Consider the following 144179-nt stretch of genomic DNA (forward strand, 5'->3'; position numbering starts at 1 on the left):
AGAGGTGGATACAGGGTGTTGTAAAAGTATATGAGAGAAGCAGCTTCTTAGCCCCAGGTAGGGGGCAGTCAGAAAAGGAGACCCAGAAGGGACATGAGTTGAGTCTTTGAAAAAAAGTAGGAATTTCCTGGATGGAGAAGAAAATGTTCTAGGCAGAGATGATTGAGCAAAGTAGCAAATTGGGGTAGTTGGAAATGCTTTAACATATTTAAAGATATACTTATTTATCTATAATTCATAAATGACTCGTGTTAATGCACTTTACATTAAGACATGTCTCAAAAGGTAACACAAGACTTAAATGAAAATGTAGCAAAGGGTTTAACATAGGGATTGAACCACTGTAGGTATTTTATAAATGGAGTTTTTCATCCTTTATTTATTTACCATTTATTCTACTGTCAACTACAGATTGGCTTTCCTTAAATAAAATCTGTTTGGTTATGGTACATTCAACTTTTAAAATGCTGTTATATTAAGTTTGGTGAAAAGTAAAGTGAAGTTTCTCAGTCATGTCCAACTCTTTGTGACCCCACGTACTGTAGCCTACCATGCTCCTCTGTCCATGGGATTTACCAGGCAAGAGTACTGGAGTGGGTGGCCATTTCCTTCTCCAGGGAATCTTCCCAACCCAGGGACTGAACCCGGGGCTCCCACATTTCAGGCAGACGCTTTACTGTCTGAGCCACCAGGGAAGCCCTAATTAAGTTTGCTAGTATTTTATTTAGGATTTTTACATTTATTTCATCAGTAAGACTGGACTGTAGTTTTTTCTTTTCTTCTGCTATTCCTCACTAATTTGGTTTCATAGTTACATTAGCCTCACAGAATGAGTTATCAAGTTTTCCACCTTTTTCAATTTTCTATAAATAACACTGTCTTAGAAGTTTTCATAGAATCCAGGTTTAAAAGGATTGTGATCTGATGCCTTTTTCAGAGGTAGAACTTTGGTAGTGTTTCTCATTTCTTCAGTTATTAATGAGTTCAATTTCTGCCTCTTCATGTATTTTCATGATATACTTTTCTTAGATAATATCTTATTTTGTCAAAAATTTCTCTTTATGAACAGAGTAAACTTTGAGTAGTCTCACAGTTTTAAAGCTTTTGGATATTCACATTTTTCTGTTAATTCCAGGGTTTTTTTGTTTGCATTTTCTGCTATTTTCTCTTTCATCAGTTTTTCAAGATGACTGTTTGATTTGTTAGTTTTTAATGGACTGAGACTTCCCTGATGGCTTAGTGGTAAAGAATTTGCCTGCAATGCAGGAGATGTAAGTTTGATCCCTGAGTGGGGAGGATCCCATGGAGGAGGAAATAGCACCTCACTCCAGGATTCTTGCCTGGAGAATCCCGTGGACAGAGGACTTTGGTGGGCTACAGTCCAAAGGGTCACAAAGAGTTGGACATGACTAAGCACAAGCATGCATGTAATGGACCAGCTATTGATTTTTAATCTATTTTACTTGATCTTTCAAAAGCATTAGACATACATTTTCTGTTTCATCACTTAGCTCTAAGTGACATAAAAATTCTTAAAAAAGAAACTCTGGGAGAGATGAGTGGCCAATATGGTGCACCCTGAGCTTATCTCCTCTCACTGGCATGTGAAAATTACAACTACAGTTTCCCTGGTGGCTCAGTGGTAAAGAATCTGCCTGCAATCCAGGAGATGTAGGTTCAATCCCTGGATCAGGAAGATCCCCTGGAGAAGGAAATGGCAACCCACAACCCAAGAATACTGTATTCTTGCCTGGAAAATTCCATGGACTGAGGAGCCTGGAGGGCTACAGGGGTCACAAGAGTCAGACACAACTTAATGAGTAAACCACCACCACAGAGCAATTATTGACGAGAAAGATTAGAAAGCTAGTAGAAAAGATCTACAACTAAAGATATAAAGAAGAAACCATAATGAGATGGGTAGGAGGGGTGGAGACAGAGTCAAGATCTATATCCACAAACAGGAAGATAATAACAACAGCAGAGGTTCTCCCAAAGGGACAGGGGTCCAAGACCCACATTGAATTCCCCAGGCTGCGGGTTCTATACCAGGAAGGCAAGCCCCCAGAACATCTGGTTTTGCAGGCCTGTGGGGCTTTCTTTTGGGAAAGCCAGAGGGCTGTGGAAAATAGAGTCTCCACTCTTAAAGGACACACACACAAAATCTCATAAACTCTGGGATCCAGGGCAGAGGAGTAATCTGAAAGAAGCCTGGATTAGACCCATGTGCTGACCTTGGAGAGCCACCCGAAGAAGCAGGAAGCAACTGGAGCTCGCCCTGGGGATACAGACTCTTGCAACAGCCATTTTGGGGAGCTTGTTCTACCACAAAGGCACTGGTGCTGGCAAGCACCATTTTAGAATCCTTTGTCTGGCTTCTTAGGGCTGAGACCTGGCTCAGCCTACCAGCCTGTCAGTATGTATGGGACAACTTAGGCTACGCAACTAACACAGCCCCACCTACCAGGAGGCTGGCTGGCTTGAGACTTCCTGAACTCACAGTCTCCCCAGTACCTAGTCCCATCCACCCTAGGACCCAGGACACAGCCCCACATACAGTGCACAGGCACTGCACAAGGGCCAGAGGGCCTGCAACTGGAGATCCGTAACCTAGCATTACCCAAGAGAGTGACAGCACTGGCCCCAAAACCTGGCCTCATGCAGGCCAGAACAAATGGATAAATTCCTTGAAACATACAATCTCCCAGGACTATGCCAGAACAGAAATATGAACTGACCAATTACCAGTAACGAAATTGAATCAGTAATCAAAAACTCCCAACAAACGTCTAGGACTACACAGATTAAGAGGAACTAACATAGTGTTGTAGGTCAATTATACTTCAAAAATGAACAAACAATCACATAGAAAAAGAGAACAAATTTGTGTTTACCAGTGAGCAGCAGGGGGTAGGTGGAAAGAGAAATGGATGAAGGCAATCAAAAGACACAATCTTTTGTATGTAAGATGATTAAGTTCTAGGGATATAACATACAACATGATAAACATATTAACACTGTTGTGTGTTATATATGAACGTTGTTAAGGAGTAAATCCTAAGAGTGCTCATCATAAGGAAAAACATCTTTTTCTATTACTTTAATTTTATGTTTATATGAGATGATGGATGTTCACTAAAGTTATTGCGATAATAATTTCTTGATGTATGTAAGTCAAATCATTATGATATACAACTTAAACTTTAAAAAGAGACAGAGAAAGAAAAAGGGAGAGAGGAAGAGGAAGGAAGAAAAATGACAGTAATTTACAGGAAAGCAGGGCCCTCTGGAGGCTAAAATTTCAGTTTAGTGTTTTATTGAGATTGTACTCTATAATCAAAACTAATAAAGTAGAAACCAAAGGAACAGGGGAAAATGATCTCATTTGTAATAACAATGTATAAAGCACTAATTTAGTATGTTATATGCTGTGTGCTATATACTGTTTTAAGCACTTTTAATATATTAACCCATTTCATCTTCATAATAACTCTAGGAGGCACTATTATTATTGTCTCCATATTACAGGAGAAAAAAATGAGGCACACAAAGGTGAATAGGTTACGTGATTAGTTAATGGGACAGCTACGTTTGGTACCCAGGCCATCTGACTCCTGCACCCATACTCTAGAGCACTATGCTTTACTAAAGGGTGCGTGCATACAAATACACAGAAATTGGAGAGTTGTAAAAGTACTAGAAGAAATAAGAGAAAACTTGAGTAAATGGGAAACCGTATTAGGGTCTCTGATTTTGAAGATTCCATTTTAAAATATGTGAATTCCCCAAACTAATCTATAACTTTTTATTCTATCTCAATCACAAGCCCAGGATCTTGACAAAATATTTCATATGCTCATTTTTAAGAATAAACCTTAGAGTATCCATGAATATTTCTTTTAAAGAATAGTAGTAAATGAGATTGCCAGGCAGAAATTAAAACTTTAATAATTAAGACAATAGAAATAAATAAATAAAAACAGCTCAGGAGTAAACCATCAACAGAACAAATGGCAAATGTAGAAAGTCTATATATTTATACATATATAAGAACTTGGCATATGGGAGTATATAATTTAAAATCAGAAAGGAAGATGAATAAATAATTCACTAAACTATATAAGAAAAACATTAAATTAGTGCTTAATTGCGCAGTCCTGTCCGACTCTTTGTGAACCCATGGATTATAGCCCACCAGGGGATTTACCAGGCAAGAATACTGTAGTGGGTTGCCATTTCCTTCTCCAGGGGAACTTACCAGAGATTCTAAATGTAAAGGATGACATGACTAAAACAGTAGAAGAAAACACTTGAATCTTTGGAATGGAGGTTACCTTTCTAACCATGACCCTAAAAGCAGAATCAGTAAGAAAGAAAATGATAAATTTGGCTACGTAAAAATGAAAAGCAAAAACTGAAAAATTGTTCTCCCAGTTTCTTCCTACCTGTTGATTTTAAATAACATTTAAAAATTTGTTTGTTAAAGGTGTGGCACTGGTGTTTCTAAGAGGATGACACAGACTTCAACATAATGTTACCTAAGATATTTTATCAGAATGGGAGGGTTTGTTTTCCTTCTGCATAAATGAACAATAAATACCATGTATGGGGATGATTGACATCCTAAAGTGCTCTTATTCCTGGTGGCCAATAAATCTTTCATGATTCTCAAACTGAAAGAATATGTTCTTAATAGACACTTATTCATTCATTCAACACATATTTAATAACTACTCAGACCAACATACAGTGCTAGACTATATGGCGGGAACCAAACTCAGAAGCCATTGGTAGTGTAATAAAAAGAACACTTAACTGGAGACATAACTCTTGGGCTAGCGCTTAGGACAGTTTTGTCCTTTGACAGGTCTCTTGATCTCTCTGATCCTTTGTTCCCTTATCTTTTGTAAAGTAAAATCAAAACTTGGAGAACTGCTATGCAGATTAGAGTCAAACAAACAAACATTTATTGAGCTCCTACTCTTTTCGAGGTTCTTAGCATACATAACAGAGTTTCTGTAAAATTCTACACGAAACTATATTGCTATCATAACAAGTTCCCTGCTCTAGTGGACGTAAGAGTAAAGGCAGGCAAAATAGCATATATATGATTAGTAATAGCAAAATTCAAAAGTAGGGAAAGCTCTACCAGGGAGGAAAAAGAAAGGATCAGAGAAGATTAGGGAATTCATCCTGGAAGCTTGAGCTGGACTTGAAAGGTGGGTGGGTATTTGGGCCTTTATAGTTGTATGAGAAGGATTACATAGACAGAGGATAGGATATGAGTAAGAGCAAATAGAGGAAACAAAAGCAAAGAGAATATGAAGAAGACAGCAGTACTTTAACAAGAGTATGGGACAGACGAAGGTCAGAAGTGACTGGAAAAAGTTTGGAGTCAGATCAAACAGAATCCTGAAGGCTGAACTAAGGAGTTTGGACTTGATTCCTTAGGGAAGGAAAAGTTCAGTAAAACGTATAATTTTGACAAAATACTGCCATGGATTTGAATCCTGGCCCTGTGTTCCCTAGCTATATAATTCTGACATCACTTAACTTCTCTAAGAGGCTTCCTGGGTGCCTCAGCAGTAAAGAACCTGCCTGCCAATGCAGGAGATGTGGGTTCGATCCCTGGGTCAGAAAGATCCCCTGGAGGAGGATATGGCAATCCACTCCAGTATTCTTGCCTGAAACATCACACGGACAGAGGAGCCTGATGATGGGGTATAATCCAAAGAGTCGGTCACAAAGAGTTGGACACGACTTAGTGCCTAAACAACAAACAAATCTTTCTAAGCCTCAGTTTTTCATCTATATGATGGAGACATTACTAACTTAAGTCAAGTTCCAAGCACAGCATCCTGTAAATAAAAGATGCTTGATATGGCATAGTCATAATGTATAAGCACTGGTTGACTGCTGAAGGGCTCTGATGGAAATAGTAGACATAACCTAAATTATGCGCAGCCTAGATCAGAGGCTAGGAGAACAGTTAGGAGAAAACTACTGCAGTCTAGGAGTCCTAGGGGATACAGAAAAGTTGAAAAGAAGAAGGATCAAAATCAGTTTCAGAGAATATCTTAAGATAGAATATAATTAGGCAGATTTTGGACACAGAATGAAAATACAGTATAGCTGATAGAATGAAGATGTACATGACAGGAAATAAGCTACAAACTAAATTCTGGAGGAGGTGAGTGGGGATGAGAAAAAGAATCCAAGGGGAATAGTATTCTTTGCCTGATTTCTTATCTGTCTTTATTCTGTGATACAGAATGCATTTTTGTATATAGCATAATTTGGGGAATAAGGTAGGGCATAAACATTGAATGAAAATAGTCTTAAAAGAGAAATATTTATCCATAGAAAGAAGAGACTAAGAAAACGCCAAATGAGGCTACAAAGACATTTTGAGACAAAAAGACAAAAGTGAAAGAACACAGCTTCTAATTCAAGAAGAATGTGACATCATCTGCAAGGAAAGCAGTAGGTTTTATATATATGACTATAAAAGTGTAGAAATAGTTTAGTTAGTGTAGATCAAGATTTCTCAATCTGGGCACTATTGATATTTTGGATGGGATAATTTATTCTCTTTTAGGGAAGTGTGGGACTTACCTTTCCTTTTTAGAATATTTAGCAGCATCTTGGCCCCTACCTATTAGATGGCTGTGGCACACTTTCCCCAAGTTGGGACAACAAAAAATGTCTCCAGACATGCTCAAATACCCCCTGGGAGACAAAAATACCTCTGGTCTAGGTGTTGTTGGAATATGATTAGGGGCCTAAAGATATGGACATTGTCTTGTTTGAGGCTATTTCTCACATCTAGAACATTGCTGGCACATACTGACTCTCTAGATAGGTAGGTAGGTAGGTAGGTAGATACATACATAGATAGAAAATGATGGGAAATAGTAACTGATAATTGGCATTGAAAGACTAGATGAAGTTGCATAGCATATACTTTATATTGGAACCAATGAGACTGTTTGATAGTTTTCTTATTTTTTCTTCAAATCATGGAGAGACCAAGTACAGAACAGGTGAGACAGAAGCCAAAAGAGGAAATTATTTAAAGGAGAAGCTGGTCAAATAGTGTTAGTTGTTTTTGCTGCCAGCTATTTTTCTCTTTTTGTTATTCCTATAAAAGGTAATACAAGTTTATTAAATGCCCATTAACTTTGTACATACTGAGCACAAAGTAAATGTTAAAAATTTTATTAAGTTAATTTATATCCTAAAGCACAAGATTGGGTCTAAAGTTAAAATATGAAGTGGTGTGAAAGTGAACTTGAGGAATAGGATAGAGATAGGTTAAAAAAGTAGACTTTAACTACATCTTTTGTTACTAAAAAACAAAAGAAAACCTCATTGAAATAAATGATACAAAAAATCATTATTTGCTAGTTCTGGATGGTAGGAGTATCTATGAATATTAGATATTCAAATAAATAGAAAAATAAGGAAAATAAAATATGAAGTGGTGAGAATTGCTGTTTATAAAATCTTTTGACTTATGGGAAAAGCATACCCTCAGTTTTCCATAAAATTACTTTTCCATTGCATATGGAAATGTAACTATTAATGTAATATCCTTTTTATCAAATTTAGTTAAATGCCCTATCTCCTCTATTTTTAAAGTATACAGTATAAACACAATCAAGGATACCCCAAACAATATTCAGTTCAGTTCAGTTCACTCAGTCGTGTCTGACTCTTTGCAACCCCATGGACTGCAGCACAAAAGGCTTCCCTGTCCATCACCAATTCTCAGAGCTTGCTCAAACTCATGTCCATTGAGTTGGTGATGCCATCCAACCATCTCATCCTCTGTCATCCCCTTCTCCTCCCGCCTTCAATTTTTCCCAGTATCAGGGTCGTTTCCAATGAGTCAGTTCTTTGTATTAGGTGGCCAAAGTATTGGACTTTCAGCTTTAGCATCAGTCCTTCCAATGAATATTCAGGACCGATTTCCTTTAGGATAGACTGCTTGGATCTCCTTGCAGTCCAAGGGACTCTTAAGAGTCTTCTCCAATACCACAGTTCAAAAGCATCAATTCTTTGGCACTCAGCTTTCCTTATAGTCCAACTCTCACATCCATACATGACTACTTTAAGACTTCTTTTGAAGAGAATAAGAGAAGCAATGGTTTTCCCACCTTTTATAAGGATGACACTGACTATCATAGATATCTGTGACATTTCTTATAATAATTATAGCTTGAATTTGCAAATTTAGCCCTTAGGAAGTTATTTATTTTATAAGTTGGTTCATTTTTCATTAGGTACATAGTAATACCATGATGAGTTTTGTGGCTCAAACAGCTAGATTTCCACAGTTGTGGTTAATCTGGTGAAATATCTAAATGAGTTATCTAATCAATTTTTATTTGTTAAACTAATACAGCATTATCTCCTTTTTATATTCCCATACCTCTCAGGACATTAATTTTCACAGGGAATAACAAGTTATAAATGTGAATGTTTTATTTTCCCTGCCACGTTGATAGAGTAGCATCATTTGCTCTCTCCAGCTAGCATGGTTCCTCGACATAATGTGTGCTTCAAAATAGATGATGGATAAATCAGTGACTGAACAATTACACCTCACTGGGTGGAAGTCAGAAGACTTGTGTTCTAGACCTACTTGTGTAATTTTGGGCAAATTTCAAACTCACTGGACCATAAGATACTGTAACTAAGTAAAACTTTATGAGGTTTTCCCAGGCAGATTTCTCCCCTATATCCTCTCTGAAGTACTTAGATAACAGTAGCTGATGCACATTTCCTGAGTTGTTTTATAGATGCTAAAACCACCCCCAAAATGGAAGAAATTAATTACTTGATGATCATAAGCATGTAGCCTCCAACCTACTGGTGCCTAAGGATCAATAATGTTAACCCATGTGACATCGCCCTGTTATCATCAACCAATCAGAGAACTGTGCACAAGCTGATCACATGCCTTGGGATGTCCCTCCCTCACCTTGCCTTTTTAAATACCTTGCTGAAACCCATGGGGGCGGGGTGAGGTGGGAGGAGTTCTGGCTTTTTTGAGCATTAGCTGTCCTGAACGACTTGCTTGGCCATCCTGCAATAAATGCTGCACTTTTCTTCACCACAACCTGGTGTCAGCCTTTACTGCACTAAGGCAAGTAAGTAAGGATCCTAGTTTGGCTTGCTAACAATATGAAAGGTGTTAGGGTAAAAGTTACCCAGGCTTATGTTAAAGTATAGCGTTAGCTTCTTCATTTTCCCCAAGGAAATGGACACCAGCATAACTGTTTACACCTGCCTGTGTCTCCTTTGGAGGGTAGTCAAGTATAAGCATGGATAAAGTTTTCATCTTGGCCAGAAACATTGCTTATGTGAATTTTCAGTGTGCAAAAGAGCCAGGGAGCACGTGTGGTATGAGACGGCTCATACTTAGAAAAATGTTCAGAAGTTGGATATGTGGAACAGAAAAATACTGAGAGTGTCTCCAGAGACAAATGTTGCAAACATAAACTACAATAACATTTGGCTTCTTTATGTGAAAACAGAGTAAACTACATGAATATGAAAGGTTAGATTTCTCTTCCATGCTTGTGAAAATTTCTTCACATGCTGATACTACCACAGCTCTCTTCTAGCACTATTACTAGTTTAATTAGATGACATATGTTGTGCTAAAATGTTTGATCTCAATCTATTTATGTGAAGTAGTTCCTTACTGATCAAAAGATAGTATGTGAGGCTACACCCATAAATTTGCAAATGCGAGACAATAAGCTACTTATGCAACACATTTGTGCAATGTTATTTCATTCCATATATCCAGATTTTCTCCATGATCAGTTTCAGACTAATCTGCAATTCTGTTTCAAGATGATTATCCGCCATATTCATACCATGCTCACTTTGGCTGGTATGTGTGTAGCTGTAATATTTCATACATATTAGTGCTCTTGTAAAAACATAGAAAACCTAAAAATGAATAACAAACAAAATCTTGATAGCTATTATTTCAAAATAACCTAGTGCCAGATTTTAAGTGAATTAAATATTCATTTCAGACCTTACTCCAGATGGAGCACTGTGCTAGTTACAACATATATAATTAAGACAAGGTCCATGGTCTACCATCTCAACAAGCCTGTGGTCTGTTAGGGAAGCAGACACAAAACAAATTTAATGCAAAGCATGAAAATTTCCTAAAGCGGGATGTTGACGACAACTCTAAGGGTGGAAAAGGTAACAACCAGTTCCAAGACTGTGCTTCCCTTTTGACTCAGTGGTAAAGAATCCTCCTGCCAGTTCAGGAGATGCATGTTCGATCCCTGGGTTGGGAAAATACCCTGGAGAAAAAAAATGGCAACCCACTCTAGTATTCTTGCCTGGGAGATTCCATGGACAGAGGAACCTGGCAGGCTACAGTCCATGGGGTCACAAAAGAGACAGACATGACTCAGTGACTAAACAACAACAACTCCAATATTATCAATGGGAGGTGGAAACATTTGAACTGAACCTTATAGAATAAATAGGGTTCAACATGTGATTAGAAAACAAAGTAAAACAGCAGACTTCCCCAGTGGCTCAGAAGGTAAAGCGTCTGCCTACAGTGCGGAAGACCCAGGTTCAATCCCTGGGTCAGGAAGATCCTCTGGAGAAGGAAATGGCAACCCACTCCAGTACTCTTGCCTGGAAAATCCCATGGATGGAGGAGCATGGTAGGCTACAGTCCATGGGGTCACAAAGAGTCGGATACAACTGAGAGACTTCACTTTGCTTTGCTTTGCTTCAACCTGTGATTAGAAAACAAAATAAAACAGCAGGAACAAAGACTTGGAAGCGGGAGGATGTGGGACATGTTCAGAGAATGGCCAGTGGTTCAAGGTTCCAATGTAAATGGGGTTGAGTGAATAGTTGTTCCATGTCAAGGATTTCAGATTTTATCCCGTATGTAAAAGAAAGATGAAAGAGTGTATAGCAGAATGATATTCTCAGTAAGTTGTTTTAGAAATATCATCCCGGCAATAGTGTATAGAATTATCTGAAGAGATGAAAAATAACTTCAGACAAGGAATTGTGAGCTTATTAAAGATTTTTTCCTTATTTTTTGCCTTTTCAGTGCTTCCATACTGGGCCTGGCATATAAAGTACGTTCTCAAAAACATTAAACATTATTGCTATAGCCTCAACAGCACAACATGTGACTCCAACAACGAAGCTTAACATTATCACGGGAGATTTCCACAGAAGTGTGGAATTAATCTAGATAGAAGGGGAGTTCCCCCCCCTTCCTTTATGGCTTATCAACTTAGTTTATATTCAAATGTGTCTAAGCATTTATTTCCACCTAGATTCAAAATAGTAGTGGTGCAAATAATGGTGAATTAAAACTTACAGGGAAAACTAATTGTTTTAAGATTCTCTTAAATGCATAATTTTAGAAATGATGCAGAAATATTAACAACTGAGATAAAATATAGATGATTCAGATGTGGTAAAATCCAATATAAATATAAAAGAAAACTTTTAGAAATTTCCAAAGATAACCAGGGAGAAACTCTTTGCAAAACATATAGCAGACCAAGAACAAATATTCCTTCTGAAGAATGTATGGCCTAGCTAAAAGCCTGGATTCTGAACCAGACTACCTGGGTTTGCAATTCTGTCTCATACTTTTTAGCTTAACACTGCTCATTAATAAATTAATTAGATACTTAAGTTCTCAGTGTCCCAGTTTTCTTATCTGTAAATTGGGGTTTGTAATATGGTATCTAGTTTATAAAGAGTGGCAAAGTGTTTATAATAGTATTTGTCACACACTGAGTGCTCAATAAAAGTTAACTATTTTAAAATTATTATTAATGTTGCAGAGACTACTATGTATGTCCCCCAATTTTTTCTCTCCTTATTGTAATAAAAAAAATCTCCAACTTGTGACTATGCAGATGACAGTCCAGAATAAAACCTGAATTTTCTAACCTTTATTACAGATAGGACTTACCTTGTGACTAGGGCATGGTCAATGAGGTGCAAGCAGAGCTGTCACATGGCAGCTTATGGAAATCTTCCTAAAAAGACAGCTAGATATGTACCAGATTCTCAAACAGAATGAAATTGATAAGGGTCAGTGAGAATATAGGGCAACAGGAACTCTCAAATGTTGCTGGTGGGAACATAAATTGGTACAATCATTTTGAAAAACAGTTTGGCATTATTGAATAAAAATGAAGATATATACATTTCTCAATAATCAAGAAATTCATTCCTAAATTTATATCCTACAGAAAGGTACATACATACTAAGATAAACAAAAAAGGATGTTGCTAGCAGCATTATTTGTAATTTCCCAAAACTAACAATGCAAAGGTCCATCAATAGTAGAATGGATAAACAAGTGAGGTATATTTATATGATGGTAGTAATTCAACAATGAAATTGAATTAATATATATACAACAATGAAATTGAATTAATATATATACATACCCACTGAATAGAAGAAGCAAGAACCAAGCTAACATAAACAGTAAGATTTGAAAAATAGGCAAAACTGTATCATTTAGAAGTATGTACTTGGATGAAACTCTAAAGAAAAGCAAGGCAATGATTATCATAAAGTCAGGATTATAGTAATCTCTAGATCTAGGAGGATATTTCCTGTAGGGAGAATTGTGATTAGAAAAGAAAACAGAGAGCTCCTGAAACTCTTGTAAAGCTCTGTTTCTGAGTGGAGTTTGCATGGATGTTCCTTTAAAATAATTTTTAAACTATTGATTGTCTTATGGACTTTTCTACATGAACATTATATTTCATGATCTGAATTACAGATTATATAAGGAAACATTGTGCCCTTTATCTCTCCTCTTTTTCACTCCTTCCTCAATCTTGCTGCCTGAAAAGACAGATATTGTCACCTGAGACCAGGAAAACAAGGATCACAACCTAGGAAGTTCAGTGTAATGAGCTGGAAGGTAAGTCCCTGAAGACTTTGTGGGAACAGCTCCCATATCAGTTTTGAAACTTTTGCTTCTGTATTTCATTTACATGAAAGAGAAGTAAATTTCATATTATTTTGGAATTTTCTGTTTTTTTACATAGCAAGATTTGATATTAACTAATATGCCTATATTTTAGATCTTATAAAAGACAACCTACTCAATAGAAAAATGGCTTGAACCTACTGCGTGACACAAGGAACTCTACTCAATGCTTTGTGATGATCTAAACGGGAAGGAAATCCGAAAAAGGGGGGATATATATATATATGTATAGATGTATACACCTATAGTTGTTGTTGAAGCTGAAACTCCAATACTCTGGCCACCTGATGTGAAGAACTGACTCATTTGAAAAGACTCTGATGCTGGGAAAGATTGAGGGCAGGAGGAGAAGGGGACAACAGAGGATGAGAAGGTTGGATGGCATCACTGACTCAATGGACATGGGTTTGGGTGGACTCTGGGAGTTGGTGATGCACAGGGAGGCCTGGTGTGCTGTGGTTCGTGGGGTTGCAAAGTGTCAGAGACAACTGAGCGACTGAACTGAAGAGTTGATTCACTTTGCTGTACAGCAGAAACTAACACAATAGTGTACAACAACTATACTCCAATGAAAATGAATTTTTTAAAGTTGCCAGATCACATACACACACATAATACTTAGGCAATTAGTTCTTGGAAGAAGAAATCCAAAAGGTCTCATAAACTTCTAAAAAGTACTTAATCTCAGCAGCAATCAGAAATGCAAATTAAACAAGATAGTATTTTTCATGCATCAGATCAGCAAATATATTTGAAAGGGAAAGTCACTCAGTTGTGTCCAACTCTTTGCAACCCCATGGACTATACAGCCCATGGAATTCTCCAGGCCAGAATACTGGAGTGGGTAGCCTTTCCCTTCTCCAGGGGATCTTCCCAACCCAGGGAGCAAACCCAGGTCTCCTGCATTGCCGGAGATCGTTTACCAGCTGAGCCACAAGGGAAGCCCAAGAATACTAGAGTGGGTAGCCTATCCCTTCTCCAGTAGATCTTCCCAACTCAGGAATTGAACGGGGGTCTCCTGCATTGCAGGTTAATTCTTTACCAACTGAGCTATGAGGGAAGCCCAGCATATATATTTAAAGAGCAATATATTCATTTCTGTTGCATATTTAGGAAAATGGTTTCTCTCAGGCACTGCTAACATAAAATGCCACAAATTTTTGGAAAGTAAATTGGCAACATCTATTAAGTCTGAAATGCTGCCATTATGTGAGTCAGCAAAATAATACAAATCTATCCCAGGGACAGGGGAGCCTGGTGGGCTGCCGTCTCTAGGGTCGCACAGAGTCGGACACACCTGAAGCGACTTGGCAGCAGCAGCAGCATACCATAGAAATAGCAGTAATAATATTCAAGATCATATGTCCAAGAATTCTTACTGCAGCATTATTTTCAAGGTAAAAAACAAAACAATCTGTTAAACTCCATTAGTAGTAGAATGTTTGGATAAATTATGGTACAGTCTTCCTATGAAATACGTGACTGTTTAAAAATGAGTTGAATCTGTTTATCTTGATCAGGAAGGTTGTTCAAGATGTATTGCTTAGGAAGAAAAATAAGTTACCCATTTTTATATAATTGGCCAACCTATTTTGTGTATGCATGTCTATATAAATTGGTATGAACATGCAGGAAAATGTGAAAAGATACACCCCAGATGTTGACATCATCTACTTGGGAGTTGGGGGTGGTAATAAAGACTACTTTTTCTGTATCAATCTTTGGATAGCTTTATGGCTACACTGAGTATAATTATGTGTTATTTTGTAATTTTTGAAAAATTACTCAAAATTGGTTCTAATAAAAGGTATATAGCCAAGAATGTGAATAATTAATGTATCTCAATGCCAGATGAACATCTTCACACCTGATTCTTGTCAAACATTAAAACAAATTGCACCAACCTGTACAAAATAGAATGAAGGCAACTTAACGTGGCTTAATCACTCACCTTTCATTAGTATTTCAATCATAACTTTAAAAGAATTCATGTGTTAGGAAAATAAATAAATAAATGTAAGTACTTGCAATCTTCTGGGAAGGAATCTAATGCCAAGCTGTGTCACAGGAAGGAACTCAGAAGTTAAGAAACAGAGAGAAAGGGACAAGTCTTCTTCCTCTCGGGTGGGTCTAGAAACTTCTAAAAGAGTCTGTTGGTGAAAAGGTGGCTGCTAATCAAGGTATAACTATGCATGCTCAGTCGCTTTAGTCGTGTCAGACTCTGTGCGACTGTAGCCCGCCAGGCGTCTCTGTCCATGCGGTTCTCCAGGCAAGAATGCTGTAGTGGGTTGCCATGCTCTCCTCCAGGGGATCTTGCAGACCCAGGGATCGAATCCGTGGTGTCTCCTGCAGCGGAGGAGGATTCTTTACCACTGAGCCACCCCGGAATCAAGGCATACACTTTGCCTTTCCCAATTATAACTCGTCATCTTCCTGACTTTCCCCGAATGTTCTCCGTCCATTGAGGCACGACCAACACCTAGTCAGGCATGTTTAAAGTCATGTTTGCCTCCTCCCATTTGCTTTCCTCTTTCCCTGAATGTGGTTGCTAAATCCTCTCAATCTGCCCTCTGGGACGCTTCTGCCGTCGTCCTCATCAGGCCCTGCCACCTCAGGAGTAGCCACACCAAGGAATCCCAGACTCTGGTTGTCGCAACTTTTCACACAGGCTCCATCAGGGTTCCCACCACCATCTTCCCTGTCACCGTTCAGCGTGTGCGGCCAAAGTCTGCTCACCCGCGAGGACCTCTGTGTTAACCATGTCTCCGCTTCGGCCCTCACTTTCTGAGGCCAGGACGGCAGAAGGACCCGCTGCCCGAGGAGCAGGGTGACAGGATGAGGTAGGGCGACAGGATGAGGTAGGGCGTGGCCTAGCCTGGCTAGCCAATGGAAGCACAGAGTCCAAGGTCAGAGGTCACGTGTCCAGTGGGCGGGCATTTTCTCTTGCGAAGACGGGTAGTAGGCAATGTCCTGAGAAGCTGGAGAGAGGCGTTAGGCAAGGTAATCTTGAGCTGAGGGGAAGACAAGAGCTGGATGGGGCTAGTGTATGGCAGCTGTCTGGAAAACAGATCTGTGAGGTCCGGCTCACCTGGCCCTGTGGGTACAAGACCCCAGAACAAGAGTCCACTGAACCTGACTGGGCGAGAACAGAGGATGTGAATGGAACAGAAAGGCCGGTAGGATTTCTAGCCACTAATTAGGCTGCGTAAATTAAACAACTTGAGAATATACGTCCACCTTACCTCCTCTGCCATTTGACATGGTGAAAGTGTGGTCTTTGTGCAAGGAAGTATGGGGAGAAGTCTCCTGATGCCTGAGGCTATGGGAGATAAATATATATAGTTTTTATTTGTCAATTCTGCTCAGTAAAGTTATGTGGAAAAAATCTTGCAAAACCTGACTTCTCTAACATTGTGCATAAAATCCTTACCTAATGATTTGCATGCATTTTCATTTTGGCCCAGTGACAGGAGGAAGCATTTTCATTTCGGCCTCCTGACAGGAGGAAGCACAGGAGAGAAAATTTTTAGAAACAGGTAAGGAAAACTACTTCTGGAATTACTGCAATTCAAAAGCTGAATTTTTAAAATACTTTCTCTCTAACCATGATTTGCTTGTTTTCCCCCTTGTCTTGGATTTTAGAAGCAAGCCAGTTTCTCTCTCGCTATTCACCTACCACTATGAGATGGATTACAGATATCTGTAATGCAGTAAAATACAGTTGATAGATGAAAGAAATTTTATAAATGGCAACGGTTTTTTTTATTACTATGTGTCTAGCATGGACTTAAATGGTTAGCTTTAATACAACAGTAATTATTATTTAAGGTAGTTGATGGGAGTGATGAATCTGAAGCTGATGGAATATATGCTTCATAAGAAAGGAACATTTAAGAAAAATGCCGACAATAACTTGAATGGATAAATTAGGTAGAGTTGTGATTTTTAACTTTTTCTGGTATCAGGCACAATCATATAATTTTTTCTGAAAGTGCGGTATCAGGAAGTAGAAATTCTAGAATCAATATTTGCTTCAGCTATCAGTGATACACTGTATGGAAAAGGTACAAAAGTATAATGGTTGGAAATATTTCCAGAGAAGTAATCAGCAGTTAGAAGATGCTATGTTGGCATTGTTTAGCTAAGTGTGAAAGAGGGCCATGACATTCTGTATTCCTCACATTTGTTGATATCAGGATCTAACAATATTTAAAATATTCAGATAGCTTGTGAGGTTTGTTTTCATTGGAGCATTTACTGTAATATCCAAAATGTCTTCTGATTCGTTAGTGAAATGAAACGATTTTACTCTATATTAAGAAGTCTGCTCTTAGCTTTTTAACCCGGTAGTTAAGTAGTTAAGGATGTTCACTTGATAATAACTGAAAATAGGAATAGTTCATAACCAATTAATATAGATGAGTCCTGGTGAGCACTTTTACCATTTGGAAATAGGTAAACCTCAGACAAATTGATAATGATAATTTATTATATTGATAATATTATATTATTGATATATTATATCAATATTGATATATTATATAATTGATTATATTATATGATATATTATATTATTGATATATAATATATCAATATTATATTATTGATAATATAATAAATTATAATTACATGATTTATTGTATTAAATTGATAATTTATTATATTGATAAACATATATCAAACAGAATGATAATGAAACCAAGGCAAGACCATTTGAATTAAAATATATGTTTCATTCACTGAAAGCTTATTGACAAACTACTAGTGTATGAAAACTAGTTTATATCTGAATTCCTCACAATATTTTAAATGATTGATAAAAATGCTAAGAACTTTCTGATAAACTGGACTGTGTCCTAGAGTAAACTGTCTAAGCTGTAATTCCTCTGATTCTTGAAACTATCTTGGACTTATTCAGCTTTCAAAAGTTTACTTATTGGGACTATCTAGGACTAATGGATGTACTATTACTATTACTATTATGCATCAATTCAGTTCAGTCGCTCGGTTGTGTCCAACTCTTTGTGTCCCCATGGACTGTAGCATGCCAGGTTTCCCTGTCCATTACCAACTCCCAGAGCTTGCTCAAACTCATGCCCATCAAGTTGGTGATGCCATCCAACCATCTCATCCTCTGTCATCCCCTTCTCCTCCCACCTTCAATCGTTCCCAGTATCAGGGTCTTTTCAAATGAGTCAGTTTTTCGCATCAGGTGGCCAAAGTATTGGAGCTTCAGCATCAGTTCTTCCAATGAATATTCAGGACTGATTTCCTTTTTTTAGGATTGACTGGTGTATCTATCCCAAACTATTAAATAGTTTAATAGTTTAACTATTAACTGGTTTATCTATCCTAAGCTATTAAATAGTCTATCCATCCTAAACTATTATATATATGATGGATAAACAATAAGGTCTTACTGTATAGCACAGAGAACTATATTTAGTATCTAAGGATAAACCATACTGGAAAAGAAAAGAAAAAAATTTTACTTCATTAGGTGAATTTTTTTAGTTACTAATAATGACCCAATGACCTAAAAATAATATACTATATTTGCTTTATTCCAAATGAACTAACTAAAAGGGAATTTAACCTAAGGCTTTTTATTTTCTTGGGACTTCCCTGGTGGCTCAGATGGTAAAGCATCTGCCTACAATGCAGGACACCTGGGGTTGATCCCTGGGTCGGGAAGATCCCCTGGAAAAGGAAATGGCAACCCACTCCAATATTCTTGCCTGGAAAATCCCATGGATGGAGGAGCCTGGTAGGCTACAGTCCATGGGGTCACAAAGAGTCAGATACAACTGAACGATTTCACTTTATATTTTCTTAGAGAGTGGAATTTTCCAAATTCTACTCCACTGCTTCAGCACAGTTTTATCCTTGTTCACTTAAGAAATATGGTTATCATGAGAAAACCACTCTCTTAGTCTTGTGAACCTCAGCCTCTTTTGCAACAAAATGATGATATTAAATATATTGTAATCTACCAACTAGGATTGTATGGATAAAAGAATATGAAAAATATAAGAATAATTTTATACCAATGTATATATTATTTTCATATTAGATTTAAATCATAGTAATGTTATTTTCATAGTTAAATTTTCATCATTCAGAGCCTTTTTAAAAAATGAATGAGCCAATGTTTTGTGACTAAGAATGGTTTTCTGCTCCTAGCTTTGCTATTCTACCAAATATTTATTTTTAATTTTTATATTTACAGATGTGAAATTTGTACTGCTTCCAAAGAAAGAAGATATGTTTCCAGCATTCAAATATTGTGCAATAGATTATTTGAATGAGGTAGTATTATTAGATCACGACCTGATTACTAAGAATTATGAAAGTGTTATCTACATGCGCTATATATTATGATCACTTTTTAGTAGTCCTTAGAGTAATCCTTAGTCCTACTTTGAAATGCACTAAAAACTACTTTCCAGTTTTAATATACCTTAAAAATACTATTTGGGGAGGAAATTGTTGCCAATTTAATGTGAATTTGAGTCTGTCAATGGGAAAAAAGTAGAAACTGTTAGCAAGCTTGGGCTGCTTTTATGGATTACCTTGAGTGATTTTTCTCAGCAGGAATGGGGAAAAAACAACTCCAGTTATCTCTATGATAAAATGACTGTAACAGTAGGTATTAGTCCCTTACTATTTTGATTAATTATGTCATTTGATCAATTACTCTTTTGATGGATTATGTCAATTTGATGATCATAACTACTCCATGAGGAAGATACTATTATTACACACATTTTACAGTTTTACAGGTTAGAAAAATGATGTCTAGAGAAGTTAAATACCTTGTACAAAGCTGAAATTCAAACCAGGTACATTGTTAAGAAACTAATTAGAATAATTGTCACACACCAGTTCGTAGTTCTTACCATCTTATTATTCCATCATAACAGGGAGGCAAATGTATCATTGCAAAGGAAGCATATGTACCACATATGTGGTAGGGAATCAGAGGTCACTGTTACACAGATATATTTATGAATGTATTATCCACTTGAAAAATTAGTCTATACTCAAACTTCCTCAGACTTTTATCCTTGTCCATGGTATCTTAGTTTCCCACTGGTGTACAACAACCCCATGATACAGTACAAATATACTAATCAATGGCAAATCTTGCAAAAGATACAGCGTTTTGTAAAGTTCATGAAAACAGTTTTGAAGAATCACTCAAATAACGGGTAAAGCTATTATCAGATGAAAATCTGACAAAATTAGATCAGATAACAGGTAAGACAAAGACAAAAGTTTGAATATCAAAGGAGTCAGAGATGCCTTGGGAAATTTTGATTAAATCCTCAAATATTTTCTAGAAAAATCCTCTTTATGATCACAGATGAAGTAATGACTAGTATCACACATATCATCATATAATGCAGTTTTGAGGGAAATTATGACAAAGTAGTTATAAGCTAAATACAAACAAAATTTAATTAAAATAAATTTTAATTTTTATGACTTTATTTTATTTTTTAGGTAATGTTCCATTTGACTATGAACCTTTGACTTTTGACTATGAAACTTTTGTCTTCATTTTTTATGAATTACTTAACTCATCTTTTCTTTATACTATTTATTCTTAGATAATAAGGACCTCTTATTTAATATGTTATTAAGCCTAGCAAACATAAAACTCTTGGGAAATAATGAAAGAAACTATCATTTGTCCAAATACATAGATAATGAATTCTGTGACAAGTTGGGAGTCACTGAGGAAATTTGCTCAAGATGAGCCTTGAAAGTTGAATAGAATTTTGACAGCTAGAGAAGAGTAGCAGGGCATTTTTCAAAGGCATCCTGTTGATGAGCAAGTGATCACTAAATGTTAAGAGGGTAGTGATTGCTCTATTTAAAGACTACAGTTAGTATTAAAGAGTAATGGGAAATAAAGCTGAAAAGTAAAGGCAGAACCAAGCATAGAGAATTTTTATTTACATGCTTACTTAACTGATTTAACATCCTTTTAAATTTTAATTACTAGATTTTTTAAAATTTAGTAACATGTTTGCTGGATGTCACAAGTGAAACAGTGCAAAGATGTAGAAAGCAAAAGTTAAGATAGCCATATTATACTAAAAGTGAAAAACAGCACTTTCCTAAATGGTGTATAAATGATATGATCCCATTTTTTTTTTATCAAACACACAGACATTTTAGCCTAATCTAGAAAATAAAGTATGTAGGAAAATATACCAGACTTATTGATATCACTAGGGACCATGACTTTCTCAGTTATGTAGTTATGTGTTAGATATTTTATAGTGAACATGTATTATCTTTAAATGAAAATAATATAAATTTGAAACAATAGAGAATTTTAATATTCTGGAATATGACAGATAAATATTTTAAATTCAATATATATTAAAAGATTTCATAATCTTTCTTACACAGAGTGTAGTTAGAAAGAAGTTGTGCAAAGATACTTTATTGCTTCGGATCCCTTCATGTTTATATCAAGATGACAATTATCCTGCAAGTGTTATTGATAATAAGTTTAGGAGGCCATGGACAAGAGGTATATTTTATTTTTATTTTTTAAAAATCTATTTTTAAAAGTATTTCAGAGCTTAGCATAATAAATTATTAAGAAAATGTACTGTTTTCTCATTATATGAAAATGTATTCATATCAGACTTCCAAGAAGTTTATAAATTAATATTTTTATGTGACAAAGTATTTAGGTGACAAAGTTAATATTTTTATGTGACAAAGAATTTAAGTGACAGAGTAAGGAATTGGAAAGCTTATACTAGATATGAATAAAACAAAAGATATGTAAATGATGAAGTCTTAAAATATTCTGACATTCTACTATTGTATTAGAGTAAGATCTTTCCCAACTGTATGAAGGCTACTCTAAGTTGTAATGATACACTGACTATAAAACTATTTTTTAAATGAATATGTACAAAGTATCATCTTTTGCTTTGGAAAATGTCAAGTAAGATGAGAATAGAATTGACCATTAGCTTAATTAAATATAGATCGATAACCTTGATAGGAGTGGTTTCCCTGGAATATTATGTATGAAAACCTGATCAGAGTATTTTGAGAAGAGAATGCACAGTGGGATGTGACATGGTGGACACAGTGTGCTCTTTTGAAGATTTTTGCTATGACAGAACATAGAAAAATGGAGGTGCACTAGCTGAAGGGAGAAATGAGTTAAAGAAAAAAATTTTTAAGATGTGAGATTAAAAATATATATATGCATGATAAGGAAAGAAACTATGAAATGTTTGTTTGCCAAAGGAAATAATCTTGGTAAAAAGAGAGAAAATGATGATGCAGCAAAGAAAAAAGATAACCCAGTAAAAGAGATTAGAACCAAGAGCACAATTGGAGGAGTTGGTGTTAAAAGCCAGGATGGTTCTTCTACTGTGATAGAGAGGAAGGCAAAGTTTGTAGGTACTTATGCCAGTTAGATGTTAGAATTGGTGGTAGAAGATGAGGTTTTTTCTTCTCTATTTATATTAGTTTTCTGACAGAGAGTGGGTAGGGGGATGAGTATCAAAAATTTGAAGGGAGGTGTCAAATGTCTTGAAGAATGAGAAAATCCTTTTTATTAAAAGGATATTAAGATGAATTACTATTATCATCTGTCAAAGTGGGATGCCCATTTAAAATTTATGGTCATAATTTGAAGTGAGCTCATTCAGAATGGCTGGGTGAATTTTTTTCCAAATAATTTTTAATTGTTCTAGTGTACATATACGCATATGAGTTCCTGGTGGAGCAGATGGTAAAGAATCCGCCTGCAATGCAGGAGACCCAGGTTGGATCTCTGTGTTGGGAAGATCCCTGGAGAAGGGAATGGCCACCCACTCCAGTATTCTTGCCTGGAGAATTTAATGGACAGCCTGGTGGGCTACCTCCATGGGGTCACAAAGAGCCAGACACGACAGAACGACTAACATTTTCACTTTTAGTGTACATATACCAAGTGAAGACTAGGGGTTTTCTAAGTTGGTATAAGGGAAAGAGAGGCAAGGGACTTGACTCTTTGTAAGATTGTGATATGAGGCCGTGGAAACTAAACTGTACGAGAAAGGAAATGAGGATATGAGGGAGGATGAATATTGTAAAAATGATAGGGTCAGTGGACTGAAGGTCTCGGTCAGGTTGGAAACAAGATCACCAGTAGTGTGTGCTTGGGTGCATGCTAAGTCACTTCAATTGTCTCTGACTCTTTGCAACCCTATATATTGTAGCCTGCCAGGCTCTTCTGTCCATGGGATTTTCCAGGCAAGAATACTGGAGTGGGTTGCCATGCCCTCTTCAAGGGATCTTCCTGACCCAGGGATCGAACTCACATCTCTTATGTCTCCTGCAACAGTGGGCGGGTTTTTACCACTAGCACCACCTAGGAAGCCCCATCAAGAGTAGTAGTTTTCATCAAACTGCTTCTCTTAAAGTACAGAAGGGAAAATGAATTAATTATTTCTCTTATTTCTTTTCCTTTTCTTCTTTTTAAAAATCATAATAACAGCCAAGATTTATTGGGCAGTTATACCATATCAGGCACCATTCTAAGCAATTTACATGTCTTAGCACATTTAATCTTTACAACACTATGAAAAGGTCATTATTATTCCTAGTTTACAGATAAAGAAACTGAGTTCGAAAGAGGATAAGAGATTTACACAAGATCATACAGTTAGTAGGTAGCAGTATATGTATTAAAATCTAGTTAGGGTGATTCCAGACTTGTATTCTTTTTTTTTTTTTTTCAGACCTGTATTCTTAACCACTAAACTTTTATATTTTTCAGTGAAGCACAGACTCAAATGTTCAGTAATTTGTTCAAGGTAACAAAACTAGTAAGAACCAACACTTAGAATACAAGTCCTTTGCCTCTTCAGTGAGTTGCTTTTGCTGATACAAGCATCTGACATAGTCCCTCTCCTTAAGGAACTGAGGGTCTATTTTGGGAGACAAGCTATAGATACACATAAAAATTTAAAATATGACTGTATATGATTAAGTACTGAAGTGCGTGCTACTGACAATATTATGGCCCTTCAAGGGGAGTGTATCAAAGTGAGCTGGTTTTATGAGGAGTCACATGAACTGTGGAACAGGATTGTCTGGGATGGTAGTGCTGTATAAGCAAAAGAAAGGCTATAAAAATGAGGATCCTATGTTCAGGTGATATTGTTCCATGATTGAGAGGGTTGTTTGGGGTTGCTTTTTTTTTTTTTGGTGGGGGCTGTAAAAATCAGAATGATTATTTAAGTATTTGGAATCTGGTATAACTTTGAAGAGATCTCTAGTCTTTCCCATCCTATGGTTTTCCTCTATTTCTTTGCATTGATCACTGAGGAAGGCTTTCTTATCTCTCCTTGCTATTCTTTGGAACTCTGCATTCAGATGGGTATATCTTTCCTTTTCTTTTTTGCCTTTAGCTTCTCTTCTTTTCTCAGCTCTTTGTAAGGCCTCCTCAAGACAATCATTTTGCTTTTTTGCATTTCTTTTTCTTGGGAATGGTCTTGATCACTGCCTTCTGTACAATGTCACAAACCTCCATCCATAGTTCTTCCGGCACTCTGACTGTATCGAATCTAATCCCTTGAATCTATTTGTTACTTCCACTGTATAATGGTAAGGGGTTTGATTTTGGTCATACCTGAATGGTCTAGTGGTTTTCCCTACTTTCTTCAGTTCAAGTCTGGATTTTGCAATAAGGAGTTCATGATCTGAGACATAGTCAGTTCCCTGTCTTGTTTTTACTGACTGTATAAAGCTATTAAGAAGAGATGACAAGAATACTTAGAAGAACTACACAAAACTATCTTACTGACCCAGATAATCACGATGGTGTGATCACCTACCTACAGCCAGACATCCTGGAGTGAAGTCAAGTGGGCCGTAGGAAGCATCACTACAAGCAAAGCTAGTGGAGGTGATGGAATTCCAGTTGAGCTATTTCAAACCTAAATGATGATGCTGTGAAAGTGCTGCACTCAGTATGCCAGCAAATTTGGAAAACTCAGCAGTGGCCACAAGACTGGAAAAGGTCAGTTTTTATTCCAATCCCAAAGAAAGGCAACGCCAAAAAATGTTCCAATTACCACACAATTGCACTCATCTCACACTCTAGCAAAGTAATTGTTCAAAATTCTCCAAGCCAGGCCTTTAGCAATACATGAACCATGAACTTGCAGATGTTCAAGCTGGATGTAGAAAGGGCAGAGGAACCAGGGATCAAATTGCAAACATTCATTGGATCATTGAAAAAGCAAGAGAGTTCCAAAAAAAACATCTGCTTCTGCTTTATTGACTATGCCAAAGCCTTTGACTGTGTGGATCACAACAAACTGTGGAAAATTCTTAAAGAGAAGGGAATAACGGACCACCTTACCTGCCTTCTGAGAAATCTATATGCAGGTCAAGAAACAACAATTAGAACTGGGCATGGAACAAATATTGGGAAATGAGTACATCAAGGCTGAATATTGTCATCCTGTTTATTTAACTTATATGCAAAGTACATTATGTGAAATCCTGGGCTGAATGAAGCACAAGCTGGAATCAAGATTGCTGGGAGAAATATCAATATCCTCAGATATGTAGATGACACCACCTTTATGGCAGAAAGCGAAGAAGAATTAAAGAGCTTCTTGATGAAAGTGAAAGAGGAGAGTGAAAAAGCTGGCTTAAAACTCAACATTCAAAAAAGAAAGATCATGGCATCCGGTCCCATCATTTCATGGCAAATAGATGGGGAAACAATGGAAACAGTGACAGACTTGACTTTCTTGGGCTCCAAAATCACTGCAGATGGTGACTGCAGCCATGAAATTAAAAGATGCTTGCTCCTTGGAAGAAAAGCTAAGACAAACCTAGATAGCATATTAAACAGCAGAAACATTGCTTTGCTGACAACGGTCCATCAAGTCAAAGCTATGGTTTTTCCGGTAGTCATGCATGGATGTGAGAGTTGGACCATAAAGAAAGCTGAGTGCTGAAGAACTGGTGCTTTTGGACTGTGGTGGTGAAGACTCTTGAGAGTCCCTTGGACTGCAAGGAGATCTAACCAGTCAATCCTAAAGAAAATCAGTCCTGATATTCATTGGAAGGACTGGTGCTGAAGCTGAAGCTCTAATACTTTGGCCATCTGATGCAAAGAACTGACTCATTTGAAAATACCCTGACGCTGGGAAAGATTGAAGGCAAGAGGAGAAGGGGATGACAGAGGATGAGATGGTTGGATGGCATCACCAACTCGATGGACTTGAGTTTGAGCAAGCTCTGGGAGTTGATGATGGATAGGGAGGCCTGGTGTGCTGCAGTCCGTGGGGCCACATAAAGTCAGACATGACAGAGCAACTGAACTGAACTGATAACTTAAAAAAAATTACATTTGTGAACAAATAAAGATAACACCATAATGTAAAAGGTGAATGTTTGGCTTCCCTGTGTTGTGTAAAAGAAAATTCCAGAAGCTAATGTTTACCATTCTCCTTTCTAGTTTCAGCTGTTTCAATCTGGGGAAAGACAGATATCTCAGTCTTGGATCAATGGAAAGCAAGTCTCACTGTGGACGAGTTCCTTGAGAAGTATGTGTCATTAACCCCAAATTTCCCCTTTACATCTAGAAGATGAATAGTAAGTTCTTCAGTTACCTAAGAGAAAAGATCCTTTCATTTGTATCCTCACAGGTTTTCTTCGTTTATCCAAAAAACAAGTCCTAGTCTGAACCACAAAGAAGAGTTTAATCAAAATTATTTACAACCTCTTTTTTTTAACCTTTCCCTCATTATCACATATTAACAGTTTTCTGTGCATTTGTTTTGCAAGAGACAGAAATAAAACCAAGATGCTATTATGCTTTAACAATAAGTGAAATTTTGGTAGAAAGTATCTATAGAAAATCCTTTATATTAAAATCAGTGGTTTATCCTTGTAGTATAAATGCAGACTTAAGGCTATTTTCTAACATACTTTGTCAAAATGTTATTTATTAGTAGTCTAGTCATTCATCAAATATTTATCAGATACCACGTTGTGTGCTGGATACAGGATAAAAAAATTAGATACAGTCTCCACTCTCAAAGAACATAAGAAAATAGAGAATAAGAGATTTACAAATAAATAATACGATAGAATGTGGGAAGTACAATGACAGAGATAGGCACACAGAGCATAATACGAGGAAGAATATCTAACCCATTCTATGTTGTTCAGGTAGACACAAAATAGAGATTTTAGTGCAAATGTAAATAATTTACTCTGTTGCATCACTTCATGCAAAAAGTTCTGATCAGACCCAAAGGATTTAGTTAGTTATCAGATTTTCAAGTTTTAGTAATTTTTTTTCCTTAGTTACATTTGAAAGAAACAAATGACCAACTTATATGTGTCTAGACATTAAGAGAAGCCCTATATACTATTTCTGCCATCTAGGAATTTAAAATCAGATTAGGAAGATAATATATGAACAGAAAAAAATTGACAATGTTAAGAACTAAATGATAATATAAAATGACCCTCAAAAGGTCTATCACAAGGTATAAGGTCAATGCAGAGTATCTATCACAGGGCTAAACTCTAGAGCAGGGAGGATGCAAAAAGGTGTAGTGGAAAGAGCTTTGCACTAAGAACTAAAAGATGTGGATTTTAACTCTTCATTTGAAAAGTTAAGTACTAACTAGTCAATGAGCCATTTTCTCTCTCTGATTCTCACTTTTTATTTATTTATTTTTGGCTGTACTGGGTCTTTGTTACCAGTAGGCATTCTGCTTCTTGAGAAACCTATATGCAGGTCAGGAAGCAACAGTTAGAACTGGACATGGAACAACAGACTGGTTCCAAATAGGGAAAGGAGTACGTCAAGGCTGTATATTGTCACCCTGCTTATTTAAATTCTATGCAGAGTACATCATGAGAAACGCTGGGCTGGAAGAAGCACAAGCTGGAATCAAGATTGCTGGGAGAAATATCAATAACCTCAGATATGCAGATGACACCACCCTTATGGCAGAAAGTGAAGAGGAACTAAAAAGCCTCTTGATGAAAGTAAAAGAGGAGAGTGAAAAAGTTGGTTTATAGCTCAACATTCAGAAAACTAAGATCATGGCATCTGGTCCCATCACTTCATGGCAAATAGATGGGGAAACAGTGGAAACAGTGTCAGACTTTATTTTTGGGGGCTCCAAAATCACTGCAGATGGTGACTGCAGCCATGAAATTAAAAGACGCTTACTCCTTGGAAGAAAAGTTATGACCAACCTAGTTAACATACTCAAAAGCAGAGACATTACTTTGCCAACAAAGGTCCGTCTAGTCAACGTTATGGTTTTTCCAGTGGTCATGTATGGATGTGAGAGTTGGACTGTGAAGAAGGCTGAGTGCCGAAGAATGGATGCTTTTGAACTGTGGTGTTGGAGAAGACTCTTGAGAGTCCCTTGGACTGCAAGGAGATTCAACCAGTCCATCCTAAAGGAGATCAGTGCTGGGACTTCTTTGGAAGGAATGATGCTGAAGTTGAAACTCCAGTACTTTGGCCACCTCATGCGAAGAGTTGACTCATTGGAAAAGATTCTGACGCTGGGAGGGATTAGGGGCAGGAGGAGAAGGGGACGACAGAGGATGAGATGGCTGGATGGCATCACCGACTCGATGGATGTGAATTTGAGTAAATTCAGGGAGTTGGTGATGGACAGGGAGGCCTGGCATGCTGCGATTCATGGGGTCGCAAAGAGTCAGACACAGCTGAGTGACTGAACTGAACTGAACTGAGGTGTTCTTTAGTTACTGAGAGCAGGGGCTACTATTTGTTGAGATTCATGGGCTTTTGCTTACCGTGACTTTTCTTCTTGCAAAGCACAGGTTCTAGAGCCTTGGCTCAGTAGTTGTGGCACATAGGCTTAGTTGCTCTGTGGCACGTGGAATCTTCATGGACCAGGGATGGAACCTAAGTCCCCTGCACTGGCAGGTGGATTCTTAACTGCTGGACCACCAGGGAAGTCCCTGACCCTCACTTTCTGATTCAGTATAAAAATGATGGGTCAGTGCTTCTCAAACTTTAATTTACATATGAATCACCTGAAGATCCTGTTAAAAATGAAGATTCTGATTCAGTTGGTCTGTGGTGGGGCCTGAGATTCTGTATGTCTAATATGCTCCTAAGTGTGCTGATGCTACTGGTCCAAGAACCTAGTCTGAGTCACGCAATACAAGATAATCTCTAAAATCTCTCTTCTCCCTATGAATTAGATTGGTAGAGCTGTGCATTTATAAGCAGGAGAGATCAACTTCATAAAGAAGTGGGAATTGAGCTTGTGTTAGACAAAGGAGAAACTAACTGAAAGAAAGCATTTCAAAGGAAACAGTACATCTGAAGATACGGAGGCAAGAACATGCAATAAGTAATGATCAGGCTACTTTGGCGCACACAAAAGATTCTTGTATGAGAGAAATTCGAGGCCCTGAAGGAATGGGCACCCTGTCATGTCTGACCCTCCATTCATTTTATAGTACCTTCAAGTTAGAACCCATGGCAAAGAAGATGGAATCTGTGGCACCATCTAGGATAAAATTCACATTTCTCTGCCTCCCTACAGCCAAATGTAGCCATATGACTAAGCTCTTCCCAAAGCACATAAGCAAAAGGGACGTATGCAATTTCTGGAGAATGGCTTAGAAGGAAGCAGCGTGTTTTTCTCCTTCACATTTTCTCCGTCCTGATGTTAGAATTCAGATGTCGTCTATAGCAACCATCTTGGAGTATACGTGACAAGGACTAAGTCTAGGAATGGCAGAGTCGAACAAAAGGAGTCTCAGTCCCTCGTGAATTGTGAAACCACCTTACTAGCCATGACCTTCCACCCTCCTTGTGTGTGTGTTAGCCATCATTAGTTTCAAGTTTGTCTCATGAAGTATTTTTAATGAACTTTATTTTTTAGAGCAGTTTTTGGTTCAGAGCAAAACTGAGCAGAAGGTTTAGCAGGCTTTCCCAAATTGAAATTTAATTTTAAATTCAGGAGCTTTGTTATCTAATGGAAATTAAGATCCCATAGGTTAAGAGTTTATTTAGTCCTATGAAACTTCCCCTGCACCGTACACTTCAGAGGCCATTTGCAAGGTTATCACCTGTGCTTCTGACTGACCAGCTATAGATCAGAGATTCCAACAACCGCTTCTTTGGGTTCAATCAACTTGCTGGATTCATAGACTCCAGCAACTGTGAATTCCAGACTCATAGAATTCACAGGAATATTTTACTTACTGAATTACCAGTTTACTATAAAAGGGTATAACTCAGAAACAGTCAGATGGAAGAGACAGATAGGGCAAGGCATGGTAAAAGGTCATGGAACTTCCGTGTTCTCTCCCATCACCCTACTTTCCCAGCACCTCCATGTGTTCACCAACCTGGATGTTTTCTTAACCCAGTCCTTTTGTGTTTTTACAAAGGCTTCATTACATGGGCAGGATTGATTACATGTCACTGGCAGTTGATTCAACTTCCAGCCCCTCTCCCCCTCCTAGAGGTCAGAGGACTGGAACTGAAAGTTGCAATCTTCTAATCACATGGTTAGTTCTCCTGGCAGCCAATCACCATCCTTAGGTGCTTCCCAAAAGTTACCGTATTAACATAACAAAAGTCAACTTTACCACTTAAGAAAGTCCAATGACCTTAGGAGCTTTGTGCAAGAAATGGATATGAAGACCAACCATAAATCTCTTATTATAAATCACAATATCACACATATATATGTGATCCTTTGTGACCGGCTTCTTTTACTTGGCATAATGTTTTTAAGATTCATCCCTGGGTCAGAAAGATCCCCTGGAGAAGGAAATGGCTATCCACTTCAGTATTCTTACTTGGAGAATTCCATGGACAAAGGAGCCTGGAGGGCTACAGTCCATGGGGTTGCAAAGAGACATGACTGAGTGACTAACACTTTTTTATTTTGTAGCATGTATCAGCACTTCACTTTTTGTGATCAAATAATATTCCATTGTATGAATATACCACATTTTATTTATCCATTCATCCGTCGATGGACATTTGTTTCCACTTTTTGGCTCTTATGAGTAATGCTGCTATAAACAGTTGTTGCTTTTTGGTAAGTATGTCCAACTCTGCAACCCCATGAACTGCAACATGCCAGGCTTTTCTGTCCTTCACTCTCTCCCAGAGTTTGCTCAAACGCATGTCTACTGAGTCGGTGATGCCATCCAATCATCTCATCCTCTGTTGCTTCCTTCTCCTGCTCCCACTCTTTCCCAGCATCAGGGTCTTTTCCAATGAGTCGGCTCTTTGCATTAGGTGGCTAAAGTATTGCAGCTTCAGCTTCAGCATCAGCCTTTTCAATGACTATTCAGAGTTTATTTCCTTTAGGATTGACAATCTCCTTCCTGTCCAATAAACTCTCAAGAATCTTCTCCAGCACCACAGTTCAAAAGCATCACTTCTTTGGTGCTCAGCCTTCTTTATGGTCTAACTCTCATCCATACATGACTACTGGAAAAACCATAGCTTTGCAAGCAGATTCTTTATTGTCTGAGCCACCAGGGAAGCCCCATAAACAGTTGTGGACTGTTTTTATGCAGACATAGGATTTTATCTCTCCAGTAGTGAAATTGCTAGATCTTATGGTAACTTTGTAAACACTTCTTTTCCATGTAGATGTACCATTTTATATTCCCACTCAGTTCAGTTCAGTCACTCAGTCATGTCCGCCTCTTTGCGACACCATGAATCACAGCACTCCAGGCCTCCCTGTCCATCACCAGCTTCCGGAGTTCACTCAAACTCATGTCCATTGAGTTGGTGATGCCATCCAGCCATCTCATCCTCTGTCGTCCTCTTCTCCTCCTGCCCCCAATCCCTCTCAGCATCAGAGTCTTTTCCAATGAGTCAACTCTTCATATGAGGTGGCCAAAGTATTGGAGTTTCAGCTTCAGCATCAGTCCTTCCAATGAACACCCAGGACTGATCTCCTTTAGGATGGACTGGTTGGATCTCTTTGCAAGGGACTCTCAAGAGTCCTCTCCAACACCACAGTTCAAAAGCATCAATTCTTCAGCCCTCAGCTTTCTTTATGAAGGTTACAATTTATATCTTGCCAACACTTATTATCTATCTTTTTAATTATAACCATCCTAGTGAATGGCTCATTGCATGTCACTGTAGTTTTGATTTTCATTTCCCTGATGGCTAATGATGTTGAACTTCTTTTCCTTTAATTATTGGCTGTTAGTATATCTTCCTTGGATAAATGACTATTCAAGTTCTTTGCCATTTTTAAATTATGTTATGTGCCTTTTCACTATTGAAGTTTAAGAGTTCCTTATGTATTATGTATTCCAGATCCAAGTCTCTTATTAGATATGTGATTTGCTAATATTTTCTCCTATGGATTGCCTTTTCACGCCCTTGATAGTATCCTTTCAAGCAGAAAATTTTTTGGATTTTGATGAAGTTCAATTTATCTAATTATTCTTTTGTTATTTGTACTTTTGGTATCAAATCTAAGAAGGCTTTACCTAAACTAAAGTCATAAGAATTTACTCCTTTATTTTCTTATACGAGTTTGCCTGTGATTTTTTTTTTTTTTAGACACAAAGCAGTTCATGAAATGTTTCAGTTATTGATGGGTTATGCCTTTCATCATTGGTATCCCATTTCACATAGAATAAAATCCAGTGTTCTTACCAAGTCCTCTAAGATCCAGCATAATCTTGTCCTTGCCCACCTATCTAACCTCACTCAACTCCAGTCAACCTGACCTTTCTGCTTTTCTTTGACTGTGTCTCTTGGTCCTCTACTCTGAGCCTCTGTATGGCTTGCTCTTTACCATTATTCAGGTAATTGTAGCTCCTTAGAAGGCCGTTCACTAACTACTCTCTCTAAAACATACCTTTTGTTATCCCTCTGGCTATTACTTGATGTCCTAATACCTCCTTTTATTTCACTCATAAAAGTTTTTCACCACCTGACATTACGTCATTTACCTATTTATTTATCATCCCATTATCATGGAAAACTTTACGAGGGCAAGGACACTGGTTTGTTCACCTCTCCACACTCAGTGCCTACAATGGTGCTAGCACATTGTAGACACTCAATAAATGTTTCTTTTGAGTTAAGGAATTAGTGAACAGGAGTGGATGAATTTACCCAAAAAAGAATGATATAGAAAGAAAGCAAAGACAGTGCAGACTGAAAGCCCAGGAAACATCAGGATCTACAAGTTAGGCAGAGGAGGAGGTACCAGTGAACAAAAAATAGATAATATTGGATAAGGAGGGGGAAAGAAAACCTGGAAATACTGGTCTTTACAGATCACTTATGGTGAGGGAAAGAGAATTGACAGGGTTTTCTCAAAACTATAGTACCAGGCTTCTGTGGTGGCTCAATGGTAAAGAATCTGCCTGCCAGTGCAGAAGACACAGGTTCGATCCGTAATCCAGGAAGATCCTGCATGCTGTGGAGCAACTAAGCCCATGTGCCACAACTATTGAGCCCACGTGCCACAGCTACTGAAGCTTGCACACCCTAGAGCCTGTGCTCAGCACCAAAAGAAGCCCCCACAATGAGAAGCCCATGCACCACAACTACAGAGTTGCAGCAGCTAGAGAAAAGCCTGTGCAGCAGCAAACACCCAGCACAGCCAAAAATAAATAAATAAAATTATGTTTAAAAAAATTTAAAAAACTGTAATGCCAACGATTACTATTAATTATTGTCTCTGTCAGTCATATTTATTTTAAAGTAGCTATCTAAGCACTAAATTTAGAAGTCTCTAAAGATCCACATAGAAATCATCATTCTCATGAGTAATATGAAACTGAATGAGCTAAAATATTTTTTTCTGGTACCTTGTATTTTTATAAAGAATAAAGCAGAAACTCTAGAGGTTTTTCTACACATGATTTTGAGATATGGCATATTCATTATTTTCTTCAGTTCACTGGGGAATTATATTGATTTTGGTTCTTTCAGTCTGTGTAGGGTTATTAAGGCTAAGTATTTTAGGATATCATAAAAATATATATTAGAATATGTAGCCGAATTGCCAATAGTATATTTATTTACTGGAAAATTCAGTAGAAAGTTCTGTTTTAAGTTCAAATATCCTGATGATATAAACAATGGTGGATATATCTGGGCCAGTCAGGAAACAAGTAAGGTACAGGTAGGGTCAAAGGAACCAAAACCAAGTTCCCTGGACTCACAATGCCTGGAAGTTATTACCACCCTAAGCTTGAAGGAGAAAGGGGACTGAAATAACCAACACAGTAAGAACTAAAGCTGCAAGAGAGATGCTGTGTGATTAAAGTTGTAACTGTTGGTTGAAGAATGCAGCTATCTCTCTAAACTGTGGCCCCAAAGGAAAAGATTTGGGAAGAATAATATTTCAACCTATTTATTTTCCCACCTTTGATCTCCTGCCAGTGGTTCCATTGGCTAAATCCAAGCAGAAGACTGGGCACGGGAGTTCAGTTGGTTCACTAAGATTAGTCTCCTAGGATGTAGAACAGGATATAAAAGGTTGAATAATGACATGGAAAAGCAGACATTGACTATCCAGCACAAGGACATTTTGGCAATGCACGGAAAAGTCTAAAAATCTATATATCTTTAACCTCATCATTTCCATTTTTAGGAATTGCGTTTTGAGAAAACAGATAAGTACACAAAGATATTCCTTGCATTGTTGCTCATAATAGCAAATAATTATAACAAATTTAAATTTGCAGTAACAGGGAACTAGTTGAAAAAATTATTTACCTATACAACGGGATCTTGTTCATCCACTCAAAAAATGAAGTGAATGTACATTGACTGACATGTAAATGTGCTCATGCTTCATTGCTTAGTGGAAAAGAACAGGTTACAAAATACTATGTATATGAATCCACTTTTGTTTTAAAATATTCAAAAGTAATTGAGAAAATACATACTTTTTAAATTCATCTCTTGAATGATGGATCTATGGGTAATGTTTCTCTATATCTGTTGGAATTTGGTAACTTTCTTCAGTGAACATGTATTATTCGTTAATAAAGATGTTTTAAAATAAGACATACACAAAATCAGTAATTTTCGTATATCATAGAAGAACAGTTACAGGAATGGTGACCCAGCTTAACTGTGAATTTGATGAAATTGTTCCAAGTTCAAACCCAAACTCCCAAACTGAAGTAGAGGAAGCCAGCTTACATACCCATAAGGATTACAATGAATTCTTTACTCTTGTCAGCTGCTTAGAAAAATGTCCATCACTTCAAGCACAAGGTAAAACATTTGTTATTTCCATTGTTACAAAACATTTCTTACTAATATATAAATTTTCATTTCAGTGATTTTTAAAAAAATTTTTTCATTTCAGTGATTTTTTTTTTGTTTTACTGGATTTTAAAATTTTTTTATTTTGCTAAGGATATCCACCTGCAAAATTGAAATTCAAAGCTTTGCCACATTAGCAAAATATTTTCTTTCATATTAATCTCCTTTTTGTAATTTAATTGTTTTTGGAGTTTAAGTGTGCTGGGCTTCAAAATAGCCTCAGAAGTTTCATCAACATATTCCTATAGTTATATTAGCATCTCTGTAGCAATCTGATGACATGACAATCTGGTATAACATTAAATTATTAAATTATTAAGTGATAGTTCTATTTTATTTTCCTATTTATTCTGAAGATTTTCAATCTTATCTAATTTATGTGAAACCATAATTCAATGTGGAGATAAAATAGTTGCAGTGTTAGGAAGTTCACTCAGTTTTTATGAATTTACAGTAAGTAATAATTAAAGATATATTTTATCCAAATTATATTCTAAATCTGATGTTGTAAAATGTTTATCCAATGTGACTGGCAAAAAATTATATTTTTACTTGCATTTTTAAAATTACTGGTATTCAGTGTTCATTTGCATATTTTTATTTTGTGAAATGATTTTTTGTCTCTTTTTCTATTCTTGTATTTTATCTTTATATATCAATGGTATCAATAACCCCATATATATTTAATTTGAACCTAACCATTCCCTTTATGATTTCTATCATTGTTTTTATACTTAGAAAATTCTTCTTTGGAGTAAATAAATATTTATTCATATTTTTACATAAAGTTTCCTTTAAGATTTCAGTATATGATTAAAAGTAAAAATTTTTTTTAATCCCAAATGTTTTTGCAGTGGTCCCAATATTACTTGGGGAATCCTCTTTGCTTTCCCCATTGATTAGAAATGTCACTTACATTATATGCCAAATCCTTTTCCACATTATAGTTTGTTTCTGGATATTCTAGTATGTTTTACTGACTTGCTATTATTGTGTGAGTATCATACAGTTTTGTCTTTTTTTTCAATGTAAATTTATTTATTTTAATTGGAGGTTAATTACTTTACAATATTGTATTGGTTTTGCCATACATCAACATGAATCTGCCACAGGTATACACATGTTCCCCATCCTGACCCCCTCTCCCTCCTCCCTCCCCATACCATCCCTCTGGGTCGTCCCAGTGCACCAGCCCCAAGCATCCAGTATCATGCATCGAACCTGGACTGGCTGTTCATTTCATATATGATATTATACATGTTTCAATGTCATTCTCCCAAATCATCCCACCCTCGCCTTCTCCCACAGAGTCCAAAAGACTGTTCTATACATCTGTGTCTCTTTTGCTGTCTCGCATACAGGGTTATCGTTACCATCTTTCTAAATTCCATATATATGTGTTAGTATACTGGATTGGTATTTTTCTTTCTGGCTTACTTCACTCTGTATAATTGGCTCCAGTTTCATCCACCTCATTAGAACTGATTCAGATGTATTCTTTTTAATGGCTGAGTAATACCCCATTGTGTATATGTACCACAGCTTTCTTATCCATTCATCTGCTGATGGACATCTAGGTTGCTTCCATGTCCTGGCTATTATAAACAGTGCTGCAGTGAACATTGGGGTACATGTGTCTCTTTCAATTCTGATTTCCTTGGTGTGTATGCCAGCAGTGGAATTGCTGGGTCATAAGGCAGTTCTATTTCCAGTTTTTTAAGGAATCTCCACACTATTCTCCATGGTGGCTGTACTAGTTTGCATTCCCACCAACAGTGTAAGAGGGTTCCCTTTTCTCCACACCCTCTCCAGCATTTATTGCTTGTAGACTTTTGGATCGCAGCCATTCTGACTGACATGCAATGGTACCTCATTGTGGTTTTGATTTGCATTTCTCTGATAGTGATGTTGAGCATCTTTTCATGTGTTTGTTAGCCATCTGTATGTCTTCTTTGGAGAAATGTCTATTGAGTATCATACAGTTTTAACTAATATACAAATATAACATGTATTAATTAGTCTTTTCCCTCCTACTCTCACATCTGTATTCTTCCAGATTTACTTTGTAATCAGCTTTCCAGATTCTAAGACAGACTTCTTGAGAAATTGAAACTTTTTAGTTTTTACCGTAGTTAACATTTTTTAGCCAGGAAAATGGTTTATTTTGCCTTTTCTTCAAGTTTTGTTGTTTTTGCTTTTGTTTATTGGTAATGATCCTTGGTAATTTTTATGGTATCTTCCATAGACATTCTGCACACTTCTGGTGTTTATTTCTCAATATTTGTATGTTTGTGGCCATAATGAACACGTTTTTCCATTAATTTTTGACTAGGTTCATGTATATATATTTGAAAACCATTGATTTTATAGTTTTTTATCAGTTTAGTGAACTCAGTTGTTTTCATTTCATTGTATTGGGTTTTCTGCCAAGAATAACCCCATCCTCTTTCCTGTCAGTAGATCTCTTTTTTGCTTTTTTTTTATAGCTAACCAGCCAAAATTTTGTTTCCTCATGACAACTTAACACTCCTCTACAGTAGAGGAAAACAGTCTCCTCATATCTGTATTGGTACATATACCAGTGTAATAAGATAAGAAATCCAGGGTATGTGTATAGCCTTAAGAATATAAGGAAGTAGCACCTCTGTTAAAACCTTTGTATAGGTAAAAAGAACATTGGTTGTGGTGTAATGCTGCCCTCACGTGGCTCAACAAAACAGAATGGTTAGGAAAAAAAGACCTCAAAACTGATATGAGATGTCCCCATGGTACTCCCGGAAGTACTACGGTGAGCCTTTAGGAAGGAAAGACAGCTAGAGGGTCAGTGTTTCAAAGTGGAAAGTGGAGATGGGGATATAAATGAATGATTTTTGAGTCTTTACTATTAATATGACTTCATTAATATTTACAGAAAGGATGTACGAATGAACCTTCTTTAATTATCTCAGCTAAAGCCTGCTTAGACATGGTGCTGATTGGCCAACTTTCTCTGGCATATCATGGGACGTTTTCAGCCACAGGATTGTCGGGAACTTAACAAGTTCTGATAAACAATCTCTTAGGAGGCCAATTTACATAACAGTTTCTCTTTTGGTAATTTTAAGTTAGTACCAGGCAAAGGCATGGTCCTGGCCTGCCTACTCTATACCATATATTTATTAAGTACATGTGTACCAATGATGGATCAAATAGTTGGTCATGGGAGACTTCACTTCATATTATCCTCTCATACCATTTAAAATTACTTAACTGAAAGGCCACTGCCCAGAACAAGAGACCATTGCTCCCCCTTCCATCCCTGGGCCTAGAAACTGCTAAAGCACTGATACTGTTAGCTAAGATTCTAAAGTGATCCAAACACGATAGAGTGAGGAGAGGAGAAACCTGTGTTTCAGGTTTCAAACACGAGACCTGTTTCAAACCTGTGTTTCAAACACGACACGAAGCAGTCGTGTTTTCTAACATGTAAGCTCTATCACACTTCTCTAGTAGATACTTTGCTATATAGCTTTCATTGTAGTTAATTTTATAACAAATGTGTTTAAACAACTTTAGAGTGCTAGAATCAGAGTTGGTCTCATTTGTAAGCTTTTTAGACCATCTCCATTCCCTAGTGTGAGTCTCTGGAGATGAATCGGAGACCTTACGAGATATACAGAGAAGAAAAGACTGGGATCAGCAAAAGTTAAATGCTTTTATTTTTTTACTGTCTTGCTAAGGCTAACTGGCTAGCCTGAGGCATAAAATAGCTTCCTCCATTGATTACATTCACTTTATGGGGGAAAAAAAATATGAGCCTTTACAACTCTTTCAGGATATTTGGTTACCACTCAGTGTACTGTACCATGCTTAATCGGTTGCTCAATCGTGTCCAACTCTTTGTGACCCCATGGACTGAAGCCCACCAGGCTCCTCTGTTCAGGGAATTCTCCAGACAAGAATACTGGAGTGTATAGCCATTTCCTTCTCCAAGGGATCTTTCCAACCCAGGGATGGAACCTGGGTCTCCTGCATTGCAGGCAGATTCTTCACCATTTGAGCTACAAGGAAGCCCTACTCAGTGTACTGAGTGTGAAAGTGTGAAAGTGTTAGTCGCTCAGTTGTGTCCAACTCTGCGACCCCATGGACTGTGGCTCACCAGGCTCCTCTGTCCCTGGGATTCTCCAGACAAGAATACTGGAGTGGGTTGCCATTTCCTCTTCCAATGCATGCATGCATGCTAAGTTGCTTTAGTCATGTCCGACTCTGTGTGACCCTATGGACGGACAGCTGCCCACCAGGCTCCTCTGTCCACGGGATTCTCTAAGCAAGAATACTGGAGTGAGTTGCCATTTCCTTCTCCAAACTATAGGTAGAGTATAACCTTTAAAAATTGTGAATCAGTGTATTATATACCTGTAACTTACATAATATTGTACATCAACCATTCGTTAAATAACTAAATAAATAAAATGTGTTTGTCAACCCCAACTGTATCAATGGCTGACTACAGTAATTATCTAGATCCTTTTGTATAACTTTTAGATTTGTTCTTATTCTATTTCTTATCTATTTTCAGATTTGTCTATTGATGAAGAAATAATTTTTGTAAATTATTTGATGGCCTATAAAAGTCAGCTACCAACTTTGCACACTCTGTTGAGTAGGCTAAAACTATATTTAGTAAAGGATCCCTTGCCAGATTTCAAAGCACAGATCTCCACAGAAGCTAAATTTTTCAGGTACTTAATTGTCTAGTGTTGTAAATATTTTTAAGAGGAGAAAATATTCTTTGTATGTTCACATGTCTAGATGCTATCAATCATGGTATTTTATTATTACCTCAAGTCTAATTTTAATCACTATGTATTTTGACTAACTACATTTGGTATGTACCTTACTAAAAAGTAAACACTAATGTTTTGTTTTTTGTTAAGGGAGTGTTTCTCTCTTCAAGGAGATGTAAAATGTTTTGTGAAAGAAGATTTTTACATGGATAAAGAGGACTTTTGTCAGGAGAAACTGAAAGATACAGTAGGTTTAAATGAAGCTGTAGTATTTGCTTTCAGTAATTTTTAAATTAAAGTTAGAAAATCATACTTTTAAAGTTGTAGTAATACACATTGGCCATCTACTGTTGTCAAATTTAAAAACTCAATAATGAGTTGAACATGTATCAATTAAAGAGTCAAATGTACTTCAGAGATAGCAGTCTAAACCTTGGCTATGCATTGAATTTACTTGATAAATTTTAATAAAATTCTGAAGCCTGGGTCCTACTCAGATGTATTCTTATCTAATTGGTCTGGTGTGCATCCCAGGTATAGGGAATTTTAAAACCTCTCCCAATAATCTTAATCAATATACCTGGTACAGGACAGTAAGAGGTTATATATACATTGGTCTTAAGGCATTTAAAGGTTTCTATTTTTTACAAACAAAAATTGTAACACACATGGTAAAAATATTAATTCACCTGTTAGCTCCTTTTCTCCAGTCTCCTTCTTCTTCCCCTGTTAATTCTGAGAGCTATGCATATATAGTCTCACGTGTTGAAGAATCCAGTTCTGTCAGAATGAGAGAGAGAGAAATTCAATGGAATGCAGTAAAGATCCATTCCATTCCACCTACTCTTTTTACTCCATTCACCAACTCTCATTTGCTGCAGTGATTGCTTTAACTTAGAATTTTGAATTGTTATTAACACAAAAGAAAATATTTCTGTATCTAGGAATATTGTACATCACTAATGTAAACAGTGGCCATGAAGGATTTTATTCAGACAGAAAATTGCTTGTAATATTTTTTTTTGGCTGCTACACTTACTTTTAAAATAAAATGTGTGCAGAGCATTAAAAGTTTTGAGTGTGGATTTAGTTTTTAAATTACACCAATTAAGCAAATGCATCTTTTTGTGAACTCAGAAATATTTGTTTGGAAAGCCTCACTAAAAACTTGTCTTACCTATATATTATTTTAGTCATCAACTTTGCTTGAATGTGAATTGTTAGTACCTATAAGCCACAAACAAGAAGTTGATATTCCATCACTCTCAGAACTGAAGGAGTCATTAAACTTAACGCCAGAAATAATAAATTATGCAGATGAAAATGAAAACCTTTCCAAAACAGGTGAGAATTAAATGGCTATGTTCGGATATAAAAGGGCAACATTTGGAATCGTGGTGATAGAAATGTTCTGTATCCAACTTCAGTGTTAGTATACGATTGTGATGTTGTACAAAGTTTTGCAAGATGTTACCCTTTTATATGAAATCTCTGTATATTATTTTTATAATTCCACATGAATCTATAATTATAATTTCAAAAGGCCTCCCAAAAATCTATGACTTGTTAGAACTTCTTAATAATGTTTGTTACAAAAGTTCTTGTTCATTAAACCTTTTCTGAACCTTCAGATTTTTTAAAAGTTTCCTGTAAGGTTACACAGCAAAAATCTCAAAATTATTATTAATAAAACTCTTTTCTCATTGTCCTCTCTTTGTATACTTACACTCTTAAGATGTCTCAAATTAACCTATTTCAAGGTAATTATACAAATAGAGCTAAAGCACATATGGCTATATTAACTTTTTGAGTTATTTACACAGTGACAAAATGTTAACAACTTCTATGCTGACTTTAGAGACCCACAGTAAGGTTATGATTCATGGATCAGATGACTGGGAGAGTCATAACCTGGAATTTAGATGGTTTCTTCCTAGTTAAACATAGTAAATATTGTTGAAGTCTTCTAATATAGTTAGAGCCCACATATTTAATGCTCCTCTTATAAATTCCAATTGAAATAATCAAAGATATATAATATTAGGAAAGAGTGAAGGGGGATTTGTGATATCCAGTGAAAATAGGGATGCTTGCCATCAACATACTTGAAAGCATTCTTGGAGACAAGACTAAATCAAGGGGATTACTGCTCAGCGTGTAAGTCAAGCAAGGTTACGAAAAGGCAACCTGAGTAAATGAATCAAATTTATACCAGAACTTGAACATCTAGCAGAGCTCAAAACCACAGGTAGCCAAAGGGCTTTTTCAGTTCAGTTCAGTTCAGTCACTCAGTCGTGTCTGACTCTTTGCAACCCCATTAATCACAGCACGCCAGGCCTCCCTGTCCATCACCAACTCCCAGAGTTCACTCAGACTCACGTCCATCAAGTCAGTGATGCCATCCAGCCATCTCATCCTCTGTCATCCTCTTCTCCTCTTGCCCCCAATCCCTCCCAGTATCAGAGTCTTTTCCAGTGAGTCAACTCTTCACATGAAGTGGCCAAAGTCCTGGAGTTTCAGCTTCATCATCATTCCTTCCAAAGAAATCCCAGGACTGATCTCCTTCAGAATGGATTGGTTGGATCTCCTTGCAGTCCAAGGGACTCTCAAGAGTCTTCTCCAACACCACAGTTCAAAAGCATCAATTCTTCAGTGCTCAGCTTTCCTCACAGTCCAACTCTCACATCCATACATGACAACTGGAAAAGCCATATCCTTGACTAGATGGACCTTTGTTGGCAAAGAAATGTCTCTGCTTTTGAATATGCTATCTAGGTTGGTCATAACTTTTCTTCCAAGGAGTAAGCGTCTTTTAATTTCATGGCTGCAGTCACCATCTGCAGTGATCTTGGAGCCCGAAAAAATAAAGTCTGACACTGTTCCCACTCTTTCCCCATCTATTTCCCATGAAGTGATGGGAAGTGATGGGCTTTTTAGAAGGATACAAATCTATGAATGCTAATGTTAAGCACAAGTGACTTTATCGAATGACTGTGGTGTTACACTCTCAGCCTTTACTTGGCCCTGGTGGTGATAGTTTAGTCATTCAGTTGTGTCTGGCTCTTTGCAACCCTATGGACTGTAGCCTGCCAGCCTCCATTGTCCATGGGGTTTTCAAGGCAAGAATACTGGAGTGTGGGTTGCCAGTTCCTTCTTCAGGGAGACTTCCCAATCCAGGGATCGAACCAGGGTATCCTGTATTGCAGGCAGTCTCCTGCATTGCAGGCAGATTCTTTACCAACTGAGCCACTAGCGAAGCTTCTTATTTGGCTCTGCTGCTGCTGCTAAGTCACTTCAGTCGTGTCCGACTCTGTGCGACCCCATAGATGGCAGCCCACCAGGCTCCCCTGTCCCTGGGATTCTCCAGCCAAGAACACTGGAGTGGGTTGCCATTTCCTTCTCCAATGCATGAAAGTGAAAAGTGAAAGGGAAGTCGCTCAGTCGTGTCCAACTCTTAGCGACTCCATGGACTTCAGCCTACCAGGCTTCTCAGTCCATGGGATTTTCCAGGCAAGAGTACTGGAGTGGGGTGCCATTGCCTTCTTACTTGGCTGTAATGGAGACTAAATGACTCCTCAGAGGAGTCATTGAGGAATGAACTGAGGAATGAACAGTTCACTGAGGAATGAACAAGATTACAGAAAACTAATATCATAGTACTTTTGCTGATAATAGACTTTCTTTTTTTTGTCTTTTCAGATCTTACTATCAAGCATGGAGTTGACCTTGAGGATATAAAATGCAGCTCCACGGAAATTTTGGCCATTCAAAATCAATATGAACCAGAGTACAGGCAACCAGGTAGAAATTTTGAATAAACCACTGAGTTGATCAGGGGATATCTATATATGATGTAAAAGTACAATACATTCACATATAAAGTCTACTAAGAGACAATTTTCATGTTTAAAACTTGATTACTGCAAACCAAGTTCTTTTATCTATCCCTTACATTTGTTCCTATCGTTAACATCCTTCAAGCATCAAAATTGAATAATATATAGAGGAGAGTTACAAAGATTGAAGAAGAGGAATGAAGGAAATAGTATTAATATTAAAAACAGAAATCTTATAATTTTATAGTTCAGTAGTAAAATTTTACCTCAGTATTAACAATCTTGCTGACCGTTATTACAGTTTTGTAAATTTAACTTTTTAATCCTCAAAGCAATCCTATCATTATTGTTAATATTACTATCCTACCAAATTTGGAAGGTCAGAATTATCTTTTGTTCCAGTGTAATGCCAGACTATGTTGCTTTCGAACTGTGCTGACAATACTGTTATTTAGTTATATTTTTATCTGGATCAAATTAATCATCTATTTGGACGTATGCTGTTTTATTTATGAGAGTGATAGAAACACATTGGCTCTGTATCATAAATGATGATTATTTTTTCAAACCCATTCTATAAAAATATAATTTTGTGCTAGCCCACCTAGTCTCCAGACTTTTTAAGGTGAAGAATTACTCTCTATTAATACTGTTTGCTTAACATCACTAGTATTTAGTACAGAGATAAAAATAGCACTGTGTCCTAAGTATTGACAGTATTAGTTGTCAGAATTTAAAACATTATTACACATAAAGTCTTAGAATTTATCTTAAATGGTAAATTTAATAAAGTTCAGTTATCATTGTATTTTTAAAAAATCACCATTATCATAGTTGAGACACCATGTGATATATGTGTAGTCCTTTATATAGATGGAAATTTAAGACTGTTATTTTGTATTTCAAATAATCCAAATTTATTTCGATTGAAAATTTTTGTTGTAACAGAATGATTGAACGTAATAGTTGCTTACAAAAGTCACGAATCATACATATTTATTCAATGTTTATATAACATGATTTTTATTAATTTTTATATATTCCAGATGAGTTAGGAATGCCATTAACTCGTCTAGACCTAACAAACCACCATTCTTCAGTGAATTCATTATGTGCAGAACTTCAGACATTTCCATCCTCTCCTGTTTGTAAAATGTAAGTAAAGATTATATCTAGAACTCAGATTGCAATTCAGAAGAAGCAATCTTTAATTAAATCTCTCCATATAAAGTCAGTTTCCAAAATATTTCTGTGAAAAAAATGTCAGAGATTAAATGGTGTTTATAATAAGAAACTGATGGGAATATATGAACATATATGTACATAACTGTTTTTATATGCACAGAATATCTTTAGAAGGACACGTGAAAATCAAGTAATGTTGGTTGAGCCCAGAAAGGAACTAAGTAAACACAATATATAGGAGCTAGTAAGTGATACAGCTAGGCTCTTTTATACTTTTAGTGTTTTGAATGTGAATATATCACCATCAAATATAAACAACTCAAAAATTTTAATTTTAAACTTAAACCATCCGCTTAGAAAATTGCCAGTGGATGCTTACCAATGACACTGCCTCTATTGGCGCTCATTACCATGAAATATAGTGTAGTAGTATATTGATTTGCCAGGGCTGCCATAACAAATACCATAGACTGAGTGACTTAAACAATAGAAATTTATTTCTTCAGAATCTAGAGGCTAGAAATCTGAGATCTGGATTATCAGCAGGGTTGGATTCTTCCTGAGGCCTCTCTCCTTGGCTTGTAGAAAGCTGTCTCCTCCCTCTGTCTTCATGTAGTCTTTCCTCCATGCATGTCTATGTCCTGATCTCTTCTTAAAAGGACACCAGTTGTACTGGATTAGGACCCACCCTAATCGCCCCATTTAACTTAATTACCTCTTTAAAGGCCTTACCTCCAAATATAGTCATTCTAAGGTACTGAGTGTTATGGCTTCAACATATGAATTTGAGCGGGGACAATTCAGCCCATAGTAAGTAGTTAATAGCCCTGAAGTACAGCCAGATTGTCTGGCTCTGTCAGTTACTAGCTCTGTGATCTTAATTGCCCTGTGCCTCAGCTTCCTTATCTATAATATTGGGATAATAATAGTACATATTCTGAGTTCTTAGTTGTGATTGGCTAATCTGCCAGAAGAGAATGCTATTGGATTACTGGAAGCAACTGGAGCATCTCATCACTAGCTGCTCAGGCTTCTACTAATGGTCTCAGGAGAGTGTCACAGCATAAAATAAAGAAGGCTGACATTGAGGGTACCAATTATCTTCATCTTCAGACAAAGAAGGATTTCCTTTAGGAGGAGTAAATTTTGTTTTAGAGCTATGCAGAACTCTACCATGAACTAGAACTGTCCATATCAGATACGAGCTCTAACAAAATAGCATGAGACAAGTATAGAAACTCTATAATTTGTTTAAATATTTTAATCCCTTTGTTAAGGTGCAGGATTTTTTATCTTTTATTTGCAGGGCCTATATTTCTTTTTGTGTGTGTTCTTTTACTCTTTTACTTACTCCATATACCCTTCTTGTTGTTGTTAACTCTCTAAGTCATGTCCAATTTTTTGCAACCCTATGAACTTTAGCATACCAGTCTTTCCTGTCCTGCACTATCTCCCACAGTTTGCTCAAACTCATGTCCATTGAGTCAGTAATGCCATCCAACCATCTCATCCTCTGTCCCCCTGCCCTCAATCTTTCCCAGCATCAGAGTCTTTTTCAATGAGTCAGCTCTTCACATCAGGTGGCCAAAGTATTGGAGCTTAAGCATCAGTCCTTCCAATGAATATTCAGGGTTGATATCCTTTAAGATTGACTGATTCGCATCTGTTAAGGCAGATTGTCAATTAGAAACAAAGACTAGCTGGAATTAATATAATCTTGAATTTCTCATATTGAAAGTGTTTATTTAAACTGCGGTAAACTCATTTTAATCACACATGTTTTATACCTACTTATTGTTATAATTCAAACATCTAATGAGAATTTATGAAATTAAGTCTTATCTGTATTTATGATTTGCCAGTTAGAACAAAAAGACTTTTCAACTAGCCAAAGGTTTTAGGGCCTTTTGAAACAACTTTAAGAAACTGTCTCATCACTGGAAATCATTTCCATTGGTTCATGAACATAAAAACTTAAAAATCCCTATTTAAAAATAAACTTATACATCAACTGTGAAACTGAAAACAAAGAGAACAAATAATTTTTAAAAAACAGAAAAGAAAAATAATATGTAGTATTATTATAATTTTAACTTGCTTTTATGGCCCTAATTTCTTTTGTTTCAGAACACAACAGTTTGGCTAGAGATATAAAGTGAAGTCACTCAGTCGTGTCCGACTCTTCGCAACCCCATGGACTGTAGCCTACCAGGCTCCTCCATCCATGGGATTTTCCAGGCAAAAATACTGGAGTGGGTTGCCATTTCCTTCTCCAGGAGATCTTCCTGACCCAGGGATTGAACCCGGGTCTCCCACATTGTAGACAGACGCATTACCATCTGAGCCTCCAGGGAATGATATAACCAGTTAACAAATATTTTTAGTTCCTATTACATGTAAAACTCTATGCTAGATTGTATGGTGCTAAAAAAATGTCTGTGTGGTGTGAAGCCTTTTTTCTACATTAATTGATTGCTGAATTGTGAATATATTTTTATATATGACCAAAGAAAATATCAAATTCAGACATGTCTTCAGAAAGCTCGATTAAGGAGGTCATTTGTCTATATTATGACCTTCTGCTGGACTTGGTTTGCCTAAATATTTATCTTTCCTTTTACTTTAAGATAACCTACAATCTGAGGTATCAGGTTGTCAAAGAGACCTTGGTAAGGTTTAAGAACTGTCTAGCTTCTCAAATATTACCACGACATGCAAGATTTTGGGGTCATGTGAGTAAATTGGGTGATTTAGACATAAGATCTAGTTGTCTGCTACTACCCAGAATTGTCAATTGAACTAGCAGTACTTACAGTTAGCATGTTCATGTATGATCTGTGGGGTTTCCCTGGTGGCTCAGATGGTAAAGAATCTGCTTGCAATGCAGGAGACCTGGGTTCAATCCCTGGGTCAGGAAGATTCCCTGGAGAAGGGAATGGCTACTCGCTCCAGTATTCTTGCCTGGGAAATTCCCATGGAAAAAGGAGCCTAGTGGGCTACAGTCCACGGGGTCATATATGAACAGAGAAACAGAATACAATCACTTCTCACTTAAGAGGGTGTGGAAGGTTTGGGGCATAGATTAAAGGGTTTGTGGATTAATGGTCTCTTCCCTGTTGTTCTTGTTCAGTCGTTTAGTTGTGCCTGACTCTTTGCGACCCCTTTATTTCTACACTAACTGATTGCTGACTTGTGAATATATTTTTATATGTGACCAAAGGAAATATCTCTGGACTGCAGCATGCCAGGCTTCCCTGTCCTTCATCGTCTCCCAGAGTTTGCTCAAACTCGTGTCCATTGAGTTGGTGATGGCATCCAACCATCTTGTCCTCTGTTGTCCCCTTCTCCTCCTGCCCTCAATCTTTCCCAGCATCAGGGTCTTTTCCAACGAGTCAGCTCTTTGCATCAGGTGGCTAGAGTATTGGAGCTTCAGCTTCAGCATCAGTCCTTGCAATGAATATTCAGGACTGATCTTTAGGATTGACTAATTTGATCTCCTTGCAATCTAAGGGACTCTCAAGAGTCATCTCCAACATCACAGTTCAAAAGCATCAATTCTTCAGTGCTCAGCCTTCTTTATGGTCCAACTCCCACATCTGTACATGACTACTGGAAAAACCGTAGCTTTGACTAGATGGACCTTTGTCAGCAATTTTTTACTTTTTAAATTTTACTTTTTGCTCTGCTTTTTAATACACTGTCTAGGTTTGTCATAGCTCTTCTTCCAAGGAGCAAGCAAGTGTCTTTTAATTTCATAGCTGCAGTCACTGTCTACAGTGATTTTGGAGCCCAAGAAAATAAGATCTGTCACTGTTTTCATTGTTTCCCCATCTATTTGCCATGAAGTGATGGGACTGGATGCCATCATCTTCATTTTTTGAATGTTGAATTTTAAGCCAGCTTTTCAACTCTGCTTTCACCTTCACAAGAAGCTCTTTAGTTCCTCTTCACTTTCTGCCATAAGGGTGGTGTCATCTGCATATCTGAGGTTATTGATATTTCTCCTGGCAATCTTGATTGCAACTTATGCTTCATCCCGCCTGTGCTTCATCCAGGTATTTTGCGTGATGTACTCTTCATATAAGTTAAATAAGCAGGGTTAAATATAGAGCCTTGACGTACTCCTTTCCCAATTTTGAACCAGTCCATTGTTCCTGCTACGTACTAATTTTTGACCTCACACCTACTAATGAGCTGTATTTACTGATTTACACTGCTTGTCATACATACTTCCTTCTCTCCTAAATACCAAAACACACAGACACATCACTCACTTACCCACGAAACTGAAGGACCTGAACTAAACTTCAGGATCTTTTACTTCCTGAAAAGGTAGAGGAGACAAATTTTTTATAGTTCTGATCCTCAGCCAGTAGAAGCTCCAGAAATTCTGTTTAGAATGGACTTGGGTCTATTGTTATATTGTATTATATATATTATCTAATATTAAACTTTAACTTTTTCAGTAATTTGCTTACTGCTGAAGAATCAGCTAACAAATACCATATGCTATGCCAATTAGAAAGCTACCAAAGCTCTCTGAACTCATCTTTTATTAGAGGTAAAAATTGATTTTGAATGCTAAATAAAAAGTATAGATGAAAATGTACAATCAGTGGAAATGTATTGTTGTTGTTGGACGTGCTGCTCTGTCCATGGGATTCTCCAGGCAAGAACACTGGAGTGGGTTGCCATTTCCTTCTCCATCTCTTTCCCTACTTAAGCTAAAAAAGTAATGGAAAATTCTGTGCCACAATATCTAAAATGATAATTATCATAAAATCTGATCAAACATATCTTCTTATTTAGGCTCATTATAATGAGAAAATTTCTGATTTAATAAATCTTACATTAATTCTTCAAAATATTATTGAATGTACTAATTTAGTAATTACTAAAACAGTCAAACAAAATAAAGTTTTATTTCCTGCTAAATAGTAGAATAATTTTAACTTCATGATATTTCCATATATTGAAAAAAAACCTTTATGTGACTTCTGTTGCTATAATATTTTAGACTTTTACAAATATTAGCATCTTGAAAATGAAATACTAGATATGGTTGTTTTATTTTTATTCTAATTTGTAAAAGTCTACTTTATAAGAGATTTCTAGTGTGATTCTGTTTTTTGGGTTTTTTCATTCTTTTGCCCTGTGGATTGTTTCTCATATTTGTTGTTTGGTTTGTTTTGATTTTTTAAGTGCCAAGAATCGAAGAGCCCAACAATCAATATTCACTCACAGATTTGAAAAAGATATTTTCTGTTGAAGATGAAAAACTTGTGGTTAATCCTGTAAATGCAGAGTGGTGGAAAGAAGCAAGACTAAATCTGCCAGAAACTTTGGAACCTCTAAGTACATATTTGTGTCATAATAATTTATCTTCCGATGATACTAAATTGGAGACATTTTTACCTACAAATGTGCCTCAAGTAGAACGTAAGTATAATAGTAAATATCACTTCTGTAAATATTTTCAGAATGAGAAAATGTTAGATATTGGCTTTCCAGCAGGTAATTGGGAAAATACAACTAAATTCCAGCATTTACTATAACTCTGGCTCTGCCAGAATTTATAACTTTGACCTTCACTAAGCCCCATTTTCTTCCTTGAAAAAATGAGGAAGTTTGACAAACTAATCCTTAAGTCTCTTTCTGTTCTAAAATTCTGTAGTCTGAGCTTTAAATCTCTAGACATTTTCAGTTAAAGAGACCTTATTTCCTTTTATAAATGATAATTTCTAGCTCATTTTCTGTGTACATCAGCCTAGGTGTAAACCAGCACCATTATTTTTCGACCTGACAGGTGAGTTTTAAGTGTTCAGTAATGTCTAGTAATCTCTTTTCAACAACAGAAATCATCCTTTGATACCAAAAGGTTTAGTCATTAGGCATTTTTAAACTTGATATAATTTAAATATCTTATTTAGGAATTTTATTTCTGTGGATTTTTTTTAAGATTTTATTCAGGAACTTTTTCTAGTATTTTATTTAGGAACTTTATGTCTATGTTCTCCCAAATTCCTTGAGCATATTTATGATCATTACCTTGAACTCTTTATTGAGTAGTTTGCTTATCTTCATTCAGTTCTTTCTGGGGTTTTATCTTGTTCCTTTATTGGGAATATATCCTTCTGTCTCTTCATTTTGCCTAATTCACAGTTTTTATTTTTATGTGTGGGGTAGTTTGGGTATGTTTCCTAGTTTTGGAAAAGTGGTCTTTTGGAGCAGTTGCGTATGTCCCAGTAGTGCACTCCCTCTGGTCACTAGAGCTATATGCCCTAGCTATATGCCCTAGAGCTATATGCACTATGCACAGCCCTGTGTGGACTGTACAGGCACTTCTGTTGTGGCAGATTGACTAATGTGAGTGGTCTGATAGGTGTGGCTGACCGCTTGTCCAGTTGGTTGCCAAACCCTGCTCTTGTGTGGAGGCTACTGGCCACTAGTGGGTGGGGCTGGGTCCCAAAGTGGCTGGCTGTGGAGCTGGGGACCCCAGGATTACTGCTGACCTACCCATGGGTGGATCCAGGTCCCAGAATGGCTGGCTGCAAAGCTGGGAGTCCTGGATCTAGTGTCAGCCTGCTGGTAGGTAGAACTGGTTTTTGACATGGCTAGTTGTAGGGTTTTGAGGCTGGGATTAGCCAAATAGTGGGTGGGTTTTATACCCTCAGGTGGCTGTTGAGGAGCCCAAAGCGTCCCAGAGCTGATGTTAGCCTACTGATGGGCTGTGGTAGGGCTCAGATGATCCAGGGCTAGTGCCCACCCACTGGCAGATGGAACCAGGTCTTGGGGTCTCATAGCTGATACTGGCCTGCTGGTGGGCAGGTTGAGGCCTAAGTGATCCTGGGCTGTTGTCCAGCCACTGATGGGCAGGTATGTTTCCTTGGCCTTCTGGTGGGCAGGACCACATCCCAGGGTGGCTGGGGGCTTAGGGGTCCTGCTGGTAGGTGGTATTGTGTCCCCACACAGCTAGCTCCTGGGCCTAAGGAATCTCAGTACTAATGCCCAAAAGGCTGGTGGGTGGGGCCTGACCCAGTGCTAATAAGCTAGAGGGAGGATTTCAAACTGGCACTTATCAGCACTAGAATCCTCATGGCAGAACAAGTGTCCAAAAGACAGCTACTGCCAACATCTGTGTCCCGAGGCTGGGCTGCAATTGCCCTGCCTTCTTGGAAATCTCTCCAAGATCAGCTGGTAGGTCTGACTCAGGCTCCTTTCAAAGTATCGCCTCTGCCCTGGGTCTCAGGGTGAGTGAGATTTTGTGTGCCTCTTTTGAGAGTGGATACTTTCCTACAGCTCTCCTGAAAAAAAAAGCCCAAGAAGCCTTCAATGTCAACTATTCTGGGGACTCACCTTCCTGGTGCATGACCCCAACTATGGAAGCCAGAGTGGGGCTCTGTAAATGAAATTCTGGTTCATCCCCTAAAAGGAATCTTGTACCCATTAACAGTCACTCGCATTCTGTGTCTTTCTAGCTTTGTCTATTCTGGATGTTCTGTAGAAATAGAATCATGAAATACGTGGTCTTTTGTGATTGACTTACTTCATTTAGCATGTTTTCAAAATGTGTCCATATTAAGCATGTGCATACCTTAATATAAAGTACTGATCAAGTATCTTGTCAAATTTTTAATTGGGGTTCTTTTAAAATGTTAAGTTATAAGAGTTCTTTATATATATGGGATATCGTCTTTTTTAAAGTGTATGTATTGCAAGTATTTTCTTCTGGTCTGTGGCTTGCTTGGTACATAAGTTTTTGACTCTTACCTTAGAATAACTGTTACCTCTAGGGCTATGAGTAGCTGTAAGCCTATTGGCAACAGGCTGGAATTATTTCTTTGCCCAGTAACCTTAGCTCCAGTAGTAGGGAAAGAGGTGCTGAATTTTTATCCTTTAAAAAATTATTTTATTCGGAGAAAATATTGATTTTTTAAAATTTAAATTTATTTATTTTAATTGGAGGTTAATTACTTTACAATATTATATTGGTTTTGCCATACATCAACATGAATTCGCCACAGGTGTACACATGTTCCCAATCCTGAACCCCCCTCCCACCTCCCTCCCCGTACCATCCCTCTGGGTCATCCCAGTGCACCAGCCCCAAGCATCCTGTATCATGCATCAAACCTAGACTGGTGATTCGTTTCTTGTATGATATTATACATGTTTCAGTGCCATTCTCCCAAATCATCCCACCCTCTCCCTCTCCTACAGAGTCCAAAAGACTGTTCTATACATCTGTGTTTCTTTTGCTGTCTCGCACACAGGGTTATCGTTACCATCTTTCTAAATTCCATATATATATGTGTTAGTATACTGTATTGGTGTGTTTTTCTTTCTGGCTTACTTCACTCTGTATAATTGGCTCCCTTTTCATCCACCTCATTAGAACTGATTCAAATATATTCCTTTTAATGGCTGAGTAATAATCCACTGTGTATATGTACCACCACTTTCTTATCCATTCATCTGCTGATGGACATCTAGGTTGCTTCCATGTCCTGGCTATTATAAACAGTGCTGCAATGAACATTGGGGTACACGTGTCTCTTTCACTTCTGGTTTCCTTGGTGTGTATGCCCAGCAGTGGGATTGCTGGTCATAAGGCAGTTCTATTTCCAGTTTTTTAAGGAGTCTCCACACTGTTCTCCATAGTGGCTGTACTAGTTTGCATTCCCACCAACAGTGTAAGAGGGTTCCCTTTTCTCCACACCCTCTCCAGCATTTATTGCTTGTAGACTTTTGGATCGCAGCCATTCTGACTGGCGTGAAATGGTACCTCATTGTGGTTTTCATTTGCATTTCTCTGATAATGAGTGATGTTGAGCATCTTTTCATGTGTTTGTTAGCCATCTGTATGTCTTCTTTGTAGAAATGTCTATTTAGTTCTTTGGCCCATTTTTTGATTGGGTCGTTTATTTCTCTGGAATTGAGCTGCAGGAGTTGCTTGTATATTTTTGAGATTGGTTGTTGTTCAGTTGCTTCATTTGCTATTATTTTCTCCCCATTCTGAAGGCTGTCTTTTCACCTTGCTTATAGTTTCCTTTGTTGTGCAGAAGCTTTTGAGTTTAATTAGGTCCCTTTTGTTTATTTTTGCTTTTATTTCCAGTATTCTGGGAGGTGGGTCATAGAGGATCCTGCTGTGATTTATGTCGGAGAGTGTTTTGCCTATGTTCTCCTCTAGGAGTTTTATAGTTTCTGGTCTTATGTTTAGATCTTTAATCCATTTTGAGTTTATTTTTGTGTATGGTGTTAGAAAGTGTTCTAGTTTCATTCTTTTACAAGTGGTTGACCGGTTTTCCCAGCACCACTTATTAAAGAGATTGTCTTTAATCCATTGTATATTCTTGCCTCCTTTGTCAAAGATAAGGTGTCCATGGTGTGTGGATTTATCTCTGGGCTTTCTGTTTTGTCCCATTGATCTATATTTCTGTCTTTGTGCCAGTACCATACTGTCTTGATGACTGTGGCTCTGTAGTAGAGACTGAAGTCAGGCAAGTTGATTCCTCCAGTTCCATTCTTCTTTCTCAAGATTGCTTTGGCTATTCAAGGTTTTTTGTATTTCCATACAAATTGTGAAGTTATTTGTTCTGCTGCTGCTGCTAAGTCGCTTCAGTCGTGTCCAACTCTGTGTGACCCCATAGACGGCAGCCCACCAGACTTCCTCACTCATGGGATTCTCCAGGCAAGAACACTGGAGTGGGTTGCCATTTCCTTCTCCAATTATTTGTCCTAGCTCTGTGAAAAATACCGCTGGTAGCTTGATAGGGATTGCATTGAATCTATAGATTGCTTTGGGTAGTATATTCATTTTCACTATATTGATTCTTCCTATCTATGAACATGGTATATTTCTCCATCTATTAGTGTTCTTTTTGATTTCTTTCCCCAGTGTTTTAAAGTTTTCTATATGTAGATCTTTAGTTTCTTGAGGTAGATATATTCCTAAGTATTTTATTCTTTTCATTGCAATGGTGAATGGAATTGTTTCCTTAATTTCTCTTTCTATTTTCTCATTATTAGTGTATAGGAATGCAAGGGATTTCTGTGCGTTGATTTTATATTCTGCAACTTTACAATATTCATTGATTAGCTCTAGTAATTTTCCGGTGGAGTCTTTAGGGTTTTCTATGTAGAGGATCATGTCATCTGCAAACAGTGAGAGTTTTACTTCTTCTTTTCCAATTTGGATTCCTTCTATTTCTTTTCCTGCTCTGATTGCTGTGGCCAAAACTATGTTGAATAGTAGTGGTGAAAGTGGGCACCCTTGTCTTGTTCCTGACTTTAGGGGAAATGCTTTCAGTTTTTCACCATTGAGGATAATGTTTGCTGTGGGTTTGTCATATATAGCTTTTATTATATTGAGGTATGTTCCTTCTATTCCTGCTTTCTAGAGAGTTTTTATCATGAATGGATGTTGAATTTTGTCAAAGGCTTTCTCTGCATCTATTGAGATAATCATATAGCTTTTATTTTTCAATTTGTTAATGTGGTGTATTACATTGATTGATTTGCAGATATTGAAGAATCCTTACATCCTTGGGATAAAGCCTCCTTGGTCATGGTGCATGATCTTTTTAACGTGTTGTTGGATTCTGATTGCTAGAATTTTGTTAAGGATTTTTGCATCTATGTTCATCAGTGATATTTGCCTGTAGTTTTCTTTTGTGTGGCATCTTTGTCAGGTTTTGGTATTAAGGTGATGGTGGCCTCACAGAATGAGTTTGGAAGTTTACCTTCCTCTGCAATTTTCTGGAAACCTGTGGGACACTGTAAAAGCAGTACTAAGGGGAAAGTTCATAGCAATACAGGCATACCTCATGAAAACATTGATCTTAAAAGCAGTAAACAAAGTCCTCCTAAGGATCACATTATATTAATAAAAACCTAGAACTAAAAGTTATCTTAATACCCTAGTAGAACACACATTTGGGCATGAAAATCATTGGATATTTTTATTTTCCATTTTCAGCACGGTTAGAACATGAAGATTGTTCCTCTCCTCTTATACGTATTAATGAGCAATCTACAAATGATCATTCATCACCTCCACGAAAGACTCCATCTCCAACTAAAGAAGTATCAGATTTGCATCTTTCTGATGAATATGTCTCTGTTGAAATACCAAGAAAAGAAGAAAAACCAAAGAATGACCTAGAACTAGGTTATGGAATAATCCAAAATAAAGGAAATAAAGATCACTTGGAACTTGACAGCACAGTACCATCTACTGAATCATCTTCCTCTTCAAAAATTGAAAAAGCATCTTTTAAACATGGTAAAAAATGGGAGAATAATTTGGACCTTTTGAACGACTTTATTATGCTGCGAAATAAGTATCCGACTTGTACCTCAAAGACTGAAGTCACAGACAATGATGGAAAAGATGGTGGGTAACTTAGTAATAATTTGGTGTAGGTATGATAGTTTCAAGGACTAAACAGATAATTTATTATAGAAATAAAGTTCTTCAGGTAAAACATGTTATTCTTCAAATAAAATATCATTGATTCATGACACATTGTATAAAGAGATGGATATGAGATAAACAGGTATAAATGTACATATGAGTTTTCCAAAAAATTTAAAAGCACATTTGAACTTGTAAGAAAAGCCACTATTTGTAAAAACACTTTCTACAACTTAGTCATACAGATTCATAGTATTCCTAACTTTTGCTGTTCTTTCTGCCATTCTTTTTTCTCTTTTAGCTCACAGTTCTACATCAATGTTTTAACTTATATTTTAATATGTACCTAAGAATCTTTCATCCATTTGATTGCTTATTATTCCTTTTAACTTTACCAAGGAGTTTCTGTTTGACTTATAACTGTTTTACATTAATTGCTTATAAACATCCAAGTAGTATGTGTCATATTATTTCACTCCTGGTAAAAAAATTATCCTAGAATTCTAATACTCTAGAATGTGTTTGACATAGGTTACCCAAGTGAAATAAGCACAAAACCATCTATGAGAGTTAGAGTATATCTAGGTATAACTGTCCTATGTACTATTAATGTACGCAAGGTCTTGCCCCTGAATAAAGCAGAAGTAAAATATATACCAAAAATTAGTCTGAGGGTCCAGTGAGCTTACTAACTAAACACCAGAATTGTGGAGAGTAGCTACCCAGCCCCAGACTATGCTGGACTGGACTAAGATTCCCCATGATTGGGGAACTGCTTGGGATTCAAGACAGAAAAGCAGAAAAGAATGCTTGTTCCTTCTGTGCAGCATGATATGAAAGCCTTTTATAGACCTATTTAAAGTTACAGTACTTTGTCAGTCAGTGCATTTACACAATGAAAAATTCAATGAAATTGCAGGAAAGTATTTAAAATCCCAGAATTTTATGACCCTTTATGTTGATATATATTCACCCTAAAGTTTCTTTTTATGTAATAATTTGACCACCTATAACCTCCCTTGCTAGGAGACAACTCTATATGTAACAGATCTTTCTAATCAATTTGCACCATAATCCAGAGCATAATTTCTATACATTGAAAGAACGAGCAAAATAGAAAGAATTATCTTATGAATCATAAATAGGAATGTTTATAAGATTTGTTGTTTTCAGGTTCATGAATGTTTTCAGTTTCTATTCAAATTTGAGGCAAAGGAAAAAGAACTCAATCCAAAATTAGCACTGACATCCTTTTCTGGTTGTCATACTTGTGATGGTATCTTGTGTTGGCAACAGAGAGAGGAAGCAATAAGAAAGGAGAAAAAGATAAAGAGAATGTTTTCTTATTAAAAAGTTAGCCATTAATTAAACACGTAAAAGAATACTCATGTTAGGTGGGAATGCTTCTGCACTCTTGATGTTTCTTCAGTTAATTTTATGTTCCTGGCCTCTTTGTCCTTTAATGTGTTCTCCCCAGAGGACCTGGAATGAATTATGTGTGTTGTAAATTTGAAAAAGAGTAAGTTGGCATAAGCCTACAGGAATGAGCTGCCCCACAAGTAGCAGGCCTTCTCGTCTGCTTCTCTATGTTATGCATCTTTTCCAAGCAGGTCCCCAGCCATGCAGAACCCTGGCCCGTCCAGTATAATCTGGGGCAGGGAAGGTAGTATGCCGAATTCAGGTATTTATTTAACAAGCTCACCTGACTCTCAGCCCAAGCTTCTTTCTCCAACTTAGTTTTAATAACAGAGGTAATGTTTTGGTATGTATTTTTATTTCTTACTTTACCAGGGTAGGGAAGAATGTTAGAATTTATCAGGCCCCCTCAAAAACTCTAATAATGATTATTTAATCACTATTAATAATCAACCTACTTACATTATTTATACTTGCAAATAATAACAATCCAGTTTAGGATATTTTACTCTATTTTTTTTCCTACTGTGTATTTAAAACTCATAGAAGGAAAGTACAGTTATTGAACATTGTGTGCCAGGCACTAAATCACTTTTTAGAGAAAAATATGATACTGTCACTGACCATGAGAAGCTTCCAGTATAATAGAGTGTACCAGACTTGCAGATAATTTCAGTACAACGTTGTCAGTGCCAGGAGAGTATGCCGAGTGCTGAGGAAACAAAAAGGAGAGGCACTTTGCTGGCCTGGAAGTAGAGTGCGCAGTTACAAAAGGCCTGTTATAGAAAATGCCTGAGAGCTAAAAGGTAAGTAGTATGAAATGAGTTGAACGTTGACTTAGCAACTGAACAACAACAACAAAGTAAGAAGTGATCTTATTAAGAAAGGATGGAGACAGGTAGGGTTTGGGGCCTAGGAGAGAATTAGTAGCAGAGGAGGTGTATGTGGACAGTCACAGAGAAATGAAGTAGAATGGAATGTGCCTCTTAGATGTCAGGAACTGTCCTTGGTGTTTATAACACCTTATAACAATATTCGTAGTAGATATATTAATCCATATTTTACACATGAGAAAACTGAGGCTTCATCAGAATTGGGACTGAAACACTGATTTGATGCCAAAGTTCTTTCCTTTATTACCATTCAGCTTCCTACCCAGCGCCATGTTAAGTCCATTGACCAGGATAGTTGTTCAGTTTAATACTGATGCATTTCAAAGAACTTTAACAGTTACAATCGTATTAAAAGAAAGCATTTTAATCAACATTAAGTTGCCCTGAACAATGCAAATTAATGTTTTCATTAGAACTTCAAAACGAAGAACTTTCTTTTGCTCTTCAAGAAGAAAGCCCTATTGTTTGTAATAATAAAACCCTAGAGAAAACAAATCAGGAAAGGAGAGCAGATAATGTCATCGAAATTCCAGCATCAGGTATATATTATGCTTTTTTAAATGCCTTCAAATTAAGTAAATTTGAAAGCTCATATATTAAAATGTTTCAAGATGGTAACGTGTTTCTAAAATTTAGGTATCTAGAATATACCTTATTTTCCATGTAATTTTCTTCACTTGTTTCAGATATTTCTTCATTCGAGTCTTACTTTCAAGTTATTTCCAAACTCAGAATGCTTTATTTACTGCCTCTGCCCTCCCTGACTTGCCCTACTCTGTTCCACTAAGTATTATTTCTTCCTTCATTTAACTTGCTGATTTCCTGCATTCATCAGAGAAGAGCAAATTGCAGCTCCTCAAACTCTGACTCTTCTGCCCAGTCTGGGAAAGTAAACCATTAATGATTGCTTTCTCTATTCTCTTACCCACCATCAGGGTGGTTTTATTGATTCCTATACTGATTAAAATAATTTGTTCTGCTGTAAAGAAAACTCTTCTTTACACTGACTCCCAAAGAACAGCCTGCTTAAGAACACTATGCTCATTGTGAAAATCAATAAGGAAACAGATGCTAGTTCTTTAGTATCATTTCATCTTTTAGTTAAAGTTAATTTGTGACCTTTATATGATAATACAAATCTTTAAATACCGATCTAGTGAAAACTAAAAATAATTTGTCACTGTTATAAATGTGTTCAGCTTAAGGTTATAATCTAATAGTGGAGGGAAAAGAAAAAATAGTATGTGATTCTCTTTATATGGCTCCTCATACCTGTCTTGCCAAATTAATTCAAATAAACAAGATAGCCATAACATTATGCTTATTCTACAGAGGTGTTTTGTTTTGTTGTTGCTAGTTTATTTAGAATAAATATCCTAAAATAAGCTGTTATACAATCTCATGATTTTTAACTCATGGGAATTTGGATGGAGTTCAGGTTTCCAAGAAGTACCATGCATAATTGGTTTGTCAAAAAGAACATCCATCCTTACAAAAACACTACCTTTAATGTTTTTATTTTTGCAGATAGCCAGTGCCAAGCATATTGTCTCCTGGAAGCAGCAGCTTCTCCTATCTTAGAAAAACTTGTATGCCTCTGTACTCTTCCTGCTGCTAACTGGAAATTTGCCACTATCATTTTTGACCAAACAAGGTTCCTCTTGAAAGAACAAGAAAAAATAATAAGTGATGCTGTTCATCAAGGTGGGTGCAAATAAAAGTCACACTATTTAAAAGAATATGAATGTATGGATTATTAGAAAATGCAGAAATTAGTCACAGATGGAGGCATAACTATAATCCAGCATATGGCACCCACAATCCAGTGCTGGAAGATCAACTAAGCAAGGATAAAAAGGTAAAAAATACAAGTATTCCCTGCTTTTCATGTTTGCACTGCCACTTTGATTTTATGAAAGACCTGTATATGTTTTCACTAACTGAAAGAAATCAAAGAGAATGTTCATTTATATGAAAAAAGGTGCTTATTTACTCCATTTCAGCTTATGAAAGTTTTCATAGGAATGCTTTGTTTTCAGATAATGGGGGAAACCCGTATCTAGGATATACTACCCATAACTGTTCTCCTGTTGTTTCTGATTCTCAGTGATCACTGTTTATTTGCTTTGATCTGCATTGATTAGATCAGTAGTTTTCAAACTTTTCAGCAGAACTCTTTGTTCATTGAATATTTCATGGCATCCAATTATATAAAACAGAGAAAAGCAGAGTTTCTCTGATTAACTTGTGCCTAGAATCCTGTCTTCTTGGCCTCGCTTTTGCATGCAGTCTATCCAAAATCCAATCTATCCAATCAATAAGGTCTGGAACTACATGGAACATATTCATTAGATAATTCACCTGTCCCTATGAGTACCTGTCTTGTTGGAATCATATCTTAAGACAAATATTCTCAGATGTCTACCTCCAGGTCAAGGTATTGCTTTGTGTTATGATCCCCCACCTTTATCTAAATGTGTCGTTGCTCAGTCGTGTCCGACTCTTTGTGACCCCATGGACTGTAGCCTATGAGGCTCCTCCGTCCATGGGATTTTCCAAGCAAGAGTACTGGAGTGGGTTGCCATTTCCTTCTCCAGGGGATCTTCCTGACTCAAGGATCGAGCCCGGGTCTCCTGCATTGCAGGCAGACGCTTTATCCTGTAAGCCACCAGGGAAGCCCCAACCTTTATAAAAACAAACCAGTTGGCAAATTATGAGTAGTTTAATTTTCTTCTTGTTTCACAACTGGGAATCATTGACCATTTGCCTACCAAGAATAGAAATAACTGAACATTCTTTGGGAGCAACAAGAGTATGAGCTCTAAGATTAGCTGTCTGGGTTGGAATACCAGCTCCATCATTTTTTCACAGATTGACCTTGGGCAGCTACTTAATAAGTTAAGACTGTTTTCTCATCCATAAAATGGAAATCATGATGAACTTGTCTAATAGGGTTATTGTTATAAGTTCAATGAAATAAACAGATTACATACAGCTTGGTACCTAATAAGCACACAATAATAAATAGCATTTATTATTTTTAAGCATTCTGATATATAGTCTAGAATTCTAATGTATATCCTGTTTTTAAATATGTTTTTGCTTACTTAGGTAAAAATGATGAAAGAGAAATGACATTCAAGTATGCTGCTCTCTTACACCTTTTGGTAACAATTAGAGATGTCCTTTTAACCTGTAACTTGGACACAGCATTGGGTTGGTGTCAAAATTTTTTATTTCCTCTTTTCTTATTATTAAAATGTTTACTTTTCTGAAAAAGATGCTTGCAAGAAATTATGTAGCTTCTTTATTCTGCATTAAACATTATATACATCTTGACAAAATATAATGGATTATATATTTAATTCTCTTTATGTTCTTTAAAAGAAATTTTCTTATAACAACTACCATCACCTAGAAAAATAGGTTTAGGATTCTCTATTCTAGGCCTGAATTAAAGACTTTTAATAGATTTGATTATGTAATTATTATCATACCCTTGCTTTTTAATGTAAGATGATACTTTGCCATATCCATTTTAGGTCTTCATTGAATGTTTGTGACTTTGAATCTTTGCTAGATGAAATATAGCTAAATTATTAATACTAAGATCTTTTGCAATTATTTTCACTTGTGCATGTAAATTAGGATATGAATTACTTCAGTATTAAAAATCAACCTATTTTGAATGTATTGAAAATTTTAAAGATTTTGGAAATTTTTTCTAAACTGTTAAAATCCTTAAAGTATCTATCTAACTACATTACTGCTCTCTAGACCCCTTACTGCAAGCTGTTTGGACTTGTTTAGTAAGGATGTATTTATTGGTTTATGTTTTATAACTTCAGTTTCTAGAATCCATTGGTGGTCCAATGGTTGAGACTCTGCTTCAGCTGCAAGGAGGCACAGGTTCAACACCTGGATGGGGGAGCTAGAATCCCACATGCACATGCCCTGCAGTATGGCCCTCTGTACTCCCCCAAAAAACCATTATATATAACGTGGAAATAACTTTTCTCTGATCTGTAACCCAAACATTTTCTCTTATATATGACCCAGCCAAATAGTATTCTCTAAACAAAGGTTTTGTTAAGTATTGGGCAGCAGCAAGTTATAATTGTACTCCCTCTACAACACTGGGAGTTATAATACTTGACCAAATACTATATTAGTACAACAAACTGTGGAAAATTCTTAAAGACATGAGAGTACCAAACCATCTTACTTGTCTCCTGAGAAACCTGTATACGAGTCAAGAAACAGGGTGCTCAGGGCTGGTGCACTGGGATGACCCTGAGGGATGGGATGGGGAGAGAGGTGGAAGAGGGGTTCAGGATGGGGAACACATGTACACCCATGGCTGATTCATGTCAGTGTATAGAAGAAACACTACAATATTGTAATGTAATTAGCGTCCAATTGAAATTAATTAATTTTTAAAAAGACAGAGCCTTATATGGAACAACTGACTGGCTCAAAACTGGGAAAAGAGTACGACAAGGCTGTGTATTGTCACCCTGATTATTTAACTTTTATGCAGAGTACATCATGCAAATTGCTAGGCTGGATGAATCACAAGCTGGAGTCAAGATTGCTGGGAGAAATATCCACAACCTCAGATATGCAGATGATACCATTCTAATGGCAGAAAGTGAGCAGGAACTAAAGAACCTCTTAATGAGGGTAAAAGAGGAGATTGAAAAAGCTGGCTTGAAATTCAACATTAAAAAAACTAAGACCATGACAACTGGTCCCATCACTTCATAGGAAATAAAAGGGAAAAAGTGGACAGCAGTGACAGATTTTACTTTCTTGGGTTCCAAAATCACTGCACATGGTAACTGCAGCCATGAAATTAAAAAGTGCTTGCTCCTTCGAAAGAAAGCTATGACAAACCTAGACAGCATATTGAAAAACAGACATCGCTTTGCCAACAAAAGTCTGCATAATCAAAGCTATGGTTTTTCCAGTAGTCGTGTATGGATGTGAGAGTTGGTCCATAAAGAAGGTTGAGTGCTGAAGAATCGATATTTTTGAATTGAGGAGCTGGAGAAGACTCTTCAGAGTTCCTTGGACTGCAAGGAGATCAAACCAGTCACTCCTAAAGAAAATCAACCTCAAATGTTCGTTGGAAGGACTGGTACTGAAGCTGAAGCTCCATTACTTTAGCCAACTGATGCAAAGAGCTGACTCATTAGAAAAGACCCTAATGCTGGGAAAGATTGAGGGCAGGAGGAGAAGGGAGAGGATGAGATGGTTAGATAGCATCACTAAATCAATGGACGTGAATTTGAGCAAACTTTGGAAGATAGTGGAGGACAGAGGAGCCTGGCATACTGCAGTCCTTGGAGTTGCAAAGTCAGATGTAACTTAGTGACTGAACAACAATAACCTTTAGAAAGCCCAACATGACGCTCTCCCTTTCTTCTCCAGATAAAGCATTTGAATGTTGATGCTGGGTCAATTTGTCTTGTCTCCATTATCAGACAATGATAGCCCTAGCTTACAGGACCTGAAACTAATATAATGGTATAGTGTCACATGCCCTTCTGTTTAGTCTCCTGTCTTCGTTATACTTTTCAGCTTCCATAAAAGATTGTCAGTGCTACCAACAACTAGGCTAACTATTAAAGTGAAATAGTAAGACAGAATATCAGAATCTAGAATATCTGGGCTCCCAGGGAGAATACAGAGAAAGGCATGGCAACCCATTCCAGTAATCTTGCTTGGAGAATCTCCATGGACAAAGGAGCCTGGTGGGCTACAGTCCATAGGGTAGCAAAGAGTCAGACACAACTGAAGCGACTTAGCACACAAGCACACAGGGAGAGTACAGTTGTGACTCACTCCTGCTCAGTTCAGTTCAGTCACAAAGTCGTGTCCGACTCTGCGACTCCATGAACTGCAGCATGCCAGGCCTCCCTGTCCATCACCAACTCCCAGAGTTTACCCGAACCCATATCCATTGAGTCGGCGATGCCATCCAACCGTCTCATCCTCTGTCATCCCCTTCTCTTCCTGCCCTCAATCTTTCCCAGCATCAGGGTCTTTTCAAATGAGTCAGCTCTTCGCATCAGGTGGCCAAAGTATTGGACTTTCAGCTTCAACATCAGTACTTCCAATGAACACCTAGGACTGATCTCCTTTAGAATGGACTGGTTGGATCTCCTGCAGTCCAAGGGACTCTCAAGAGTCTTCTCCAACGCCACAGTTCAAAAGCATCAATTCTTCAGTGCTCAGCTTTCCTTATGGTCCAACTCTCACATCCATACATGACTACTGGAAAAACCATAGCCTTGACTAGACGGACCTTTGTTGACAAAGTAATGTCTCTGCTTTTTAACATGTTTTCTAGGTTGGTCATAACTTTCCTTCCAAGGAGCAAGCGTCTTTAATTTCATGACTGCAATCACCATCTGCAGTGATTTTGGAACCTGCTCAATACTTAGCAAAATCTTGAATTAGAGAAATAATATTTATAGAGGGTTGATTAAAGTATATTCACCTTTCAGTACTCTACATTTTGCCCTAAGATTATATGAGACCATTGAGAGCTATATACTCTTGAATTTTTTTTGTTACTCAAAGAAATGCATTTACTAAATCAAACTTTGGCATTACTATTTGGCTACCTTGAGGAATACTCATAAAAGTAAAATCTTTGTTGGAAAAATGTAACTTCTTAAACCCCAGCTACCAAGCCATGATGAATAACCTTGCTGCCTTGGGTATTTTTAGTGGAAGGCTTTCTTACTCTTCTAAACCTCTCAAAATTAAAGAGCAAGTTAGGTTGACCTCCTTTCTTCTGTGAATAGTGGCAGCAGAAGAAAGGTCCATATGGTCTGGCTGCCTTTCCTGGACCCAGATTCTGTATTTTCCCTCAACTTCCAGTTTGTGTGTCTCTCCCAAGCTAGCAAGGTAATGAGTTTGAAGGTTAAAGGTTTAAAGTTTCACTCCTGGGCTTCAACCCAGAAATAAATTTGGTATTGTGTAATGGGTACTGTAATAGAGGTACATAGTAACAGCATAAAGGATGGTGGTGACTGTTATGCTTTCAAGGGGAACATTTTCTTTAAATGAGTAAGAGTTTGTCAAGTAAATAAAGTATGAAAAGGTATTGTTGGCAGAATTAAGAGCCCAGAAAAATGATTCAGTGAGTGTGTGACAAATGGTTCCATGTGGCTAAACTGAAGAGTACAAGGTGGAAAGCCTTGAGAGCTCAGCCACTAGAAATAGGAAAGAGCTAAATCATGAAGAGCCTTTTCAGCTACAAAAAAGACTTCAGTCACTATTCTGTAAATGATAGGGAACCACTGGAACAGGGAAACAAATGGACTCAGTTTTTCTTTCGGTTACATCTACTAGCAGTACAGAGAATCAGTGGGAAGCTTTGAGATTAGGAAGCAGAAAGAACGTAAGTCAACCTCTAAATTGCCCATTATTCTAGCTGTATTAATATAAAATTAGAATTAATATGTACACAATATAAAAATGAGAACATGAGCAGTGTACTTTTTATTTATTATTGTATTTATTGCCCAAATATCCACTGAATAGCTGATCTACATAAGTTACTGTCAGGTCTCTACTCCAGTAATTCACAAAATTCACTGTGCAGCAGAATCGCTAGGAGAAGTCTTTAGACATAGGAACCCCTGGGACTCAATCTAGATTTCTTGAATATGAACTTTCAAGGATAAGTCTCAAGATTCTGTGTTTACAGTTGCCTTTAGAGAGTTTGAATTTAGGCACTGCTGTTTCAGCAGCTACATAAATTAATTATCATATATAAATATGGATTATGAGAGCTTATAGACTAATGAGGTTGTTAAGCCATATACACAAATAACCAGAAATCAAGTGCAAAAGCTGTATCGATGCCATACCAAGAAAATCTCGGTGAAATATTTTACCACAGGATTTCTTGGCAAGTAAGTGTAGATTCTAGGGTTTAAGAAGAAGGCAGTAGCATTTAATAAGTTAGAAAGCAGAAAAGGATGGGGAATATTCAAGGAATCTGTAGAGTATATCCAGTGATATTGGTATCATATAGCTTAAAAATAGACATTTGGTATATGTTTCCCAGCTTTGCTTAATTTTAAGAGGATCATTCCGACCCAAAGATTGAACCTCGGTCTCCTGCATTGCGTTCAGATTCTTTACCATCCAAGCCCCCAGGGAAGCCCAGTAAAGGAAAATTTAACTGTCTCTGCTATGACCCTTATTTCCCTTTTAGATTTTTACCATGGAGTTTCTAAAAGAACAAAAAGACTTTTTTTTTTTCCTACTTGTGTTTTTAACAGGATATTTGTCAAATGCAAAAGATATCTACAAAAGTGTTTTTGGTTCCTGTTTGTATGACATTTGGCGACAACTGGAGATAGTACAGTTTATAAGGGGGAAAAAGCCTGAAACCAACTATAAGATAAGAGAATTGCAATGTCAGATACTAAATTGGATGCAAAGTGAACAGCAAATCAAGGTAAGTATTGAAATAAAGCAGATTACAACAATCAGCTCATATAAGAATTGTATGTAAGATAAATTTTTGCATTTAATTTGAAATTATGAAATAATATAGTATATACAATTTGGTCCTTTGACAGTTTTCTCCATAAGTAAGTTCATCGGACAGAATCAAACCCAGAAAAAGGATCATTTGTGTCATTATTCATATTCTTGAATTTTAAAAATACTTTCACTTTTATTATACATAGCTTTCTATGGATTGATTAGTCCTTCAAATCTCAAAAATTTTTTCTGCTTGTAAGTTCATGAACATATACCTAACCACAGACCTCTGATAATTAATTTTTAGATATTGAGCCATAATCTTCCATAATTCTTTTTTAAAGCACTTTGTTTACTTCTTGGATTATATTGGAAATTTTTGCCCACTCTGCCTCAAGCATTGGACAAAGACTTTGCATAAATAAAGATTTAAAAGAAAATACCTTTAAAAATCTTTTCAAGCAGTAAAACATCTACCTATGGCTGATTCTTGTTGATATTTGACAGAAAACACCAAAATTCTGTAAAGCAATTATCCTTCAATTAAAAAATAAATATTAAAAAAAAACTTTACACTAAATCTGGAAACAAATTTGGCCTTTTCCTTCATTTTCCTGTATGTCCCTACTGTATCTCTATATCCCCAAACCTATGGTTATAGGATAGCATAACCAACTCAGTGGACATGAATTTGTGCAAACTGGGAGATAGTGAAGGACAGGGAAGCTGGGACTGCGGCAGTCCATGCGGTCACAAAGAGTCGGACACGACTTAGCCACTGAACAACAACAAGAAATTTAAAATTGGGAGTGATAGCATCATGGCAGGACAAGATGCTCTCTTTGTCTCTCCCCTTCAATCTACAACCAGGAAAACATCCACAACTCAACAACTGGGCCTCTGCCCAACACACCAGGACACTAAAGAGTTCCACACATCTGCACATCTAAGGTGGGTGTAGAACTGGAGGATTAGCATAGGCAGTGCCTGCAGCTGTGGTCCCTGAACCACGGCAGCCAAGCCCACAGGCCCCGAGAAGCCAGCAGCATCAAGGGAGGCACTGCACCTGACTCCAGCCTCCACTTGCGGTGGCACCCACAGCCTCAGCTAACCAGGCAGCAGGGGCAATGAGGCCCGTGGCCCTGTCCCTCCAGCTAGCTGCAGAGCCACCCACAACTCTGATGCCCCATCCTCCACCTGCAGTGGCTGAGCCCAGAAACCTGCGAATATTGGACAAGGCAAAGGCGCACATGACCCCAGTTCCTCCTCCTGGTCTTCTCCCTCCTCCTGCAGTGGCAGAGCATGTGAATCAGGGGATACCAGATGAGACCACCATCCTAGTACCACAGGCAGTGAAAGCAGTAACACTGGAAACAGCAAGGCATCAACAACCCTCGAGGCACAAGCAGTGATAACAAATGCACTGGGTGACAGCTCTGACATAGACATTGCAGGGTCAGTTCAGTTCAGTCACTCAGTCGTGTCTGACTCTTTGTGACCCTGTGGCCTGCAGCACGCCAAGCCTCCCTGTCTGTCACCAACTCCCGGAGCTTACTCAAACTCATGTCCATCGAGTCGGTGATGCCATTCAACCATCTTATCCTCTGTCATCCCCCTTTCCTCCTGCCTTCAATCTTTCCCAGCATCAGGGTCTTTTCAAATGAATCAGTTCTTCGCACCAGGTGGCCAAAGTACTGGAGTTTCAGCTTCAGCATCAGTCCTTCCAATAAATATTCAGGACTGATTTTCTTTAGGATGGACTGGTTAGATCTCTTTGCAGTCCAAGGGGCTCTCAAGAGTCTTCTCCAACACCAGGGTAATCGGTGCCAATACTCAACCACAACCAGAGGCAGTGCAGGGTAAGGGAAACCAAAAAACTTGTGCTGTAGTGCCACCTGCTGGAAAATAAGAGAAAGACTTCTGGAGAAGACAGCCTCTTCAATAAGTGGCGCTAGAAAAACTGGGCAGCTACATGTAAAAGAATGAAATTTGAACACTCTTAACACTGTATAAAGAATAAGATGGTTGGATTGTATCGCCAACTCAATGGACATGAGTTTGAGTAAGCTCTAGGAGTTGGTGATGTACAGGGAAGCCTGGCGTGCTGCAGTCCATGGGGTCACAAAAAGTCAGACACGACTGAGCAACTGAACTGAACTGAACACCATATATAAAAATAAACCCAAAATAGATTAAACACCTAAACATAAGGCTGGAAACTATAAAAATCTTAGAGGAAAACATAGGCAGAACATTCTGACATAAATCACAGCAAGATCTTTTCTGATCCACCTCCTAGAGTGATGAAAATAAAAACAAAAATAAATGGGATCTAATTAAACCTAGATGCTTTTACACACCTAAGGAAACTATAAATAAAAAGAAAACCTACAGAATGGGAGAAAATATTTGCAAATGAAGTGACCAACAAGGGATTAATCTCCAAAATATATAAACAACTCATGCAGCTGAGTATTAAAAAAAAATTATCTGAGAAGAAGAAGAAATACAGAAGGTAGCAGAGTATTTATTTAAAAAAAATAACAGCTGAGGACTTCCCAAACTTGGGAAAGGAACTGGGTATACAAGTCCATGAAGCTAAGAGAATACCTAATTACCTCAATGCAAAAAGATCTTCTCCAAGATACTGTCAAAAGTCAATGAAAAGGAATGTTAAATGCAGCAGTGAGAAAAGAATGGCAACCCACAGAGGAATCCTTATTAGCTATCAGCAGATTTCTTAGCAGAAACTCCACAGACCAGGAAGGAGTAGAATAACAGCCTCAAAATACTGAAAGATAAAAACTGGCCTCCAGGAATACTTTATCCAATAAATTTATCATTCAGGTATAAAGGAGAAATAAGGGCTTTCCCATACAAACAAAAGCTGAGGGATTTCACCAACACTAGGCCTGCCTTACAAGAAATATTGAAAGGACCTCTTCTATCAGAAACAAAAAGGCAGAAGTACACAAAACTTTGGGTAAGGTGATAAATAGACAAACAATTAGAAAATTGCAACTCTATATCAGAATAGGTTTTTAAACAGTTTATATAACATAATGGTTAAAAGGGGAAATATCAGAAGAAAACAATAGCTACTTCAATTTGGTAGCAAACAATATAAAAAGGAATGAATTTGAGAAAACAAAAACATAAAAGGGGAATAAGAACAGAATCCATATAGGCAAATGAAGATAAGATGCTATCAGCACAAAAAGTACTATTTTACCTATGACATATCTTACGATATGTCATCATGGTAACCACCAAGCATAAATCTAGAATGGAGACACAAAACATAAAAAAGAGGAACCTGAGAAAAACATTATAGAAAACCATCAAACCAAAAGGAAACATGAAGAAGCAATGGAAACATAAAACTATCAGAAAACAAAAGATAGAATAGCAGTACTAAGTCCCCATGTATCAGTAATCACCCTACGTGTAAATGGAGTGAGTTCACCAGTCTAAAGACACAAGGTGGCTGGATGGACTTAAAAACAAGAGCAATTCAAACCCGTCTGGGTTAAATTTAACACTTACAATATGGGCAGAGGCTACTTATATAGTCATCTATATTAGAATTCTTGAAGAATGATAAGAATGCCCTGCCCCCAAATGTTTTCCTCATTGACATTTTATCTTTAGTTCAGTTGCTCAGTCGTGTCTGACTCTTTGCGACCCCATGGACTGCAGCACACCAGGCATCCCTGTCCATCACCAACTCTTAGAGTTTACTCAAACTCATGTCCATTGAGTCGGTGATGCCATCCAACCATCTCATCCTCTGTCATTCCCTTCTCCTTCCACCTTCAAACTTTCCCAGCATCAGAGTCTTTTCCAATGAATCAGCTCTTCGCATCAGGTGGCCAAAGTATTGGAGTTTCAGCTTCAGCATCAGTCCTTGCAATGAATATTCAGGACTCATTTTCTTTAGGATGGACTGGTTGGATCTCCTTGTCATCCAAGGGACTCTCAAGAGTCTTCTTCAACACCACAGTTCAAAAGCGTCAATTCTTCGTCGCTCAGCTTTCTTTATAGTCCAACTCTCACATCCATTTGATCTTACCAGAGTGTATTCCTTTGTGTTTAAGCACTGCTATCTTTTACAATGCAAATATTTACTTTGCCAACTTATTGTCATTAGTTTCATGTAACCAGTTGCTTGCTATTTTTGTCACTGTAGCAAAAGAATATTACAAAGCATAATCATTCAGATATATATGAAATTTTTATTTTTGATCAGGTGCTGATTATAATAAGAATGGATTCAGATGGAGAAAAACATTTACTCATTAAAATCCTTAACAAAATAGAAGGTAGGGAGTTTTAAATTTTGCTTAATTTAATAACAAATGCTTGAACACATAAAAATGTATTGATCTAGCCAAGTTTTTAATTAAGATATGAGTGAAGTGAAGTGAAGTGAAGCCGCTCAGTCGTGTCCGACTCTTTGCGACCCCGTGGACTGCAGCCCACCAGGCTCCTCCGTTCATGGGATTCTCCAGGCAAGAATACTGGAGTGGGTTGCCATTTCCTTCTCCAGGGGATCTTCCCGACCCAGGGATCAAACCTAGGTCTCCCATATTGCAGGCAGATGCTTTAACCTCTGAGCCACCAGGGAAGCCCATATACTATAGTCAACTACCCCAGGCACCGCTGGGATACGAAACCAGGATCTCCTGTTTACTAGACAGGTGCTGAGTAACATACTATAAAATTCATACTTTATGAATTTTAGTTCTTCATTTGTAAAAGCTGAGTTAATGAAGCCTACTCATAGGTTTGTAAATAGTCTGTATAATTAGTAATTTTAACAATAAAAGGTATCAACAGGTAATAATAATCATCATGAGAATATATACATAAGTACACTATAGTATATTTACATTTCAGACTTACAGTCCACATTGATTTAAACACTGATTAGATCCCACCAAACTATATATTTTAAAGTATGAATTTTATAGTTGATGTATCATGCCAAAATCACAAGCTAAGTGAGGGAATCAGGATTTGAACCTAAGTCTCTCTTGTTCCAGGGTCATTTTTCAACTCTTCCATACCAACTACTACTGCCCCTTCTGTCAACCCTTTCCATCTTGTGCTGTGGAACTCATTGCTAAAATATAAACTCTCCTCCTTCTTCACCTCCTTGTTTTAAGTGAAACTCAACTTTCCCTAGATGATAATGCTTCCCCTGTATGCCTTTCATATAGAAGCTGATAACTTTCTCTCTGTATGTATATAAGAATGAGAAGGCCAGTTTGTGCTTTCCATTATCCTTTCCAAAACTTTATTCCTCCGTCCTTTGAGGCTATGCCATATTGCCATGTCATTCTCTATTACCCCACAGTCATCCATGAACAGTTTTGCACCTGGCTCGTGGTACTCTCTTTATTCCTGCCTGGTCCTGCCATTGAACTAGATGTCTTTAATGTGAATGATTCATTCAACACCCTGACCTTATAGTTTCATTGGTCTTCATAACAAATATATTCATACCTTGGCTTTGCTATCAACCTTTTGATAATGCAGAACTATCCTGCCTCTAACTTGAAACTCTGTCTATAGCTACCTCGGGCTCTTTCATGATCTTCAGCATTCTAAAGATTATAAACTTTCAACTCCTTTTTTCATTTCTTTCTTCTTCCATATTTGGTGATGGTCATCGATTTAAGCAGTCTTGTCCTTCTATTGTACCTTCCATTTAAACTTCAGCTCTGAATCAATCAAGATTTCATCTCTCTATCCCTACACCCAAGATGTTGTGCATTATTGGAGAAAATCGAGTAGATTGGTACCACTACAAAATCAGGCTCCCTGAACTTATATGGACCTTTAATACATTTCAGTGATCTTTGTATATGTTCTTAGCTTCCATACCTACCATACTAATGGCTATACCATACACCCCTACCATGCCACTCATCCCCTCATTTTGAGAAGGGAATTACGCCTTCTAATGACCTTTAATTGAGTAATAATCCTCCTCAGTTCATCTTCCCCACCATCTACAAACTTACATTCATTTCTCCTATTCTTTTATCTTTCCTCCTTTCTCGATAGAGGAGGTGACTCTCCACCCTTAAAAAACCAATCTTTCACTTGTGTTGTGGATCCCATCACTTCCAGGAGTCTCAAACATTTTGTTCCATTGATTATTTCCCAGCCAGCCTTCTTCTCTAATAACTCTCTTAATCTTTAAGTTTTTCAGTCTTAAAAATAAAATACCACCCTCAACCTGTGTCACCCTTGATTTATTCTCTTACCTCTATAAACTGCATCTTGTACCATCTTCTAAAATATTTCTTTGCTCTACTCCTACCAAACTAGTTATCATGCTGTTTCTGATCTCCATGCCTTTACACCTCCTGTTTCTGCTATCATTAATACTCTTCTCTCTTCTTCAGGAAGCTAACTCCTACATATCCTTTAAAAATGAATTAAAACATTTGGTTAGGAAACCTTAATTTGAATATGTTCCCTCTCTATTCTCAGGGTAATATGTGCATCCTTCTAAGGCACTTCTTACCATCCTGGTCTGTAATAACTGATGCTCTTGTTGGTTTTCCTCACTACAATTTCAGCTACTAAGGATAATGACCATGTCATGCTTTGTATTTCCAGCACCCACAAAAATGCCTGGAACATGGAAGACACTACATAAAGATTTTTTTGAAAAAGTGAATGAGCTAATGAATACCTCCCCACATGCCCTATTTAGACTAAGACTAGTGGAAAAGATTTAACTGAAATACATGCAAATATTGCGACTAATATCTGCTTCTCAGAGTAGTTACTAAACTGTTAAATTATAGTGATGTGAGGATGGAAGGTTCTTTTAAGGAGAGCCTTATATGGTGCCATTTTGGGGTGATGTTATCATGTGCAAGAATGCAAATTTTCATGCTCAGATCATATTGTTCACTCAGTTTTCCAATAGTGGGAAAATGAGGTCATATTTACCAAATTCACAAGATCCTTACTAGTACCAAAGTGTTTAGTTCAGTTCAGTGGCTCAGTCGTGTCCGACTCTTGCGACCCCATGGACTGCAGCATGCCAAGCCTCCCTGTCCATCACCAACCCCCAGAATTTACTCAAACTCATGCCCATTGTGTCGGTGATGCCATCCAACCATCTCATCCTCTGTCGTCTCCTTCTCCTCCTGCCTTCAATCTATCCCAGCATCAGGGTCTTTTCCAGTGAGTCAGTTCTTCACATCAGGTGGCCAAAGTTGGAATTTCAGCTTCAATATCAGTCCTTCAAATGAACACTCAGGACTGATTTCCTTTAGGATGGACTGGTTGGATCTCCTTGCAGTCCAAGGGACTCTTAAGAGTCTTCTCCAACACCACAGTTCAAAAACATCAATTCTTCGGCACTCAGCTTTCTTCACAGTCCAACTCTCACATCCATACATGACTACTGGAAAAACCATATCCTTGACTAGACGGACCTTTGTTGGCAAAGTAATATCTCTGCTTTTGAATATGCTATCTAGGTTCGTCTTAACTTTCTTTCCAAGGAGTAAGCATTTTTTAATTTCATGGCTGCAGTCACCATCTGCAGTGATTTTGGAGCCCCCCAAAATAAAGTCAGCCACTGTTTCCACTGTTTCCCCATCTATTTGCCATGAAGTGATGGGTTAGAGCAATACTTAACCATTGTGGAGCTGAAGTCACCCCAGTTTTGTGGACAATCAGGGTAACTGGAAACTTTAAAAAAATTATTTATTTATTTATTTATGGCTGCATCAGGTTTCAGTTGCAGAGCATGGGTTCAGTAGTTGAGGCGTGCAGGCTTAGGTGACCCACAGCATGTGGCATCTTAGTTCCGCAACAGTGGAAGGTGGATTCTTAACCACTGGATTACCAGGGAAATCGAGAAATTTTTTAAATTTAGGGAAGTGCTGACCAATGTTAGCATTATTAAAACAAAAGTATTTCAATAACTAGAGGAATATTTTTGTGAAGAACTGAGGAAATATTCCTGCCCCACAGAAAAGAAGCTTTAAACCTACTTAATGGGGCACCTTTTCCTTTGATGTCACTTAAAATGTATTGACAAATTTTTAAAAATGTATATATATATATATATATATATCAACTCTATGCTTCAGGCTGAACAATTCTATTTCTTTTGACATTTGGGATTATATCATTACTACTCTGAAACTCCAGTACTTTTGCCACCTCATGCAAAGAGTTGACTCCTTGGAAAAGACTCTGATGCTGGGAGGGATTGGGGGCAGGAGGAGAAGGGGATGACAGGATGAGATGGCTGGATGGCATCATTGACTCGATGGACGTGAGTCTGAGTAAACTCTGGGAGTTGGTGATGGACAGGGAGGCCTGGCGTGCTGTGATTCATGGGGTCACAAAGATTCAGACATGACTGAGCAACTGAACTGAACTCTTAATATTTTGTTTCAACAAGGTCTACTGACACAAAAATATTAACTCTACATATTGAAAAATGTTTTTACTCTCTTTGCAACTGGCAGTTATTCTCTGTATCTAGGAACTAGGCCTTTTTCTGTCTAGTATTAGAAACAAAGATGTGGGTCCATATTCCATGTATTTGAAAGATCTTAGTAACAAACTTAGCAAGTAATCTGCTTTGGCATTAAAGCTAGTACAAATCACTTAAAGAGATTAGGTTTTCAAATATGACCTTACAAATTATAAATCATACCTGAATGGTCTAGTGGTTTTCCACTAGAAAATAGAGGGAAATAACAGAATGGCAAAGACTAGAGATCTCTTCAAGAAAATTAGAGATACCAAGGAAACATTTCATGCAAAGATGGGCTCGATAAAGGATAGAAATGGTATGGACATAACAGAAGCCGAAGATATTAAGAAGAGGTGGCAAGAATACACAGAAGAACTGTGTAAAAAAGATCTTCACAACCCAGATAATCACAATGGTGTGATCACTCACCTAGAGCCAGACATTCTGGAATGTGAAGTCAAGTGGGCCTTAGTAAGCATCACTACAAACAAGCTAGTGGAGGTGATGGAATTCTAGTTGAGCTCTTTCAAATCCTGAAAGATGATGCTGTGAAAGTGCTGCACTCAATATGCCAGCACATTTGGAAAACTCAGCAGTGGCCACAGGACTGGAAAAGGTCAGTTTTCATTCCAATCCCAAAGAAAGGCAATGCCAAAGAATGCTCAAACTATTGCACAATTGCTCTCATCTCACACACAAGTAAAGTAATGGTCAAATTCTCCAAGCCAGGCTTCAGCAATACGTGAACTGAGAACTTCCAGATGTTCAAGCTGGTTTTAGAAAAGGCAGAGGAACCAGAGATCAAATTACCAACATCTGCTGGATCATCAAAAAAGCAAGAGAGTTCCAGAAAAATATCTATTTCTGCTTTATTGACTATGCCAAAACCTTTGACTGTGTGAATCACAATAAACTGTGGAAAATTCTGAAAGAGATGGGAATACCAAACCACATAACCTGCCTGTTGAGAAATCTGTATGCAGGTCAGGAAGCAACAGTTAGAACTGGACGTGGAACAACGGCCTGGTTCCAAACAGGAAAAGGAATATGTCAAGGCTGTATATTGTCACCCTGCTTATTTAACTTCTATGCAGAGTACATCATGAGAAACGCTGGGCTGGAAGAAGCACAAGCTGGAATCAAGATTGCCGGGAGAAATATCAATAACCTTAGACATGCAGATGACACCACCCTTATGGCAGAAAGTGAAGAGGAACTAAAAAGCCTCTTGATGAAAGTGAAAGAGGACAGTAAAAAAGTTGGCTTAAAGCTCAACATTCAGAAAACTAAGATCATGGCATCTGGTCCCATCACTTCATGGGAAATAGATGGGAAACAGTGGAAACAGTGTCAGACTATATTTGGGGGCTCCAAAATCACTGCAGATGGTGATTGAAGCCATGAAATTAAAAGACACCTACTCCTTGAAAGAAAAGTTATGACCAACCTAGATAGCATATTAAAAAGCAGAGACATTACTTTGCCAACAAAGGTATGTCTAGTCAAGGCTATGGTTTTTCCAGTGGTTATGTGTGGATATGAGAGTTGGACTGTGAAGAAGGCTGAGCACCAAAGAACTGATGCTTTTGAACTGTGGTGTTGGAGAAGACTCTTGAGAGTCCCTTGGACTGCAAGGAGATCCAACCAGTCGATCCTGAAGGAGATCATTCCTGGGTGTTCATTGGAAGGAATGATGCTAAAGCTGAAACTCCAGTACTTTGGTTATCTCATGTGAAGAGTTGACTCATTGGAAAAGACTCTGATGCTGGGAGGGATTGGGGGCAGGAGGAGAAGGGGACAACAGAGGATGAGATGGCTGGATGGCATCACCAACTCTATGGACATGAGTTTGAGTGAACTCCGGGAGTTGGTGATCGACAGGGAGGCCTGGCATGCGGTGATTCATGGGGTCACAAAGAGTAGGACATGACTGAGCAACAGAACTGAACTGAACTGATGTCATTATTATATCACACCTTTGAGAACTCACAGTTGACAGAAGTTCATGAATAGAGTGTAGAATTTATATGAACTGGAATTAGCTATTCTTAAACCAACTGTGTCTACCAAAAATAAACTGTAGCGTGGGTGTAATAAATTTTAATTTATTATATTTAAAATATATATAACAAATAATGTAAGTAATTTAAATATAATTGAGAAGCATGAGTAAATCTACAAAATAGGCAGTGTCCAATAAGACTTCTTTTTCTAACACAGCAAATAGAAAGGGAAAAAATTCCTATCATAGTGAAGTATCATCTCTTGTTGTCTAGTTATATACTTAAATTTTTGGCTAAAGGCAAGGTAAAATCTACCATAATTTTTCACAAAATAAAAGGAACTACATGAAACTGGTGTGTTTTGTTACTTTAACATTAAGTTTTTCATCCATTTTATTATTTTACATAATAAATTCAGAATTTCCTTGCTTATAATCACACAGCATACACACACACCAGAAATAGTGCCCATGGCTCCAAGTTTCTGATTTCCTAGACTTAGAAAAATAATCCTTGTTCATGGGCCTTAGTTCATTTCTATGGTAGTAAAATATATGACACACCTAAAAATAGATATGAAAATATACTGAAAAAAAATATTTTCGTATTTCTCTTTTTTTTCCCAACAGGTTTGACACTGATTGTCTTACATTCAAACAAAAGAAAAGACTTTCTGGAATCTGAAGGTGTTTTAAACAGGTGAAAATGTACTTGTTCATCTATGGGTAACAGACATACCAGTTCCATGGGAAAAGCACAATTTCCCCTAGAACTTTAAAAAAAAAAAGTTTAATAACACCTGAAATTAATGTATGCCTTTACCCTTTTCCTGAAAAATTATTTAACTAAGTTCATTGCCTTATGTATTATTGTTGTCCAGAATTTTTGCTTAATCTTGTTTTAATATCTCCAGATTATCATTTCTATTGTTAGTGTCGGTACAAGGAGTACCTCTTTAGACTTACCCTTATTTTTAACCAGTGTTTTTGTGCAGCATTGCTTCTTACATTTTCTTCCTTCTTTTAGAGTTTCCTTCTCTTGTAGTACATCTTTTAGAAATTCTTTCAGTGAGAGCCTGATAATAATAAATTTAGTGTTGCTTGTCTAAAAATGTTTTTACTTTGCCTTATTTTATGTAGAAATTATTTCTAATAGAAAGCAGCAGTAGAGAATTTTAATTTAGTAAATGCTATGTTGTAAGAAATTTGAAGATGGGAAAGATAAATTAAGATATTTAAGTATCCATCATTCGGTTGTTGTTAAACTATTTATGAAGCCCATTGAGAAAAAAAAACATTTTAAAGTTGTCAGGTAATATTCTACTGTTAATATATAGATTATCAAAGATTAAAATCTCCCATCTTTAAGAAAATGAGATTGATTTTTCATGGTGATTTGTGTATTATTGAGAAGAATCAGATAATAAAATAGGGTCCTTTGCATTTGAGGATGTGAAACAAGTCCAAGGTTGTTTTATATTCTTTTTATATATTTTATATATAAAATTTTTAATATTTTTTAAAAGTATGACCATCAAAAAGAAAGATGAAAAGACATTAGCACAATTGGAGAACAAATCAACAGGAAATACACGTGTCTTTCCAAGATAAGTAGGCATAGATTAGAGAAGAATTTCCATAAAATAGCCAAAGCAGTCGTCTTTTATCATAAGGGTATAATGATACAAGTCTAATTCTCTTTTCTTGGCTTTCTTTTGTCTTTAGTACAAGTTTCTGTGTAGTGGTACCCAATCAATACATTGGAGCAGATTTCCCCTGGAGTAATTTCTCATTTGTGGTGGAATACAATTTTGTAGAAAACTCTTGTTGGACTGAACATTGTGAAAAATTGAATATTCCTTACATGGCCTTAAAAGTGATTCTTCCAGATACAGTTTTAAAGAGTAAGAATATAATTTAAATTCTTTTTTTCTGCTCCATGACCATAAAAATTTTCTGTTTTTTTTAATTTCTGATTTATGAAAAGAGAATAAGCTACAGCATTAGAAGACTAGAGTTCAAGCTCTAACTTCACCATCATGTGTGACCTTGAACAAAGACTTTAACTATCTCTTACCTCATATTCCTCTTTTGAAACTAGCCTTTACTGATTCTATTTGTCTTCATCACTTTAACTTCTAAATTTTACTTAAAATAACACAATTTAATTATATCTAATCTTAATCTGACTTTTATGCAACAGTATTTTTACTGAATTTCAGGGAAAATATGTAATAGTATGTTGACTGACACAGAGAACTTTTAACATGCAAAAAAACTGTGCACAAATGCTTGGAAAAAAGTCTAAACCACTTTACATAGCATTAGGTTTCTCTGTATTTCTCAGTAATGCTTCACATGACTAAGGCTGTGAATTCTAAGATCCACTAAATTAAAAACCCTATATGTGTTTAGTCACAGTGCACCTCTCTTTCAAAACTTGCCATAAATTACTTTCCATCCACTTTGAGTAGGAAGTTTGAGTTCTGAGACATTCCAACTCAATTCTAAAAATACAGTCAATATCACTGATGAACATAGATGCAAAAATCCTTAACAAAATTCTAGCAATCAGAATCCAACAACACGTTAAAAAGATCATACACCATGACCAAGTGGGCTTTATCCCAGGGATGCAAGGATTCTTCAGTATCTCCAAATCAATCAATGTAATACACCATATTAACAAATTGAAAAATAAAAGCTATATGATTATCTCAATAGGTGCAGAGAAAGCCTTTGACAAAATTCAACATCCATTCATGATAAAAACTCTCCAGAAAGCAGGAATAGAAGGAACATACCTCAACATAATAAAAGCTATATATGACAAACCCACAGCAAACATTATCCTCAATGGTGAAAAACTGAAAGCATTTCCCCTAAAGTCAGGAACAAGACAAGGGTGCCCACTTTCACCGCTACTATTCAACATAGTTTTGGAAGTTTTGGCCACAGCAATCAGAGCAGGAAAAGAAATAAAAGGAATCCAGATTGGAAAAGAAGTAAAACTCTCACTGTTTGCAGATGACATGATCCTCTACATAGAAAACCCTAAAGACTCCACCAGAAAATTACTAGAGCTAATCAATGAATATAGTAAAGTTGCAGAATATAAAATCAATGCACAGAAATCCCTTGCATTCCTATACACTAATAATGAGAAAATAGAGAAATTAAGAAAACAATTCCATTCACCATTGCAATGAAAAGAATAAAGTACTTAGGAATTTATCTACCTAAAGAAACTAAAGATCTATATATAGAAAACTTTAAAACACTGGTGAAAGAAATCAAAGAGGACACTAATAGATGGAGAAATATACCATGTTCATAGATAGGAAGAATCAATATAGTGAAAATGAATATACTACCCAAAGCAATCTATAGATTCAGTGCAATCCCTATCAAGCTACCAACGGTATTTTTCAGAGTTAGAACAAATAATTTCACAATTTGTATGGAAATACAAAAACCTCAAATAGCCAAAGCAATCTTGGGAAAGAAGAATGGAACTGGAGGAATCAACCTGCCTGACTTCAGGCTCTACTACAAAGCCACAGTCATCAAGACAGTATGGTACTGGCACAAAGACAGAAATATAGATCAGTGGAACAAAATAGAAAGCCCAGAGATAAATCCACACACCTGTGGACACCTTATCTTTTGACAAAGGAAGCAAGAATGTACAACGGATTAAAGACAATCTCTTTAATAAGTGGTGCTGGGAAAACTGGTCAACCACTTGTAAAAGAATGAAACTAGAACACTTTCTAACACCATACACAAAAATAAACTCAAAATGGATTAAAGATCTAAACATAAGACCAGAAACTATAAAACTCCTAGAGGAGAACATAGGCAAAACACTCTCCGACATAAATCACAGCAGGATCCTCTATGACCCACCTCCCAGAATACTGGAAATAAAAGCAAAAATAAACAAATGGGACCTAATTAAACTCAAAAGCTTCTGCACAACAAAGGAAACTATAAGCAAGGTGAAAAGACAGCCTTCAGAATGGGAGAAAATAATAGCAAATGAAGCAACTGAACAACAACCAATCTCAAAAATATACAAGCAACTCCTGCAGCTCAATTCCAGAGAAATAAACGACCCAATCAAAAAATGGGCCAAAGAACTAAATAGACATTTCTACAAAGAAGACATACAGATGGCTAACAAACACATGAAAAGATGCTCAACATCACTCATTATCAGAGAAATGCAAATGAAAACCACAATGAGGTACCACTTCACACCAGTCAGAATGGCTGCAATCCAAAAGTCTACAAGCAGTAAATGCTGGAGAGGGTATGGAGAAAAGGTAACCCTCTTACACTGTTGGTGGGAATGCAAACTAGTACAGCCACTATGGAGAACAGTGTGGAGACTCCTTAAAAAACTGGAAATAGAACTGCCTTATGACCCAGCAATCCCACTGCTGGGCATACACACCAAGGAAACCAGAAGTGAAAGAGACACATGTACCCCAATGTTCATTGCAGCACTGTTTATAATAGCCAGGACATGGAAGCAACCTAGATGTCCATCAGCAGATGAATGGATAAGAAAGTGGTGGTACATATACATAATGGAGTATTACTCAGCCATTAAAAGGAATACATTTGAATTAGTTCTAATGAGGTGGATGAAACTGGAGCCTATTATACAGGGTGAAGTAAGCCAGAAAGAAAAACACTAATACAGTATAGTAACGCATATATATGGAATTTAGAAAGATGGTAACAATAACCCTGTATGCAAGACAGCAAAAGAAACACAGATGTATAGAACAGTCTTTTGCACTCTGTGGGAGAGGGAGAGGGTGGGATGATTTGGGAGAATGGCATTGAAACATGTATGAAATGAATCGCCAGTCCAGGTTTGATGCATGATACTGGATGCTTGGGGCTGGTGCACTGAGACGACCCAGAGGGATGGTACAGGGAGGGAGGAGGGAAGGGGGTTCAGGATGGGGAACACGTGTATACCTGTGGCAGATTCATGTTGATGTATGGCAAAACCAATACAATATTCTAAAGTAATTAACCTCCAATTAAAATAAATAAATTTATATTTAGAAAAATAAATAAAAATTAAAATACAGTCACTGTAATTATTACTTTGGAATCTTTGATATATAGAATTAAGCATTGCTGTTCAGTTGCTAAGTCATGTCCTACTCTTTTAGAATTTGTGAACATCATTAAATGATTAAAACATGGGTCCAAGAAAGGATAATACATAAGCATTCACCTTTGAAATTAAATTATTCAAACAATTCCTTATTTGGGTCATTTACAATGTTTTGATTTTCTACTATTACACCACAAGATTTATAGCAATTTATGTATCTTATATATCTTTATGTATTTGTTCTCAGAAGTAAAAACTCTAAGGTAAAATGAGTTTCTGGGTCAAAGGTGTGCACAAATTTATATATTGCTAATATCTTTGCAGAAATTCTATCCCAGTTTATGTCTATGCAGAAAGTATGAGAGGATTTTTTCCCTTGTGTTTTTACTTTGAGTAGGTATTATTAATCTTTTAAATTTCTGAAGGGATTAGAGACAGAAACTATTTTACAGTTGTGTTAATTTGCATATCTTTATCTGTATCATTTCATAAGTGAATTGATCTTGCATAGCCATTCTTTTGTAAACTGCCTGTTTATGTCCTTCATCCACTTATCTATTGAGGCATATAATTTTTGTCCTATTGATCTAGAACACTTCTTATGGATTATTGTACAGCATATAACTTTAAATTTTTATATAAATCAGTATATATATTTATACAGAAATGTCCAATAAATACTAATTGAATAAAGCAGATATTAATATTCAGGTAGAGTATGATCTTATATTTTCCTTTCTTTATTTTTTCAAGTGCATGTACATGTGTAAGTATAGACAAGTAAACGTATAGGAAAATAGTGTGGAAGTATATATTGAACTCTGTTCTTAGTATATAGTAGTTTTAATAAGTAATAAATATTTTATTTCTGGGTAGTAGAATAACATGGAGAAGGAAATGGCAACCCACTCGAGTATTCTTGCCTAGAGAATCCCGTGGACAGAGGAGCCTGGTGGGCTGCTGTCCATGGGGTCGCACAGAGTTGGATCTGACTGCAGCCATGAAATTAAAAGACGCTTACTCCTTGGAAGGAAAGTTATGACCAAACTAGATAGCATATTGAAAAGCAGAGACATTACTTTGCCAACAAATGTCTGTCTGGTCAAGGCTATGGTTTTTCCAGTGGTCATGTATGGATGTGAGAGTTGGACTGTGAAGAAAGCTGAGTGCTGAAGAATTGATGCTTTTGAACTGTGGTGTTGGAGAAGACTCTTGAGAGTCCCTTGGACTGCAAGGAGATCCAACCAGTCCATTCTAAAGGAGATCAGGCCTGGGTGTTCTTTGGAAGGAATGATGCTAAGGCTGAAACTCCAGTACTTTGGTTACCTCATGCGAAGAGTTGACTCATTGGAAAAGACTCTGATGCTGGGAGGGATTGGGGACAGGAGGAGAAGGGGACAACAGAGGATGAGATGGTTGACGGCATCACTGACTCAATGGACATGAGTTTGACTGAACTCCGGGAGTTGGTGATGGACAGAGAGGTCTGGCATGCTGTGATTCATGGGGTCGCAAAGAGTAGGACTCGACTGAGTGACTTAACTGAGCTGAAGCAACTTAGCAGCAGCAGTAGAATAACATGTGGTTTTTATTTTATTTTTCAGGTCTTTATTCTGAATTCATATTTTTTCAATGAACATGTTTTATTTTTATACTACCCCTTGAATATACATCTGTTATTCTCATGTTTAGTAAAAAGAGGAAGAATGGAGGGAGGAGAAAAAAGAGACATACTGATAATTTTTTTCATCTTTAGGAAGCAGCTTGCTTGATAGTTTTGGTGGTTTTCTCTTGGAAATTCAGATTCCATATATGTTTTTTGCATCTGAAGGACTTCTTAATACTCCAGAAATCCTACAGTTGTTAGAATCCAAGTAAGTTATTGATTTCATAACTTTAGCAAAGATATATATATATATATATATATATATACCCTAATGGACTAAATATTATGTTATAATGTGGCACTATTTCTTTCTGATTCAAGCCTGGAATTACATCACACAAGATAGTTTTCCATAGAGTTTATGTCAATTTATACTTCTCTCCCTATAGCATACCATCATACATATTGAATATTGTCTTTTTTGGTATATATCAATTTTGTACAGAAATAATATTTATTTCAATTCATATTTCAGTTGCATTTCTACTGTTACCAACAAATATGAATATTTTATGTTGGGGTTGGTTTCTGTGAACTGCATGGTCATATCTTTGGGTCACGGATATTGAGAATGAGTATTCTTATTTAGAGGACTTTAAATACTGCTTAGGGACTTGCCTGGTGGTCTTGAGGTTAGGACTTTGCTTTCCAATGCAGGAGGTGCTGGTTCAATCCCTAGTTGGGGAGCTAAGATCCTGCATGCCTCACAGCCAAAAAAAGCAAAGCATAAAAGAGAAGTAAAATTGTAACCAATTCAATAAAGACTTAAAAAAAATACTGCTTTGGAAACAAGATTATGAAGTTCTGAATCAATTCTCAAGTTTTTAGGCCTTTAGTTCTAAGGTCATGTCAACACTGAGAATTTTCAACTAATATAAAAACTTTATCATAGCATACAAGTTGTCACAGAAAATTTAGGCATTGGGCTCTCTATATCAAGGAAGGATAATTATGCTGTGACCTTAGTTAAAATGCAGATCTGTTTTCCATGCTTTTGTTTTTGTATCTTAAGACTGTGGGGCATTCACAGAAAATTATGAGCTTATAATAGTTAAAATCTAGATCACTTTTCAGGAGAAAGAAAAGAAAATTCTGATAAGTGTAGAATGTTTTGATTTAATGAATTATTACTTACAGAGCCAGAATAAATTGATCAAGATGTTTATTATAGGGGGATTCCCTTGTTGTCCAGTGGTTAGGACTCCTTGTTCTCACTACCCAGGGCTGGGTTCAGTCCTTAGTGGGAGAAATAAAATCCCACAAGCTGTGCAGGCACTGACAAAGGCACAGCCCCCCAAAGCCCCAAAACCAAGCAAACACAAAAGACATTTATAATAGTATCATATACATTAATATTTAGAAAAATACATAAGGCAGCACATATCTCAACTAATCAGTCATAGACTGAATAATTGATAGTTTATGAATTATTCATAGACTCAAGTTTATAAAGTAGAATAAATTGATGTATGAAATTTGCAAAGTCATTCAAATAGTCTAATACGCCAGAGGACAATCTAGTTTTTCTTAAAGAATTTTTCTTAGCCATATGTCACCCCAAAATACTGTGTTTTACAGCTATAACATCACACTAGTGGAGAGATGCTGCAGTGAGTCACTGAAACTCTTTGGAGGTACAGAGCATTATGTGGTAATGACAATTGATGAGCACACTGCTGTAATTTTGCAGGTAAAACTATACAGTAAAAAAAGGTAAATCAAATATATTAAAATGTATGTGTAACCATGTAAACATTATTAGAGATTATAGTTTAAAGAGCTTAACTACACTTTATTCATGATTTCTTCAAAACTTTGCAAAAGGGCCGTAAGTGCTAAAACCATCACTGTTGAAAATGGCTATTACCAGCCTTTTTCAATACCTTATAATTTTTAACATACTTTAAGAAGATCTGCAGAGGATGGTGACAGTGCAGTATGTTCATGAAATTGCTTTCAAGCTTCCTCTGTGGAGGCTGTAAGTGCTTTGAGGACCTGGTTTCATTTGTCTCTGCCCTGTCCTGTGCCTGGCATGGTTCTTGCCACAAAGTAGATGCCTAATAAATGTTTGCTGACTTGAAAAAAAACAAAGACAGAGCAAATAGAAACTCTTTAATATTATGTCAGTTTGGTTCAGTTGCTCAGTCATGTCTATTTGTAACCCCATGGACTGCAGCATGCCAGGCTTCCCTGTCTATCACCAACTCCCGGAGCTTGCTTAAACTCACGTCCAGCCAGTGATGCCGTTCAACCATCTCATCCTCTGTTGTCCCCTTCTCCTCCCACCTTCAATCTTTCCCAGCACCAGAGTCTTTTCTAATGAGTCAGTTCTTCGCATCAGGTGGCCAAAGTATTAGAGCTTCAGCTTCAGCATCAGTCCTTCCAATGAATATTCAGGACTGATTTCCTTTAGGATTGATTGGTTTGATCTCCTTGCAGTCCAGGGGACTCTCAAGAGTCTTCTCCAACACCACAGTTTAAAAGCATCAATTCTTCGGCACTCAGCTTTCTTTATGGTCCAACTCTCACATCCATACATGACTATTGGAAAAACCACAGCTTTGACTAGATGGACCATTGTCGGCAAAGTAATGTCTCTGCTTTGTTTGTCACAGCCTTTCTTTCAAGGAGCAAGCACCTTTTAATTTCATGGTTGCAGACAGCATCTGCAGTGATTTTGGAGCCCAAGAAAATAAAGTCTGTCATTGTTTTCATTGTTTCTCCATCTGTTTGCCATGAAGTGATGGGACCAGATGCCATGATCTTAGTTTTTTGAATGTTTAGTTTTAAGCCAGATTTTTCACTCTCCTCTATCACTTTCATCAAGAGGCTCTTTAGTTCTTCACTTTCTGCCATAAGGATGGTGTCATCTGCATATCTGAGGTTACTGATATTTCTCCCTGAAATCTTGATTCCAGCTTTTTTTTAACATACTTTAAGAAGATAGAGCAAATATAAAATCTTTCATATTATGTACTGACCTATTTTAAAATACATTTATAGAATAATTATAGTGTTAAAACTTTTAAAAATCAAATTCTAGCCACTGTTTCTTAAAAGGAAGTAACACACTAGTCTGTAATTGATAATAAAAGATTTCCTCCAAAGTGAGGATTTCCTATAAATAAGGCAGTTTTTTAAAAGAGAGAGAAGATCTCTTTAAAAATTCATATATTTTTGAATTTAAGGTATATGAATCTCCCTGATATGTTTGCTTGATTGGAATTCAAATTATAATTAATTTAATAGTGTGGGAGTGAAGAGCAGAAACAGTTTAATGGTATGGAGTATACATTAAGGTAGAAGTCTGATGACAAGCAAATATAATAATGTAAGAATTATATGACAGAAACAAAAAACTGTTAGAAAAGTTCTTATAGGATATTGTGTCTTATGTATTTAAATTTCTTAAATAACAATTATTTGTGGGAGGGATATCCTGTTTGGGAGAACTTGTAATCCTTGCTTACATTACATAATTTAATGTTAGAATAAAACACTTCCTGAATTATTCATTCTATCAAAAATTAATTTTGTTAAAGGAAATAAGGGATTCTAGATCATCAGTGAGAGATTCCAATAAATATATTAACAGCTGCGTTTTCATCTTCCTTAAATAAGTATTTAATACAGATCATCCCACAGGGTTTTGTCCTTAAGAGTAGTCAGATCCCAGTCTACAAAGGATTTTGCCCAAATAGGAGCACTCTGTAGGCTGCTTTCTTCCTGTCTAGGACTTTGGGAGGTTCATGAACCTTCCTGGCCAAGGCTGTCATTAACGGTTTTACATCTATTGTAGCTTTTCCCCTATTGTTTTCAGTGTGACTTTCATTTTTCCATAAAAAGCCCACACCCACATCTATAATATATAATTTATATATTATAGATTCTTGAAATATAATAACAAAATTTCATAACAACTGGTCAACCTAGTGAATCTTTTTATTTTATTTATTTTCTGGTAGGACCTAGAAGAATTAAACTGTGAGAAGGCATCAGACAATATCATTATGAGACTGATGGCATTATCATTCCAGTACAGCTATTGTTGGATAATTTTATATGCCAAAAAGCCATTAAACTCAGAGTAAGTAACACTTCTCCATCCAAAGTCACATATATATCTGTTAAGTTATTCAGTCTTCTTCTTTGAACAAAAGTAGCTATGTCAATTTTCCTCTTGTTCACCTAGTTTGCTTTAAGTAAGGGATTCTCAAGGTGGAAGCAAGTCCATAGGAAGACAAATCAGAATTTGGGAGATGATCTGTTTCCCCTGGAAATAGAACAAATCATCTTCCCCTCCTTTTCCTCACTAAGAATTGTTGCCTTAAGTGTTTCACTTTTTGTTCATTTTTAATTCTGGACTTATCTGTTATTAGATTGGTGCAAAAGTAAAGTTGCAGTTGGTGCAACAGTAATTGAGGTTCAAAAATAATTGCAGTTGAGTTTTGCACCAACCTGTTACTTTTGTTCCAGACACAACTATTATCACTTTTGCACCAACCCCAATTACTTTTGAACCCCAATTACTTTTGCACCAACTGCTTAACCTCAATTTCTTTTGCACCAACAGCAATTACTTTTGCACCAATCTAACAAGTCATTCTTAAATCACTCCTCTCTAAAAATCATGTGAAAATATACTAACTAACTAGCATCTTACTATACTTACTTCCACTGATGCTCTTAACTGAAAAATTACCCCCCAAACCCATGCCAAGACACTGGCTCAAGTTATCATCATGTGTCTCTCCTTTCCCTCATTCTGAGTTTTATGAATGTACTGCTTTCACTTTCTCCTTTTACTGTTTGAAATCTGGCTTTTGTCTCTATCTCTATACTGATCTCTCTCTCTCAGAGGTCACTCGCCATTTGTGGCTTTTTGATGATCAGCTCCCAAAATATTTCCACTTCACTTCCCTGAAGTATTTAAGACTATTGTCCGTGCCTTCTGTCTTGAAACTCTTCAGTTCCATGGCGCTTGCATGTTTCTGATCTTCTATCTTACTATTTCTTCTCTGACTTTACTTCTTCTTCCTTGTCCTAGTCTCGAAATAGATCCGAAATCTCTTTTTTCCTTTTATTTTGTCCATTAGAGATCTTATCCTCTCGATAGCTTCAGCCAACATCTTTCTGCATATGATTATTATATTTATATCTGCAGCCGCAGTCTCTCTTTGAAATTTCTGACATATGTCTCTAACTTTACATATAATATTTCCATTCTGATATTCCACAGGCTCTCAAATTTAACATAGTATGAATTCACTATATTCTCTATTTCTGCCCAAAACGTATCTGCTTTTTTCTTTCCTTTAGCTATTTATGACCATTGCCTCCCTTTCAGTCAGCAAGACTGGAAAACAAATGTTATAGATTCAACCAGTGTACATTCTCTTTCATCTGTCCCCTCACTCTATCTATATTACCAACATTTTGATTCAGATTCTCATTATTTTATGTGGACAATTATAACACACTACCAATGGTATCCCCACCTCCAGATGGCTCTCAATGTTACTCTCCATAACCCGTCATACACACAATTAATATTCCCAAAACCAAAGATTAGAGATCTCTTCAAGAAAATTAGAGATACCAAGGGAATATTTCATGCAAAGATGGGCTCGATAAAGGACAGAAATGGTATGGACCTAACAGAAGCAGAAGATATTAAGAAGAGGTGGCAAGAATACACAGAAGAACTATACAAAAAAGATCTTCACAACCCAGATAATCATGATGATGTGATCACTAATCTAGAGCCAGACATCCTGGAATGTGAAGTCAAGTGGGTCTTAGAAAGCATCACTATGAACAAAGATAGTGGAGGTGATGGAATTCCAGTTGAGCTGTTTCAAATCCTGAAAGATGATGCTGTGAAAGTGCTGCACTCAATATGCCAGCAATTTTGGAAAACTCAGCAGTCGCCACAGGACTGGAAAAGGTCAGTTTTCATTCCAATCCCAAAGAAAGGTAATGCAAAAGAATGCTCAAACTACCGCACAATTGCACTCATCTCACATGCTAGTAAAGTAATGCTCAAATTCTCCAAGCCAGGCTTCAGCAGTACGTGAACCGTGAACTCCCTGATGTTCAAGCTGGTTTTAGAAAAGGCAGAGGAACCAGAGATCAAATTGCCAACATCCGCTGGATCATCAAAAAAGCAACAGAGTTCCAGAAAAACATCTATTTCTGTTTTATTGACTATGCCAAAGCCTTTGACTGTGTGGATCACAATAAACTGTGGAAAATTCTGAAAGAGATGGGAATGAATACCACCAGACCACCTGACCTGCCTCTTGAGAAATCTGTATGCAGGTCAGGAATCAACAGTCAGAACTGGACATGGAACAACTGGTTCCAAATAGGAAAAGGAGTATGTCAAGGCTATATATTGTCACCCTGCTTATTTAACTTATATGCAGAGTACATCATGAGAAACACTGGACTGGAAGAAACACAAGCTGGAATCAAGACTGTTGGGAGAAATATCAATAACCTCAGATATGCAGATGACACCACCCTTATGGCAGAAAGTGAAGAGGAGCTAAAAAGCCTCTTGTTGAAAGTGAAAGAGGAGAGCGAAAAAGTTGGCTTAAAGCTCAACATTCAGAAAACGAAGATCATGGCATCCAGTCCCATCACTTCATGGGAAATAGATGGGGAAACAGTAGAAACAGTGTCAGACTTTATTTTTTTGGGCTCCAAAATCACTGCAGATGGTAACTGCAGCCATGAAATTAAAAGATGCTTACTCTTTGGAAGAAAAGTTATGAGCAACCTAGATAGCATATTCAAAAGCAGAGATATTACTTTGCCAACAAAGGTCCGTCTAGTCAAGGCTATGGTTTTTCCAGTGGTCATGTATGGATGTGAGAGTTGGACTGTGAAGAAGGCTGAGCACTGAAGAATTGATGCTTTTGAACTGTGGTGTTGGAGAAGACTCTTGAGAGTCCCTTGGAGTGCAAGGAGATCCAACCAGTCCATTCTGAAGGAGATCAGCCCTGGGATTTCTTTGGAAGGAATGATGCTAAAGCTGAAACTCTATTACTTTGGCCACCTCATGCGAAGAGTTGACTCATTGGAAAAGACTCTGATGCTGGGAGGAATTGGGGGCAAGAGGAGAAGGGGATGACCGAGGATGAGATGGCTGGATGGCATCACGGACTCAATGGACGTGAGTCTGAGTGAACTCCAGGAGCTGGTGATGGACAGGGAGGCCTGGCGTGCTGCGATTCATGGGGTCGCAAAGAGTCGGACACAACTGAGCAACTGAACTGAACTGAACTGCCTTCCCCATTATTTACTGAAAACATAGACCATTCACCCTTATATTCAAAATCTTCAGAATATAATCCCAACCTATATTTTCAGGCGTACATTTCACTGCTTTCTATTTCAATCAGAAGTTCTGCTCATTGGCTTGCAAACAGGCTCCTTGCTTTCCTACTTCTAGTGTTGCTCATACAGTCCTATCTTTCTACAATATTCCCTGTGTATGCGTGCACACTCCATCCTGTCCAACTCTTTGTGACCCCATGGACTGTAGCCCACCAGGCTCCTCTCTCCATGGAATTTTCCAGACAAGAATACTGGAGCAGGTTGCCATTTCCTTCTCCAGGGGATCTTCCCAGCCCAGGGATCAAACCCACATGTCTTGCAACTCCTCCTTGGCAGATGGGTTCTTTACCAGCTTTGTCACTGGGGAAACCCCACCATCGTCCCTACTTCCTCCAACTATTTCATCTGGTGAAACTTTGCCTGTTTTTTAAAGACCAATCTACTTTTTCTATTCAACCTTTCTTCAATATCCTCCATTCATGCATACAGATCAATATTTAGTTGTAAACTTTCCATCGTTCAAACCCCTTAGCTCCCTGTTTTTTCCTCATCTTTGATATTTATCATGTTTAGTTTTATATGATCATTTTGGAGCCCTTGCCCTCTAGCACTGACCACGTTGCTTTCATGTGATAGATTCTTGGTAAATACTTCTTGATTGACTGAATGAATCTTTCCAATTAAATTGCACACTGGTCATTCACTTTCCTAATCTCTATAATACTACATAACCCATACCACATCAGTCATAGTAGAAGTTTCAAAAATATTCTTTAGTTATTAGATAAGGCACAGATATCTTATTTAACATTCTTGTTTGACTCCATTTTTGCTTATCTTACTGTACCAAGCTCTTCATATACAATTATTATCATGTGGGGAGAAGTGTAAGTCGGAATGTAAGAATATGAACAACTTGGCTCTTATTTCTTCTTCTACTAACAATAATCTCTAGCACTCATTTAACCTAGTTTTTCCTTTCTACCAGAACTGAAAAATTAAAATAATTATTCAGGTATCAAATTTTCACTTTGAAGATTAATAAAGGCTATAATGCATTTTAAGCTTTATCAAGAACTTGGAAGTATTCTGGATAAACAATTGATTTGAAATTTTTTAAAGTTGGTTTTAGATTGGTATCCACGTAGAGGTGCAAATGTAGTACAAGAGATAATAAGAGGAGATTTCCACTTATTTTTATCCAGATTTTCATGAGAAAAATTAGTTAAGCAATAGTCTGAGATAGATTTATGTTCAGGATGTGAAGAATTATCATTTATTCACAATAATATATTATTCTAAAATGTAATTCTTTCCAGACTTCTAGGTATCTCAGTTCCATATTTCTAGAAGATTGGAACATTTTAAAAGTATCTTAATTAACTGATCAAATGAGGAAAATTGAAACTACAAAATAAATTGTTCCAGTTATCACTACCTTAGTCATTCATGCCATTAGTTCTTGCTTGAGAAAAAGTGCTAGGAATCCCCAAGACAACTCCCAAGTTTGGTCTTTGTTAGGAGTATTCATAGCACTGAGCATATTCTTGTGCTCATGGCTATGATTTATTACAGTGAACAGTTACAAAGCAAATTCAGCAAAGGGGAAAAGGGCATGGAGCAAATTCCAGGGTAAACTAGGAGAAAGCTTCCAAGAGTCCTCTCCTAGTAGAGTCACATAGAACATCCTTAATTTTCCCAGCAATGAGTTGTGCCCACACTTGTGAAATGTTGTCTATCAGGAAACTCACCAGACACTGAGTGCCCAGGGCATTTATTAAGAGCTAGTCACAAATCAAAACTCTAGACTCCAAAAAGAAAGCAAGTGTTCAATAGAAACCACATTGTTCATACAAACAGTTTAGGCACAGTGAGCCTGTCTTATCAGCCACTCTTATGAAAACAGCTTGCCTGGAAAAGAAGCCAGCAGATGAAAGAAGAGGCAGGAAATTAAGAAAGCCATTGCCTCAGTGACGTGGTTTGAATTCCTGGGTCCAACAATGTCTTCTCCTGGACCCAAAGTGATATGAACCAATAAATTTCTTTTTTCTTGCTTGGAGTGGATAAAGGTAATAGAAATATTCACTCACAGCTCAAGAGTCACATAACTATAGAAGGAAAAAAGGAGTGTTTTTAAGGATTGAGATATAACTGATTTATAAGATTGTATAAGTTTAAGGAGTACAATCTGTTGATTTGATATATTTATATGTTGTTGTTTTGTTGTTGTTGTTTAGTCATTGAGTCATGTCTGACTTTTTGTGACCCAATGGACTGTAGCCTCACAGGCTCCTCTGTCAGTGGGATTCTCCAGGCAAGAATACTGCAGTGGGTAGCCATTCCCTTCTCCAGGGTATCTTCCCAACCCAGAGATCAAACCCAGGTCTCCCACACTGCAGGCAGATTCCTTGCCATCTGAGCCACTGGAGAAGCCCCTGTATTTATATACTGCAATATAATTATAATTATCACCTCGGTGTTAGTTAACACCTCTATCACGTCACATAATGATCATTTTAAAGAGTGTTTTTTTTTCCCCCAACAGTTCAGGGAAAAGCCTCAGGGAGAAATCTAGTTATTCTTACTTTGGTCATGTGTTCATATCTGAACCTGATACTTTGGACAGGAATATGAAGTATTCTATTTGGCTAGGTTTCAATCACATAGCCGTCCCTGGGGCCAGTAAGAGGATAAGTTAAACTTCTCCCCACTCCGCCCCCACCCCCCACACAGAGCATTCTCTAGATTTAACAGTACCGTTGAAGAAAGGAGGTGGAATTATTTTTACAAAAGAGTGCTGAGTGGACAAAAAATATGACATTATGAAATGTGGAAAATAAAATACATTTTTAATAAGTACAATCAGACATCAAATGAGTAGAATAACACATATTTATTTTTTTAGGTACCATCTTACAGAAAAGACTCTTCATCACCTAGCACTGATTTATGCAGCTTTGGTTTCATCTGGGCTAAAATCAGAAGAACTGGATGTAAAGGTATTCTTTTCCTATATGTTTGTTCATGAGTATTTTTCATAAACCAAAATTATAATGAAATTCAACTGCCCTGTGAGAAGAAACATTAAATGGGTAAACTAAAAAAAATATTGAAAGCCATATAAAGAATGGTTTTCAAATTTACATATATTCTTTAAACTTAAATTTCTACTCTAAAAGCCTTTAATGAATTTAAATTCATAATTTGTCTCTACAACTGAGATTTTTTGGAAACATGTCAGAATATGAATAAAAATAATATCCCTTGATCAAAAATATTCACTTATGGAAGATATACTGTGTATATCTACTATAAAATAGAAATTTTATGACATATGAATAGAGCAATACCTTGGTGATCTCTAATCAATCTTCTTTCTTGGCTTTTTTCAATGTCCCACTCTGATGTTTAGATAGTTTCTCCAAATGGAGGGCTCAGTTCTCTACTGTTATCACTTTATATTCTTTCTTTGATAAACTCAGACATTTCCCACAAATTTAGCTTTCATGTCTAAGAAAATCCTTAACATTTTCCTAACTTTTCTTAAAGTCTGCACGAATATTCTAGAATTCTATTGGAAATGCCTACATGAATATCCCACAGGTACCTCAAACTCTGCATATCCAAAACACAATTTGTATCTTCCCCCAAATTTGTGTTGTCCTAAAACAAATACATGGCCAGTTATTTGCGCAGTAAAAATGGGTTTATATGGAATCAACAAATAATTGTAATTTAGGGTCTGCAACCATTAGAAACCATGGGAAATATGGGAAATCATGTGCAAGTCCAGGCACGGAAAGGAGAGGGGAACTCTTTTAAAGAGGGAAAAAGAAAGTTGGAAAGTTATAATAAATAAAGAGCCCATTGGAGGAGTTGAGAGTTCAAAGTATAGTGACTTTTCATCAGCGGAGTTGTGACAGTCTCTCATTGGCTGAACTCTTGCCAGGAAAGAAGAGGAAGTCTTTCTTCTTACTGGACTCTGCTATCATGGTAGGACATGAGAGCTCCTCCTCTGGTCTCCTAACTCTATTTTATTTAACATTTTTGTTAATTTTTATACCTAGTTTAAGGCATTACTATTCTAAGCTAATCAGTAGAAAAATCTTCCCTCTAACTCTACAGCGTCTCTAGATTATGCCTCTCCTTGTTACTCCCATTGCTATTTCCCTAAATAAAGGCCTTCACCTCATATTTGGAGTTTTTTCCTAATTAATCTCCTTATTTCTACTCTTTTCCCACTCCCATGTATCATGTATATTGACACCAATTACATTTCTGAAATACAGATGTGATACTTCACTACTGAGACTGCAAGCTCCTAAAGGAAAGGGAATGTGTTTTTTTGTTTTTGTCTTCCTAACACTAAGCAGAACCTACATAGCAAGCTCTTGAAAAATATGTTGTTGAGTTGAACTGTCTTGCTCAAAAGATCTTGTACAGCTTCCTACATCATCAAAATAGAGTTGATCCCAGCTGATTCAAACTCCTCCACAATTTGACCCATAGCTTAGTTGTATCTGACTCTTTGGGACCCCATGGACTGTAGCCCATCACCAGGCTCTTCTGTCCATGAAATTCTCTAGGCAGGAATATTGGAGTGGGTTGCTGTTTCCTTCTCCAGGGGATCTTCCTGATCCAAGGATCAAATCCTGTCTCCTGCATTGCAGGCAGGTTCTTTACCATCTGAGTCACGAGGGAAGCCTAGTAATCCTAGAATCCTTAAAGATATTATTCTACCCACCATTTCCTGAATATGTCTCCACACTATCACCTCTCAGCCATGTGATTCTGTCCTGTCTTTCCCCAGAAATACTATTCCTTTAAACATTATCGCCTTTAAAAAATTTTGCCCTAATTACACTCAAGGTAAATTTCTCCTCCCATCCTCCAAATAACATTTCATATCTTTATTATAATATAAGGTATTTATTCATATATTATCCACTCTGAACCATGAGAACTAGGCCCTTTTCCTTGGAAAACCTGTAGCATTCTAGCATAGTGTTTTGTACACAGTAAAAATATTCCACAAACATCCACTGAATAGAATTCAGTGAAAGCAGAACCTGTTAAGAAAATCATCAAATGATCTATTTGAAATAAAATCCAGATAATTTTGATCCTATGATGCATTTTTAACAAAGAAATACAATTCTCAGAAAAGTTATCTAAATAAATGTAAATTTCTCATTTATTCACTCAAGGGAGGTTTCACCATTTAATCAGCCTCTTTTCTCTTCACTTAATAGTGAGCAGTCATATGCAAAACATGATTTAGAGAATTATTTTATTTTTCTCTACATGGGGTATCTGATACCAATAAGTGATAGTATTCAGGTACAGTGACATGGCCTACAAAGTGTATGTTCCAAGGAAGGCATTTGGAGATGAAATAGGAATTACTGCCCAGGCACAGTCCATTCCAAATGAGTCTCTTCCTACCTGACTTCAACTATTCCAAAAGCTTTTCAAGTTTTCCTAATGCTCTTAAAAGTAGGTCCATTTTTCCATGAAAGTTGAGAAACAAGTATGATCAAATTGCTCTAATTTTGTTATCACCAATATATCACCAATACTCAAGCCTCCCATTCTCCTACTTGATGACATTGTTATGTTAAAGGTGGTTACCTAGACATATTATTTTAGAATAATTTGGTAATATGGCTTTTGGCTTTTCAGTTCAGTCGCTCAGTCATGTCCAACTCTTTGCAACCCCATAGATTGCAGCACGCCAGGCCTCCCTGTCCGTCACCAACTCCCGGAGCTTACTCAAACTTATGTCCATTGAGTCAGTGATGCCATCCAACCATCTCATCCTCTGTTGTCCCCTTCTCCTCCTGCCTTCAAACTTTCCCAGCATCAGGGTCTTTTCAAATGAGTCAGTTCTTCACATCAGATGGCCAAAGTATTGGAGTTTCAGCTTCAACATCATTCCTTCCACTCAACACTCAGGACTGATTTCTTTTAGGATGGACTGGTTGGATCTCCTGCAGTCCAAGGGACTCTCAAGAGTCTTCTCCAACACCACAGCTCAAAAGCATCAATTCTTCAGCACTCAGCTTTCTTTACAATCCAACTCTCACATCCATACACGACTACTGGAAAAACCATAGCCTTGACTAGACAGACCTTTGTTGGCAAAGTAATGTCTTTGCTTTTTAATACGCTGCCTAGGTTGGTCATAACTTCTCTTCCAAGGAGTAAGCATCTTTTAAGTTCATGGCTGCCGTCACCATCTGCAGTGATTTTGGAGCCCCAAAACATAAAGTCTGCCACTGTTTCCCCATCTATTTGCCATGAAGTGATGGGACCGGATGCCATGATCTTAGTTTTCTGAATGTTGAGCTTTAAGCCAGCTTTTTCACTCTTTTTCACTTTCATCAAGAGGCTCTTTAGTTCTTCTTCACTTTCTGCCATAAGGGTGGTGTCATCTGCATATCTGAGGTTATTGATATTTCTCCCGGCAATCTTGATTCCAGCTTGTGCTTCTTCCAGCCCAGCGTTTCTCATGATGTACTCTGCATATAAATTAAATAAGCAGGGTGACAATATACAGCCTTGACATACTCCTTTTCCTATTTGGAACCAGTCTGTTGTTCCATGCCCAGTTATAACTGTTGCTTCCTGGCCTGCATACAGATTTCTCAAGAGGCAGGTCAGGTGGTCTGGTATTCCCATCTCTTTCAGAATTGTCCACAGTTTACTGTGATCCACACAGTCAAAGGCTTTGGCACAGTCAATAAAACAGAAAGAGATGTTTTTCTGGAACTCTCTTGCTTTTTTGATGATCCAGCAGATGTTGGTAATTTGATCTCTGGTTCCTCTGCCTTTTCTAAATTCAGCTTGAACATCTGGAAGTTCACAGTTCATGTATTGTTGAAGCCTGGCTTGGAGAATTTTGAGCATTACTTTACTAGCATGTCAGATGAGTGCAATTGTGCAGTAGTTTGAGCATTCTTTGGCATTGCCTTTCTTTGGGATTGGAATGAAAACTGACCTTTTCCAGTCCTGTGGACACTGCTGAGTTTTTCAAATTTGCTGACATATTGAGTGCAGCACTTTCACAGCATCATCTTTTATGATTTGAAATAGCTCAACTGGAATCCATCTCCTCCACTAGCTTTGTTCATAGTGATGCTTCCTAAGGCCCACTTGACTTTGTATTCCAGGATGTCTAGCTCTAGGTGAGTGATCACATCATCGTGATTATCTGGGTCATGAAGATTTCTTTGGTATAGTTCTTCTGTGTATTCTTGCCACCTTCTCTTAATATCTTCTGCTTCTGTTAGATCCATACCATTTCTGTCCTTTATCGAGCCCATCTTTACATGAAATGTTCCCTTGGTATCTCTAATTTTCTTGAAGAGATCTCTAGTCTTTCCCATTCTATTGTTTTCCTCTATTTCTTTGCACTGATCACTGAGGAAGGCTTTCTTATCTCTCCTTGCTATTCTTTGGAACTCTGCATGCAAATGGGTATATCTTTGCTCTTTGCTTTTCACTTCTCTTGTTTTCTAGTTATTTATAAGGCCTCCTCAGACAGCCATTTTGCTTTTTTGCATTTCTTGGCCTTTTGCATTTTTGGCTTTTTGGGCCGAAAACAATCCATCAGGTTGGATTACTTTTTCATTTCCAAGCATCTGGAAAGCCTAGCCATAAAAGGAGTATTGGGAAATTTAAATATATTTTCTTAAACTAAAAGAAAATACTGCTAATATTTTACTGTTAGTATTTCATCCCATATTTTACTCTAAAATTCAAGAAAAGTTCTGTCAATTTCTTAAGAACTCTCTTCGTAGAAAAATGTATAGATACACACATGCACATTTTTGAAAACAATGTTAGGCGGGGGTTCTCGAATCTCCCGAAGTCTAGCTAGAAGCTCCAGAATCCTCACCCTAGAGTATAGGTAATAGTCATTACCATTATAAAATTATGCCCTTTAAAATAAAATTTATATTTAAATGTCTCAGATCTTCTCAAAACATCCAAAACTTTTAATAAATCTGGAATCAAACAGTATATTTCTGTGTATTCTGTATATTTAATATAAAGAAAGTCCTTCTTTAGTATGCATATGTTATTGTTCAGTCACTACGTCATATCTAACTCTTTGTGACCCCAGGGACTGCAGCATTCCAGGCTTCCCTGTCCGTACTATTTCCAGGAATTTGCTCGAACTCATGTCCATTGCTTTGTATTTGTTATTCTTGTGAAAGAAAAGAAAATGTCATAATTATTTTTGTGAGGTTTGTACAGTCTTTGTTTCTTAAGTTTCCACCACTGGACAGAATATTTACATTATTAAGATATGATTGTTTAGGGCAGTATTCTCCATCCACTTTAAACTGCTAACCCATGAATTAGTTATCTTTCTGTAAACAAAATCCAAAAGATGAAGAAGATAAAAATAGATATGAAAGCGGAAGGAAAAGGCTGGCATTTCAGAAGAGAGAAGGGCATGGAGGAAAACATAAGTGACAGACAGGAAGTCGGGGGTATTAAAACTCCTTTTAGAGTTAAGTTTAACACTTCTCAGGTGGCTCAGTGGTGAAGAACCCACCTGCCAATGCAGGAGATGCAGGTTCGATCTCTGGGTCAGGAAGATCCCCTGGAGGAAGAAATGGCAACCCACTCCGTTGTTCTTGCCTGGGCAATCCCATAGACAGAGCAGCCTGGAGGGCTACAGTTCACAGTGTCACAGAGTCAGACACGACTGAGTGACCGAGCATGCAGTTTTAACACATACACATCGGCAGGGGTATCTTACCATCAAGTAAGCCATGACTGGATGAACAGTTCCAAAAAATATATTAAATCAAAACATATTTTTCCTTTTGAATACAGCATAAAATTAATCTGTAAATATCCTTATTTTTCAACTTTGTTTTTTTAAAATCTTGCACTATATCTTTCATTCTTATTTTTACTTGAGAACTATTAGGTTTAACCTACAAAAAAGCAAAATATTAAATATTACTAGTGACATCCAAATTGCTTTTTCTTCTAATACAGATGAAATAAAACACCAAATATGTTTAAAAGACTATACTAATAAATGCCAAATGGAAGTGAAGAAAAACAATTTAATTCCAAAAATTAGAAACTATAAGGATATCATATTTAAGGAAGGAAAGTAAATTGTTTATCCTCACAAATGAAACCTCCTGAATTTTACATAGATAAATTAGTAAATTGTATCCAAGTTCAGTTCAGTTCAGTCGCTCAGTCGTGTCCAACTCTTTGCGACCCCATGGACTGCAGCACGCCAGGCCTCCCTCTCTATCACCAACTCCCGGAGTTTACTCAAACTCATGTCCATTGAGTGGGTGATCCCATCCAACCATCTCATCCTCTGTCGTCCCCTTCTCCTTCCACCTTCAATCTTTCCCAGCATCAGGGTCTTTTCCAATGAGTCAGCTTTTGCATCAGGTGGCCAAAGTATTGGAGTTTCAGCTTCAACATCAGTCCTTCCAGTGAACACTCAGGACTGATCTCCTTTAGGATGGACTGATTGGATCTCCTGCAGTCCAAGGGACTCTCAAGAGTCTTCTCCAACACCACAGTCAAAAGCATCCATTCTTCAGTGCTCAGCTTTCTTTATAGTCCAAAATAGTGTTCAAAGATTAGAATCTACTGGGGTTTTGTTTCTTCAAATTGTAAACAATTTTTGAATGATATATTTTGCTTCCTATTATTCCCTGTAATCTAACATAAAAAATATATTTTAGCTTATAATTGCCCCAGGAGTGGAAGAGACTGCACTGATGATTCGACAAATTGCTGACCACAATTTGATGACCTCGAAAAGAGATCCTCACGAATGGTTGGATAAATCCTGGCTTAAAGTTGCACCATCTAAGGTTTATTTCCTAACATATAAATTAGAGATTTGCAGAGCAAATATAAATATATATACTTGAATTCTCGTTCTGGTAGCATTTTCTTGTTCTATCATGCTTGCATGAGCATATGTAACAATATGCCATAATGCGTAACATTTATTTAGACAATTTTCCAGAACTATGAGTATTTTTCAACTTCATAGAGCTATTTTAATGGGATCTTATTTCATTAACTTTCAAAATGAACTTGTTTTGGGGTGATCTAATGGCTTCAATGTCTAATATTTTAAGAATATAATAGTTTTTCTAATTTCTACATTTAAACATTCAAGAATAGTAGATATGAGAATTGCACAATTCTATCATTCCATGGTTCATCAGTAATTCAACTATGTAATTCAACATGAAAGTAGAGTTATGAAATAGTTATAAGATTAGGTAGTTAATTTTTATAAATTCCTTTTGCTTAAGCATAAATATTTCCAGGTTCTCATATCAACCTAGTGTTTCTGTTACCTTATTTTAAAATATATTCAAATCCTAAAATCATGGAAAGAGGATGGAGATCATTATGTACTAACATGGAATGACTTTGAAAATATATTAAATGAAATGTAAAAGTTGCAGTGCAGAGCATCCAGTACACTACCGTTTGTGTAAGAAAGGGGGAAATTAATATGTATTCATTTACAAATGAATAAAATATCTCTGGAAAGATACCACAAAATGATATCATTGATTATCTCTAGAGAAAACTGAGGTAGTGGAGTAGGAATGGGACTTTAATATACCCTTTAGTCCTTTTGAATTTTGAACCATGTGACTATTTTACCTACTCAAAAAATAAAATTATAAAACAAATAAAATATTCATATATATTAAATCATAGGACTTTTATTTATATAAACAGAATACAGAACTATCAGCAAGTATGGGTACTCTCAGCAAGTATCGGTATGGTTAGAACATTTTTGTGTGTATGTATATGCAATTTCCTTCCTACCAAGCCATGTCCAATCTACTAACATGTCTGTCATTTGATAAAATCAAAGAAGGTGCAAAAAGTCAATGTAACCCAGAAAAAACAAAAGGAATTTAGTAATAAGTGTGGCTGCTACATTTCTAGACATTTATGAGATCTTTCTGAAAACATATCCTTCTAGACTTAGATAGAAGTTCTTCCTATACTCTTCATAATAAGCCTTTTCTGAAATTGTAACATCTGTTAGACATCATGCACATGGTTTATTTTAACCAAACTATGATGGCATACGGTCTACAAAGAGAGAGCTGAAAAAATCTTGAGCTATATAATGAAGTCCCCTAAAAGGTTTCTCATTAGAAGAGCTATCATTAGATAACAATTGTCATTTGAAGGATATGAATTATAATGAATCACTTTGGATGAGTGGTTAGACTCAATGAACTTTAAGATCCTTCCCAATTCTGGGTGTTAGAATCTTTACTGACAGACAAATTTATTTCCCTCCTGGCCATACTTTTGCCCCCAGGCATCTCAAATTGAGTGGTAGGTGCAATGACATCAATTTTAATCTGCTGGAGTGAGTGGAGTAAAAAGACCACTTCTGATTATTCCTTAAACGTTTTTCTAGGAAGAAATGTACTTACTTGATTTTCCAAGTGTTACTCCATTGGTGGCTCAGCTCATGTTAAATAAAGGACCTTCACTGAACTGGATATTGTTAGCAACTCTTTGTCAACTTCAGGAACTCCTGCCTGAAGTTCCAGAAAAAGTGTTAAAGGTTAGTTATTTGAAATCCATATTCTTCTATGAGTCTATTTCCTTTGCATTTGAGTATCTATTTTCACCATAATGGTTTTCAAAATGAAGGTATCCAAGTTTGTTTTGGACTTCAAAGGGTGAAGAAATAATTTACTTAAGCTAAATTTCATATAGAATTCTCACTAGTTGTCAAACACATTATACATTTTAAAGTTATAATTCTGCACAAATCACTTATCACATTGCAGATCATTTTGAAGTATTACTATGCCCACAGATATTCAATTACACTCTATTCTTATGTGTTTACATCATCTCTTCCAAACAGTTCTGATGCCTTCATTATAGTAGTTAAAGAGAACTTTAGACTTATCAGTAAGTCTCTTTAGTTTTTATGAAGGAAATGGTATTCATGGATAACTTGTGTAACTAAAAATTCTATTTTAAGTGATTGATTAGGAAATAGATGGAAATTACAATAAGCTTTTCTTTTAATGGGAGCCAAATTATGTTCTATTCTCATAGATCAATATAATATCTTTGAATGGACTACTTATTTATAGTTTTCCTTATTTCCATATAGTTAAGCATCATTATTTATATTTATTTCATGGATTTTCATGTTACATATTTATTATATTAATTAACTTTATAAATTTTTTAGCATTTTTGTGGCATCACTTCCTTATTCAAGATTAGTCCTTCCATAACAAAATCACCTCAAATTTCATCACCTCGGGAAAACAGGGATCAGACTAGAACCTTTACTTCTCAGAGTTCAGCTTCTGGCTCTTCAGATTCTGTCATTCAAGAACATAATAACTATCAATATTCAGACTTAGCAGAGACAGTACATGAAGACACCAACAGCACTTCAAATTATACCTCTTCCCTTATGGAAATAAAAGAAATGCCAGGTATTTTACCATCTGTGAGTTCTTGCAATCAGACCAGCTATTGGAAAGAGTCTAGTTGTAACCCTAACTTGGTACAGAATAATTCTGTTCTGACTAATACAGAAGCAAGGAATGTGTCTGGTAATTCTCTTCTGAACCAGAATGATTCAGAGTCAGATGTCTTTTCTTTGGGTCTAACAGAAATGAATTATGAAACTATAATATCACCAATCGACACTCAGAAGACAGTCACCCCTCACGTTATAAGTTATCAGAAAAAGGGAACACATGAAAAAAAAGGACCTATAAAAAAAGAATTGTCAGCTCCTGTCTTTTTACTTGAGGGTTCTCAACCTCCTCTTTGTTGGAACTTTAAGAGAAACGTATGGGAACAACAGAATCATTCATTCAATTTACAGAGTGGTGCACAGCAGAGTACATGTGACAAATGGTACTCTCAGAAAGATAATTTATTCATTAATCAGCAAAAATATCAGTCGGATGAGTTAGAAGGCTTCATCTGTGAAAGTTCAAATGCTGGGACTAAAAAGACTTTCTGGAAAGAATCACCATCTGTCCCCAGTTTGGATTTATCCTGTGCTTCTGATTCTAATGTAAATCAAAAAGAATTCAACAGTCTTTATTTCTACCAAAGAGCTGGAAAATGTTTAGGACAGAAAAGGCACTCTGAGTCTTCATCTAACTCAGGAGACAACAACTCATTAACAGGTAACATGATTCAATAGTTGATAAAACTACTCTCTAAAGTAATTTTAAAAGATAGAATCATCTCCAAATTAAAACAAAATTTTGTTCTAATTACTACACTTAAGAATCTTTAATAACTTCGGCATCAAAAAAATCAAAACTCTAATTATAGACTTTGATGAAAATAAATGCAAAAAAATTATGTCAAAATCTTATAACTTTAGATGAACTAAGCATTTAACTGAAGAAGTTATGGATGATTCATATTGAGGTCTGACAGAAAACAGCAAAATTCTGTAAAGCCAATTACCCTTCAATAAAAAAATAAATTTATTAAAAAAAATAAAAACACAGAACAAATCTAAGTCAAGCAGAAGTCTAAAAGTAACAAAAACTAAGGAAAGAAATTAGCCAATTAGAAAAGTAGCCTCTTTGTCAAGCTGGGATATTTAATGAGCTAATATTTATTAAAAACTTATTATATTCCCTTTATGTGAATTATTTAATTCTGTCAGTCCTATTAAATAGATACTACTATTGGCTCTCTATTTTACAATGGATGTTTTTGAACATTTAATCATATCAGTTTTTAAAAGGACTTTATTTTCCCATTTTTGGTTATTATACCTTTTGTGTATTTCTTATTGCATTGGTCTGAGCATTTAAAACAAAATATTAAGTTCTGATGGCTATACAAAGATGGCCTTACTATGATGGGGCGAAACAAACAAAAAGAAGGGAGAAGCTGGAAGTTTCAAAACTCCTCTTTTACACAGACCATTCTGTGAGGCCAAAGAATCTTAAATTCTTTGTTTTATTAAAACAGAATCCCCAAACTATGTAAGTTCTAGGATTCCCAAAATTTAGATTTGGTCCCATAAATAGTCATAATTTGTTTTTGCCTGATTTTAAGGGGAAATATTCTTTCCCTAGTTTTATAAGAACTTTTGCAAGAAATAAATGCTGAATTTTATTTCAAACTCTTTTTGGTTCCTATTGGGGAAAATCAAAATGTTTTCTCTCTTGACATTAATATCACTCAACATTTACAGGTATACTAATAATCAATCATTTATGTCATTTGTGTGATGACCCTAAGTGGCTTTTAAGGAATGATTTTTTAAAATATGCTATTGAATATGGTTACTATTTATTATTGAATTTCATATCTACATTCAAATGAAATTAATTTATTGTGTTATTTATTTGCACTCTGTCAAGTTCTGACATAAATTTGTCCAGAGCTATTGGTATAACATCAAGATAATTTTCCATTTGTCTTGAATGTATATTTGTGGTCTCTGTGATAAAAATTATGTACTGCATTGCCTTTTAAATTTCCTCAAAATGTATCCATCACTGGCAGGTATAAGACTATATTGCTGGGAATAATTACTACCATTCTAAATATTTTAGCTTCTCTTTTTATTAATCAATCGACCTCTGTAAGTATACAAATCTAGAATATTTCAAACTGTGTCATATCTAACACAGTCATGAAAGGTGAGTCCATCCATGATCAGAGCTCAGGATAAATTCTTCAACATTACAGACAGGCTCTAAGAAACAGACTTAATGAAGGAAAAGGTAAAAGCAAGAGTCTTAAATCCAGGGAGATTTAATTGTTTGTGCAAGACAATAACGTACACATACATGTGTCTTACACTAATTAGTATCAGGCCTTTAAGAATAGGCACATTTATGCTAAAAATTTAATTTTTAATAGTCACTATTTTATCTCAGTTTGGACACACTGTAAATACATGATAAAGAGACAAGATCCACCTGAGCATTTGAGAAAAAAATAGTTACACTTACTATTATCAGAAATAAAACAACTTTCTTTTTTTTCCTTTTAACAGATTTCACGTCCTTACAACTACCGCAATTCAAAAAACAACGTCTTGTGTATGAAAAAGTCCCTGGTAGACTTGACGGACAAACTCGTCTGAGGTTTTTTTGAAAGAAAGACTAGAGCTGAATGCCACATTTCATTGTTTATTTTTTTTAATGATAAACCAGTAATAAAATTATTTAGATTTGATCATATATCAAAGAAAATGCAATTGTTCTTAGATGTTCTTGATGTTCCTATATTAAATTTTCATAATATATATTCTACTTTATAGTTTATCTTTGTAAGTATTCTAATTAGCAAAATATTGTTATAAAATCCAAATATTTTCCCAGTTCACCTAAGTTTCTTGAGTCCTTTTTTTAAAAGAGAGGCAGAAAACCTTACTGGATGTATAATCAAAGGGTTATTTTGTTGTCTCCTCAAAGGCCCGCTGCCTCCAGCAAGTCTTTGAAAGGAGCTTCCATCTCAGTCTGATCCTGTGAGTTCAGAAGTGAAGATCACCACAGTCCACCCTCCACCACTAACTTAAAACCTAGGGCAAAATTGAAGTTAGAGAACTTCCAATCAAAATGTTGTCGTCACAAACAAAATATTCAAACAAATCACTAAGAGAAAACATTTGCTACCCACATGATAGCAAAAGGGCTTACATTCCTAATATACAACAAATTCCTACAAATTGATAGGCAAAAGGCAACGTAATAGAAAATTGTGCAAAATTTGAATATATATTTCACAGAAGAAACAAAAATAAAAACCGTATGTAGCTTCATTATTTATCAGGCAAATGCATATTAAAACAATAAGTTACTATTTTTTCACCTATCAGATCAGCAAAATTTTTGAGAATTCATAATATCAAGTGTCAGTATATGGGAGACAGAATGCTTTCCTGTACGGTTGGAGAGGATAGTTGGTATATTTTTAAATGGATGATTGTAGATTTCTAATTCCTGTAGTAATTATATTCCATTGAATACATTTAAAAGAAAGATGTTTTATTTTTAAATGTCAATATTTCTAATAAAATTTTATTCTTTGCTGCTACTCAGAGTTATAATGAAACTTTTATATGTCTCTAAAATGGAGGTATGGGAATCTCTGGTGGCTCAGTGGTAAACAATCCACCAGCTATACAAGCAATGTAGGTTCGATCCCTGGGTTGAGTAGATCCTCTGGAGAAGGAAACGGCAACCTCCTCCAGTTTTCTTGCCTGGGAAAGCCTATGGATAGAGGAGCCTGGCAGGCTACAGTCTACGGGATCACCAAGAGTTGGATGTGACTTACTGATTAAATCAAGAATACTGCAAGGGAGGCAAGAATACTGCAAGGGAGGCAAGAATACTGCAGCAGGGAGCCATTTCCTCCTTCAGGGAGTCTTCCTGACCCAGGGATTTAACCTGAGTCTCCAGCATCAGCAGGTGGATTCTTCACCACTGTGCCACCTGGGAAGCCCATTATCAGTGGTATTACTGAGAGGCAGGTCTTGTGTTGGTAACCTAGGAGCAGAGAATAAAGCAAATGAGCACCACCAGCAAAATGGAGGTACATGGACTTTGAACATTATTTTAGCAAAAATGGTTGAAGACCATAGGCACCTTCTTCCTGTCTCTCTACTGGTTTCTGAAATGGTCATCCTGTTACTACCAAAACTGATTTCTACCTTCTGAGATCCAATGGACATTCAGACATCACCTCACTTGATTTCTCTTCAGTGTTTGATACACATCCTCCTTTTGGAAGCAGGCTCGACTTTACATCAACTCTGTTACTTTTACTACACTTGTATTTATATATAGGATGTTTGGTTTTGCTTGAGTATGTGGAGGGTGGAGACTTCAAAGAGAAACTATTTCTGGAAATTTTATTAGAATTTCTATTGTACTTTCTTAAAGTTTCAGCAGGTTTGCTCTTATACCAAGGTAAGGCTATCTTCCCAGCTTGCAGATCTCCTTGATCCCATCTTTTAATCAGCTTGCAGAGGAAAGGAGTTTCTTCAACGCCCTAGACTGAGCCAAGCTTAGGCCAAGCTATCAACACACATCCCTCTGCCTCCTCACCAAACGCAGTGAAAGCACCTGAGCCCTTCTGCCTGCATTTCTCAGTGATGCTTGGTGTTTAAGGACACATTCACTCTGCCTGGGCCTGGAGCAGCCTCTTGTGCTGGTGCCCATCAGAGGCAAGAATACTGCAGCAGGGAGCCATTTCCTCCTTTAGGGAATCTTCCTGACCCAGGGATCTAACCAGCATCAGCAGGTGGATTCTTCACCACCTGGGAAGCCCATTATCAGAGGTATTATTGAGAGACAGGTCTTGTGTTGGCACCCTAGGAGCAGAGAATAAAGCAAATGAGCTCTGCTTCAGCACCAACTGAAGCAGTTGGGTTGGTCCATAGAAGCCTGAAGGGTCTGGAAAGGCCGTTATTAGGGGCTTACAAGTGTCAGTCCAGCCTCCAAGATCCTCTCCCAACACATCACATGAAGTTATTTAGAATAGTCCCAACTTCCCAGTTTCTTGCCATGGAAACTTCCATTCTTTCTCTCAGAGCATTTCCCTATTAGTTTTTTTTTAGGTTTGAAGGGGAGTTACTTGCCCAAACTTAGACCTATGACTGGTAGTTGTGATGCTCACCTCTGAGGACCTTTGAGTGGCTTTACCCCCAAGTTCCTAGGCCCAGCCCAAACTTTGTCAGACTCATCAGAGCATCAGCTGCCCCTTGCAATTGTAGGGGGCGAGGTGATACGCCTTCCCTTGTCACTGAGACTCAGCGTACAACTGGGCACAAACACCAGGGCGTCCCACTCTTTGCCTCTCACAATAAGAGTCTGGTTTTTCTCCCCAAATAAGCCTGCCCTAAAGCAAACAATCCAACAATTATAATAAGTGGGAGTAGCCTGGGTTGGTGGGGATGGGGAGTGCAAACTGTAGCAATCCAAAATGAAAGCAGAAAAAAAACATGTCTTCTGCTTTTGCTTTTTTATTTGGTTTATTGTTTTTTCCTGTACAAGAATTTTAAATTTCATACTTATCTATTTAAATCACTTATTTAAATTGTTTACATTTAATTTGATCAAGTATACACCTCTTTTTTGATTTCTGGGTTTCCTGCTTTTTTTAGGAAGCCCTCTTTTACCCTGAAGTTACACTACTATTCTAACTTTTCTTCTGATGCCTTTGTATCACCTTTCTTTAACCTATGTGGAATTTTTTTTACCGAGTATAATACAGGCCCAATTTTATTTCCTTCTGAATGGACAGCCAATAATGCCAACACCATTTGTTTCCCTTGAATAGGAAAAAAAAAATCAGGCCTTCTTCTGCACTATTATGATCAATTCAATCATCTATTTGTCTATTCCTAGGACCACAATAATAGTTTATTTTGAATTTGTTTTTTTTCAGTCATATCATTTTGATTCAGCAGTTTCAAAGTAAGTTAGTACCTGGTAAGGCAAGTTTTACCCTACCATGTTTTATACACACTCACACACAGTTTTAAAAGCTATTCTTGGACACTTGATTTTCCATATAAACTTTCAGTTATTTTAACTAGCTTCCCTTAAAAAATAAAAAAGGAATTCTAATAAATCTACATAAATTTTAGTAAGATTGCATTTTAATGACATCGTCCTATAATCCTGAAATTTTAGATTCTGTTCTATAAACATTGGTAAAATTTTTATTTGATTCCTGCACTTTTGTTAAATGAATTCTCGGTATTTTTTATAGCTTTGTCATTAAAGTAGTAATGGGATAAAGTTTCCATTTCTACTTTTAAAATTATAGTTGGTTTACAAAGATGTGTCCATTTCCATTAACTATTGTCTGTGTAGAAAATACTTTTTATTTTTTTATATTTACTTTATATTTAGCCACCCTCCTAAACTGTATTATAAATCCAAATATTTTTTACTAAACTCTTGAGTTTTCAAAGTGTAAAATTATATAACCCATAAATACAGATATTACTTCTTAAATGTTTACACCATTTCATTTTTTCATCTTATTGCATTAGCTTAGACTTCCAACGTAATGCTGAATAATAGTGGTGATAAAGTATCTTGATTGTTTCTAATATACCGAATGCTCCCACATTTCACTGTGTAATATGAAATTTACTGTTGGTTTTAATAAACTGCCTTTATCATCTATAATTTCTTTCTCATTTCATGAACTCACTTTGTTTTTATTCCGAACAACTACTGAATTTTATCAAATGACTTGCTGGCATAAATTCTCTTCTTTAAACCCTTCATGTAAAGAATAACAATGCTTTGCTTATGTTGAACTAGCTTTGTCAGCTTGCATTTTCTCTCTTGATAAACTACTGAACTTGATTTGCTTATATTTAAGACACAACTATATTCATATGTGAGATGTCTATATTTTTCTTGTACTATCTTACCAAGTTTTTGCCAAAGAGAAAGTGAAATCAAGAGGTGTTTTTTTTTTCCCTGACACATCAAAAGCTGTACATAATTAATGTATACAACTTAATGAGTTTGGAGATAAGTATATACCTATGAAACCACAACACAATCTATGCCATAAACTTACCCATCACTTCCAAAAGTTTCTTCCTGCCTTATTATTTTTTGTGATAAGAACGATTAACATAAAAGTTACCCCCTTAGCAAATTTTAAAGTAAATAGTACAGCAATCTTAACTATAGGCACTGTGCTGAACAGTAGATCTCTAAGGCTTACTCATCTTTTATAACTGAAAATGTGTTTTTTAATGGAGACTTTTCTAAATGCTTATTGTTGTTAAGATGGAGAATAGAAAATGTTTAAATGCTAATAAAAAGAATCCAACAGAGAAGTTGAAGATAAAGGACAGAAAGGACAATTGATAATATGACACTTCAGAGAAGATCAAACAGATCCACAGAATGAATAAATGGGTTAAAAAAGGGACATCTGAATTTTGATCCCATGGAAGGGATTTAGATCACTTAGATTTGGAAGTTTAGTGGCTGGAAGTTAAAGGAGTTCCAACTAATGACTTCTACATTCTCTACTGTAACACTACTTATGTTCAAAGATATCCCCATTTATCCATGGATTTATCCATAGCTAGACAGTGTATTAAAAAGCAGACATCACTTTGCCAACAAAGGTCCATATAGTCAAAGCTACGGTTTTTCCAGTATGGATGTGACAGCTGGACCATAAAGAAGGCTAAGTGCTGAAAAATTGATACCTTTGAATTGTGGTGCTGGAGAAGACTCTTGAAAGTCCCTTGGTCAGCAAGGAGATTAAACCAGTCAATCCTACAGGAAATCAATGTTGAATATTCACTGGAAGGACTGATGCTGAAGCTGAAGCTCCAATACTTGAGCCACCTGATTCGAAGAGCCAACTCACTGGAAAAGACCCTGATGCTGGGAAAGACTGAAGGCAGGACGAGAAGGGGGCGACAGAGGATGAGATGGTTGGATGGCATCACTGACTCAATGGACATGAATCTGAGCAAACTTAGGAGATAGTGAAGGACAGGGAAGCCAGGCCATGCTGCAGTCCATAGGGTTCCAGAGTTGGACACGACTTAGCGAGTGAACAACAAGAATACATAGCTATCTCAAAGAGCAAATGTTGCCAGTAATTGAGATATTTCTGCATATTATACCTATTTTTCACAAAATTCTACAAGGACTTGTAAACAAAAATTTCACTTCCCACTTTCAGCACTCAATCGCCCAAGCAAACAAAATCTATGAAGCCTTAAAACAAAATCAGACATAAAATGTTGCTGTCATTAGTAGAAATTAAGCAGAAATTTTATTTCCAAGTTCTTCAAAGATTAAAACAAACACAAATTAAGTATTCCTTTAAGTGTCCCAAATTAAATCAAAGGCACATCATCAAAATAATACAGCTGTGACATTAAAAATTCATTTAGGTTGTCATATTTTCACATTACTTTAAAAAAAATCATTTGCAATGCTGTGTAGATCACATTTAAAAATGAAATAATTTAGTATATTTTTTTAAGTAAAACCACCCCTATAAAGTAGAGGAACTTAAGACGAAGATCAAACCTGCTTCATATACTGGATGGGGCAGTCTCATACAGAAAACAACATTCATCTTTGCAAACAAGGTTGCTAAGAAACAGATCCCATGCTTAGTGTTGAAAATGAAACAATCTCCTCATTTAGAAAAATCAAGACATCATTTGATTAACAAAGCCCATTCTTCCCCCAATTTTATACTTGCCTGTCTTCATTTAGAAATTATAAATTCATGAGAAAAGAGCAAATTTTGTTATGGTATGAAGATCTTAGTTGGGAACAGCAAATAACAAATATTCAATTTTTTAACAAAGAATACTGTTTTCCTTCCCAAAATGTAAACATCTAGTAAATAAAACATACATAACATTCCAGGCATAGAAACGCTAGTAATTCACTTAATGAAAGAAGTGTATCTTGGTATATTTGGCGGTAAGGTTTTTGTTTAAGTATAAAGCACTTCAGCAAAGAATCAGGCCATTATTATTTAAAATCGACACCTTCACCCAGTTTCCTTATTTGAGTAGAAACATCAGTTTCTGTAGAATGTTGGCTAAAGGGCTAGGTCACAGGAAAGGTCCTGTGACACATCTAGAAGTCCTGTGGTTAGAGAAGTGTTTTCTTGAAATTTGGAGGCAGTCATTCATCAGTTTGTGCTTGAAAGCATTCTTCAGCAATCTTCTTCTCTACTGTAAAGAAAATTTGGTAGGTTTTCACTTAGTAAGATTTATATATAAAATTAACTACTCATCATTTCATAGGTCACTTTAGGGTTCTCAAAGTAGAAAGTTAATGTCAGAAAATCCAAACCACACCATTGAATGAGTAACATCCAGGAAAGTGCTTTGTAAAAAGACAAATGCTATGCCAACATAAGACTATTATTTTAACATCAGAAATGTAGACATTTTCCATTAAAAGATACAATAGCACCTAATAGTATTATTACTTCCTTCTTATTAACGTGAATAATTTCCTTTTCAAGTATATGAAAAAAGATCTAAGATGATTACTTCCTGTATAAACACCCCTTGTGTATGTGTGTGCTCAGTCACTCAGTTGTGCCTGACTCTTTGCGAGTCCATGGACTGTAGCCTGCCAGGCTCCTCTGTCTGTTCATGGAATTTTCCAGGCAAGAATACTGGAGCGATTGCCATTTCCTACTCCAGGGGGTCTTCCCAGATCAGGGATCGAAACTGCATCTCCTGCACTGGCAGTCGGATTCTTTACCACTGCGCCACCTGGAGAACCCATAAACACTCCTGAGAATATGTAACTTGAAATATACTGGCCACAAAAGAATAATAATAATTTATGCCCTGACCTCTTAAAAAAAAAAAGTGAAAATATGACTTGAGACCCCATACAACACATTCAGTTCAGTTCACTCGCTCAGTCGTGTCTGACCCCATTAATTGCAGCACGCCAGGCCTCCCTGTCCATCACCATCTCCCGGAGTTCACTCAAACTAATGTCCATCAAGTCAGTGATGCCATCCAACCACCTCATCCTCTGTCGTGCCCTTCTCCTCCTGCCCCCAATCCCTACCAGCATCAGTCTTTTCCAATGAGTCAACTCTTTGCATGAGGTGGCCAAAGTATTAGAGTTTCAGCCTTCCTCAGCGATCAATGCAAAGAAATAGAGGAAAACAACAGAATGGGAAAGACTAGAGATCTCTTCAAGAAAATTAGAGATACCAAGGAAACATTTCATGCAAAGATGGGCTCGATAAAGGACAGAAATGGTATGGACCTAACAGAAGCAGAAGATATTAAGAAGACATGGCAAGAATACACAGAAGAACTGTACAAAAAAGATCTTCACGACCCGGATAATCACAGTGATGTGATCACTCACCTAGAGCCAGACATCCTGGAATGTGAAGTCAAGTGGGCCTTAGAAAGCATCTCTATGAACAAAGCTAGTGGAGGTGATGGAATTCCAGTTGAGTTGTTTCAAATCCTGAAAGATGATGCTGTAAAAGTGCTGCACTCAATATGCCAGCAAATTTGGAAAACTCAGCAGTGGCCACAGGACTGGAAAAGGTCAGTTTTCATTCCAATCCCAAAGAAAGGTAATGCAAAAGAATGCTCAAACTACTGCACAATTGCACTCATCTCACACGCTAGTAAAGTAATGCTCAAAATTCTCCAAGCCAGGTTTCAGCAATACATGAACCGTGAACTTCCAGATGTTCAAGCTGGTTTTAGAAAAGGCAGAGGAGCCAGAGATCAAATTGCCAGCATCTGCTGGATCATGGAAAAAGCAAGAGAGTTCCAGAAAAACATCTATTTCTGCTTGACTATGCCAAAGCCTTTGACTGTATGGATCACCATAAACTGTGGAAAATTCTTGAAGAGATGGAAATACCAGACACCTGACCTGCCTCTTGAGAAACCTGTATGCAGGTCAGGAAGCAACAGGTAGAACTGGACATGGAACAACACACTGGTTCCAAATAGGAAAAGGAGTACGTCAAGGCTGTATATTGTCACTCTGCTTATTTAACTTATATGCAGAGTACATCATGAGAAACTCTGGGCTGGAAGAAGCACAAGCTGGGAACAAGATTGCTGGGAGAAATATCAATAACCTCAGATATGCAGATGACACCACCCTTATGACAGAAAGTGAAGAGGAACTAAAAGCCTCTTGATGAATGTGAAAGTGGAGAGTGAAAAAATTGTCTTAAAGCCAACATTCAGAAAACGAAGATCATGGCATCTGTTCCCATCACTTCATGGGAAATAGATGGGGAATCAGTGTCAGACTTCATTTTTTTGGGCTCCAAAATCACCGCAGATGGTGACTGCAGCCATGAAATTAAAAGACACTTACCCCTTGGAAGGTAAGTTATGAGCAACCTAGATAGCATATTAAAAAGCAGAGACATTACTTTGCCGACTAAGGTCTGTCTAGTCAAGGCTATGGTTTTTCCTGTGGTCATGTATGGATGTGAGAGTTGGACTGTGAAGAAAGCTGAGAGCCAAAGAATTGATGCTTTTGAACTGTGGTGTTGGAGAAGACTCTTGAGAGTCCCTTGAACTGCAAGGAGATCCAACCAGTCCATCGTAAAGGAGATCAGTCCTAGGTGTTCTTTGGAAGGACTGATGCTAAAGCTGAAACTCCAATACAACACATTAGAACCCAGGCAATGTAGGCTACCCTTTAAAGAGGTGTTTTCATTTCAAGAACACATTTTTAAGGCTCTTTCAACCCTACTTACATTTTCCCCAGTTATTACATTTGTTCCTCCATTAATACACAGAAATACATTCTGAAACCCTTAGGAAAGAAACCACAGCTGGTGGCAGGAACGAGTCTCCTTTGCAGTCCTTAGTCCCAAGAGTAACGAGTCAGTTGACAGCACCAAGCAACATCACAACTCCAGGATGGTGTAAGGACAGAGAAGACGGTATTAAGGACAAGAAATTACTATTGGCCAAGTCAGTTCAAAAGCTCAAGTACATAAGGATATTATCATCTGGTGAGTTAGTACAAGAGGACTGAGGCTCTCCTAATCAGATGTATTCCACAAGCAGGCAGATTAGAGTCACCCTTCAGGTAAAGTTGTGCATTTTGCCTGGATTTATTTAATTCCCTCAAGAACAGTAGAAATGTAAAACTCAGTTGCCCAAGTCCAAGGATAATCCCATGGCCCCAAGATGGCCTGGGGTATCATTACTCACCAGTCTTCAGAGTAAAGCACAGGATCTGGGCTCCCGAAAGGGATTGCTTCCAGCTGGAACACCCACCAGCAGGGCATCCTTGCAGGCATTCTGCATGCAATATTGTTGAAGCTCTGCAGCCGCCTGAGAGACCTGGAACAAAGGGACACGCACTCTTGACATGCTGCTCATAGCCAGGTCCATCCGGCAGTCACTTGAAACTCTGAAAAATGACCGTACAACCTGATAAAGGTCACACTTTCTACAACCTCCAAGAGTCTCTTTTTGCTGCAAGTTCTAATAATTGAACTCCAAAGAGGGAAAGTTACAACTTCTATGAACTTTGATTTAGGGCCTTTTTGTTTTAGTGGCTTATTCGACTGAGGAAAGATAAAACATATTTTTCACCCATATAGAATCCTGGTTTTGAGACAAAGTATAAAGAAGTAGCTTATCCTAATGTGCCCTTTACAAATTTTCACTTATAAACCACGCATTGATGTATCCAGATTTGCCATGTGAACAGACTGTTTTAATATTTACAAGGCTTGGTGGAGCCTTATCCAGTCTGCTCAAAGCAAGTGATGAGGTTCCTCCATCATGCTTTTGAAGCAGAATAGCTTACTGGTCAAGAGTGCAGCCTCTGGGCACATTACTTCTCATCTGGGAAATGTATTTGTAACAGTGCTTACCTCAGTGAGTTGATGTAATAATTACATGAGTTAATGCACATAAAGCACTTTTCCAATGAGTCAGCTCTTTGTATCAGGTGGCCAAAATAATGGAATTTCAGTATCAATCCTTCCAATGAATATTCAGGGTAGATTTCCTTTAGGACTGACTGGTTTGATTTCCTTGCTGTCCAAGGGACTCTCATAAGTTATTAATTCAAAAGAAATCTGGAACCAGTTATGCTCATGCTAATTATGTCTCCTTCAGAGGGAACAGGGGAACTCCATACATGATGGGTAAAAACTATCTCTTAGGACTCCCAGAAAAGTGGAACTAACTAGATGCTAGCCTAAATATGGTCAAAAAGTTAATGTGGAGGATATGCAAAGAAAATAAGAGAATAATTAAGTGGTCGGTATTTCTCTTGCACTTTCAAGGGGCAGAGACTCTGGCCTGGGAGAGTGTAAGCCCAACCCTTAGAAGTTGTATCCTCTCAATGGAAGTGGGCTAACTCCCACTCAAATCATATTTCTTTCCTTGGTTGGAGCCCAGGCTGACCAATCAACTTCTAAGAGACTTCTCCAAAGCAAGTAAGGGTCCTTGGAATGATACTGAGTGTTCCAATTAATGGGAAGGGGTGCCTTCTATCAAATGCTTCGAAACCAGTATTCCGCTTTATTTACCAGTTAGCAAGTCTGCAAAAGAGAAGACATCTCTGGATGTGCTGAGAATATCTGTCTGTTACTGAGCCCTGAAATGAGGCAGACCAGAGGCCCTGGATGGTTGTGACTCCCTAAGGTGCTGCCCGAGAAAAATCCTGCCAAGCACCCTAAACCATACTGCCATGACACCCCACAAAGAAGCTGCGTGACTCTGAGCAACTCACTTGACTTCTCCAGGCCTTAGTTTCATCACCTGTAACTGTTATTTAAATGTAGATAAGAATACCTTCCCTAGCTACTTCCCAGGATAGGCAGACATCCGGCTCACAGTTTTTCTTTCCATCTCAGGCCCCAACGTCATCCTCAACATTTCCAGCAATCCTAGTTTCCATTTCCTGAGCTCCTCTCCTCAAACAACCTTCTCCTCAACACCAACAGTTACAGTCAACACTGCTCCGCATCTGAAATTTCACACTCCAACATCCTACCTTCTGATCACAATCTCTCCCGCTGCTTCCTGCCTTCTCACTACACCTGCTCTTTGACCTCAAAGGGAACATCTCTTCCTTTTTCATCTGGCCCATCACAGGCAGGCTGGCTCTGTTCCTTCTCAGTTCAGCCTCCTTCTAGCCAGACCCTTGGACTCCTTGCTTTCCACTCCCATTTCTACCTTTCTGGCAAAACTCCCCTGCTAACTCACTACCTGGATCAGCTACCATTCACCACAGAGGCCTGGGTGGCCAAAACGCTGCTGGAGACAAAAGAAGAAAAAGAAGAAGGAAAATAAGACAATCAATCTCACAGCAGCTAGGTCTTCGGAATCACAAAGTGTCTCCGAATGTGTCTGCTGGGGGTCCTTTGGCATTCCCCACAGAGCAGTCTCCCCCATCCTCAGCTCTTGTGACTCTATTAGTTCCACTTTTTTCTGCCCTAAAAGAAAACTCGGCCTCCTATTCCACAAAGACATTTGTCATCATACAAGTTCTTAGGCCTCTATCTGGAAATATATATGTTTACACATACCCTTCCTCCTTTCTTATCTCAGAAGGTGCCCCTCCGATCCCAGGCACCCTTCGACTCCCTGTCTCTACCTCCAGTTCTCCTCCCTTTGTTTCTCCCCCTTGACCTAAAAACACAGTGTGTTCCTTCCTCTCAACCTCAAAATACAGCTTTTCATTTCCTAAATTTAAAAAAAAGTTTCTTCTTTAACACCAGATTTTTTTTTTTTTTCTCAAAAAGTGTCTGCCTATCCTATTATAATTTAGATTTGGCTTCTACAACTATATGTCACTGAAGCCTCCTTTGTATTCCACAACTCTCTCTTTACCTTGTACATAATCTTCACATCACTTTCTGAAATTATTTTATTCATTGGTTAATACGTTTATTATTTCCCTTCCCCCTAGGAATCACCATATTCTCAGTGCATAGAATAGGGCGTGGTGCAGAGTGGAGGCACTATCAGTCACCAAGTATCACAGTAGTGTTCATTCATTCACACACACATTCTACCAATGATGCTATATGCTAGTTGGTAAACACAATTACACACCAGAGGCTTTTTATCAAGTGACTAAACACTGGACACGTTGTCTAAGGCCCCAGTTTTTGATAACCTCTCCTTCCGCGCTCCAGTACCCCAGCCTGATCTGGCTTCTCTTCTCACAGCCGTCTCTTTCAGCGGGTCCCTGGGTTCGACGCTCCGGGAACTTCAGTTTTCACTCCCCTGCGGTCTTTCAGCTTTGTTCTCTGAGCTTCGGCCAAAGCAGTCAAACACCCCCGGGCATCCCTTCGAAGTCCACGTATCCGAAACTGAACGCACCATCTCTCGCCCCTACCGTGGCGAATGGCCACGCCATCCATCCCGTTTCCAGGCCAGAAAGCCGAGCAGTGCCCTCCTCCCCTCGCATCCTATCAACCCGTCACCGAGGCCCGTCCATTCAGTCGCCTCCGCAGCCCTAGACCCCATCCTCCCGCACCTGCCGAGCTCGGGGAGGGGAGGCCACCAGCGAGTCGGCCCCATTCCTGGGGTCCTCGCGTCTGCCCCGCACCCCGAGTCATTGCCCGCATCACTGAAACTTGACCGCCCCGGGGCGCTCGGTCCCGGACAGCGCTCGCGGAGACAGGAGCTTCTCCCCGGCGCCCCCAGACCCGGCCTCCCTCCCGGGTCCCCGCGCCGCCGCCTCTCCCGGGCGCTGGGGTGCGGCCCCGGCCCTGCGCGGACCCCCAGCCACAGAGGCCGGGCCGCGCGAGCCAGGCCGGGCGCCGTCCTGAGGGCCGCCCACCGCGTCAGGCTCCCCGGCTAGCGCCGGGGTCGGCTCCGCAGCCCTCCGCCCGGGAGCGGCCTGCTCCTCTCAGGCCCGCGTTCGGCGGGACGGGGCTGGAGCGGGCGGTCTCCGCGCCCGAGGCCAGGCGCCGGCCTCACCTTGATCCTCTCCACGCCGGCCTCCAGCTTGAGCTGCTCCACCAGGCGCTGCAAGGCGCTCACGCTGGCCCCGGAAGACATGGCGGCGGCCTGGGCTCCGAGAGCGCGGGCGGGCGGCCGGCGGGGAGACGCGAGGCCGGGAGGCGCGGCACCGCCCCGGGGCGGGGAAGCCGCTGTGCCCGCCCTGCCGCCCGCCCCCCGCGCCCGGCCTCGCCACGCGGCCGCTCTCCGAGATGACAGAACCCGGGTACGCGACACCTCGGGGTCCCGAGTTGACTGACACCTAACTCTCCTTCTAAGCCGAGAGGGAACCTGCGTCCCCACCTGTCCCCCAGAGCCGCGCAGCGCGGCCCACGCAGGGACGCCCACTTCCACGTCGATGCCTAGGGCTTCCTTCTAGGAGGAGCAGGAGTGGGCGTGGGGCGTGCGGGATGAAGAAGGCGAGGACGCGCTCCTGGAGAATCGGAACCGGGACTGTGTGGCTGGAGCGAGGTGTGCAGTGAGTGGGAGAAACAAGGGACCCGGTGTGAAGGCTTCTAAGCCTCGGAAGCTGTCATCCTCGGGAGACGAGGGTCGGTGGGTGGGGTTCGATGGAACGGAAACAAGATTCAATTTTTATTTTTTGGCCAGGCCACTTCATATGTGGGATCCTAGTCTCCCCACCAGGAATTGAACCTGCACCCCCTGCATTAGAAGCACGGAGTCTTAATCATTGGATCCCCAGGGAAGTCCTCAAAACATGTTTCAGAAACAGGTTTCTACAATACCCTTTAGCTGTTTTTGACGGGAATCCAACCAGTTGACTTGGTAGGGTCAGTAGCGTAAGTAGTATAAAATCCAAGACCCTGACTTCTTTGCCAAACACACAGTTCAGCTGGTCTCATTCCCATCTCGTCGTTTAACTGTAACCATTGTTTCTGTTGTGCTGCATTTTCTTTTTTTATATAGTAATTAGTTTTACAAAACCAGCATCACTACTTATATGTAAAATGTTTTTTTTTCACTTAATGTATTATGAATATTTCCTTATTATTGTGTGCCATTGTATTTGTCAGAACCCCCTTAAACTGTGTAATCCAAAAAGGTAGTATGCTAGTTTGAGTAACTGAAAAGCTCAGGGACTTTCATGGGTTGAATTGCCCAAATAATAGCTGTAAGGCTCTCATTCTCCCATGTCTTCATTTTGCTTTTTCTGAGTGTTGGCCTTGTTTCCTTCAATGGTAAATAGACTCCCTGTAGTGCTGTGAAGAAAGTTCCATGCTTTCATTGTCCCAGCCTAGGAAACCCCAGGGCAATAAAGCATCTTTTCTAATTGCTCCAGCAAAAATCCCCATAATGGATCTCACTGACCTTATTGAGTCATGGGTCCACCCCTGAACCAGTCACTATTTGAAGGCAAGGGTTGTGTGGTATTGGAATGCTCAGATTAGCTGCACCTGGCCAGGAGCAGGATGTGGGGTGGGGTCAGCCCCACCTCTAGTGGGTGCTGTGGGGTACCACCCAACTTCCCATTTAGGACTAAGGCACTGGTTCCCCCATCTGCTGGGAGCAGTAGCAGCTGATGCCTCTCAGCTGAGTCACTCTGGAAACTGCCCTTAACCAGAGCCATCGCTCCCCTTGTCAGCTCTCATCCAATGACTGATATGGGATGTAAAAGATCTGAACTCCAGCCCCCTCAGCAGGAGTTAGCAGTCAAGGCTGCAGCTTCCCTGGTGGCTCAGATGGTAAAGAGTCTGCCTGCAATGTGGGAGACCCAGGTTCTATCCCTGGGTCGGGAAGATCCCCTGGAAAAGGAAATGGCAACCCACTCCAGTATTCTTGCATGGGGAATTCCATGAACAGAAGATCCTGGCAGGCTACAGTCCATGGGATCACAGAGAGTTGGACACGACTGAGCAACTGACACTTCCACTTTCTTTCACTTGAAGGATGAGTCCAGGCTCCTGGTTGGGGTCATCTGAGGCCTTAAATGACAGCTGCTTCACAGTTCAGCTCTTCTCTCTTGCTTAATTTCCAGTCCCTGGACCGCACCCCCGCAGCTGTTGATTTTGACACTCCCCAACAAAGTTTCCCAGGCGGCTCAGTGGTAAAGAATCTGTCTGTTAATGCAGGAGATGCAGGTTTGATCCCTGGCTGGGGAAGATCCCCTGGAGAAGGAAATGGCAATGCACTCCTGTATTCTTGTGGGGGAAAATCCCATGGACAGAGGAGCCTGGCGGGCTACAGTCTATGTGGTCCCAAGAGTCAGACACGACTTAGCGACTAAACAACAAACTTTCTACATGAAAATCTCCATCTGAGTCTGTTTCTCTGGGGAACCCAAACTGATGGTTTCTCAGTCCACTCAAACTGTATAGACTGAGAGGGGAAGATCAGTTTCCCAAAGGAAAACCAGAATGCTGATACTAGAAACGATCCAGGGGCAGTCAAAAAAAGATATGCTCTTCATTAATTTTTTTTATGACTGTGTGGTATTCCATAATGGAATACCACACATAATGGAATCAGAATGGATCAGAATTTATTCAGCTACTGCCCTGTTCTTTAACACTGTGGTGGCCGCCTTAAACAAACAGCTTTGTACATGTCTTTTATTTCCTCAGGATGCATTCCTAAAAGTGGAATTAGTGGATCAAAGATAAATAGTTTTTAAAAGTTTTCTCCACTTTATCCTCCAAAAGGTGATAGCAATAGTTATTCCCACCAGAAGGCTATTTCTTTGTACCCACAAATCTATATTGTGGTTCTTTATTTCTACTGACCTAATAGATGGAAAATGTTGCCTTAAGTCTTTCAGATGTCTTAACCGTTGAGGCTGAACATTTTTTTCTATTCATCTTGTGAGCTATGTGTTCAGTCTTTGGGGTGTTAAAAAGAATTTCTCTTGTCTCCTGACAAATTTTAAAGCCCTCTAGTGGCAAGTTCTCACACTGCAAGGTCTAGTCAAAAAATAGGTTAAAAAAAAAAAAAAAAGAAAGTACATGTTGGAAACAGGACTAAACTGTTGACAGAAAAGTTGTGTTTAAAAAAGATGTGGCAAAGAATTCAAAGATACAGACTGGAAGGACTAGGAAAAGCTCATCTTAGATGGTGAGACTAGACTTTGGATATGTGTGTGTGACAGATGGAAAGCAAAAGGGGGAAAGCATTCCAATAAGGAGAACAGGGGGCCACGGAATGAATCAGTTAGCGAATGAAGAAGGCTCTAGTGAGTAATAGAGGATACAAAGCTGTTAAGACCACAAGTCACAGGAGGCCTCAAAAGAAACAGAAGTCTGTGGCAGTGGGGTGGCCACATGGTAAGATACTTTAGGAATATTAATCTGGGATGAAAACTAAAAGGTCACCAGAATGTTAGAGACTGTTACACATTTTTTCCCCCTTGGTTAAGATAAAAATTTCCACTGTTTCTAAGAACCTCAGTACTTTTAGAAATGTCAGTGTCCTTCTAAAGACAAATATTTCATTTGTTTCCCTGTTAGGATCTATAATTCCTCACTCCTAATATGTATTTTGTCACCTTTTAACAGTGGGTTATTTCTTCCAGAAAAGAGGCTTTAAATCACTCTTCTCCAATAAATGATAAAATGAGGTGTTTTCTTTCTGCTACCTTCAGTTTTCTAAAAAGAAACAGGAAAACATTAACAATTATACTTAATGTGACACAATATAATGTACCATAAAAATCCATGTCACTTCCTTATACCCACTGCATTATTTTTAGAACTTAAAAAATGAATCAGGAGTGAATAATTCACCAACAGGTTTATAGATTCAGTTTCTCTGCAGAGATTTTTACAGGCTGCTTAAGACTTTGGGAGGCAGTGTAACTTAGGGCTACTTGATGTCATTTTGAGCAACCATTCCAGGCATGCCTCTGTATTTTGCTGGAAGTATCCCTTCCATAAATGTAGGCCTTGAACTAGTGAGCAGATTATTTGCTCTGAAAGTTCATTCTTTTCTGAGCTGTAATCTCAGCTGTTTCACCTTGTACCTCAGGGGCAACAAGGGGCAGGCAGCTGATTGTAAGATACACAAATCCCAACCCTAAGGAGTGTCACTTTTTCACTCTAGCCAAAGTAAGGAATTCAAATACCTATTAAAATAGTAAAGAAACAACAGGTTTGTAATCACTTAACAGTATTACCATGGATTTTTAACAAAAAAAAGACTGTCTTGTTCTCTCTGAAAGGCAGAGGAACTCACTTATTGAACTATAATATAGGCCAGGCATTTTACCCCATCTTATTTAATCCTCATCCTATGAAGTTAGTATCACTATCAGAGATGAAAAAAATGGGGTTCAGAGGTTAACCTGTCCGAAGTCAAGCTGTTAATCATTTGTAGGGCCAGGAACTAAACACTGGTCTGTGCTCGGTCGCTTCTGACTCTTTGCAACTCCATGGACTGTAGCCCACCAGGATCCTCCATCCATGGAATTTTCCAGGCAAGAATACAGGAGCAGGCTGCCGCTTTCTACTCTAGGCATCTTCCTGACCCAGGGATCGAACCTGCATTTCTTGCGTCCCCTGCATTGGCAGGTGGACTCTTCACCACTGTGCCACCTAGGAAGTCCCCATCCTAAACTTGATCTTAGCCAAAAGGCCAAGAAGCAAAACTTTGATCTGGCTGCAAAGCCTGAACCATGTGACTGCATTCTGCTCACTCGTCTTGAGGTCACAAAAGAAGACACAGTGAAATGGGAGGAAGTTTCTTCATCCCCTAATAAAGTTGGAGTGGAGTCTGTAAGAAATCCCATATGTCTCTGACCTAAAGTTATGTGACCCATTATATACACAACTGTCAAGGATATTCTGATCCTTTAAGAAGCTGATTAAGTTTATGACAAATTATGTAGGCTTTTTACTTAAATAATGTGTAACATTTCTCAATTGCAAGCCATCTAATCTACTTAAGACCCTAAACCTATGTAAATTGTAAGGCTTATAGAGTAAGTCCTAATTCTCTAAAAAGATCCCCTCATTTCACAGATGAGGAAACCAGAAAAGTTAATTTCTTTAGCAAATTTTATTTAGTGATTAAGGTTCAGATTTGGCCTTAGTACATATTTAAATGTGAAGAGTATCACATTTTGTAAATAAAATTATAATTCATCCATACACAACTATTTTATATAGGTATCAACATTTACCTGCCTCAAGGGCACAATTATAACTCCAGAGACCATGTCCAATACAAAGTCTTTTAAGTAGCTAGACCTATTCATACTAATGTCTAATAAAAGCCATTTCTCTTTAATTTCCACAGAACTTTCAGTTTGGGGCTAATTCACTGGTTTAGAACATTAGCAGAACGTAAGCTTAGCAGTTGGCTTCCACTCAAGGAAAATATTTCCAAGGCATGGGTGTAAAAAGTTTACTGCCCTTTCAGTCCAAAAAATAATCTCAAAGGAAATAAACTACAATTTTCTAAACATACATTCAATAGTACTAAAATAGTTGTCAATTCTGTAAACTGAACTATTTTTTCATGTAATATTTTAAATTTCTATATACCACTTGTAGTGTTTAAAATTCTAGGTATGGTCCCTACTTGATAGATGTGTTATGAAACTGCAATCTACAATTTGTAGAACTTGGAGAATTCATAAAGAAATTAGACCAATGAAGGAAGGATCAGTTTTGGAATCTGCTATGAGGAAATTTGATGTGAATGTAACTCTAAGGGTAGTTTTAGCACAGACCTCAATTACATTAAGTGATAATAAACAGAAACCAATAAGCAACTATGCTCTGTAAACTCCTGAATTCCAAGTAAAAAGGAAATGGTGATAGCTCTAAAATGAAGCTCAAGAAAGATTTTCTAACTATAGTGGGATTCTGGGATCCCCTACTCAAGATTCTTCTCCAGATGTTTCTAAAATGGAGAAGCTGTTGGGTTTTTGGTGGGGATGGGCAGTGTAAGGAGACAGTAAAGATACCCAGGATACTTGAATGACACTTGGGATACAACTAATTGCCCTTCCTTTCCTCCAGGGTTTTGGAGCATAAAGCCATTTTGCTGAGGAAACGGGAGAGAAGAACCACAGTCCTGTGAAGGAGAGTCCCTTCCTCTTACCCATGAAATGGCCATGATTCCAACAGACAGACCAAACTTTTACCAAGGAAGCAGGTTGCCAGGAACAATTCCAGAAATGAGATTCCTATATAAAGACCAAAAAAAAATACAGCAATCTAGCATATATATGCAAAATAATATCCAAAGATACACTGCTTTCATCAGTCAACTTTTATGAATGCTAACACATTCAGTCCTTTCATTTTTCCTTATCACTAGGTTTAAAAAAAAATACAGTTAATCATTAACTTATTTGAAGTTTTAACAGAAGGGCAAGTACCTAGATTTCTTTCTGGTCTTCATAACATATGGTACACACTTTCATTCTTAGATAATACTGTTGTGTGTCAAATGTATGATAACACGTTCACTGAAACAGGGATTACTGACTCTATAGACCAACTGCAGCACCTTTAAAAGGCATTCATCTACGGTTAAGAGTTGGGCATTTGGGGTTTGAAACACAGCTTCCTATAATTTAGGGCTGTGACTTCTCCACCCTCCCAAAAAAGATGGATGCATAAAACACTTTCGTCTGAAGTCTACAAAAATATAATTTTAGAGCTGCAAAAGGACCTTAGTGATAATCTAGCCAGACTGCTCCCCTAATTTTCTAATGAGGTAATTGAGGCCCTCACTCACAGAAATAAATAATCCACCTCAGGTCTTTTGCTATGTTAACAAGTGCGGTGAACTTTCCCCTCCTGCGTCTTTGTATGTGTCAGATATTTGGTCTGAGCTCTTGAAAGGATTAGTTTCCTTTGAGGAGAAACTGATTCTGCCTATCTACTATGCTATACTTTTATCCTACATCTTTTAAAATAATACAAAAGCAGTATGTTAATCTTTGACTTAAAATGGCATATCAACAAACCTGGGATATATTGCAACCATTTTATTAATATGATGGGCTGGGATGTATCTTTTAACAGGAGTACTGACCGACCACCATGAATGTATTTCGATACTCTGCTCCTGTATCATACTCGATTCAGTCAAATCACGTGTGATTCTGTGATTCTGTCACCTCCACACGTATAAAACGTTTACATTTCATTGTCTGATAGAACAGCACATACCCATGCACCTCTTCCTTCTGGTTTAAATTCATGTAAAGATGCTCACATAAAATGGATTTTTCACTAATCAAGGACTTCATAATATATGAACTTTTCATTACACTACTTCTGCTCTGTCTGTTTTCTTTTTTTTAATTGAAGGGAGGATTAAGAAAGCAATGCTGTGGTACAAAAAGACCTTCTTACAAGGTCCTCTTCTGGAGAAATGTTTGCGAACACAGTTATAGTCTTATAATGACTGTAATCAAGACCATCCCACAAGGACAGGAAGGTACATTTACTCTCCTGGAGAGTTTCTGATCTTATTAACAATATTATGACTGGGGGGAGATAGTATAAAGACAGCCCAGCAGAAGACTCTCCCAGAGAGATATTTTGAACTTATTTCAATCCTATAATGACTGTCATGAAGATGACATGATAACTGAATTCGTTTTGCTGAAGAAGTTTGTGTCTAGAAAGACACGCTCAATAATGTTATTAAATGCTGTTATAACTACGTTCTGTGAAACTATCAGAGGTCACAAAAGCAGAAAAATGTATCACTGTAACAAAGAATAAGGAAACACTTTTGAAGAATAAACACTTAACACGTAGTATTTTTAAATGGTATCTAATAAATTTTCATGTCAAATTTTTAACTAAAGATATAAAACTTTTAAATGGCAACTAATAAATCTTCATGTCAAGTCTTTTGACAAAATCCACAAATCGATTATAAAAATTGAACAATCATAAATGTCTTATGTATAAAGTTTGAAGGGAAAATTTAAATGTCTACATTATTCTGTTTAATTCTTGAGGAATTTTAGTTGCTGCTGAGGTGCAGTCGATACATTGCTAAAATAATTCAGTTATGAAAATGGTATCACAGTTAAGGTTTGGCATAGCAGCATCCCAGCAGTCTTCAGTCATCCACAAACGTCAGCCGTCCAGGCCCTTCATTCTTCATCCATCTCCTGTATCTTTTCCATCTAGGGTCATTTGCCAGTCTTTTCTTTAGTTCTTCTTCTTGCTCTTGTTTGTAGACCTATAAGTATAAATAACATGAACTGACTTGACAATCCAAAGAGAAATGTTTTCATTAGCTTTATGGCAGGTTTCCCTGATGCTGGGAACGGTTGAGGGCAAAAGGAGAAGAGGGCGACAGGGGATGAGAAGGCTGGATAGCATCACTGACTCAATGGACATGAACTTGGGCAAACTCCGGGAGATGGTGAGGACAAGGAGGCCTGGTGTGCTGCAGTCCATGGGGTGCAAAGAGTTGGACACAACAACTGAACAAGGACAGCATGTTTATATGTTTCAAATATAATTTTAGGTAAAAGTTTCCAATGAATGTATTGGTTTGTCTTCTGAAGACCATGCACCAAAAAATACTAAGCAATTAAGCACTTTAACATTCAGTATTAAATTAAAAAATAAAAAAAGAACAACTCATGTAAGAACTAGTGTTTTTTTCTACTGATTTCTAGAACCTGGAAATGTATTCTTTTCTTCCTTGAAATTTTATGTAAGGTGAGTTTAAAGGCTGTAAGCATTTCTTCTCTACAACTAACATCCAATATTAAAGAATCAACACAAATTTTCTTAACATGGTACTCACTAAATTTAACAGATAACTTTAAGTATATGTTGATCCTAACCAAGGAACAAAGTGACCTTATAAATACTTGTCTCCAAACTGAACTTACAACTTCTTTTATCTTCAAAGATAATTATTGGTTTTTCAAAATATTTTTAAAGTTCCCAAAGAAGGTTAAATAAACCACAGAGGTTAAAAACAAAGAATATCTTTCATTTCTATAATCTTTAGTGGATGTCAATTAAAGTTAAATGGACAAGTTTTCATAACCAATTTCACAGCCATATCAAATTTTAGAAAGATATTACATTACTTCCAAATTTCAGGAAGTAATGCCTAAGATAATTTCACATAATACCATAATTCATCGCAGGACAGCACTCCATGACAGTTTATTGTATAGCGGGCTGCTTACACTACTTAAAAGTGAAAGCGTTTCATATATTGATTGGGTCAGCCGTAAAATTAGTTCAGGTTTTCCATACGATGTTACGATCAAAGTTTAGTTAGTGCAATTAACAGAAAATGGTGACATCCTTGCAAACATACATTCTATCCCAGTGCAATTTAACATAACAAATTAGACCATTCTTTAAATGTTTAGCATTAGTAAATTAAAGTATCTGAAGTTCATCTTTTAAAAGGACAAATTTACAGGTTAAAAACTCACTAGTTTTACTGTCTAGTTATATTGTTATAACTACTGGTTATATTGTCAACCAAAGATCTTTATCCATATTGAACTCTTCAATTTCAGCAATTAGAGCACACTTCTGTGATCCTTTAGTTTTAAGTTGGTAAGGAAGATAACAGTAAAAATCACAGCAGAGTCATTACTCACCTCATAATTTTCCTTTATCCAAAGCTCCCGTTTAAGAAAAGTTTCTTTCTGATGATCTTCTAGACTATCAAACTGAGACTTTGACATCTTCATAGATTTACGTATGATATACAGTCTTTCTTCTTCCCCGTATTCTTTGCCTTTGATGTTAAAATTATAGATCCATCGGCAATACCACACTATATACGAGCACAGGTGAAAAGGAGCTAAGAGAATCTGAAACAGGAGAAGGTCACGTATCTGGGGCTTCTGATAGCCTCCCTTTATATCTATTTTACTTTTTATAATGTTCTTTATGATGCTCTCCTCCTCGTCACGAACTTCCTCTTTGGACTTTTTGTTTCTACCCTTCTCTTTGGCTTTTCTCAGTAACCCCTGCTGCTTGGCGATCTCCATGGCTTGGATACGGTACTTGGGCACCGTGGCCAGGTAGCTGATCGTCTTGTCATAGCTATTCCACCAGCTGAAAAACTAGAATATTTAACAAAGAAAAACGGGTCACTTTTATTACCAAAATTCATCTTGGTGAACACAATCCTGCCTGCAAAAAACCCATTTTGATTAAAAACAGGAACGTCAACGATCTTACTCTGTAGGTTAAAGATACAGTTGAATAATAGCTGTGTGGACATGGGAATCTTCACGACTGACAAGTCAGATAAGTCATCAGCTGAGCCAAAAAGCCACTGATTCTCCACAGGGGACACCCAAGATCAGAAGATGGCTCAGGGGAATCACACTGTACCTGTTGATCCCACATCTTTACCATCCAACTCCTCCTTAGATTGCAGTTAAGAAATCTCTCTTCTTTCTTTAAAGTTGTAATCTACTTACTGGAGGAGTCAAAAGGCAAAACGAGGTGGTAAGGAGTTTCTTTCAAACAATCACAGGGTATAGACTCAGGCAATGATATTTATCTATTTCCTAAACCATCTGTACATACCACAGTAATGTTCATCATATTATGAACTGAAAGATTCAAGTATGTTTGAATCTTTACTTATTTGGGCAGGAAAACATTAAATTATTTCTTAAATATATTCAACCACAAAGGATTTTATTATCAGAAAAAGTCCTACTCCTCATACAGTACCTCCACACATTTCAGCTATTTTACTGAATAAATACAGCAATTATACCAGTATCCTAAAATATTATAAAGGCAATCTATTAATAGAAAAAAAAAGTGACTAGAGTATTATGTTATCTAAAACAGAAAAGTAAAATTGCCCTTCCTCTCCCTGTTGAAAAGGCAATACTACAAAAGCTGAAACATTTAAAATATACAATCTTGGTTTCAGTAGGAATTCTTTTGTCATAGAAATTGAATTTCATTTCTGGGAATTATAGAGAAGTAATTTTGAAACTAGCAAATTGCTTCATTCCAGTCACTTATTTTTTTTTTCCCCCTCTAGAGGAGGATATGATAGGTATGGTTAGTTTAGGAATTATAGTAGGGAAAACTCATTTCAGGCTGAACTTGTATTTCTGTGATATATTAAAACAACATAAAATTACTGTATTACTATTTCAGGGGTTTTTAAACTGGAGCAGTAGTGCCCTTAGCTGTCATGTGGCAATGTGTGAGATTTTTCTTTGTTACAATGGTGGCAAGCACTACACCCCTGGCATTTAGTAGGCAGATGCCAGGACTTATTAGGCCTGGCAAATCCAAATTAAGGAATTTGGATTTTTCCCCAAGTTTAATGGGAAATCATTGAAAAGTCCTATGAAAGTACAGTTTGGTCCTTGAACCAACACGAGGGGGGCCCATCCTCTGCAAAATCTGCATGTAACTCATAGTTGGCCCTCCATAGGTGCCAACTGTACACAGACACGGTGCCTCCCTATCCTCCAGTTCAACCAACCTCAACTGTGTGGTACTGTAATGCAGGACCGCAACTAGTGAAAAGAATCCAAGTATAAGTGGACCCAGTATAATTCAAACCCATGCTGTTCAAGGGTCACCAGTAAATCATATGGATCTAGTTGACATTCACTCTGGCTGTTATATGGAAAATATAGAGCGGGCAATGCAAGGAGATCCAACCAGTCCATTCTGAAGGAGATCAGTCCTGGGATTTCTTTGAAAGGAATGATGGTAAAGCTGAAACTCCAGTACTTTGGCCACCTCATGCGAAGAGTTGACTCATTGGAAAAGACTCTGATGCTGGGAGGGATTGGGGGCAGGAGGAGAAGGGGACGACAGAGGATGAGATGGCTGGATGGCATCACTGACTCGATGGACGTGAGTCTGAGTGAACTCTGGGAGTTGGTGATGGACAGGGAGGCCTGGCGTGCTGCAGTTCATGGGGTCGCAAAGAGTCGGACACGACTGAGCGACTGAACTGAACTGAACTGAACTGAACGAGGAAGAGATCTGGGATTTTTGTTTGGTAATTAGTTTCAGTAGTTATATAATGACATGCACAATTTCTTAGATTTCCTGCCATCAAAGATTCCAATACTATCAACTGATTAAATATTTTTCTAACATAAAAAACTAATCTGAAATGGAAGTGAAACTGCACAAAAGCATACTTCTAGTTCAGTTTTAATGACTAGCACTAGGCAATGCGCACTCCTTCACACGCACATGGATACACACATCCATCAATACACACCTGAAATACTGAAATGGCGCACACGCTGACCAAAACCACAACTCTCACGTCCACTTTGGGGGCTAAGCGCCTGCTGTAGTAGTGGTAGTAGTGCCTGTAGTACTCCTCTGGGTGATCCAGCATGTAATCATAATCTTTTCGAGTTTCTTCATCCTATAAAGTAAAAATAACAAGACACCCAGTCTCATATGACAGCTCATTAAGTGGCCTTAGTTAATAATCTGTTGAAGTCAAACCCAGAATTTTATAATTATATAGTCAATCTGAGTAAAAGGACAAACTGTCCAAAAAATTTTCCATAATTCCTCAAAGGCACACACAAATTTGTTTCCAGAACTTTAATATTAGGTATAAAGCAAAATTTAGATTTTTCCTCAAATTCTTGAGTACGATTAGGCCTCCTGGAAAAAATAAAAACACTTCAATAGCAATGAACTAAGCTTATTTAGCCAGTGCTGTGGTGCTAATAAGGATATAGATTTGTTCTTATCCTTTAAGAGCATGCTGACACCTACTCTCAGTCACTGTTGATAGAAAAAAGAATGTTTATTTCTGTTGTGTATATTCACAATCATTTCCCAGCCTTGTATAGGAGGTTTTCTTCTGAAAGATTAAGATAACAAAAAAATAGACAAAACCAGTCTATGCCCTCAAAACTGAATTATGTTCATCTCAAGGAAACACTGAAACACTGATGGAGTAGAATGGTCAAAATCTACCTCTGTGACTTTAGGCAAAAATTTTAGCCTCTCTGAGCCTCACTCTTCTCCACTTGTAAAACAGAGATATTAATAGCTCCCCTACTAATTTTACAGGGCTGTTTTGGATATCAAATGACATATATCATACAAAAACATGCTAAAAATATGTACTCCTTTACTATTATAACACGTTTTCACAGCCCAGTTCATAAATAAAGTAATAGATAGCTCTTTCTTAATTATGTAAACATGCTGAAAAAATCATAGCCTTCTGAAATGCTGCTCAAATGTTTACAAATAAACATTTTTTAAAACCTTCTGTAATTTTAATCAGTTTGTAACGGGTACAAATGCCAATCTTTTACTGAGTTACATAGGTTAAAAAGCTGTTAAATTATGATTTGCTTTTTTTTAATCCCACAAAAACCTGTTTTCAGCTTGTCTTGTTTCCAGAAAAAATGTTAAACACTAAAGCCACAGCAAATTCTTTTATCTGTAAGTGAGTACAACAGAAACCATTATGAAAACAAAAATCTTTTTTAAACCTAGAGGATTTCTTTCTATGATAAATTAATTATTCAACATTCATAAAGCTGCAGATTATTAGCAAAACCATTTCAAAATCTACGTTTAGTTCTTTGTAACCACAGAGGCGCTTGGATCTGTTCCAGGCCTCCTCCTAAGTCCTCCAATATGCAGTTTCTTAGATTTAAAATAAAAAGTTTGCTAATGACAAAATCTTTCCTGTACCCATTAAAATCATTATATATTTCCTATGAAGAATTCTGAATCTGGAAAAAAAAGAAAAGAATTCTGAATTTGAATGAGCACACTCTCGGTAACAGTTCTTACATTCATTACATTCAAAATATTTTTTATCTCTGACTAGAATTTGAAGCTAGATGAACTAATATCTAGTATAATTAGATGTAAATATATTTAAAGTCTATTCCATGGCACTATATGGAGAGCCAATATGAGAATCATCTGTTATATAAGGAAAGCTGAGCTCAGTGAATTTTCAAATTCACTTCTTGAACATTCTCTTTCATCAGAAAAGATTTTCTCAGGGGTTCCCTGGTGGCCTAGTGATCCTATGCCAGGCTTTCACTGCAACCGCCCAGGTTCAACCCCTTGTCAGGGAACTGAGACCCTGCGAGCCGCACACCACACGCCTCAGCTGTCAGTCCATTATTCCTCTGTAAGCCATCACCATATTCTAGAGCTTCTAACCCAAAGGGGGTAAAATGTTACAGATCATACAGATGGCTCTGAAGACCAAGGCCTATCTGATGTACCTCATGTTGAGTACTTCAGGACACCTTTTGAGAATTTTTCCATCCTCCCTCCTTTTTTTTTGCTTTTTGGACTAATTTTATAGGTATGCTGTTTCTGGCCTGAAATTACTGCCTTTCAAACTCAGCCTCCCAGCCTTGGCAGATGCTTTCTGAAATGTATTTGTTCAAACACGATTCTTCTCCTTGCTCCAACTAGATGAAAAGTTCTGAAACTAACTGCCCCCGGGGTGAGGCTCCTACAGTCCTCCAGCATCCTTATCTCGGCAGAGCCCTCAGCCGGGTCTGACTGTCTGCACTCCCCCTGGCTGCAGCATCCAGCGAGATCTGAGTGCCACTGAAATGCGCTCTGTGGACACCTTGCGTTTGGTGGCTATGCTCTTTTCCTTGTTCTCTTATCTTAGTAAAGGTCATAATCCATGGAATGCAGATACCCTTCTTTAAGCATTTCACCCGTGTCTTAGCCCTGAGTCACTATCTTCTCACTGGTCCCTAGATCTGTGACTTCATCAAGCCCAGAGCTTCATTAACAGGATGGTCATCTAATGCTCCAGCACCAGCAACTTCAAAATTTATACCTTATGTCTGGCCCCTCTACTGTCACCAGAGCCTGTGGGGTCTATTGAGGTCCCTCTATAATGAGTCCTCAAACTACCTCATCCCTGTAAATGGTTTCAGGGTCAAGCCTGACTTCTCTTAGAATGGTTTTCTTTTCCTTGGGGCCCATAACTTCATGACCCTGTTTTGTTATAGCATTTATTCAGCCACAATCTTCTTTCTTTACTGGGTTTATAGCTTTCTCTCCAGAATGAAGAAAATGGATTTTAAGCTGAGCCATGCCTAATACACTTTACAAGGTTGTTTCAAGGTTGGCACAAATTGAAGAATTAGGGAGTCTCAACAAGCTAAGTCAAAGTCCTACTCTTCAGTAACCTACTAAGTTTAGAATCAACCTAATAAGAACACAGGACACCAGGAATATTAGGAAAAAAGAAAAGACAGACTGGGACCCAATTAAAGAGTTTCATGTCCATTCTTATTTTAATATCATGTATCTATTTTTTCTCCTACCCATCTTGGGACCTAAGTAAACTCACTGTTCGTTTGTTATCTCCAGTGCTTCCCAGTGGCTAGTAAGGTAAGTTCAGTTTTCCTTGGCATGCAACAAGGCCTCCATAACTGGCCTAAATTTACCTACTTAGCAACATCTCATCACTCTCTCTTCTTTTGCCTACAGCAAACATTACATAGCAACTTCTGGAATTTGGTGTGTTCTTCTTAGGTATAACATGCTCTTTTATATCTATGTCTGAACAGATAATTCACTTTAACTCAAATGCGCTTTCCTTTTATCCAACCTTATGAGCTTCCATTAACCCTTAGGACATAAACAATAGAAGACAGATTCAGACCACTCTTGCTACACTTATTACCTATTTATTATAGCACTTATCACATTGTAATCATCAGGGTTTTTTTCTTTGCCTTGAATGAGAACTTCTAGAAGGCAGGTAGGGTGATCCATTAATCTCTGTATATCCAAGGCCTAGCACAGTGCCTGGCATTCAATAAATATCATTTCAAAACTGAATGAAATTTTGTAAAGGCTCTCCCTCACTGCAGACATCTCCCCAGCAACCCAGGTCTCCACCTCACCATGGGTTATCACAAAAACCTGGGCTTGGCAGAAATGACTGCTTGATTTTATAGCTTATGAAGATATGCTAATGTGGCTATAAGAGCTTAAACCTTAAAACAGTGTAATATCTTACCTTTCAATAAGGTAGTACTTTTTCTTTCAGCAATTTTGTGGATCTTAAAGTCCCAGGGTCAGGAGATTCCAGCTTCTTTCCAAAGCCAAAACCTTTATACTCGTTTCTTCCTCCTCTCTGTCCTGAGCCTTGACAAGCAGGGCAATAAGCTCCTTGTCTCTAATCTCTACAGGAAAAAATGGCGCTTCTGCTGATGTTCACTCCACTCCCAATCCTCTTGGGCATATGCAGGAGGACTGGAACATAACCACCAATATCTAGATCAAAAGTGAATAAGAGGAAACCCACAAGCAAAGAAAGTACTGAATCCTTCCTTCTCTTGTGAAAATGATCATTCCCCCCTCCCCAGAGGCAAAAATATATTATGTTCTTGTCCTTGAAAGAAATAATGAATTGTTTGATCTCAACAGATATAAACTGCAATAATTTGATATTGCAACCAGTTTCATATTAAAATTTTTCGATTACACAAACAATAGAAACCATTTAGGATGGTAAAGGCCAAGAATCAATAATATATGAAAATACAGTAATAGTTTGTTCTTAAAAATATATATATTCATCCTATTTTTGAAAGAAATGTACACACAAATAATCCTTTAAAAAAAAACACCTAATTTTTCTTCCAGACTATCACATCCTACCAAAGAGGAAGAAAGTTAACTGTTCCGAGTTTCCATTTCTCTTCCTGTTCCCTGTCCAGCAGCCACTCAGGCAACTATCCTCTTAAACATCTTCTTTTCTCAGTCTGCATGCGCTCACAGCAACTTTCACCATTTGCAGTATCACTCTATACCACGTCAGAGTGACACTCAGATCTGTTTTTCCTGCTCCTCTTATTTTGAGATATCTCCTGAACATTTCCTAAATGTAACATAAATATCTCAAGTTAAGCATAGTCACAATCCAGATCTATTCCTGTGTTTCAGTTTGTTAACCAACTATATCGTTACCTGAGCTTAAAAAACCCTTAGTTATTTTCAGCTCAGCAAATAGTTATGCAAGGCATTTAAGCCATGTGCTGAACACAAAGGGGGATAAAAAGACAAACAAAAGTCCTGGCCTCAAGGGCTCCCCCATGTACAGGAAGAATCTAGCAAGCAAGAAAAGCCGTGGACTAAGCACTGACTTCTCTGCCTGAGACCACTGGTAATAGGGTTCACAGGCATGAAATGGGTGCTTAATCTTGAAAAGCAAGTAAGATGCAGCAAAATCTGTTCCAGGCAAAGGGAGCAGCAAGTGTTAAGGTACAGAAGCAGAGTGGACAGAATAGATTTGGTGGAGCTTAGGCACTCGGGAAGTTTAGGGAAGAAAGGAGGAGCAGATGCAGCCAGGAAGACAGGTTCGACAAGAACTGCAGGGGCTCGTACACGCCAGGCTCACGTGTTAGAGTGTGAACGGCCTGCGCTATTCGAACATAAAATGGCTTTCAAGTATGAGACTAACAGCACTCTAAGTGTGTATTTTTGGAAGATAACTCTGACAGTATTATAAAGAATGGAATGAGGGAAAACAGATTTCAGAGACTAAGAAGTAGAAAAATTAGACTTCTAGTGATTAAAGGGGTACAGGAATCAATCACGTTGAGAACAGTGATGTTTCTAATTATAGTCACTCTGTGAACCATGTTATTCTAAGAATAAAGGAAGAGGGCATCAAGCATGGAGAAGGTGCAGGGGGAAACTGTGGAAGATTTTGAAATGGGGAGGAAAAAAATTACTGGACAGCTTTTCAATGCCTGGAGTCTCCAGGGATTACCTATTCCTGTAGGAGGGGCATGCTTTTATTTATTTTTGAAAAGTCTACTTTAACTTTGTAGGAAAAAAATCATGGAAAACTGGGGGTAATGCCATAATTCTTATTCACACAAACTGTGTCCAGTAGAATTAAGAGAACTGATGACTGCCTTGTCACACTGACCAGTTATTATAGGCATTTCAGCACTCCTTGTCTTGACTGTAAAGGGTGTGACACTTTTTCTCTTGGGGCTCATCTGGTAAAGAAACCGCCTGCAATGCAGGAGACCTGGGTTCCATCCCTGGGTTGGAAAGATCCCCTGGAGAAGGGAACGGCTACCCACTCCGGTATTCTGGCTTGGAGAATTCCACGGACTATTCCACAGGGTCGAAAAGAGCTGCATAAGACTGAGAGACTTTCTCTTATTGGTTCCTGCATTAATTAAAGAGCTAAATAAAATCTTTGACACATGTTCATTCTGTATGAGAGTCATCTTCTTTTAAAATTTATGCTTTTAACAAAGATAACAGAATTGGTTTCATGTTTAATTCTGGGTACCTGTGCTACAAATGAGAGACAATTTAAAAATATGAACCCAGAGAATGCACAAATTTCAGGACTGTCATGGATGTTGTTGAGTTTCATTAGGAAGAGCTTAGAAAATAAAAAGGAAAGAGTACCCAAAGGATAAGACTAAGGAAATGCAATGTTTAAGGTGAAGGCAGAAGAAAAAGAAGGCCATACAGACTGAAAGAAATGGCTAGAAAGTTCAGAGCAAAGGGAGAGAATTACATCAAGGCAGTCAAGGGACAGCAGCTTGAAGAACTACTTGGTGGCCATCCAATGCCACAAATAGTTCCAAAAGGGAGAGCAGCCCTCTGATCTGAGGCTTAGCCATCACTATTCACCTTGGGAAGAACAGTTCCAGGATGCGTGCTGATGCACACGTCAGTCTGTGACAGTTTAAATGATGGGGTATAAGCAAGCAAGGACAGCCATTGGTGAAGAAAGCAGAAAAATGTGACCATAGATTCAAGGAATGAGAGCTGAACCAGTTAAGAGATTCCCAAGTTATCAAAGAGGAATGGTGAGATTCCAGAAGACTAAGGTGGAAGTAAAATGATTTCAGTCAAGAAAAGCTTCCTGCCTTCCGCAAACCATCCTCAATCTTGTTCCCAGAACTTTCTTTCTGAAACAAACATCAGACTTGTGTTACTTATCCCACTTTCAAACATCTGGTAACTCGCCAATACATAAAGTTCAACACACCTGAACAGTTTAGAGGGGCCACCCCAAACTACTTCCAGTCTCCTGAAACATTCTCCCTACCATGCACCTGAGAGGCTTCTAACCTAGAAACAGTAGATCCCCTACAATCTCTAAAAGTACACTAAGGGTCTTTGTGCTGTGAATATCTCAAAATATTCCGTTTACCTATGATAAACCTACACAAGCAAAATTAACATGTCAAGTGCTTAGTTTCTGCCTAGAATTACATCAACTCAGTAGTTTTTGTGTTATTCAAAAGCTCTGATGGGTTGTTGATAACATGTGTCAGGGAGTCACAGCACTAGAATTAAACACATCTGGTGTTTAATCAACCTTGGCCATAAGTAGGGAGTAATAGCTGGGAGGGATTGGGGGCAGGAGGAGAAGGGGACAACAGAGGATGAGATGGCTGGATGGCATCACTGACTCGATGGACGTTGAGTATGAGTGAACTCCAGGAGTTGGTGATGGACAGGGAGGCCTGGCGTGCTGCGATTCATGGGGTCGCAAAGAGTCCGACACGACTGAGTGACTGAACTGAACTGAGGAGGTGACATTAAGGGATGAGTGAAAAGTAAACAACACTTATGGGTTTAGAGCAGAAATAGCAAATGTGACACAAAAGGTACCACATCCTTCTGGGCCAGTGGCAGAACTGTCCAACACGTCATCTTTCCCACTAAACCCAGAAAGTGAAAGTGAAGTTGCCAGTCGTGTCCGACTCTTAGCGACCCCGTAGACTGTAGCCCACCAGGCTCCTCCATCCATGGGATTCTCCAGGCAAGAGTACTGGAGTGGGTTAAAGGGCCCCCAAATTTATAAGTGTTACATGGAGTTGTGACCAATCAGAGTCTGTATGCAATGAAAACTATCTGCTATCAAGCTTACTTAACGGCTGTTTATCAGCATCACAACTGTAAAACAAATTCACATCATTTCTATTATTTTTATGGATACACATTTATTATGAATGTCTGATTAAAATGTGGATCAATGCTGAAAAAGAAAAAATAATAACACCAATAGGATAGTAATACCAATAAGTGCGGCTAATTTTCTTCCTCCAAAACAGAGTCCCTGGGAAAACCATAAAAGTGATGGTACATCTCACTGCTGGAACAAGCCCTGCACACTCACAACTCCATGTTTTCATTGATCGAGAATTTTCTCTACCAGAAATGTCCCTTCACAGTCAACCGTGGTGACTGTTCTAGATCCAGATCAAAGAGTCCATTCTTCTCCAGTGCTCCACGAAGAAATAATTGTGCCCTCTCAGTGTTGCGATATAATCTACACAACTTAAATTAGATAACTTAAACAAATAATAACTGAACAATAAGCATGTGTCTCCTTACTATACTGGAAGCTTAAAGGCAGGAACTGGGCCTTTCTCATTGCTATGGTCTCCTCCTTCAGAACTTACGTCAGTACCGGCTAGGAGACAGGGTTGATTAAGAGAATATACGAAGGCAGAACAATAAACCGTGACATAACGGGGCAGGAAGTTCAGGACGCCCCTGTTGCCAAATCATTCTTAACTTCAAAAGTCCTGCCACATCAACCAGACCGATAAAGAGAAACTGAAGTGTTCCTGCGACTTTCCTGCCAAGACAAGGCTGAAGCAGAAGGTACTCTCTACACATCCCTTCAACGTATCAGATAACCTGCACGCCAGCAATACCTCCACGGCCTTTTCTGTGTTCTTCTCTTGTGATCTTACAAAATGCTATCAAACTCTACCACTGTCTACCAATGACAGGTTTTATAAGTGCATCCTTCCTTGCCGCCTGTTTCCTCACCTGCTTACTTCTATGCCAGCCTTCTCATTTTATCTAGCTCATCCAATTCTTATGTATATGGAGAATTAATGTTCCCACTTTAAAACCCTGAGAAAATAATTTCTCCTTAAAAATAGAATTGTGATTTTTCTCTCACATAGGAATTTTTCATTCATACCTATCCAATTTATTTTATCTGTACCACTCTTTCAAGCTACAGTTAACTTGGGGTAAAATGTCAAAGTAGGCTTCATATACCCGTGTCAAAACACCAGAAGTCCACTTTCAATTGTCATCCTATCTGAATCTATCTCCAGATGGGAGCATGTATTCAACAAACTTTCATTATCTATGTGCCAGACACTGTGCTAGTTGCCGCAGATATATATGCAAAAATAAGGTTTAATGGAGAGGGGAGATGGGCTACTCAGCATTTACAGTGCAGTGTGATAAGTGCTATATCCACATAAAAAGATCCAATGTTGACACAGTGAGAGTCTGTTTACTTAACTTCCAAAGTCCATGAGTCCCCTGAATCCCCAGTAGTCAAACTCACTAAATAGTTATTTCATCATCCTAACTCATGTTATGAAACAAATATAAAGCAGCGTGTGAAATCATAATGGTTTCAAGCCCTGCTGAGATCTAGAAGCTTAAGTTATTTGAGAACATGAACTAAGCATGACTTGGTAAAAGCATCTGGCAAGTTCCCTTTGCCCTCCATTATTACCATCTTTTTTCTGTGTTTTTTTTTTCCATTCTATCTATTCACAGGAAGAATCTCTGTTGCTATAAAAACAATGACCAATTGTGATAATATCTCCTTGTCTGACCAACTACATTTAAATCACATTAGTATCACTTTTTTAAACAATCTCGATCTAAAAAAACTCTCTCAAAGAGGTGTTTATTCAACCAAAACTAACTTCAGAGTCATAAACCCACTATACCTTACACAAATATAATTCTCATTTTGGTGAGTCAGAGATGCTTGGTTGTTACAAGTTTTAATGAAACACCACTGTAAGGTTACAATGAGGATATAATATAGCTTCTTATTTATGTTCAAAAATAATTAAGAGGCTTGAACACACCAAGAATAAGAAATTAGGGAGGTTATCAAAAAATTATGGGGGAGAGAAAAAAAAAGGCTCCTGGCTCCAGTGAATTTACAACTGAGTTATTTTGGATTTCACAAAAGAAACAATTTCTGTCACATACTATTCCAGAGATGGAATCTACCTGAGCATTCTACAAAGGAAATACAGAATCAACTTTTCCCGCTATATGCCGGCAATAACTGAACATGGCTGTGAAGGAGAACACAGTCTTTCCAAGGCCCTACCAAGATCCTCCCTCCTTTTCCACACTCACAGGGTTTATTGCTAGTCTTTATGGAGAAATATATAGTGTGTATCAGAAAGAGCAAATAGAAAGGAAAAGTGGTCCCAAGTCAGCAGTGCTGCCCCCATGAGGTGATATATGGAATTCCAGGCAGGTGTCTGTGGTTATCTTTACTCCAGAGCCTCTAAACTCATCAACTTCTCCCACTATTTTGTCTGACCTGCTCAAAGCAAAAGCCAGATGGACCTCTTAGCCCTCCTTCCAGGCTGTGAATATAATCCAGGTGCAACATATAACAGATTAACAGTGGCTGACACATAACAGATATCAGACATAACAGATGTAACAGTGGTTACACCTCTGTTGCCTCGGGCTTCCCAGGCAGCACAGTGGTCAAGAATCTGCCTGCCAATGCAGGAGAAGCGGGTTCAATCCCTGGGTCTGGAAGATCCCCTTGAGTAGGAAATGGCAACCCACTCCAGTATTCTTGCCTGGGAAATTCCACGGATAGAGGAGCCTGGTGGGCTACAGTTCATGGGGTCACAAAGAGTCAGACACGACTGAACACGCATGTCGTACCACACACTGTTGCCTAGAGGGGATGACCCCAGTTGATCAGATCACTGCATTCTCCAGAAATTATAGCTTCTGACAACTTTCTCACCATTCTCTGTTATGACAGCAATAAAATCAGACCACCCTATTTGTTTTTTTATACCTGCTTACACACACAGCAAGACAAAGTCCTCTTCCTTATTCCAGGAGAGGGCATCTGCAATGAAGTTTTTAAAAAAAAAAAAAAGTTTCTGGAGGTGTTCCAGTTGCAAGTGGAATCCGTATCTATCTCTATAAAATAAACATGGAAGTTTTCACAGAGCTCAGCAAGGGTCCAAACTAAGTCCAGACACCCCTTTTCTCTCACAGTAATTTCCGTTCTCCTGAGTAATAATGAGTAGGGTTGGGGAAACTATAGAACACTCTCTCACTCACTCCAGCACCACAATTCTAATTCTAGAATTAGATGCCTGTTTGGAAGCATCTGCAGCTACCACAAGCCTGTCCCAGTCAAGAGGAACAGTGCACCTTTCTCCAGACATTACTCCTTTTTAACTGCCTCAACGTTCCTTGTTCTTGAGCGGACAAATTATTTCCTCGAGCTCTTCATCAGCTGGCGAATCAGTGCTAAACTTGCAGAAACACTGAGAGGCAACCGTGACACAGCCACCAGCTCAGCCTCTGCATTGGTCACTTCGAGGAAACAGCAAGAACAGTCAAGAGTCCTGCGAGCTCCCCCACCCCCACCCCCCGGCCAGATTTTCTGTACCGTCTCTATCTCTTGGCGTTTGTTTTCAAAGTTGTTAACATTACGCTCACCCTTTTCACGCCAAATCTACCCATCTCCAACCCCAGCAGAAGGCGAGAGTTGCCAGTGTTTCTGCTGCCTCTCTTCCGGACGCTCTTCACCTGCCCAGTGCTCCCTTCTCTGCTACAAGGGCTTTGGAGGCGCAGTGG

The 144179-nt window shown here is 37.7% G+C and overlaps 3 protein-coding genes across 5 annotated transcripts in view; 1 reads left to right on the top strand and 2 right to left on the bottom strand.

Annotated features, from left to right (window-relative positions):
• The first annotated feature begins 16639 nt into the window (after nt 1-16639).
• Nucleotides 16640-107228, top strand: SHOC1 (shortage in chiasmata 1). The gene is made up of 27 exons (XM_042244820.1): nt 16640-16744; nt 21459-21582; nt 26539-26626; nt 35144-35322; nt 39932-40094; nt 40290-40404; nt 41333-41483; nt 43839-43940; nt 45022-45130; nt 49627-49721; nt 50363-50599; nt 56139-56555; nt 59299-59424; nt 60413-60589; nt 61997-62101; nt 67189-67367; nt 71646-71718; nt 78550-78619; nt 79645-79823; nt 84816-84933; nt 86304-86415; nt 88691-88812; nt 94975-95068; nt 101804-101935; nt 103531-103680; nt 104326-105286; nt 107128-107228. Exons 1-27 carry the CDS (start codon nt 16640-16642, stop codon nt 107226-107228), a joined length of 4584 nt encoding a protein of 1527 aa, XP_042100754.1.
• GNG10 (G protein subunit gamma 10) lies at nt 94898-120702 on the bottom strand. Of its 3 annotated transcripts, XR_006058563.2 has the most exons (4): nt 120565-120702; nt 116827-116958; nt 103547-108622; nt 94898-101780 (listed from the first exon to the last, which is right to left on the bottom strand). XR_006058563.2 is itself a non-coding variant. In XM_027964116.3 (3 exons), the coding sequence occupies exons 1-2, from the start codon at nt 120643-120645 to the stop codon at nt 116833-116835; spliced, it is 207 nt and encodes a 68-aa protein (XP_027819917.1). In that variant the 5' UTR covers nt 120646-120702; the 3' UTR covers nt 112877-113826; nt 116827-116832. The 3 variants fall into 3 exon arrangements, 2 of the variants coding, with proteins under 2 accessions (XP_027819917.1, XP_027819918.1); XM_027964116.3 differs by lacking the exons at nt 94898-101780; nt 103547-108622 and adding an exon at nt 112877-113826; XM_027964117.3 differs by lacking the exons at nt 94898-101780; nt 103547-108622 and adding an exon at nt 112877-114378.
• Nucleotides 120703-125573: 4871 nt separating this feature from the next.
• Nucleotides 125574-144179, bottom strand: part of DNAJC25 (DnaJ heat shock protein family (Hsp40) member C25) — a 20552-nt gene continuing 1946 nt past the window's right edge. Inside the window, exons 2-4 of the mRNA XM_012113497.5 lie at nt 132772-132924; nt 130148-130618; nt 125574-128751 (exon numbers count right to left, since the gene is read on the bottom strand). Coding sequence (XP_011968887.3) covers nt 128629-128751; nt 130148-130618; nt 132772-132924 — 747 coding nt within the window. The 3' untranslated portion in view covers nt 125574-128628. The remainder of the gene's footprint in view (nt 128752-130147; nt 130619-132771; nt 132925-144179) is intronic.

This window comes from Ovis aries, chromosome 2, assembly GCF_016772045.2.
Source record: "Ovis aries strain OAR_USU_Benz2616 breed Rambouillet chromosome 2, ARS-UI_Ramb_v3.0, whole genome shotgun sequence".
Lineage (NCBI taxonomy): Eukaryota > Metazoa > Chordata > Mammalia > Artiodactyla > Bovidae > Ovis > Ovis aries.

Excerpts from the sequence above, each read along its gene's own strand:
- SHOC1 (XM_042244820.1), top strand. The coding sequence starts at position 16,640 with ATGATTTGCTTGTTTTCCCCCTTGTCTTGGATTTTAGAAGCAAGCCAG. Across the intron at positions 26,627-35,143 it reads GTGGACGAGTTCCTTGAGAA|AAGAACAGTTACAGGAATGG; the intron begins GTATGTGTCATT and ends CGTATATCATAG. Across the intron at positions 50,600-56,138 it reads AAATGTGCCTCAAGTAGAAC|CACGGTTAGAACATGAAGAT; the intron begins GTAAGTATAATA and ends TTCCATTTTCAG.
- GNG10 (XM_027964116.3), bottom strand. The coding sequence starts at position 120,645 with ATGTCTTCCGGGGCCAGCGTGAGCGCCTTGCAGCGCCTGGTGGAGCAG. Across the intron at positions 116,959-120,564 it reads CCGGCGTGGAGAGGATCAAG|GTCTCTCAGGCGGCTGCAGA; the intron begins GTGAGGCCGGCG and ends CCTTTGTTCCAG.